This window comes from Muscardinus avellanarius (genome assembly GCF_963383645.1).
Source record: "Muscardinus avellanarius genome assembly, chromosome: 15".
NCBI classification, from domain to species: Eukaryota; Metazoa; Chordata; class Mammalia; order Rodentia; family Gliridae; genus Muscardinus; species Muscardinus avellanarius.
Window position 1 is genome coordinate 30,967,446 of NC_137801.1, and position 108,683 is coordinate 31,076,128.

Below are 108,683 nucleotides of genomic sequence, written 5' to 3' on the forward strand. Positions count from 1 at the left end.
TATAAAAAGTTTCCCCTTGATTCCACTGTGTGTTTGCATTATTCAGTTTCCCTTCCTGACCTACTCATCCTGAACTACAGTACTGCTGTGATCAATTCATTACCATATTTTTCTCCTATCTTTGCTTCCTTGCAGATGATAACCTACAAAGAACAATAGTTATGCAGCAAAACATCAGTCCATAAAATGAAACCCTTCCTTATTAAAGTTAAGTCATTGATAATTAGGGATCTTCTTCCATGTCATCTGGATTGGGAGCCATAATGAAGTGCTTTGGGTACTCAAGATTGTGTGTATATGCATGTATTTCCCAGCGAGCATCATCACTTTCATGTGTAATGTAACGTTCTCCAATTCGAGTTTCAAATTCTCTAAGATCAAGCCAAGTCTGATAGTCCTAGAAAAAAATGAAATTATTATGAATCATAAAATACACTGGCAATCCATCTGTAAAATATTTTTGCTCAGCATCCTCATCACATCGACGCCAGCCCCTATTTAAAAGTATACTAGTTATAGCTGTAGTATTTTTAATCAGGAATGTTAAAACACCTTTTTGTTAAGGATTAAAAACGATTTTAATTATACACATATGGTCACGATTTTGCCTTAAAAAGACTGTTGGGAAATGTACAGAAGGCCATTTGTAAATGTACATCATGTTACTGTCATAGTCTTATGTCCAGAGGAAAAAATGTTATCATACAGATCTGCTCTGACATGGGAGTAGGCTATTCAAAAATACAGTACTCTTCTGTACAAAGTAAAAAGTCACATCACATTTAATCAGATGGAAAAGCACTGGCCTCCACGGTAAGCAAACATCTGTCCAATACTTCCTGTTACGCACAATACCCTGACTAAAGCGGAAAGTGACCTGAAGCCTCGCATGTCCATACTAACCGAGTCAACAACTATGTTATACAACAAATGTTTTCACAATAATAAAAAGAAAGCTGGTTCATACTTCTGAAACCATATAAAGATAAAAAATTTTAAAATCACTCTCAATTTGGAGAAATAAATTTACATTATACAACACTATATTGGCAGGTCAAAGAGGGCAGGGACATTAATGTACACTAAAATGCAAATGTTTACCAAAGAGATAAAACAAATTCCATTTACAACATGAGGTTTACAAATGTATACCTGTACAACCAAGGAAAGCATCACTACTAAATTAGCAAGGCTTTTGTAATTAACATCGAAACAAGATTTGCTTTCGAAGTGTAAACATACATCTACTACTACACACACAATGCATTTATCTATAGGAAGCAAAAAGAGCTATCTGAATATGTAATAATTCTTAAATGTTGAGCTATGAAATTCACTTTTCAGTGGCCCCTTTTCACCTCTATCTGGTTCCTACTTTTTTTTTTTTGTGGGTCTGGGGATGAAACCCAGGGGCATTCGACCTCCGAGCTACACCCCAGCCCTATTTTTTATTCTTTATTTTGGAACAGGGTCTCACTAAGTTGCAGAGGGCCTCACTAAGTAGTAGCTGAGGACTTCCGGGAAGATGGCGACTGAGAAAAGCGGGGCTTAAGAGCCCCGCTAACAACCAATCTCCATTACCACAAAATCAGTGCCTTTCATAGCCAGAAAACACCATCACCAGAGAAACAAAAAAATCACCAGGCTCCAGAGAGGAGGGGGACTCAGAACAGAGCTCAGAGCCACAGAGGAGATACGCCGGATGCAGCAGCAGCACCTTACTGCTGGCGGCAGCGGCGAATTCACTGGACAGCTATGGACCAATGCACTCAACAGCCCACCAGGTTCCAGAGAGAAGCGGCGGACAGCAAGCCAAGGGGCTCAGAGCAGAGCTCAAAACCAGAGAAGAAATATGCCAGCCTCATGGCCGAGGGCGTGGCAGTGGCGCCATATTGCCACCGGCGGCAGCAGCAGCAGTGAATTCACCGAGTCCACTACAGCTCCATCTGCGTACGCAACAACAGTGAGTCAAATTGCAGGCACCAGAGGAGAAATCCCAGTACTGCACTCCCAGGGACTTGCTTGACCCAGTGGGGGAGTGGCGGTGGCAGAGATATCACACCATAGGAGAACGCCCAACCTGGCACGCCCCATAGTCTAAAGCAGCCTCTATTGACTCCCTGGGTCTGAGACTCTGTGATACAACCCAGTAAAGGAGTAGTGGGGTCTGAGATACTACAGACTCGAGATCCAGAACACCTTAAGTGAAGTCATAGTGACCCAAGGGAAGAACCCAGAGAAGGCACAAACTTCCGAAATCATGGGAAAGAGGAATAACAATGGAGCAATGAATGCCCACAACCCCACAATATCAGAACCCGATAAAACAAAATTCAGAGATTTCTAGAAGATCAAATCAGGAAAATAACTGTAGAAATAATACAGATGTTTCGAAAAGAATTCAGAGAGAGCCAAAAAGAGATAAAGGATGCAATTAATAAAGTAAAGTCCTCACTTCAAAGTACAAACAACCGATTAGACCACATAGAGAATAGAATCTCAGTCTTAGAAGATGATCACTCCAAAAATGAATGCATAGTTTCTAACTTAGAAAAAAAAATCCAACAGCAGGAATCTGACATTGAAGAAATATGGGCCCATTTTAAGAGAGCTAACCTAAGAATAATTGGAATAGAGGAGGGAAAAGAAAGTGAAACCAAAGGGATCAACAATCTCTTCAAGGAAGTAATAGCAGAAAATTTTCCAAACATAGAGCAAGAGGTTGATACACAGGTCCAGGAAACTTATAGAACTCCCTCTAGACAGGATTGGAGAAGAGGATCCCCATGCCACATAATTGTCAAAATGACCAATGTGGAAGCCAAGCAGAGAATCTTAATGGCAACAAAAACAAAGGGCCAAGTGACATTCAGAGGCAAACCAATTAGAATCACTCCAGACTTCCCAAACCAAGTCATGAGAGCCAGAAGGGCTTGGAGTAACATATTCCAAACTCTGAAAGAAAACAACTTCCAGCCAAAAATTTTCTACCCAGCAAAACTTTCTATCAAATTAGATGGAGAAATAAGAAGCTTCCATGACAAACAGCAACTGAAGGAATTTATGTCTTCAAAACCAGCGCTAGAGAAAATACTCAAAGAGATTAACTACAAAGAAGAAATAGGTAACACACACCAGAACCAGAGAAACAAGATTTTCCATCCAACAGACAACTAAGATTGGTTATCTGTGGAGATTCATTATTTATGTTAGTCTTTTACCTATCTCTAAATGGTATTGTTTGCTTTTATTGTTGCTAATTCTTAGGATTTCTAGTTGGAATATTAATACACCTTCAAATATAGCATTTGGAAATATTTTATCCCATTCTATCAGTAACTTTTAACTGTTTACATTGTCTTTGGATATACAATATTTTTTTTATTTTTTAGGGAGTTTATTTACCCTTTTGTTGCCTGTGCCATTGAAATCATATCTAAGAAAACACTGCCAATTTCAATGTTGTGAGGTTTTATGACCCAGATTTTCTTTTAAAAGTTTATAGTCTTAAGATTTATATTTAGGTCTTTTATCTATTTTGAGTTAATATTTGTATATGGGATTAGGTAAGGGTCCAATTTTATTCTTTTTCATGTAATTATTATTTTTCAATAATATTTAGTTAAGATTATTATTTCCTCCACCAAATGTTCGTGGAAACCTTGTCAAAAATAACTTGACAATATAGGGAAGAATTTAGCTCTAGGCTTTTATTTAACTCCAATGATTTATATATCTGCCTTTAGAACAGTACTACACTGTTTCAATTATTGTAGCTTTATATGGTTTGAAATCAGAAAAACTATATCTTCTAGCTTTGTTCTTTTTCAAGATCGTTTGGGTATCTAGAGTCCATATTCCATATTAGGATAGATTTTTTTCTGAAAAATAAATAAATGTATGATAGTTTCACCAAAAAAAAAGAAAAAAATATTCTCTAGTAAGAAAGAAAGCAAAAAGAAATATTGAAATGTTATCTTTCAGTTATCAAAAGCTTGGTATCAGACAAATGAAACTGGTCTGTGAGATTATCATTTTTAATTTTGGATAAATTGCTATAATAGTAGATGTCAACCACTAAGCCAAGCATGGGAAGGAGGGATGGGGAGGGAATGGGGTGGGGATCGGGTGGGTCTGACTGGGCGATGTGTGCATGTATGTCTACAAAAGTTTTTTTGTATTCCACTATGATGTATGCATACAGTGCACCAAAAAAAAAAAAAAAAAAAAAAAAAAAAAAAAAAAAAGTAGTAGCTGAGGCTGTCCGTGAACCGCGATCCTCAGGTCTCAGCCTCCCGAATGCTGTGATTACAAGCATGCGCCCCAGCATGCCCGGCTTGGTTCCTCCTTTCTGTATCTATTGTGAAAAGGCAAAATAAAGCTCAACACTTCTCAATGTATCTTTGTTATTCTATAAGCAAAACAAAATACAAATTTCTACTCTTTCTCATTGCAAACCAAATTGAAAAGTTCATGTGAAAATTCTCATTTAGTGCACTTAACTGGATGGAAGTGTCACCATAATTTTGTTTTTTCTAACTGTTACAACTATTACATATGTAAGTATATACTTCTGTGCATTGCCAGACTTTATAGAACAGTATTTGTATTAAAACTTCATCCACTGTAAATAAATGTTAAGTTCTTATCTCAATTCATTTTATTCTCGTCTCGCTTGCTGAGTTTTATTTGCATGATAGTTTGTGAATTATAAAAATACAACTTAAAATTCTTTTAAAAATAATATTTATGCAGTTTATTGTTAATCTGTTATAAAATGCTTCACACAAATAAAAAAATAAGACTGTAATTCTATATACATCTTTATAAACCTGTTGTTCTATGGGGTTGTAGACCTACCAGACTGCAAGCCAGTTCATTATAAGAATACTGTACTTTTTCCTTTAAAAACGATTTTTGTGACTTTACAAGGTAAAAATTTACAAAATATGTGACAGGTTTTTTTTTTTTTAAAATACAGTTACATCATATACAGGCATTATGTGCTTTGCCAGCCATCCAATCTGATAGGTTCTACTCAGGGGAGTATAATTTATAATCCATCACCGCACCCCCCAAATATACACAAGAACCTTAAAAAATTTACAAATGGATGAGTAAAATCAATAGTTTTGCTTTAAAAAATTGATTCATAGTTGAGTTGTTTTGATAATTCACAAAAGAAATATTCTTTTCACATGGTTAAATCAGCTTCCTTCTTTTTCTTTTACAACATTCCATTTGGTGGTCCTCCAATAGGCCCTAGATTTGGGCTATTTTTCAAATAATATTCTTCCAACTTGGCCAGTATATGCTTCCCATATGTATATTTGCGCAAAGTAGTAATATGAGGTCAAATCTTGTGCATGATTATCTTCCTTTGAGCAGGTTCGGCCATATCAGTAATCTTCTGAACCACGTAACTGGCATACTGATCCTTCATCATGGTGTATAAGGCACTGTGAGGACCATCGTTCTGGTAGCACACCTCGTCAATCAGTAAAGCTCTTTGAGCATGGGAAGCATGAGTAACACACTTTTCTACTACATTGCTGGCAAATTTGTGTTGACTCAGGGCTAAGACCTTTCCTCTAATTTCAGAAACAATTTTGCTCTTGTCTTCAGGTCGACCGTATTCTAGTACATGCTGAATAACATAACTGCCATACTGATCCTGTACCAACTGCTCTGCATGTTGGTGAAGTTCTTCTAAGATGGGTAAGGTTTGTTCTGCAGTGCAATGTTTCAGGATACGCTGAATCACTCTGCAGCCGTAAGGATGGGTTGAAAGCACAGATACTTGTCCTTTGAAAGCATCAATAATGAACTACAGCGACTGTGGCTGAACGCATTCAATACATTTCTGCACAACATGGTTTCCATTCTGATCTTTCACACATTTGAGTACATGACCATGTAGCTCCTTTACTATTTCACTAATTACCTGCTGGTCAGAAGAAAGAGATTCCAGTGCTTTCTTGATGACACGGCAGCCATACATCTGTAAGGCTAAAGGTAGAACGTGACCACGAATTCGAGTAGCCAGGGCTTATTTTTGATCCAAGCTCCCAAACTCAAAAAACTTTTGTATAACATAGTTGCCAAAAACATCTGTCATTAATTGATAGGCTGCCTGTAGAATTTCATTAAATACCATCTGTTGCTCAGCTGGAGCAGCTCTCTCTAGCTTTTGCTGTATGAATCTAGAATCATGCTGGTCTTGAGAAAATTCAACTATATGTCCAATTAAGTCTCTAAGTTGAAGGTTTGGGAAGTGGTTGTTTCTGAAGTCTTCCAATAATCTACTGCGGCTGGAAGGCATAATATCAGACCTGTTATACCAAAGCCAAGGAGGAAAGAGCTGGCTTCTGGAGCTAAATAGACTATAAGTGCTTGAAGCACTTCGATATTTTGCTTCTGCTGCAGGTGTTGCAGAGATGTAACAACCACTGCCATTTGTCAGTCCTCCTGATGAACCAAATCCACTGAGGGCTGAGCCTATAGCAGCACCCAAAGAACTACCACTTCCAAAACCAAGAGATGTACTTCCAGGTTGACCAGGTCCGTGGGAAAATAAAGAACTATTCTGGAAGTTATTAGTCAAAGAACTGCTCCCATACAATGAATGAGACTGCAGATTAGTGCTTGGGTGCTGTTGCTGCTGCTGCTGTGGTGGCTGAGTGCCAACTGGCCGAAACAGACCATTTGTGCTGCCTGTAAGACTATTTGCAGTTCCTCCAGCAGCTGCCGCCGCTTGTGCTGCTGCTGAACTAATTAAAACAGGTGTTGGAGCCATTAATTCAACTGGAGCTCCAAGGCTAGTTCTTGCTCCAGGGCCAACCACTAAGGCACCGGTCTGATCATAGTAGGCACTGGGAGCTAGTACTCGATAGCCTGGCATGCCTGTAGCTAGACCCTGACCAAATGCCAAAGTTGGATTTGTAGCTGCTGCAAGTGATTCTGCTTGCTGCCCTTGCTGACCCTGAATGGAAGTAAGAGGACGCTGACTTGCTCCAGCACCAAGAACCTGTTGCTGTCCAGGCTGAGCTTGTGTGGCTGCTTGCTGATTTGGCTGTATTGTTTACCGCAGCTGCAGCTTGTTGCTGAAATAAATTGGCTAGATACACCCCCCATGGAACACCATAATACAGAGGAGGAACCACAGCTGGAACTGCTAACGTTGCTGCTGCAGCCAATCCTGCTGCAGTATACGGACTGGTCCCTGGAGGAGCAGCACTAATAATGTATGGATGTGGCACAAATGCAGCTGGAGCAAGGCCTGCTGAGAACACACCAGCTATATGTGGCTGCTGAGCAGTTGCTAATGCATACTGCTGCTGTTGAGCTGCAGTTAACTGCTGAACGGTTAGTGCATTAGTCCTCTGAAAGAGCTGCTGCTGGGAATTATAGTCAAGAAGGTCTACAGTAGTTCCCGAAGAGTCCATGGGTACCAGGTTAACAGGATAGTCAAACTGTAAGGAATCTAGACCAACTTGTTCCATGGCATCCAGATTCTAAGATTCAGGATTTGAAAATTCCTTAACAAGTGATTTATTAGCTGTGGGATTCAGAAGAGGACCCAATCCTTTTGGGGGATTAGTATTGGGGCCAAGGCGCTCAACTACTTCAGTTGGAGAGAATTGACGACTTCCAGGAGTACAATTAAAATCTTTGCAGTCGGCATCCATTCCATTTGGCAAGCCACTGCCATTTATTTTAGAATCATCACCCTCCCCTTGTTTAAGATCTCTGTTTTGGTCCTCCTCAAATGAAGAAGGCTGCCTTGTTGTTATCCTTTCTCAGGTCCATCTGTTTCAGTATCTCTAATGCCAAAAGTTCCCTTCCTATATCGAGAATCCAATTTATCAGTAGAAGAACTTAATACATATTTTACCATGCTCGCGCCAAGGCCTCCACTTTCTGATTGCGGAGACAGTATTGCATTTACTTCACTGTTTCCATGAAATCCCTGTCCAGATCTTCTCTGTATCATAAACAGCTGGGACATCAAGTGATGAGAAGTTCCCCCAAGCAGTCTCTCTCCATTTGTCTTCCCAAGAAATATGCCTTTTTGTCCATCTTTTATTGAATTCATCGGGTTCCCAAAACTTTTTGGTAGGCACAAGCACTCCCCGAGATTCTAATGCAAGAGCTTGAATATCATGATTCATTTCATCCACAGATAAATAACAACATGGCTGCCACCGCCGCCTCCCCCCACCCCCGGGCGCACGCAAGGCACTATGGGAGAAAGGGGAGGAGGAGCACTCCTAAAACACCTTTTTCAAATTTAGAGTCTCTAATAAAGGAAAGTAGTTACTGCAATTAAAAAATTAGTTGCAGTCTTCTGAGGTAACTAATGATTATCACTAAAACATTCTGTTCCATACTATTAGGGGTCTAAAACTTACACAAAATAGGGGTAAGTGCTTGGAATCTATTGTCATGTTAATAGTTAAGGAACCTATTATGACCATTATGACCATATATATATATATATATATATATATATATATATATATATATTTTTTTTTTTTTTTTGGAGGTGATGGGGATTGAATCCAGACATTCTATCTCTGAACTACATCCCCAACACTATTTTCAATAATTTTTTATTTGTGGCTAGGAGTCTTGCTAAATTTCTAAGGCTGGTTTTGAATCTCTGATCCTCCTGTCTCAGCCTCCCGAGTCCTAGGATTATGTGCTTGTACCACCATGACTGGCTCTTCATTCCTTTTAAAATAGTTCTAAAGCATCTCTCCTTGCTGTAAACTAAAGCTTAGTATTTTGTTTCTCACAAATCTATGTAATAACTTTTGGAGGAATCAAGCTAATTGTATTTTAAATGACATTTCTTTTTGTCTCTTCAAAGCAAAAATAAACCTATAGCCAGGCATGGTGGTGCATGCTTGTAATCCCAGTGTTTGGGAGGCTAAAACAGGTGGTTTTCAGACATCCTCAGCTACTTAGGCCCTTTGCAACTCTGAGAGACCCTGTTTCAAAATAAAGAATAAAAAATAGGACTGGGGGTGTAACTTGGAGGTAGAATGCCCCTGGGTTCCATCCCCAGTACTGCAAAAACAAAACAAAAAACCCTTTAATAGACATTTAAAATAAAACACATTTGACAAAATTATTGTCAAGTTAATCTTAACAAAACAGTAAAATGAAGCCAGCTGTGGTGAAGCATGCTTGTAATCCCAGTCCTTGGGAGGCCGAGACAGGAAGATTGCAGGTTTGCAGCCAGCCTCAGCAATTTGGGAGGCAGAGCAACTTAGTGAGATCCTTGTTTCAAAATGAAGAAAGAAGAGCCGGGCGTGGTGGCGCACTCTTGTAAATGAGGCTTTCAGCAACTTAGTGAGACCCTGTTTCCAAATAAAATATAAAAATAGGTCTGGGAGCATAGCCCGGAGATAGAAAGCCTCTGGGTTCCACTCCCAATACCACCAAAAAAAAAAAAAAAAAAGAATGAATAACTGGGCTGGGGTATAGCTCAAGAGGTAGAATGCTCCTGGGTTCGATTCCTAGTAACTCCCCCCGCCCCATGCTATAAAAGGTAAATCATTGCTTTCAGTTCATGGGAGTTTAAATGCCTATCAAAACTAATTTTAATGATATATTGCATAACTTCCAGAGATTAACCATAGTACAAAGTAATCACCAAAGAACATTTTCATTCTAAGAAATGTGTAGAATCCATTGATCTCAGAATGGTTTCAGACAAGTCACAGTGAAAGAATCTTCAAAGATATTTTTCTTACCTGTAGCCAAGGATGACTAAGAGATTTGTCAACACTGTAACGTTTTCTCATCTTCACTTGAAGCAGGTTGTTTATCAAATCAATTGCTAAGGGCAAAGACAAAATTAGATACATGAACTTGGGTGTATAGAGTGCCCCAAACCCATGACTCTACCTGGGGGGCAGTTTAATACAGCACTCAGGAAGAATTTTTGCTTCTCAACAATATGAAGACAAAGTGATCCATAAATGTTAACTGAGTCAAATTTTCACTTCATTAAGAAGGCAGTATTTGAGCCGGACGTGGTGGCGCAGCTTGTAATCCCTGCACTTGGGAGGCTGAGACAGGAGGATCATGCAGGTTCGAAGGCAGCCTTAGCTGGCTTAAGAGACCCTATTTTCAAATAAAATATAAAATAGGTCTGGGAGTATAGCCCGGAGGTAGAAGATGCCTGGGTTCCATCCCAAGTACCACCAAAAAAAAAAAAAAAATAAAGCAGTATTAAGCAGTATTGCTGGGTATGGTGGCACATGCTTGTAATCCCTGCATTTGGGAGGCTGAGACAGGAGGATCATGGTTCGCAGACAGCTTCAGCTACCTAGTGAGGCCCTTTGCAACTCAGTGAGGAGACCCTGTTTCAAAATAAATTAAAAAAGGGCTGGAGTTGTAGTTCGAAGGTAGAATGCCCCTGGGTTCCATCCCCAGTACAGGGAAAAATAAATAAATAAGAAGTCAGTATAGAGTATAGGTTACAAGTACACATTCCAAAGCCAGGCTGCTGGTACTGTGATATTGAGTCAGTTACTAAACTATGCTGTGCCCTGGTTTCCTCATCCGTAAAATGAAATCAGCTTAATATATGTAAAGGGCTTGAAATAATTCTTAGCATGTAAATGCTAAGAATTTATTATTTAAAGATGAATGAAGTTCCTACAGGTTGACCCCCCACCCCAACACCTCCAGTGATACCACACTGCTTGCTCTTCCCTGGCTTGGTCTGGAAACGTTGCCAAAGCCATTCATTGCCTTGTCCACAGATCAGAATGTCCACCATCAGAATGAGGTGGCAACTTTTTACCAAAAGTTCATACTCAACTGATTTTAACAAATATGTTCAGGGTGTTTTGGTGAATATGGTGAGATCTTGACATCCTATTTTATTGAGTTATTTGGAGAAATGGATCAACTGTTAAACCAAGGCAACCATAAAACTACAGATTGATCTAAAGCCCTATATAACATATAAGAAAAACTAATATGGAAGCCTACATCCATAAATTAGCCAAATGAGAGGCATACCATATTCTGTTTCTCTTCTATATATCACCAAACTAGAAGGGATTTTCCTTAAGTGCTTTAATTATGAATGCCCCTGTTCTAAGCACTCCACATGTGTGTGTATCTGTTGTTCCTTAAACTGTAATCCATCAGAGACAGCATTCCAGGTGCTTATTTAAAATGTGTATTCCAGGGTATCACTCCAACTGATGAATCTTGGATATAGGTGAATCTCTGGAATATGACCATGAGTTTTTCTTCTAATCAACTCAGGTGTTTCTGATACAAGAGGTCTATAGAACTTTTTGCCCTTTAGAGCTGAGATTATTTTCTTAACATTAAAAAAAAATTTCCTATGCACTTCAATAAGCTTTATTACCACCCTGTCTTTATATGTCATTCCTTGACTTTTCCAAGTTTAATGGAGTATTTATTAATTCCTAGGGTTAGGCTCAGAACTTTTAGAAAACCAGAAAAGAACTACCAACATGTTCTGAGGGTTGGTACATCCAGTTGGGGATATTCCCAGCATGGGTTGTATTAAATTCCAGGGCACTGTTTAAATGGTGTACTCTTTCTTCCTGTCAGTGACAGTAAATGAAAGAGGACCAATTATTTCATTCTTGATGGGTACAGAACCTGGGGTTGCAAACTCAAAACCCTTTACCACGCAGGAAAAAAAAAAAATGTATACATCTTCTCAGTAGAGATCCATAGGAGAACTAAAAACAAACTGAATTGTCTAGTGAACAGAAAGCTCATCCTAGGTATACAGAATGTTACAGGTCTTCATGCAAAGAGCTTATAATCTTGTCCTAAGAATTAGGAAAATTAGTTACTAAATTATAGATAATTAAACAAATTATGCTCACCTATTAACCTACGTAGATCTAAAATAGCTTAAAGGAAGGGTGGTCAGAGAAGACTTCACAGGTGAACCACATGATAAGGAGGGTCTTCAAAGGATTACAAGGATTTCAACAGTGAGGAAGAAGGATTGTAGCCAGGGTGAAAAAGTCTTAGCAAAATGCAGAAAACAGTTCAGAAGAGAATACAGCTAGGCTTGTGTGAGGAAGTGCAAGGTGAGGCCAGAAGGCAGGCATGGATCACAGAGACGCGGATCTCTGCAGCCTGGTTAAACAGAAACTGAAATGTTTGGGAGCAGACTAAAATAAAAGTGTTTCCTGGAGCAGGATTTGGCAGTGGTGCCTGGAAGAATCAAAAAGTCTAATCCAGCTGGGTGTGGTGGCGCACGCTTGTAATCCCTGCGCTTGGGAGGCGGAGACAGGAGGATCGCGGAGGTTTGAAGCCAGCTGTGCTGGTATAAGAGACCCTGTTTCAAAAATATAAAATAGGTCTGGGAGTGTAGCCTGGAGGTAGAAGGGCTTCCAGGAACCCCAGTACCACCAAAAAAAAAAAAAAAAAAAAAAAAGTGTTTCCTGGAGCAGGATTTGGCAGTGGTGCCTGGAAGAATCAAAAAGTCTATTCCATATAGCAGTTAAAATATTTTAGTAGTTCTAGAATGAGGCAGTTGGGGTTGATTACTGTGATGCCTGGGAATCAAAAGGAAAACAGAAAAGACAGAGAGTACTCACAATTTGGTAACTAAAAGGGGAAGTCAGAAGAGAGGCTGATTTGTGATTACAAATTTTTCGACTAACGGGCACAGGGCCGAAACAATTTTTTTTTTACCTTCACTAGAAATTTCTCTCCAGGGATTTGGTGGGTACATAAATGCGGCATTTTGGATCTGGTCATTTATGTCTTCATCCTCATTGAATGGAAATGTGCCACTGAGGCTCACATAGACGATGACTCCCACCGACCACATATCGAGGGAACGGTTGTAACCTTTGCTCCTGAGAACTTCAGGGGCTAAATACGCTGGAGTTCCTACTACTGACCTCCGGAACGACTTCTCACCAATAATGCGTGCAAATCCAAAGTCACACAGCTTCACCTGGAAATGGAAGGGCGTTGTTAACTTATACTGGATATACTGCATATGGGTCTCTGCATAGAACTGCGTGTCCCTAAATACGATACTGTCTCATTTCAATGCGCTTGCTAACTGTATTGACTGTGAATATAAAAAAATTGTAGGTAGGGAAACTGAGATATCTTTTCCCCAAAGGAAGATATATTTATAGTTCCATGGTGCTAAAATAGTATAGAGTTTTTCTAGTGCTTATTTTTAAAAAATTGTTTGTATTCTAAATTCAAGATACCATTTAAGCTGGGTGTGGTGGTGCATGCCTACAAACCCTGTAGTTGGGAGTCTGAGACAGGAGGATTGCAGTTTTAAGGCTAGCCTCAGCAACTCAGCAAGACCCTATTTCCAAATAAAAGATAAAGTATAGCTGAGACAGAATGAAGCTCTAAGGTAGAATGACCTGGGTTCAATTTCAGCACCACACACACACACACACACACACACACACACACACACACACACACACACTACCAGGCTGATGTTACAAGGGTTCAAGTTTTTTTTTTTTTAATGAAATAGAGGGGCTAATCTTTTATCTACAAGGGAATCAGTTTTCTATGATCTGTGAGCAGAAATTGTGTTTCATTTCTGAATCCTCAGTGGCTTCTCTGTATCTGAACATGTAAAAAGTACTCAATAAATGCTTGTTGAATAAAACATAAGTTATAACCAGGAGCAGTGGCACACAACTGTAATCCCAACTACTTGGGAGGATTAGCAGAAGACTGCCTCTCTGATGCCAGCCTGTGCAGCATAGTGAGACTCCATCTCAGAAATAAATAAATGGAGCCGGGCGTGGTGGTGCGCGCTTGTAATCCCAGCATTTGGGAGGCTGAGACCGGAGCATCGCGGTTTGTGGACAGCCTCAGCTACTTAGTGAGGCCCTTTGCAACTCAGTGAGACCCGGTTTTAAAAATAAAGAATAATAATAAAAAAATAGGGCAGGGGATCGAATGACCCTGAGTTCCACCCCCAGTTCTAAAAAAAAAAAAAAAAAAAGTAAAACTTGACAAATCCCCAAAGTACAATCCAATATTTAGAAACATCTCTATTTTGCTTACTTCTAGAAGTCCTCTTCCCAAAGACCCTGTATATTGGCAAGTAAAAGAAACTAAGAATTATCAAAGATACTATTAGTGTAAATAACAGGGTGTAATGCTGGAGTCTACTCCTAGGAATAAGCATAACTGAGTTTATTATTACTATGGAACACATTACTACTAGTTAGATCTTTAGATATGAAAAAGGTCTTATGTGAAGGTAGCCACAATCATCACCACATCCTCGTTTTGGGAAGAGTTCTGGAAGTGCGTGGCAATGCTCATAACATTTATTACCTCATTTTGCTGCCCGTCTTTTCTCAGAGGTTCAGGTTTTGGTGATTACTGCATCTATGCTAAACAGGCAAATGCCATAGACTTCCCAGAGGACATAGTCTGACTCACATAATGATGCAGAAAAACATTAAGATAAATTGAGAGAAAAGAGATTTGGCCTCTAGAAAACAGGATACAAATAGCGACTGGAAAACAGAGGTGAAAATGTATTCAAATGCTGCTTATTTCTGGGATCTGGACCCTGACACATGCTTTTATGAATGGTATTTGCTCTTTGTCACTGAATGTGACTGTTTATTAGAGTACAGATCCTGAAGAAATGTGATCTCTCTCAGTTAAAAATAAAATTTTAGCTACATCTTGAGGGAAGTAAAGATGACTTGGCAGTTTGGCAACTAAATAAATACATGTGTGACCATGGCTCACACACAAGAAAAGCAAAAAACAAAAGCACCTTATTTCTCCTTTGCTTCTGGAAGGAATAATATAGACCATGAAAGTATAGGCCAGAAAGCTGGAGTTCTAATCTAGCTACAGGGGTGTACATTCTTTGTGTATATTATTTTGAAGTTGAAATGAGACAATATATGGAAGCAATTTATTTAAAACCTTACATCTATTAGGGAACCCTTTTAATCTCACAATAATAAGGAATCACCTTAACCACATAGGCGTTATAAATAAGCTTTAGAAATAAGAGTGGCTCTACCATTTTGTATTCCATTAAGATATAAGACTACAGTGCACCAATAAAAAAATAAGAGTGAAACAATTCTTAAATACACATCTTGTAATTTGAAAGACAACTTGAGTTATATTCACAAAGTGAGACAGCTATGCGCTGTCCTTATTCTAGCCACCTGACTAACTGTACATGTTTCAAATATATGTAAAAGTCTAGCAACATATTCCAGCTGACTGAAGAAATATTCAATGACGATCATGAAAAATAGTTCAGGTACCACTACCACCATGTATTTAGTACAGCAGTTTCAAATGTGGAGTTATGATTTACTTACTAGGTTGTGAAATCAATTTATTTAATCAAAATCAACATTTAAAAAAATGAAACTCAACTGAATTGAAAAAAAGTTTTGTTTGTTTGTTTGTTTTGGTGGTACTGGGGTTCCTGGAAACCCTTCTACCTCCGGGCTACACTCCCAGACCTATTTTATATTTTTATTTGGAAACAGGGTCTCTTAAGCCAGTGCCGCTGGCTTTGAACCTGCGTGATCCTCCTGTCTCCTCTTCCCAAGTGGGGGGATTACAAGTGTGCACCACCATACCCGGCAAAAAAAAGTTTATCACAAATAATCAGGACATACATATAAGAAACTGCCTTATGAGTGTGAAAATTTATGAATGGTGACAGGAAATTAATTCTGATGTTAGTTTTGGTGAAAATGGGCATGGTAGCGCATGCCTGTAATCTCAGTACTTGGGAGGCTGACATAGGAGGATTGCAGGATCAAAGCCAGTGTGCAGTAACTTAGTGAGACTTGTTTCAAAATAACAAATAAAATAGGGATGGGGTGTAGCTCAGGGATAGGCTGCCCCTGGGTTCAATCCCAGATCTCTCTGTTTTACACACACACACACACACACACACCTCTCTGTTTTACACACACACACACACACACACACACACACACACACACACACACACCAGACTTTGGCTGCCTGTCTCAAAATCTTTAATCTCACATGTTAGGTAATATCTCTCAGCTTGTTTTAATTTATGGGCACTCTATCCTGGGTAGGTATTTCATTTCCAACCCATGGAGATAGATGAACTGCAAAGAGTCGATGTGCAAAAAGTCATTTCTTGAAATCAGTTAAATCGGCCGGGCGTGGTGGCGCACGCTTGTAATCCCCGCGCTTGGGAGGCTGAGACAGGAGGATTGCACAGGTTCGAAGCCAGACTCAGCTACTGAGTGAGGCTCTCAGCAACTTAGTGACACCCTGTTTCCATATAAAGTATAAATAAGTCTGGGAGTATAGCCTGGAGGTAGAAAGCCTCTGGGTTCCACTCCAGTACCACCCAAAAAAAATAATAATAAATAAATCAGTTAACTCTAAAGAAGTCTTAATGGATATAAACAATATAACTTGCAGAATAATTAAATTTAGTTATTATTCCTCACTGTAGTCACAAACTAAAAACTTATTTCTGTAACATGTACTTTGATCCTACAGCACTGAGTACACCACTTTTATTATGTGAGCACTTTATAAATGTTGTGAGATACTTGAAATGAGTCTTCAAATGGTTTTAGAAAGTATCTTACTTGAGGAAATGGCTCTGCTGATGCAAGTAACACGTTTTCTGGCTTTAAATCACAGTGCACAATATTCTTGAAATGTAGATTCCTCAAAGCAACAAGTATCTGTTAGAAAAAAATCACATTTTTTTAATGCTTGGAAAATCAATTAAATCCTATTATGACTCCTTGAATGGTATACCAATTTCACAATTTTAGTACAGCTCATCAAGATTTAGCAGAATATGGTAGGGAGGGGGAAATGAATCAAAGAAAGAGTTCAAATACTGTTATGTCTGTATATGTAGGTATCACTACTAACCTCACCAACATGTTCGGGGAGGGAGGAGGAGGAGAGGGAGGGAACACTGGAGGGATGAGAAGGGAACACTAAGTGATGTGTCCTTGCATTAATGTAGCACTTTATTTATTTTTTTGGTAGTACTGGGGTTCCTGGAAACCCTTCTACCTCCAGGCTACACTCCCAGACCTATTTTATATTTTTATTTGGAAACAGGGTCTCTTAGCCAGCGTGGCTGGCTTCGAACCTGCACAATCTCCTGATTCCACCTCCCAAGCGCTTTTTGATTACAAGTGTGTGCTTCCACACCCTGGCCTTAATGTAGCACTTTGAATCTCACTATGCTATATAATTACAATGTATCATAAAATATTAAGAAAAAATTTAGCTAAGTGTTTTTTGTTCCTCACCTTTATAATTCCCATGATCTACCAGTATTTTAAAAGCACTGTTATTTAATTCTCTTAGTTTGATTAATCTCTAGTTTTGAAAGACTTTAAAATACCTGTGTGACCATGAATTTAGTAATCCGTTCTGGAAGCCGACTTTTCTCACTGGACAGAATCATTTCCAACATATCTCCATGGAGCTTTTCCATCACTACAAAGACTCGTTCTGGTGTTTCAAACATACACTCCAGATTTACAATCCCAGGATGGTGTAAATTCTGAAGAAAGGTTAGGATATTAGAATGACCAATTTAAGTAGAGAAATAGTTTTGCTATGCAAATGCTTAAAAAGCCATAATTAACTATAAAATACATTACAAAATGAAAAGCAGTTTAGAAAAATAAAATGAACTAAAAAAAACTATAAATGTTATAAAATGATCAAAGATTTTCCAAGTTGTTCACTAATGTGGATACACTGATGTGAGGGAATATCTTCCCTCCATTTTTTCTGTACGTGTGGTCATCTCCGTTTTTTTTTTTTTTTTTTCTTTATTCTGTTTAGGTTGGCTACTTATATTACTTTTATATACCTCCTCCTATTTCCCATCCAGAAAATTGGCAGAATTCTGGATTGACTATATTCTTTCTTTATTAATTCATTTTATCTTTGTTAACCTCTTCTATTTTGTTATTTATAGATTTATTAATTTAACTTTGTGAGTTGGGTTTTTAATTGTTATTCTTCCTTGCTTAATATTTGAGGTTACAAAGCTTTCTCTGACAATCCAAAAGCTCTGACATATACAGTATTTTCACCATTGAAAAATATTCTGAAATTCTGATTTTGCTCTAGGTCAATTCAGATAATTTTCAAAAGCTTTCAGAAAGAAGCTTTTTGTTTTCTGATTTTATAATTTATGACTGCTTTTATTACATTAAGATCAAAGACTCCTATTATATTACCGATTTTGAATTAATGAGGTGCTCTTGCTTTTTGCTTTTTTTTTTAGGGTACAGAGTTGCCGGAGCCAGCCGGCAAGAGTACGGGTTCTGAAGAAAGGCGTGAGGATGAAGAATTTTAATTCTAACGTCGGGGAGCTGCCAGCCTATTATCTCCTCTGGCCGACCCATTTCTGGGTCAATATTTCCTACAGGTCGACGACTACGCCTGGGTCAGTATTCTCTATTGCGCCGACGCTCCTGGCCGGCGCCTACTTCTGGGCCAATCTCATCTTTATTGGGCTGATGCCGACTTTGTTTTTCCAGAGGTATTTATACACAGCTACAGGTCAATCAACATTCTCGTGCTATCATCACCGGAATACAATACAGACCAATACAAAACACACACATTACAGATAGTTTAATCAGTACTCTTGTGCCATCACCATCTGATCTTCTCTCAGACCTTGTTGACTCTGGGTGAAGGACAGTCAGCTGAGTCAGAGATATTAATCTAGGGGAAAGCCTTAATGACTCCCCACACAGAGTTCAGTATAAAATGGTTAAATCTACTTATTCTGTTTAGGCCTTGTATGTTCTTAATTATTTTTGTCTGTTCCATCTGTCACGGACCACTAATAGGCATGGCTGCTTTTTCTTGTGTCTTTTCTAGCTTTCCTTTATAGACATTCATGCTGTTATTAGTTGTAGTGTGATCTGCACTCTTCTATTATTAAGATACCCTTCTTCCTTTCATATTTTCCCTTGTATTAAATCTCATGGCCCGGTCGCAAGGCCCTGGGCCCCGGGCGGGGATCAGGTGGGGCACGCCAGAACCCTGAAAAGCCGGGGCCCGGGTCGCAGGACTCTGGGCCCTGGGCGGGATCGCATGGAGCATGCCAGACCCCTGGAGAAACCAGGACCCAGTTGCAAGACCCTGGGCCCCGGGCGGGGGTCAGGCGGGGCACGCTGGACCCCCAGAAGAGCCAGGGCCCAGGTCGCAGGACTCTAGACCCCCGGGGAAACTGGGACCAGGTCACAGTGCTACTGAGTGCCTGATCCCACAACCTCCTCACACCACACATACTGTCTTCTCTTATTAAAAAAAAAAAAAAAAAAAAAAAAAAGGAAAAGAAAAAGAAAAAAGAAAAATATCGGAGAGGGGTCAAGAAGGCCGAGGTGGATGCCAGGATACTGGTGATGCAGACAAAACTTATTCAAATGAACTGGAACTTTTGGAAAAATTCTCCGCGAAGGAGGACCAGTTCTCTACATTCTTAAGAATCTTGGACATCACCTGTAAGGAGAGAGTTTAGTGGAGACTTAGGAGGAAGGCAGTGTTGGAAGCGGTCTCCACGATGGCGGTGGAGACTTGTATTCAGGAGAAGCAGAAACAACAAAAAAGGTAGATATGAAATTGACATGTGTTTTTATGAAATAAAGTGCTAGTAACTTTCAAAAAAAATAAATAAATCTCATCAGGCCACGAACTCCTTGGCTTTCTATTGTTTGAGAGAAGGGACCTAGGGAGAGTACCAGAGCTGGAGGTCTCAGAGAAAACCAGCAAAAACAGATCTCACTGTGGCCCCTCTTTCTGCATGTAGCCCCACTTCAGCCACTTATTTTTGGAAAAACTCCAAGTATTTTGTAGGTCAGAACTCTCTTCTATTTTTATTAAATATAGAGTATGCTCTTCTGTTTATCATTATTCTTGTAGCTATGGAGTGATTCCCAGGAAGAGAAAGAATATGTTGAAATTAATACTATAATATTCAAACCAGAAAATTCCTAATTTTCTGATAATGTTCTCCATTTACATATGCAACTATGAGAATGTTACACCTTCTCCCACTCCTCTTATTACCCTCTTTAGGCAACAGCAAAAGAAGCACCTTACATTACTACATGTCTAGGAAACAAACATACCTTCTCCCCTATTCCTTCCCTGCCTCAAAATGTGCTTCCCAGACATGGCCATGTTGACAATTTATATAGGTCATGAATCCTTTTCTATACATAACTATAAATAGACATGTATACTGTACACATTACTTTGAAAAGTTACCCAAATGGAGCAACTCAATCTTTTTTTTTTTTGCTGGTCTGGGGATGGAACCCAGGGGCATTTGACCTCCGAGCTACACCCCTTGTCTACGTTGTGGAGGGCCTCACTAAGTAGCTGGAATTACAAGCGTGCTCCACCACGCCCGGCTCAATATTTACTTTTTTCATACAACAATATCTTGTTGATAATTTCCACATTAAAACATCTACTCAGTGCACAGTAGTATAAGCTTATAATCTCAATATTTGGGAGGCTGAGACAGAAGGATTGCAGATTCACAGCCAGCCTCAGAAACCTCGTGAGCACCTCTGCAACTTAACAAGACCCTGTTTAAAAATAAAAGATAAAAAATAAAAAAACTGGGCTGGGGGTGAAGCTTGGAGATAGAATGCACCTAAGTTCAATCCTCAGAACCACAAATAAAACAAAAGACATCTATTCAATATTAAATGAGCAGTTGTCATGTGCCAAGTACTATGTAGGCAGTATAAATTCATTAATAAAATTGACAAAAGCCCTGTCTCATGGAACTTATTAATTTCACCAAGATGAGACAGATGATAGAAAATAAAGTACTAAACTACCTAAAATAGAAGTGATATCTGTATGAAGAAAAGGGAGGTATGGGAGTGCTGCTTAAATGGTGGGTTTAGTACTGAGTAGAAAGTGAAGTCTTTATTGAGAAAATAATATCTGGGCAAAATCGTAACAGAGACAAGGGAATATGTCCTGCTGACATCTGAAGAGGAAATTATTCCCAGCAGAAGAAAAAGCTAATACCATGCTCTTGGGAGGAGCACCTCTTGTATGTTTGAGAAACAGAACAAAGTCAACAGTGGCCATCATTTGGAAAAGATATCAAATCTGTCTACAGTGAAACATTTTTCAAGAGTTTGGTTCTGTTTAAAACAATCATTACAGATATCCTCAAAAAAGCATGTGCTCATTTTTTTTTTTTTTAAACTAAGGATTGAACTCAGGAGCAGAATTCTACCTCTGAACTATACCTCCAGCCTTTTTTTTTTTTTTTTTTTGGTGGGTCTGGGGCTGGAACCCAGAGGCAGTTGACCTCCGAGCTACACCCCCTGCCCAATTTTTTATTCTTTATTTTGAAACAGGGTCTGAGTTGCCAAGGGCCACAATAAGTAGCTGAGGCTGTCTGTGAACCACAATCCTCCGGTCTCAGCCTCCCGAATGCTGGGATTACAAGTGTGCGCCACCACACCCAGCTACCTCCAGCCTTTTTTGAGATGGGATTTTACTAAGTTGTTAAGCATCTAGCTAAGCTGTTGGGCTGGCCTCCAACCTTTGGTTCTCCTGAGTCAGCCTCCCACATACTGGGATTATAGGCATTTGCCACCACACTTGCATGTGCTGATGTTTTTGTTATGTTTTTATTTCTTATTGGTGCATTGTAGTCATATATCTTAATGAAGTACAAGATGGTAGAAGCATACATGTACACATCACTCATTTAGCCCTTCCCCAATTCCCACCCCATTTTTTTCCACCTCCCTCCTTCTCATGCATAGTGACTGACTTTGATACGTTTATTAACGTATGCCATGTACATTAGGGAGTTTCTCTCTTCCCCTCTCCTGTCCCACTTAGTTAAGTGACCTTATTTGCTCATCTATGGTTTCTCCTTCCTTGTCTAGAGTTCCTCCTAAGACCCTTTTTTCCCCCTAGCTTCCACATATTAGGCAGAGTGTCTTATTTTTTAATTTTTTTGACTAATTTCACTTGGCACAATAAACTGATAGAAACATAGATTTCCTAAATAGTATTCTATGGGTATATAATAATATATATTTGCATGTTATCAATATTTATATAATATTCAGAAAAGTGATCCAAGGATCAAGTTAAATTTGAATCTTCTAGGTAACTCTCCAAAAGAGGTAAAAATATTAGATAAAAAGAAAATAAACAATAATTTATTTAATGGGACTTAAATTAGTGTTCATGTTTCTTTAAAATGTACCTTAATGAACTAAACCATTATAATCATTAGTTTTGATTTAATAAAAAATGCTACCGTTAAAAGTTATATAATGTTTCAGCTGTCTTTATTTTTATAGTAATTGCTATCGTTAAGCAGATCACCTGTGAGAATAGGATGGGTACATAATAAAATGTGGTGCTTAGCTAGGTGTGGTGGCTCAGTACTTGGGAGGCTGAAACAGGAAGATCTGGGTTCACAGACACTTCAGCTACTTAGTGAGGCCTTCTGCAACTTACTGAGACTCTGTTTCAAATTAAAGAATAAAACATAAGAGCTGAGTATAGTTCAGAGCCAGAACCTGCCCCTGATTTCTATCCCCAGTACCAAAAAAAAAAAAAAAAAAAAAGGGTGGTGGTAGAAGTTTCGAGTTACTGGAGTGATAAATTAAGAATGAAATTTTACTATATATTTTTTTACTATAGAGAAAAATGTGGCAATCCTTATTAACTCATACATAACTGTAATTTACAAAAAGGATTTAACCAGTTAATTCAGATTTTTTTACCAGCCTCTAAGCCAAAAGATCATAATAACAAAACAAAAAATAAATTCTATGCTTATATGCACAGTAAACAGACTTGGAAGCCCGGCGTGGTGGCGCAGGCTTGTAATCTCAGCTTTCAGGAGGCTGAGACAGGAGGATTGAGGTTCAAGGACAGCCTCAGCTACTTAAACAGACTTGGATTCCAAACAGATGAATAAAAAATTAAAACCTACACACAATTCCTCTCTCTCTCTCTCTCTCTCTCTCTCTCTCTCTCTCTCTCTCTCTCTCTCTCTCTTCTCTCTCTCTCTATACCTGTAAAATAGCCACTTCATTTCGGAGTTGACTTTCTTGCTTTGTGGGAAATCTCATCTTATCAATTACTTTAATAGCCACATCCCTTCCAGTCTTTCTGTGTTTTCCTATTAAAAAAAAAGTAGAAAAGCAAAATGACAGCTCACATACAATACAAAGCATTATTAGAAATTTGTCAACAGATTTAAGTTTGTATGTATTTACTCTCAGATTTCCTTCATTTTCTTTTTCCACACTCCTTCACTTACTTTTGATTTTAAGAAATAAGTTTTGTTTCCCCTCTATAAGAATGTTCTCAAGCTGGGTGTGGTGGTACATATTTGTAATCCTAGCATTTGGGAGGCTGAGAAAGGAGGATCATGGTTCACAGCCAGTCTCAGCTACTTAGGCCCTCCGCAACTCAGTGAGACCCTGTTTCAAAATAACAAATAAAATATAGGGCTGGGGGTGTAGCTCAAAGGTAGAATGCTCCTGGATTCCATCCCCAGTATCGCAAAATAAAATAAAATAAAGAATGTTCTCCCCCAATAAATATATATATATATATTGGTACTGGGGATGGAACCAAGGGGCTTTCTACCTCCAGGCTATACTCCAAGACCTATTTTATATTTATTTGGAACAGGGTCTCACTAAGTTAATGAGAGCCTCACTAAGTAGCTGAGGCTGGTTTAGAAACTGCATGATTCTCCTGTCTCAGCCTCCCAAGTACTGGGATTACAAGCATGTGCCACCATGCCTGGCACAGCAAAATATTTGAATAAACTTGTTTGCTTAAGAGTAATTTGCCTTGTTAAATAATCGAGTTAAATGCTCCAACCTAGTGTTCAGAGACTGTTAGGATGAATTTTATTCTAGGTTCACTGGGTCAGCACAACATAATTAGCCACATACTATACTCTCAAATTCCAGGTCCTCGTATTTTAGAATCTAGATGTAAAAGATTCATAAGGTAGAAGTGTGCAATAAATAGCCTCTCCTTTAGTCATAAATTTAACTACTTATTTTGTACCTATTACATAGTAGGCATTGTTTTAGATATTATGGATTAAATAGTGAAAACGTTAGTTATGACATTACTTTAACTTGAGTGTGAATTTCGGTTCCCTACATATCTATTGAAAATAACTGAGCTGTTTCAATGATACAAATCATAAAAACTTGACTACTTGAAGACTAATCTCCATGCTTATTGCAAAAGGTAACTTTGACATATCTCTGTCCTCTCAATGAAATGTGGTGTCAAGAGATGTCACCATCTTAAAACTGATACGTTTGAAGATGCAAACCACAGATGTTGTATATACATGTAAAATCAACATTATTTTCTGGGCAATTGGTTTATGTCAAATACAATGAAAGATGCTAGGATACAAAGAAAACCCAAACATCTCTCAGCCTACCCTCAAATAAAGTTTAGTAGGAAGACATTAATAGAAACCTGAAGTGTTATGTCAGTCTTCTCTAGTGGACAGGTAGAGATGGGGACAAGAAAATCTTAGAGGAAGCCCTTCATAGCCTCAGCTACTTAGTGAGGCTTTGAAACTCAGTGAGACTCTGTTTCAAAATAAAGAATAAAAAAATAGGGCTGGGTGTATAGCTCGGGGGTAGAATGCTCCTGGGTTACATCCCCAGTAATGCAACAACAACAAAAAAAGATTTCAGGTATTCAGACTTGATAGAACATTCATGCCAATAGTGGACCAATGGTATCATCTGTGATGAAAAACTAGGAGCAAATATACTTCAGGGAGCAAGTTCATCCTCAACATAATCTTCAAACCATCCTCCCACCCCCAAACATCTTTTAAGTGTGAGCTACAAGAAGAGTTTAAGACAATATAAGATTCATTTTCTGATTGTTTACTTTTTAAATTTTACAGTTGGAATAATTCAGTTTTATTGAAAAGAACTTAGCTAAAAGGATACAAGCAGCCTTTAAGAAAAAGACTACTTGAAAAAAATCATAAGATGAGCAAAATAACTGGCACATTTAAATATTAAAAATTTTCTAAATTCCTACAACATACAAAATGGAGCAGTCACTTACCTCCATAAACAATGCCAAACTGGCCCGACCCAAGAACCTCATCTGCAAAGATCTGGTAAACGGTACTGATGTCCTATCAAGGAAAAGTAAGCAGTATTACCTTATTCAAATACATAAATACAGTTTTTATTAGAAGAAACTAATATTCATAAAGTACAAAATATTTTATAAAGCACAGCTTTTTACATTCTAGAAAAGATTAAGCCCAAATGTTACAATATGATGTTAATGAGCAAATACAAAGTATTCTATAGGATTCTATAGGATCTTTATTTATTTATTTTTTTTGGTGGTACTAGGGTTCCTGGAAGCCCTTCTGCCTCCGGGCTACACTCCCAGACCTATTTTATACTTTTTATTTGGAAACAGGGTCTCTTAAAGCCAGAGCGGCTGGCTTCGAACCTGCGTGATCCTCCTGTCCTCACCTCCCAAGCGCGGGGATTAAAAGCGTGCGCCAGCACGCCCAGGTCTATAGGATCTTTAGGAAAACATGCTTTGAATCAAAGAAAACCTAGTATTTGTTAAGTGTGATATATAAAAAGTATATTAAGCTGGGTGTGGTGGCGCACGCTTATGATCCTAGCATTTGGGAGGCTGAGACTGGAGGATGGAGGTTCCTGAATAGCCTCAGCTACTTAATGAGGCACCTCTGCAACTTAGTGAGACCCTGTTTCAAAATAAAGAATAAAAAATAGGGCAGGTGGTGTAGCTCAGAGGTCAAATGCCCCCGAGTTTCACCCCCAGACCTGCAAAAAAATAAAATAAAATAAAGAAATATAAAAAATAAAAAGTATATTAACATAAAAATAAAGAACAAATTTTTATCTACTTTACATTAAGTCTGCTATTTTTTATTTGGAAGAAAAATGACTAAGTTCACATTAGAATTAGGCTGATTTTGAAAGATTAATGAAAATTGTGTGAGAGAAAGTCTGTAACTCAAATTTATTCTCTACTCTTCTACCCTCCTTTCCTTGTTTTTTGGTGGTGTTTTGTTGCTATCAGCATACTTGTGCACTAATTTGGGGGTTATATAGCATCACTACAGATGTGATGAGTCCAATGAATGTGCACACATGTGCTAAGTTAAAAAAAAGTTCGTAAGAATCATTTTTATATGTTTCTCACTTTAAAATTTTTATTTAACTATTTAGTCAGTTTTGGTTTTAGTCAAATTAGACAAAGGGGCATCCAATATAAAAATAACAACTGCCAGAATAAGTTCCTTAACAAAGACCAATTCTGAATCTTTGGCCATGGATGGATATATTCTCAATCTTTGGATGGACATATCCCGAATCTTTGGCCATGGATGGATATAGTCTCAATTTCCCATGAGATCAAAGTTTGTGCTCCCATGCTCGTGATTACCTTTTCTCTCTTCAGGAATATTTTATCTACATTGCCTACCACCAGGATAAGAAACCCATGGATTATATTTCCTTGAAATCTTCTCTCTTATAACACTACTAGATAGATGTCCAGTCTTCACTGTAATCTTAGAGACTTCAAACAGCATATGTTAGAGAACTATGACAGTTGGATGCTCCAAATGAGAAAAAAACAATTTTCTTTTTCTTTTGTGGATTGAACCCAGGGGAATTCAATATCCAAGATAAGCCACCAGCCCCTTTTATTTTTATTTTGAAATAGGGTCTTGCTAAGTTGCTGAGGATGGCTTTGAACCTGCAAGCCTCCTGCTGTTTCGGCTTCCCAAGTACTGGGATTATAGGCATGTGCTACCACACATGATGAGAATTTTTTTTTGGTGGAACTCTTCTACTTCCGGGCTACACTCCCAAACCTATTTTATACTTTTTTAAAATTTGGAAACAAGGTCTCTTAAGCCAGCGCGGCTGGCTTTGAACCTGCGCGATCCTCCTGTCTCTGCCTCCCAAGCGCAGGGATTACAAGCGTGCGCCACCACTCCTGGCCTGATGAGAAATTTTAATTAGAGAAATTGTATAGAACAATTTTATGACTTCTTTCTCTAGCCTTTTTCATTCTGATCTAGGTTGGCAAATTATGGCTAGTATGCCAAATCCAGCCTGCTGCCTCTTCTTGTTGGGTCTTTGCATTTTTAAATGACCAGACAAATCAAAATAATATTTTGTGATGTGAATATTGCATGAGACTCAAATTTCAGTGTCCACAACATTTTACTGGAACAGTCATGCTCACGCATGACTTGTAATTTTTTTGAGTTTTCTCTTCTCTAAGATTCTACATGTTTGATACCTATTCTCTTGCTAACTTCCAAGTTTCCTTTTTCCTTTTCTTGTCAGTTACTTTCTTTGGTTACCAAGGTAATAAAGTCAAACTTTATAAGAATATGTAATATAAAGTGAGAAAGTCCTCACATAATAAACTCATCCAAATATCCAGTCTATGGCTTCTTTCTTGTTACCATGGCAGAGTTGCATAGTAATATATCATCTACAAGCCTAAAATATTTACTATCTGACCCTAGTCAGAAAGTTTGAAGACCTACTATAAAGCCCTACACCAGCCAAACATACTCACTGTTCCTTAAAAGTCCTGCACTTCCTGCTTCTCTTTGCTCATTTCCAATAGATAGTAACCTTTTCCTTCTTTTACTAGTCTATCATTTTAGTAATATTTACTCTGTCAATTCTTTTTTCTTTTTTTTTTTTTTTTTTGAGGGTCTGAGGATGGAACCCAAAGGCATTTGACCACCGGGCTACACCCCCTGCCCTATTTTATATTCTTCAATTTGAAATAGGGTTTCACTGAATTGCGGAGGACCTCACTAGGTAGCTGAGGCTGTTCACGAACTGTAATCCTCCAGTCTCAGCGTCCCAAATGCTGGGATTACAAGTGTGCGCCACCATGCCTGGCTGTGTCAAGTCTTTTAAGTGAAAAAGTTTACTCTACTTTTGTAATTTTAGCTTTCCTCCTAAAGCACTCCTTAGGGAAAGTTATCAGCCACAAAATTTAACCTAGTAGCTTTAGGCAAAGTGCTCAATATTTTGAGCTATTAATCTACTTCTCTAATAAGATTTTCACATTTTTCTTAACTAGCCATTTTGTACATATTATTTGTAATTATTACTTACCACATTCTCCTGGACTTGACAATTAGATACAGAGATACTGGTAGACAAATCTTCTGTAAAACATAAAAATGATGTATGAGAAAGGAACAAAATTATCAGTATATGATTTAACAATATTTACTGACGTGTGAATGCCCATGGCATATCAAACTTAAATGACAGGATATACACATATACTATGTACATTTAAAAATTAATATATACAATCCTAATCCACCAATAAGAAACTGGTTAAAATATGATTCATCTATACAAATGAATACACTAAACATTTAATAAATTATATATAAATAAATCATAAATATATCTATATGGAGAGAGAGAGAGAGAGAGAGAGAGAGAGAGAGAGCGCAAGCAAGCATGAGAGTGAGTGCGCTATACATACTGAGTTAGAAAGCTAGTCTTGACATCATCATATTGAGTAACTGTGAGTTAAAGGTAACTGTGAGTGTAACTCAGTGGTAGAATGTCTGCCTAGCATGCGTAAAGCCCTGGGTTTAATACCTAGCACCATCAAAATAAAACTAAAATTCAGAAGCAGCAATTTCTGAATTAAAAATATTACTTCTGATGAGTGGGAGAGGTAGAATTCAGAACTGAGATTTCAGTCTATAAGTACTTCTCTACTGCTTGCAGTTTTTAAAGCATAAAAGGCATGCATTACTTTAAAAAGTTTGAAATTAGGTAAATCTACATGCTAACATTTAAATATATCAGTTATATATCAAACAGTGGATAAAAGCATGCAGGAAAAAGAACAAAGTATTGTTGTAAAAAGAAAAATAAAACAATGTAGTAGATAGTATAGGTTTCCCCATCTCCTAGTTAAGAAATATATAGTAAACTTAACAATGGTTTCTAAGGGCAGAGACAGCAGGTTGAGGGTAGGGATGGGATTATATGTGTATAGAGATGACTTTCTCACTTTCTATTACATACTCATAAAGTTTAAATTTATTACTTTGGTAATCAACTAAAGTTACTGACAAGAAAAAGGGAAACAAGGAAGTTAGCAAGAGAAGAGGTATCAAACATGTAGAATCTCTGAGAAAACTCAAAAAATAAATGAAGATTTTTATAAACCCAAATATAAAAAATAAAAAACATCATTAATACAGATATATACAGAATGATGTATACAGAATACACATATATGAGTAAACTATTCATAAAAAATAAGCAACATGCCAGGCGTGGTGGCGCACGCTTGTAATCCCCGCGCTTGGGAGGCGGAGATAGGAAGATTGCGCAGGTTCAGCCACTCTGGCTTAAGAGACCCTGTTTCCAAATAAAAATTATATAAAATAAATCTGGGAGAGTAGCCCGGAGGTAGAAGGATTTCCAGGAACCCCAGTACCACCAAAAAAAAAAAAAAAGTTAACATCCATTTAAAATATTAATTTAAAAATGTTTTAAGGAACTCAAATTTTAAACATTAATGATCAAGCAAAAGACACCACACCAACAAAATTAGTGTCTAAGATTCTGCTTTTTAGTACTTTTTTTTTCCTACTCAAGTCCCAGTATTTATTTCCTTTCAAAGGCTAGCTCCATTCAGTTTACATTTCTTTCTGATAAAGATAGGTTGCTATAAGGACCAGAAGAACACAATGTGTTAAGATACTGTGATAGGTATATTAATCTTCTTTTCACTTTATATTTGAGAACTAGAGATTCCAAGATCACATATCTAGTAAACAAGAGAACTGAGTTTACATTCTTAAAATTTTCACTTTTAAATCTTGCAATTCTACCTATAGAGACTCTTAGCTCTAGGGGAGAGATACATGGGTAGGCTTGAGTCTCTAAACCCTTGGAAATTACAAATGTGTGGTTTATGTGTTTGTATTTTTCAGGAAGGGACTTAATTATAATGTCACAGACCTAGTCAAAACTCCTGCAGAACTTAAGAACCTCTGTGAAACATCGACTTACTATCCCCCCATTAATATTAAACACCAAATATGTATGTAGTCATGATCCTCATCCTCTGATCAAATCTGTTCTCAACTAGAGTTAATACTCCCATCCTCACCTCTCTCATTTAGCTCTGCTCATTCTATTCCTACCTGAAGTCGAGTCCTAATGAGATTCTTGTACTATGAAGTCTCTGCTTACTCTTCCTATTCATATCTGAGTCTCTCATATAATACATTCCTCATTTTTGCACTGTATTGCATTATGCCACCACTTAACATTTCCTTAAGTATGTCATGTATTTCCCTAAAAAGCTTTTATAATTTATATTATTTTGTTTGTGTCCTAGCATAATGCTAAGAACAGAGGCACAAAATCTCATATGTAAATTGAAGTAAGCTATATCTGGAAAGTAGCTGATATTTATCTTAATATAAATCTATTTATCTAATGAATGAATTTTGTTAATGAGGTAAAAATGGTATTATATTATGACTTTGTTAACTGTCCAATCAAACCTTCATTAAATTTAGGTTTAACTATAAATTTTTGCTGGTATAAAACATGTGTTTCAATAATTTAAAAAATGTCTTAATGTTTAAAATCTTTTAAAAAGAAATACAGCATTTCTGACTATACAGATACCAAGAGTACAGTATGAATCTAACACTTTATTGTTTGTTTATATCCCACTATAAAGCAAAATTTAGGTTTTTGCCCAAAACCAAAGAGGAAAAAAATCCTTAACCAGCTTATTGCTTACTGTGGTCTTTCCCTTGCCCTGGAGAAGTGCAAACACTTGCTTGAGGGGTCACCGGCATGAGGGCTTGGCGAATTGCTTTCTCCCAGCTCTGTGCTACATCAAGTCCAACTCCGGTGGCAGCAAGAAAAGGATTATGAGAGCTGTCCCCATTATTCTCACCAACAAAGTATACCATGGTGTCAGTGATGATTTCAAAACAGTGTGGGTTGCTGCCTTGTGAAATGTTTGTGAAATCTCGTGGTGAAGATACTTGGAGAATTTCTGAAAGTGGGATTTCCTAAAGTAAAAAACAAACATTAAAATTTTGAATACCTATTTGTTTTTATTTTTAAATACACTAAAGAATCAAAGATGTGCACTTGCATAAATGTCATTAAGATGAACACAAGTCATTTGTAATCCCAGTACTTGGGAGGCTGAGAGAGAAGGATTGCAGGTTCACAGCTAGCATCAGCAACTTAGTGAGGCCCTCCACAATTTAGTGAGACCCTGTTTTAAAATAAAGACTAAAAAAGAGGGCTGGGGGTGTGGCTTGGAGGTAGGACGCCCCCAGTACTGCAAAAAAAAAAAAAACAAAAAAACAAACAAACAAAAAAAAAAAACACAAATATGTGGCGTAAGGAATACACAGTCAAGTCTTATGACAGCATCTGCCTTAAATGATCGGCATATCCAGCAATGCATGTTGCACAGCATGGATAATGACAGGTACGATAAAAGAGGAGGGCCCACAGCAAGCCACTAAGATGCAGCAAGCAAAGAACTTAAGAGGGCACTTTGCCATTGTATCCAACATGTGTCAATCTCCACTGCTCACTAAATCAATCCAACAGCTACTTCTCTCTCTAGTGACTGTTTTTCTGCAAGAATAAGAAGCAGAAAAGGCCATTAAAGTTGCTTAAGCTCTCCATGCTGGTTCTGTCAATTGGCTACCAATCATTTAATGTTTAGTTCACTTCCCAAGGCAAAAATTATCCATCAATCCGTCGACCCCAGTAGTATAGGGGGATTGAAGCTGGGGCATTCTACCTCCAAACTACATATTCAGGCCTTTTAATTGCTTAGGCTGGCCTCAAACCTGTGATCCCTTTTGTTTTAGCCTCCCAAGCCCGGGGATTACAAGCATGTGCCACCATGCCTAGCTAAAAAAAAAAAAAAAAAAAAAAAAATTATTTCTGAAAACAGACATTTGTACTTGCTATTGTGTGTGTGTTTTCTTTTTTCTTTTTTCTTTTCTTTTCAGTACTGGGGAGGGAACCCGGGGGCATTGTAACTCTGAGCTGCACCCAAGCCCTATTTTTTAGTACTTCATTTTTAAAAATAGGGTCTCACTGAGTTGTGAAGGGCCTCACTAAGTAGTTGAGGCTGTTCTGAGAAGTGGATCCTCCAGTCTCTGCCTCCTGAATGCTGGGATGACAAGCATGTGCCACCACGCCCGGCTGTGTGTGTGCACTCTTGTGTGCTCAAGTGAGTTCGTGCTTGCTTGCTCACTTGCTCGCTCTCAAACTCTCTTGCAAAGACACGGGAATTGGCTGGGGATGGTGACACACACCTGTAATCCCAGTAGTTGGGAGGCTGAAATAGGAGGATTGCTAGTCACAGCAAGTGTTGGTAACACAGTAAAACTTTGTTTTCAAAATAAAAATTGAAAAGGGCTGGAGGTATAGTTTGGAGGTAGAATGCCCCTGGATTCAATCTCCAGTGCCAATATAAAATAAAAAAGACATGGGTCTCTCTATGTTGCCCAGGCTGGCTCCAAACTCCAGGGCTCACGTGATTCCACTGCCTCAGCCTCCTGAGTAGCTGGGACTGCTCTAAAGCACTCACTAAAGACTTTCACTCACTCTTTAATTTTAGCTGTTTTCTTTTAGGAACCATGTTTCATCCCCTTCATGGGTAGTATAGGTACTGAACCCTTAGATAATGTGCCCTCTTCTCTAATCTAATCACTGTATCCAGAAGCAAAGCAGCAGCAACCTCACAGGCCCCAAACCCCCAACCCAAACAATCTTCAGCAGCAGGGAGCTGAAGAGGGTGATGGAAAGATGAAGAACACTTGGGCCAACAAGGAGCCTACCAGTGACTTCTATAAACTATATTAGTCCAAGTAAAAACAGGCATACTGAGATAAACAATAATAATATTATGCAAATATATTTGGAACAATACAACTGGAACACTGTTTATAAAATACGAAAGCCTTACCTTATAATACTTTGATCCAGATTCATTTTGAAATAATGTTAGACATTTGCTGTCAAGTCTCCAATAATGCCTCTTTCTCTATAAAATACAGATTAGAAAACAGGTTTGAAATGTACTTGTGAGGAACTGTAAGTTTCCCCCAAAGTACTTGTATTTTCTTTTTCTACTCACAAGTCTGTATTTTGAACAGGTTTAAAATTCATGAGGTCCAAAATTCTCAACACGTAAAAAGGATATGAGATGAGAAGCATCACCACTCCCAGTCACTCAGAGTCCACTCTTCACTCTTATTCCAGGCAAGCAATGCTACTAGGTTTTGGGGAATCATTTTAGAGAAATGTATACATGTACACATATATATCTATATACTATACACATACACAGAGAGACACACACCATTTATCTATGGCTTAATTTCTAGAAGATGACTTGTGGGTCAAAAGATATGTGCACATGTAATGCTAATTTATACACAAGATTTGATATAAAGAGTCTATGCAAGATATAATCCAATTTATAGTCTCATCAGCAACACCTGAGAGTTCCTATTTACTGGCACTCTCAATAATGCAGTATGATTTTAAACTTTTTGATCTTTGATATTACAAAAAAATAAACACTGGTATTTCAATACAAGTTTAAATGATATGATAAAAAATCAAGCTCTTATATGTAAGATTCATTTGTATTTCCTTTTCTCTGTACTTTGTTCAGTCTTTACCCATTTTACTACTGAACTGTGGCCATCTTTTTTTTTTTTTTTTTTTTTCCTGGAAACTCTTCTATCTCTGGGCTACACTCCCAGACCTATTTTATACTTTTTATTTGGAAACAGGGTCTCTTAAGCGAGCGTGGCTGCCTTCGAACCTGCACAATCCTCCTGTCTCTGCCTCCCAAGCACAGGGATTACAAGCGTGCATGCCCAGCAACTGTGGCCATCTTACCAATTTGTTGGCTTTATTCATATATTAGGGCATTAACTCTTGTTTAAAATATGAGTTCAAAGTACTTTTCCCAGTTTGTCATTTTTCTTTACCTTTTTGGATTTTGCTACATAGAATTTAAGATATTGATTTTATTCATCTTTTATTGTTTTATCCAATTCAGAGTTTATAAAGCAATTCTTCTACAGTTTCTTCTACTGGTTGAATTTGTTCACATATGAATCTTAGGTCCATTTAAATTTACTACATGTAAAGTGTGAGGTATGTTTACAACTTCACTTTTTCCAGAATGCCTACATAGTTGTCCTAATACTATTTACTGAATTATCTTTCTTCTAGCATTTTGACACACCACTGAATCCCCAAACATATGTACAACATTTCATATTGCATTTGGAAGAATATGGACAATAAATAAAAGAAAATTACATTAACTGCAATCTGTACTGTTGTTACCATACAAAACTTTACTGGAACCAGCTAAATGTATTAAGTATTTCATCTCTTCTTATAAGGTTTACTAGAAAGTCTCTTTCAATAATCTATTCAGCAACTTAGAAAATAATAAAAAATGGATACTAATATTTCTTGAGTGCTTACAGTATACCAAACATTGTTCTAAATTCTGTTAATATATTAACTTATTTGAATCTATGTGGCAGCTAGTATTACTAAGCCAATTTTACAGATGAGGAATCTGAAGCATAAAGAAAATAAGTACCTCCTAAATTCGCACAGTTTAGTAAGTCACAGACTCAGTCTGTCTACAAGGAGTCTATGTTCTTTACTACACTCTTCATATTCTTCGTATCTATTGCCATCCCAATATAATTTCACCATTCCTCCTCTTTGCTACCTAGATCTAAAAAAACAACTTGCATATTTAAAGTCCACACAAAACAAGTGATTCCTAGCTTTGTAATAACTTAAGACAACTTTTCAGATGACATGCTAGTTCTGTTCACATCTGCAGCGCTTTGTTTCAAGTCATTATTCTACACTGTGGCATAATATCAGATCCTTTTGGAATCTTGACCACTCTTCCAGTTTGTAAAGACAATATATTAAATATCATACCTTTAAAATTTTCTTCCCATTATTAATGTATCAGTATTGGGAAAGAAGTCCAATTTTAAAAATATATTTTTATACTAAAGAAAGCCAGGGCTAGCTAGCAGAGACTTGTAATTTCCATTTGTAAAAGAGGAAGGCTGGAGCCAGGAAAGGTTTCTTTACATTTCTAAAATAATTTCACACATCTTGGGGGATTAGACAAAAGGTAGATGCCTGTGTTTGGAGACAGGACTGCTTCCCCCCTCCTGCCCCAAATCCGGCTGCAGAGATAGCAGAAGCAAAGCCTGGGCTGGAGATAAGGGGTAGCATTATCTCCAGATCAAAGGACCTGCCTTGGACTTGGTCGGGATAAAACACTTAGTAAACTGGAGTTCTATGGCATTTTCATTCAAATTGCCTCCCTGTGCCCCGCTCCGGCACAGGGCTGTAACTATCTCTATACTTCTATCTTTTTAATAAACTTCTTTAAATCTTCAAAAAAAAAATTTCTTCCCAAATGTAGCTATGATTTCATTGTTACTTCACATACTGCAGTAGTAGATATAATATCTTGATATGATCTCATCCTCACTTTGATAAAGCACATAAAACTCAAAAGCATATTTTTATATAAATATATATATATATATATATATATATATAATATATAGTTTTAGCAGCATATTAAAACATATGTGATTACTGACCAGGTTGTCCCTGCTGGTGTAGTGGACCATCCACCCTTCCTTCACCATTGTGCTGCTCTTCCGCTTTGTGTGCTTGATGGACTGTACAACCCTCATTAGTGGGATATTATTGCTTGTTGATGGACTAAAAAATATTTAAAAATAATGATATTTATAATTTTGATTTTTGTAATGAAACATAAATACTGTACATTTACCAAGCCTTTTTATTTTTATTTTTAGGGGGGCCTGGGGATGGGACCCAGGGACATTCTACTTTCGAGTTACACCCCCTGCCTTATTTTTTCTTTACTTTGAAACAGAATCTCACTAAGTTGCCGAGGGACTCACTAAGTAGCTGAGGTTGTCCGTGAATCACAATCCTCCTCTGGTCTCAGCCTCCTGAATGCTGGGGTTACAAGCGTGCCTCACCACACTCGACTATTACTAAGCCTTTTGTAGGATAGCCAATTTTTTAAAAAAAATATCTAAGAAAAGCCAGGTGTGGTGGCACACGCTTGTAATCCCTGAGCTTGGGAGGCAGAGACAGGAGGATTGCACAGGACTGCCTCGCTGGCTTAAGAGACCCTGTTTCCAAATAAAAATATAAAATAGGTCTGGGAGTGTAGCCTGGAGGTAGAACGGCTTCCAGAAAAACCTCGGTACCACCAAAAAAAAAAAAAAAAAAAAAAAAAAAAATCTATGAAAGACAAAGACTTAAGAAGTTATGATACTACATAGCTGACTTATAAAAGACTAAGATACAATTGTAAATACTCATTATTTGTCATCAGTCTTTTCTGAAGGATCACAAAAGATTAGAAAGAAGATGCACAGAGCAGAAGGATCCATCTCAACTAGAAGATATGGAGCCTAGAAAATGTTCTCATTTGGTTTTGCTGCTGAGGAGTTCTCCTGCCCCGGGCAGCATGACAGATTAAACAAATTCTTAACAGTGCAAAATATATACACTCAAATTCACAAGGCTCAAATGTCAAATAAGTTGATCACGCTATTAGCAAAAAGTGTTTTCATTAGAAGATATTTAAAGAAAAATATAGATAGTAACTAAGAAAATTAAAAAAAAAAAGTTGTCAAGTCAGATTATACTGAAATATAGGTCAGTAAGTATACCTGGGGGAAAAGAACAATTTGGTGTATGCACATGTAAAATATACTGTTTTCAATTTGAGTTGCAAACAGTTACATACCTTATCTCTTTTTTGAAGGGGGTTACTAAGGATAGAACCCAAGGACCTTTGGACTATATGCCCCAGACCTATCTTATTTTTTATTTGGAAACAGTCTCACTAAGGTGCTGTTTCAGGAAGTTGCTGAGGTTGGCTTTGAACCTGTGATCCTCCTGCCTCAGTCTCCCAAGTACTGGAATAACACATGTGCACCAACACATACTTATAGGCTACACATAATGAATTTATGTAAACATAGTGAGATATTTAAAAATTTTATAGTTCTATAACACTTACAAAATGTTAATAGTCAGATCAACTGCATCAATATTAAAAAACGCCCTTTATTTTACCACCATCATCTTTGTGTAATATTCTCAGGAATATATTTTTTATTGCTATTCCTATTATCAGGTAAACTGCCTGGATGAAGAATCTGGGTGCTTTAACTGACAGTTTAATACCAGTACCTTGTGGTGGTTACTCCAGTACTATGTATTAAATTGACTCTTATTTAGATAAAGCATTTTTCTTTTTAAGAAAATAAGATTTTCATACTTTCCCATCTTGAAAGGAGAGCAAAGGTCATATAACTTATTTCAGAAATATTGTGGTACATGTAAAAGAATTAGGTGTAATTTAATCAGATTTTAAAACTACATTTAAGGTTATATTTAAGAGATATAGGTTTTCTTGGTGGAGATCCTGATCTGACCTTGCGAGCTGGAGTAGTCTGCAATACTTGCACATATGTTACCTGATTGTCTTAACAGCTTCTTCATCTCTTTCTACATCAAGATCAGATGGATCCAAGAAGAACATTTTATCTTCTGGGGGAGATGGCTCTTCTGCATCATCCAAGCCCCGACTGCTGTCACTGTTCATGTCATTGCTGTCAATGTCCATTGGCATATCTGCATCTGTTCCCAGAGTGGAAGGTTCTGGGAAAGTTTTAAATGAAATTTTGAGTTTCATATTAATGACACAACACATCTAAACAGAACAGTCAGTTAAATAAACAAAGTTTTAAAACTCTTAAAATATTGAAAGATATCATTTTAAGTCAATTATAAGATTTTTAAAAGAAAATACAGAATGCACAAGTTCTAAGGTATAAAATTAATTTTATTATATTAAAATTTTAAATTTCAATATGGCAAAAAGTATTATATATAATACTTTAATACTATAAACTATATATATATAATACTTTTTGCCATATTAGTGAAGCTTATTTTTTACTCTGCATATATATATATATATATATATATATATATATATGCAGAGTAAAAAATAAGACCCACTACTATTACATTACGGTCAACCAATTTTCAATAAAAGTGCCAAGAAAATTTGATGGGGAGCTGGGTGTGGTGGGTCACACTTATAATTCCAATACTTGGGGGAGTGAAACAGGAGGATCATAGGTTTGTGGCCAGCCTCGGCTACTTAGTGAAGCCCTGTTTCAAAACCAAGAATAAAAAACAGTGCTGGGGGTGTAGGTCAGAGGTAAAATGCCCCAGTACTAAAGAAAGGAAGGAAGGAAGGAAGGAAGGAAGGAAGGAAGGAAGGAAGGAAGGAAAGAAGGAAGGAAGGAAGGAAGGAAGGAAGGAAGGAAGGAAGGAAGGAAAAGAAAAGAAAAGAAAAGAAAATTCAATGAGGAAAAAATAAATGGTACTTTTATTGAATCGTGCTAGAAGCCGGGTGTGGCAGCTCACTTGGGAGGCTGAGACAAGAGGATCATGGGTTCCTGTTCAACCTCAGCTACTGAGGCCCTCTGCAACTTAATGAGACCCTGTTTCAAAATAAAGAACAACAACGCCAGGCGTGGTGGTGCATGCTTGTAATCCCCGCACTTGGGAGGTGGAGACAGGAGGATCGCGCAGGTTTGAAGCCAGACACGCTGGCTTAAGAGACCCTGTTTCTAAATAAAAAAGTATAAAATAGGTCTTGGAGTGTAGCCCAGAGGTAGAAGGGCTTCCAGAAACCCCAGTACCACTAAAAAAAAAAAAAATAGTAATAAAAAAAAAGAGGGCTGGGGTTATAGCTTGGAGGTAGAATGCCCCTGGGTTCAATCTCCATTAACTAAAAAAGAAAAGAAAATGCTAGAAAAATTAGATATCTACATGCAAAAGAAAACTAATGCCTTTCTTAAACCAAATACAAAAATTAAATCAAAGTAATCATAACCTAAGACCTAAAATCTAAGAGTTAAAACTATAAAACTCTTAGAACAAAACGTAGGAGTATATCTTTGTGATGTTAGGTTAGGCAAAGCCTTCAATCAACACCAAAAAACCTAAGTGACCAAAGAAAACATAAATAAACTGAATTTATCAAAATAAAACATCTCTGTGGTGCAAACTATACCTTAAGAAAAAAGTGAAAAGAGAGCCTACAGAATGGGAGAAAATATCTGTAAATTATTCATCCGATAAGGAACTTGCATAGAGAATAGTTCCAACATCATTACAACCAAGAAAATGCAAATGAAAACCACAATGTGACTGATTTCACTCTCACTGGATGACTAATAAAAAGATAATAAGAGAAATTCACATTCTTTTGTTTGAATCCTCATAGTCTGCTGGTAATGTGGTGCAGTTGTTTTGAAAAACAGTTTGGAAAGTCCTCAAAATGTTACACATGGAGCTACTATATGACAACAATTCTGCTATGAGGTATCTCCCCAAGTGTAATGAAAACATTCACAGAAGAATTATACTCAAGTGTAAACAGTGATGTTCATAATAGTTTCAAAGAGGGTATAACTCAAACATCCATTGGTGAACAGATAAATAAAATGAAGAATATCTATGTAAAGCAATATTATTTTTCAACAAAAAAAATTAAGTACTGAAATATGCTACAATATCAGTGAACCCTGAAAACATGCTAGGTAATCAGTCACAAGACTATGTATTGTAGAATTCCACTTGTATAAAACATCTAAAATAGAGAAACATGAAATAGAAAGTTGATTAGTGGCTGCCAGGGGTTAGTGAAAAGAAAACAGGGAATACTAATTATGGAAGTTCTTGGAGAATGAAAATGTTCTAACAGTACATTATAGTGATGGCTATTTAACTGTGAATATATTAAATGAGTAAACTTTGTAAGGTATGCAAATTATCTCTTACAGTAAAGCTGTTAAAAAAGATTTAGTCACTGACCGAGGGAAGGCATTTATATCACACAATGAATAAAGATTAGTTGATACAATCATCAACAACTCTTGTAAATCTATAACAAATAAACAAAAATAACAAGGTATTTCAGGAAACTTCTAAGAAAAAAAACTCTAGCCGGTTGTGGTGGCGCACGCTTGTAATCCCCACACTTGGGAGGCTGAAACAGGAAGATGGCGGAGGTTTGAAGCCAGCCTCAGCTGGCTTAAGAGACCCTGTTTCCAAATAAAATATAAAATAGGTTTGGGAGTGTAGCCCCTGGGTCCCATCCCCAGTATCACCCAAACAAAACAAAACAAAACAAAACAACAACAAAAAATTCCACAAAACAACAAAAACTCAAAGATGTATTTGAAAGAATTCCAAACTCCTTAGTAATTAGAGAAATGCTTACTAAAATAAATATAAATAGTATTCCATATTATTTTGTCAAAATGTAGAAAAAGCACAAAAATACAAATACATGGACTAAATTTAGAAGACATTAGTCATATAGAAAAACTTCCAAATAAATGGTGTCAGAAATTGGGGCTTTGGGGAGACTGATTGGGTTCTGTGGGCTCTGCTTTCATGACTGAGATTAGTGCCCTTAAAAAATAGGCCCAATATGTTAAGTGAGATCAGCCAAGCACAGAAGGAGAAGGTACATGTTTCCTCTAATATGCCCAAACTAGGAAACACAGAGGATACCAGTGGGACTCCAGATAATGGAGGGGAAATATCAGCAAAGTTTGAATGGAAAGATAGGAGAGGAGAAAGGCTGATCTTGATTAATGAGGGTCTACATCTGAATATGTGTAAAATTATGAATATGACATGGTTAACCTGGACAACCATTGGTGGGAGGGAGGAAGGGAAAATAGGGTCAGGGGGAGGAGAGGGCACCAAATATAGTTTAAATGTATACCATTTATGTTCAATAAAAAATTTGTGAAAAAGATAAATAAAAAAATACAAATGGAAAAAAAAATAGGCCCAAAAGAGCACATTCATCCATTTTACCATGTGAGGATGCAGCTAGGTGCCATTTATGAACCAGGAGATGGACCTTCAGCTGACATAGAATATGCCGGCACCATGGACTTCCCATTCTCTTGAACTATGAGAATTAAATTTCAGTTGTATAAGCTTCCCAGCCTATGGTGTTTTATTATAGCAGCCTGAATAGACCAAGACAACCAGCAATCAAGAAAACATGCCATGTTAAACTCTTGAGTTTAATTTTCATTCTTTATGCTTTTTCTACAGAATTATTTACATGCATTTTTAAAAAATCAGCCATGTAAATTGTTAAAGATTATGTTGAAAATTATGAGCCCTTACTTCTTCCAAGAAAAGGTAAAGGAGATGGATATGGGGGAGGGGGAGTGAAAAGAGGGAAAGATGGAAGTGGAAGAGGGAGAAGGAGACCCCAAAAGGGACAATATTATGGTTAATGATTATTTGACAGAGAAAGCAACAGTGAGGCCGTATAAAGTCTTCTAATGACTATGGACTACTGCTTCATATCATGTGGATTCAAACTTCAATTCTTACACTTAATGGCTGGACATTTTGGTACAAGTTATTGAATCACTTTGTACCTAAGTTTACTCATCTCTCAGTACTTGCCTCAAAGAAATGCTCTTATGTTTACATGTCAATATATTTCCAGAGTTTAGAATAGTGCCTGGCAACAGTAAGCAGTTAATAAACCTAGGCACTTGGAAAGGGTAAGAACAGCAAGTTTTTAAAGCAAATCCTCTTATGTTTACAGATGGAAGATGGTATACAGCACACTGGCTGGCTAGACTACGAATGGTAGGTGGCTACAGGAAAGATGAGAAGGTATAACTATTAACAAATGTACAGCATCATTGTTCTCATAATTTGATTAATAAATCAGAATAAAATCTCAAAGAAAAGTAAACAAAATAAAATATGCAAATATAACCTTAACACAGATAAAATACAAAAGAATCATGACCTTTTCTGCTATTATAGAAATTAAGAAAAATAATTTACCTCCATTGAATGTAACCTCTCCAAGGCAATCTCTTGGTACTTTTGATGCACAGCGTTTATGGCAGTTGAATTTGCAATCTAAAATAAAGATGATATTATTATTATTATTATTATTATTATTATTATTATTATTAGAACAGCCAGGCAATTTAAGATAAGACTTTCTTTAAATCACTCAGATGAAATGTTATTAGTAATGATACTGCTGCTAAAACAATAAAAGTGTTTTCATCTCCCAAGAACTCGAGTCTTAGACTAAAGGTTTGGTTTGAACTCCTGATGCGATTGTGTTAATAGTTAACCTTCCACAAATCACTCAACCCAACCAGGGTTCAGTTTCTTCATCTATATAATGGGGTTAATGCCATTTTGTAACATGGCAAAAAAAAATGCTGGCAGTTCTGTTTCATTCACTTCCCTCACAGTTCTCTTTCCATGACTTCTGTTTTTTAAGCTGATAAGTTTCAACCTAATATATGTCAAGTACATCTTTTAAATTCCTAAGCATTAGGATCCAATGCATATGCAGAAAAGAGACTGAAATTAACAAAAATTTATGAGAAATCTAATAGGGGCTTTCACACAGATCTCTGTGTAGAAGGGAGGAGCTTCTTAAACACATTTTTACATAATGGTTGTCTTTGGCCTAGAAGAACCTCAGAGTTAATAGAGACAGCACTACAGACAAAACTCAGATACAATCTATCAAGTACTACTGTATAACTCCGTGGTTCTCAGAGTGTGTGTCAGATCAGCATCATTCAGTAAATTACTAGAAATGAAAATTCCTGAGCCCAAACCCAGATCTACTACTATACCAGCAACTCTGGGAGTAGGGCTGACAAATGTGTATCTTTTTTTTTTTTTTTTTTTTTCAGTACTGGGGATGGAACCTAGGGGCATTCTATCTCTGAGCTATACCCCCAGTCCTATTTTTTAGTCTTTATATTTTTTTGAAACAGGGTCTCACAGAGTTGCGAATGGCCTCGCTAAGAAGCTGACGCTGTTCACGAACCGTGATCTTCTGATCTCCGCCTCCCAAATGCTGGGATTACAAGTGTGTGCCACCATGCCTGGTAGGAATGTATATCTTAATGAGCTTTTTAAATTACATTAAAAGTGAGACCCACTGATTTAATGATCTCTGAAATGATGTACCTATTTTTGAAATAAATCTACCAGCAATAACTAGGTAAAAATAATTTTGAGTACTGACTTACAATGCTCTATAACTCTTGTGGATAAAAGCAATCTTATGTATCATGTTAACAGCATCAATTAAAGGTCATTATAAGGAAAAAAGTCTCATGAAATTAATAATTTGGTGGATGATAAAATTCACATTATGCAAAACATTCTTTATGAGGGGCCCTAAGAAAATTTCATATATGATATTAATATATTGCATATCTCTTAAATAAGAGATTAGGTTTTAATTCCATAAATACTTCTTTACATAAAAGTATGGCACCAAGAACTATTATTACATGAAAAAAAAATACATAAAACTGTAGTTAGGTCACTTACACCTTATCCTGGGCTTAAATGATCAATAGTTTAAGACACTTAAAATCTCTATTTACCATACAGCACTGGAGAAAATATATGACAAAAATCACTTTTAAAAAGGACAAAGCACTATTTAACTATAAGAAAAATTCTATTCTGTTTTTTTTTTTGGGGGGGTGGTGGTGGTACAGACCTATTTTTATACTTTATTTGAAAACAGGGTCCCTTAAGCCAGTGCGGCTGGCTTCAAACCTGTGCGATCCTCCTGTCTCTGCCTCCCAAGCGCGAGGATTACAAGCATGCGCCACCACGCCCGGCTTCCCTGCCCTATTTTTTTATTCTTTATTTTGAAACAGGGTCTCACTAAGTAGCTGAGGTTATCCGCAAACCGCGATCCTTCTGTGTCAGCCTACTGAATGTTGGGATTACAAGCATGCACCACAATGCCCGGCTAAAATGCGACTATTCTCTTAAAAACCTCTTTCATTAAGACAAACTTTGGGAACACTATGATAGTGTGTTGTGTTAGTATCCAAGTAAGGGTGGTCCTTCTTAGAATTTCAGTGGCTTCTACTACATCTTGCTTATTTCAGTGTGATTATTCTTTGGACTGACATTTTTGTACAGTTCTCCTAGCTATATAATTAAAAACACTCCCAAATCCTACAGTATGTTTACATTTGTGTGTTTGAATGACTACTTAATGAAAAGAGAAAAGCATCACTTTTATTTTGGGTAGTGTCTGGCTTTATCTAAAAGGCTGAAGCTCAAGTATATTAAAGCTGTAAGGTACACAGGTTAAATAGCCACACCTTACAGATCCAAATTATAATTTTTAATTTACCAGTTATGTAATCTTGAGCAATTTACTTACTCTAAATGGAAAATGACTGCTATTACTAACAACTTTCACATCCAGTTGTTTTGAAGATTGAGTATGTAAAGTGTGTGTGTGTGTGTGTGTGTGTGTGTGGATAGAGTTAACTATAAGAACAATTTCTTTGGCAAATGCTTCTGAAATATAAATATTTTTATATTAACACAAACAGACATGAATTTTATGTAAAGAAAGCATCCAATCTTACCTTTGCACTGCATTCCTTGGCGAAAGAGGCCTTTGAGTAGCCGCTTGCAGTACTGACATATTGTGGGGCGTCCATAAGAGTGAACGGCAAATGTATGTGGAACTTTTACTCTGCACATAACCATCTTTTCCATCCAGATTGGGCGACCACTCCAAGATGGGATTCTCTTACTTGGTTCTTGGTGAACATGTGACTAAAATATAAGTAATTTCCATAGGTATAACTCAGTATTAAAAACAAAGTATTAGGAGTAGGGCTTTACCACAAAAGCCATTTATTTAGAATGCTAAAGCCAACCACCCCAAAATATGAATCTCTCCAGTTTTCTTTGGAAAGCTTAATGTAACAACCCTTTAAGGAGAAAAGTACAGATACATTTTATGCTATTATTCATGCTAAAATGAAACAAAACTAACATATGTTCATTCTCAGGTATATTCACTATTATATGCCAGACACATTTAACATTTTACAACTAACATGCAAACACTTTAAAAAGAATTATAACATATATTCAAATCTATCTAAAATATGACCAAGGAATTAATCACAAAAAGTAAATAAATACAGAGCATTGTTGGTGGTTCATGTTGCATTATTGAACATGATGTCGGAAAATAGTCTGAAGCAAATCTCTTAGATTTTCAAATTTATTTCAACCTGTACTAATATATGGATATATATAATACATATATATAAAACTATATATGTATTATATATATAATTTAAATCTAGTTGATTTTGACATACTTGTAGATAGGAAACTAATTAAAACAGCTTTAGCCATAGTAATTAGGTTTTAAATCGTTCTTTGATATTTTAAGTATTCTCCAATTCTTTGGGATCTCTTCCCAAGTGAATAAAAAACAAAATTAAAAGACAACTAGCTGGGTTTGGTGGCACACGCCTATAATCCCAGTACTTGGGAGGCTTAGACAGGAGGATTGCAGGTTTGAGACCAGCCTCAGCAACTTAACAAGATACTTAGCGACCTAGAGAGACCATGTTTCAAAACAAAAAATAAAAAAAGGATTAGGGTTATAGATTGGAGGTAGAATGCCCCTGGCTTCAATCCCCAGTAACACACACACACACACACACACACACACACACACACACACACACACACACACAGCACTTACAGCACTTACAGCACTTACATATATTTGAAACACAAAAATGAATAAAATATAATGTTCTCAAGCCCAAAGCCATTTAACTAACTACCACCTACAAGTATTATAAGGTTTTATTGTAACTACTTGCATCTTCACTGTCAGAACTGAAGTCTTAAGATTGTTTAGATGCCTTCTGTAATTAATTATATTTCTAACTTGGTGAAGTTGAGTCATTCTACATTGATATGTTCAACTAGTTTGGAAGCCAAACAGTCAGAAGAAACAGACAAAGAAATATAAGTAAAGGGAAGAAAACAAACACAGAAGAAAGAAAAACAACTGAATGGAGGAGAGCACAGGGGCATGAATATACTTTTCTAATATATGGCCAGAAATTTCTAGAATGAATTATGAAGCTGTTTAATTCAGGAAAAGTAAAATAGGAATGTTAATATCCAAACCACCTTGCATGCTTCCGATGGCCAAGGTGTCCTACTCTAACCTCCCTTACCCTCCTGCCCTGCATGCATGGGCCTCCCTGGGCCCAAGGAACACTGCAGGGATTCGGTAATGTTAAGAAAAAAAGCCCAAGGGAACAAAAAAAAGAGATGCTCTAAGCCTTTGCTCATGCCCGGCTCCTTATTCTAGTGCTGACTAAATGCCCTGCTTCTCTTGCTCCTGCTTCTACTCTCCTAAGTTTGTCTCAGGTTGAAAGCATACACAATGGAGTAAAACTGACTTCAGCAGGCAGCCATCATCAAACATACAGGATACTTCTAAAAAAAAAAAAAGCGGGGGGGGGGCGGGCATACACACATCCTAATGGCCAATTCCTGCCTTTTAGTCAGGCTTTACTGGGATCAGGGTTTTAGGGACATGAAAGAGCATGTGAGCCAGGAACTACTCACAGACTATGGTTATAGCAGCCACTCTATTTTGTCATACTTAGTACAAATAGTTATTCACATGGTTTCCTTTATTTTAAATATGAAAAAATAGGCTCAAAGGAATTAGTAAGTACTATTATAGTATTAGAATCAAAACTTGTTTAGGCTTTAACCTTTTTCCATCTCAATATATTTGGGCTTAGAATATAATCCCATTAGCAACAGAGGTTTTGCCTCTCTACTGTGTGAGGAAGGCAGGAAAGATAGGGCAGATTTAATCAGATTTTGAGGAAGGAGATGCTGTTAGATTTAGCTAGAGAATATGGTTAAAATGGGACCAGTGAGGGACTGAGGATTTAGCTTAGCACAAGAGCTGTTTATCTAGGATATATGAGGCTCTGGGTTCAATCCCAGCATTGTAAAAATACAACAAAAATACCACCAACAACATCAAACACTGTAAAACTGAGGAAACTTAAAAAGAAATGTACAACATGCACCTGGGAATATATGAATATATTTCACTCTTCTGGGATGATAGCTCAAAAGTCCATAAAGTTCAACACACTTGGTTTGAGTCCTGGCAAAACACACACACACACACACACACACACACACACACACACACACACACACGGAGACTAGAATAACTAGAATTGAAGCTCTTCTAACCTGTTTTATTGTCCCCTATTTATAAATTAGCACTTAGCTTAAATTTGTTTCTTTCCTTTTAATGTGTAGCCAGAAATTTTCTGAAAGTAATACAATTATTTCCACAGTTTAAGTTTACACTAACATTATTCAAAGTTATTTGTTCACAAAAACCTTAAAACACTGCCAATTCTCAACAATATATAATAATGAAATAAAAGCAGAAATTGGCTTTGGGATATTTTTGAGCAAGAAAATTATCTCCACTTTTAAGCATACACTTAGACCCAACATTTTCTTTTTAGCGTGATTCTATTCTAGACTGAAAGGAACATTTATCAGGCCATCACCAAATAGCCAGCACTCAAATGTGGATTCTCTAATATTAGTGGTCCCATTCTACCTAATCCAGGGAACAGTCTATCTTGTCCTTCCATCTCTTCTTGATTCCCATTTAGGCTGATGTAATGGTCTGGATTAAGAATGTCCCCTAGCCCTTGTAAGAACAAGGTATCAATGTTGAAAATGGGGCTTGGCTGGGAAGGAGGGTTCTTGAAGGTGTGCCCTTGGGGATGATATGATTCCTCCTCTCCCTGCTCTTGTTCTCTGCCTCTGGCAAGGCCTCTGTGATGAGAGTGAAACCTTGTGTTCTCTCTCTGCTTCTTGAAGGCCTCTGTGATGGAGAGGGGAGCCTTGTGCCCTCCCTCTTGGCTTCCTGAAGGCCTCTGTGATGAAAAAGGGAGCCTTGTGCCCTTCCTCTCGGCTTCCCGAAGGCCTCTGTGATGGAGAAGGGAGTTTTGTGCCCTCCCTCTCTGTTTCCCAGAGGCCTTTGTGATGAAGAGGGGAGCCTTGTGCCCCCCCTCTCAGCTTCCCGAAGGCCTCTGTGATGGAGAAGGGAGCCTTATGCCCTCCCTCTCTGATTCCCGAAGGCCTTTGTGATGAAGAGGGGAGCCTTGTGCCCTCCCTCTCGGCTTCCCAAAGGCCTCTGTGATGAAGAGGGGAGCCTTGTGCCCTCCCTCTCTGATTCCTGAAGGCCTCTGTGATGGAGAAGGGAGCCTTGTGCCCTCCCTCTCTGTTTCCTGCTGCCATGTCCTGATCTCTGCACACCCTCCTGACATTGACTGAACCTCTAAATCTCCGAAGATTGACCAAATACATGTTCCTTCCTCTTAAACTGTATGGCCAGTCTTTTTGGATTATAGCAGTGATAATGTTGGCTGAGACAACTGACTTCAGACATAAAAGAAACTGCCTTCCCACATGTGAACAAAGACAACCTCAGAGGTTTCTACTTCCAACTTGCTTGTTTTCAAGCTTATCTCAGTATTCAATGAAGTTTAACAATGAAATGATTCAAGGAACCTTTATTCCTCACTTTCCTTACCTATAAAATTAGGATAATACTATACCTCCCAAGACTGGTTAGGGTTGCATGAGAAAGGACAAAGCACCTAGCAGAAAGCTTGGCACACAAGAGTTTAAGAAGCTCTTAATATACGGTTCTTCCTGTTTGTGGTTCAGCTGCAGAGATTTCCTTGCTTCCACTTCTCTTCCTTCATGCTTGGACTAACAAATGTTAGATGTTCCACTCTGTAAGTTCTGCATGTTTTAAGATACTTGAAGCACTCAAACCAATTCAAACATGTCACTCTACTTCTTATACTTTCCTAAAGAACTTTCATCTTTATGATAAAATATAAAATACTAGATTTAAGTTTAGCTAGTAGCCCTCCCTATCCACAGGTTTGACATTCACAGATTCTACCAACACTAAAGTGATGTAATTAGAACAATCTGAGACTGGGCGTGGTGGCGCATGCTTGTAATCCCCAGGCTTGGGAGGCGGAGACAGGAGGATCGTGCAGGTTCGAAGCCAGCCGCGCTGGCTTAAGAGACCCTGTTTCCAAATAAAAATAATACAAAAAATAGGTTTGGGAGTGTAGCCCAGAGGTAGAAGGGTTTCCAGGAACCCAGTACCACCAAAAAAAGAGAACAATCTGTATTGAATGTATAGACTTTGTCTTCATCTCCTAAAGAGTAAGAATAGCACCTATTTACAAAGCATTTATATTAAGTATGATAAGCAATTTAGAGATGATTTGAAGTATTAAAAAGGGATGTGTACAGATTACATGTAAATATTATGCCATTTCATATACAGGACATGAGCATCCTTGAATTTTTTAAAATTTATTTAGTTTTAACTTTTTGTTGGTGAATTGTAGTCATACATCTTAATTGAGTACAAGATGGTGGAAGCATGCATGCACACATCATCCAATTAGCCCTTACCCAATTCTAGCTCCATTCTCTCCCCTTCCCTCCTTCTCATGTGTGGCTTAGTGAATGACTTTGATATGTTTGTTAATGTACATCATGAACATTAGAGAATTTCCCTCTTAGCACCCTTGAATTTTGTTATCTTCTGGGGGTCCCGAAGCCAACCCTCTGTGGGTACCAAGGGAAAACTACATTTTGCCATTTGCTCATCCTTTTGCTGTTTTCTAGTCCAGTAATATTCCACTGTGGTTAACAGCAAACTAGCATCATTTGTGGAGCTTTCTTAAAAAAACATACTTTTGTCCTGGAAAGCAATGTAGAACTGACAATCAGAGCAATTTAGGGAGAATAGGGTGTGTTCTGAAAATGTTGGAAAAGTACAAACTGTCAGGCACACAGGATATTGGCGGCGTCCGGCCCTGGCAGAGTCGAGGTTCGTGTGTTGGTGAGGGGAAGCCGAGGTCGATGAGAGAAGAAGCCACACGAGATCAATCTTCTCCATTTTATTCAGGATTTGTTATAGTTTTTATACTTTTTTGTTGGCAGAAAAGCAAAGGCATAGTCATCATGCAAGCAGGATCTTCAAGGACGGGAAAAAGTTATTATTTACATACTTCAGGGCAGGGTGTCAGACATTTAATTAATCACAGTATGCTTTGTCTCACTTTATAAGGCTGACTCAAACTTAATCTTATACATTGGCTCAAACTAAGGTCAGTTTGAACTTAATGTTTGGCCCAATAACTTTATCCTTGGGGAAAAAATATTTGCTGCCTGAGTCTCTCACAAGCCGCTGCCCATCAGTTTTAGTTATAATGCTTATACATAAAATTCCAATTATACATATTAATCCAAATAATCCTAAAGTAATTTTATGAAGAAAGGAATGCTAGACATACTTCATGGGGAATCTACGCCGTTGCGGATTCCCCATATCAAGCTTTCTCAAGATCTGCAAGAGATGCTGTAGCAGGATATATAAAGATTTCTGTGACAGTTAAACGTTGTTGTCAACTTGACTAGATTGAGGGATGTCTAGAAAAAATTGTAAAGCATATTTCTAAGCATGTCGTGGGTCAGCACCCTGAGAAAGATCTGCCCTGAATGTGGGTGGCACTGACCAACAGGCCGGGGGCTTGGAGGGAACAAAAAGTGGAAGAAGGAAAAAGCTCACACATGCATACTCCTAACTGGGACTTTTTTTTTTTTTTTTTTCTGTTGCTATTACCAGTATATATCAGACTACAAATACTTTAGCTTTTGAATGTAGACTTGTCTCTTCAGGAGGTCTCTTCAGGAGTCTCTTTAGGAGGTTTCCAGGCCTTTAGCGTTAGACTGGGACTACATAACTAGTCCCACTCATTCTCTAACCTATAGATGGCCATTGTAGAACTATCCAAACTCTGAATATAAGTAGATGTAGTAACTTTCTTCTTAAAATTATATATATAATACATACATATATATGTAAAATGTGTATATTCTCTCTATATATGTATATGTATGTATCTATTGGTTCTGTTCCTCTGGAGTTCCCTGACTAATGCAGTTTCCTAGGGGGGAGCAATATAATCAGATTTGTGTATTAGGGAAACTGATCTGACAATTGAGTGTAAGATGAAATATGAAGACCAGGAGCCAGAATACTGGTTAGGAGGCTAAGGTGGTGATCAAAATGATAAGGTCCTAAGGTTCACAAAATGTAATTTATTACCACTGGTAATCTTTGTCTTCATTATTACAATTTAAGTTTCTTCAATATAGAAACATTACTATGCTGAAGTACATAATTATATTCTAAGATGATATCACAGACGCCACAGAAACATGAGGAATAGCTAGTAAAATGTTCTTCTATTACCTTAGAATACATACCTCTTCACTGAGCAGGGGCACACACTCAGTCTGTAGGGGTCTTGGCACTGAGAGGACAGGTCCTGGTAGGGATACATTTGACAGACGTCTCTTTCTTACTCCACTACAGTTATTTGGAATCTTGAAGGCACATCGTTTATGATAATTTAACCCACAGCCTAAGTATATTTGAAAAGGTAAAATATAAAATCAATCATAAAACTTTGCTATTTAAATGTGACATATATACACACAACCCGTACTTCTTTTATTTAATTTACTTTATCTGGCAACAATACCTATACTAATTAAGAACCCAGATGACAGGCTATGTAGAAGCTAACAAATTCAAGAAGAATGGGAACTACACAGAAAAGTTTAAAAACAAAGGTTATGTTTGAGAAGTGTATTTTTGTTTTTCCGGGTCTGGGGATGGAACCCAGGGGGCATTTGACCTCCGAGCCACACCCCATGCACTATTTTTTATTCTTTATTTTGAAACAAGTTCTCACTGAGTTACAAAGGGCCGCACTAAGTAGCTGAGGCTGGCTTCGAACTTGTACAATCCTCCTGTCTCAGCCTCCCAAGTCCTGGGATTACAAGCGTGTGTCACCACGCCCGGCTTAGAGCAGTTTATTTTGAAGTACAGTACCTAAGGCAATCAACTGGGAATTTGTTAGAAATGTAAATTATTGCCGGGCGTGGTGGCGCACGCTTGTAATCCCTGCGCTTGGGAGGCAGAGACAGGAGGATCGCGCAGGTTCGAAGCCAGCCACGCGTGCTGGCTTAGGAGACCCTGTTTCCAAATGAAAATGTAAAAATAGGTGTAGCCCGGAGGTAGAAGGGCTTCCAGGAACCCCAGTACCACCAAAAAAAAAAAAAAAAAAAAAAAAAAAAAAAAAAAAAAGAAAAGCAATGTAAATTATTCGGCTCTAGCAAAGTATGTTTTAAGATGCCTGGTAAAGTTTGAGAACCACTAGTTTAAAGCACTGGTTAGCAACAAACTGAATGGTGAGAAAGTTCTATGGTGAATCCTTCCTACTCAAATTTCAGTGTTCATAAATTTATGGGTACACAGTCATCATGCTATTTGTTTACATGTTGTTTACATGTCTAAGGTTAGTTTTATCTTTTCTTTCTTTTTTTTTTTTTTTGCAGTACTGGAGATAGAACCCAGGGGGATTCTACTTCTGAGCTACACCTTCAGCCCTATTTTTTAGTCTTTTTATTTTTGAAACAGGGTCTCACTGAGTTGCAAAGAGCCTCACTAAGTAGCTGAGGCTGTCAGCAAACTGCGATCCTCCGGTCTCTGCCTCCCAAATGCTGGGATTACAAGCGTGCGCCACCACGCTCAGCTTTGAGGTTCGTTTTACACTGTAACAACGAGCTAAGTCACAACAGAGATCAAGTGCCCTACAAAAGGCTGAAATACTCTCTGGCCCTTTACAGAAAAATGTCTTGAATCTCCAGATTAAAAGGCTGCTTTTTAATAGAAATATGCGCCTGTAGCCTACAATTCTAACTCAGAACTTTGACAATTTTGCTGTTGTTGTATACAAGGGATCTGCCTTTCTAAAAAGATAGAAGGTTAAAACTGATTGAACCACTACTTTGTGCTACATGTTTTAACTATATTACCTGATTTTATTATTTATAAAACCATTTGGGTAGAATATATTTTGCAGAGAAATCAATCCTCAGAGGTCTAGCTAGTTGCCTAAGAGTTGGAATGAATAGGTGGCAGAGGAAGGATCTAAGTCCTATAATTTCTGCAATTTTAAACCCTGATTACTATCTAAACACCAACTACAATTCTGTTTTCATTGATAATAAAAAATGCAAGTTCTTTTTTTCAAATTACTAAAATAAATTTAAAACACGTACCTTCACATTTTAGTCCCTGACGTACCAATCCCCAAAGCATCTCTCCACAATAATCACAAAAAGTAGGAGCTTTGTAAGAATGTACATAGAGAGTATGTGGGCGAATCTGGAAGTCTTCAACTGTGGCCAAAGCTTTAAAAAAAAAAAGTATTAAAATAAACTCTGTATTTGCAATTGTAAGAACATTAGGAATGCTCACAATGTTCATTTATGCTTAAACACAGAATAATTTTTTCCTGAAAGTTTCATCTAACCATAAAATTATTTTCAGCATTTAATACTGTGAATTTTTTCTCTTCTTTCTTCCTCCCTTTCTTCCTTTTCTCTCCTTTTTGTTCTTTCATTAACTAGAGGTATTCAACTTCTGAGCTCTACCCCCAGCCTTATTTTATTTTTTATTTTGAACCGGTCTCACTAGGCTGCAGAGAGACTCATAAGGTTGCTGAAGCTGGTAGTGAACCTGAGATCCTTTTATCTCAGCCTCTTAAGTAGAGGAATTACAGGTGTGCACTGCCATGCCTGGCTAATATTGTGATCTTATTTATTTATTTATTTATTTATTTAATTTTATGTGGATCATGTTGAAAATGGCATACATTCAGACTGTGCTTGGTGTCCTCCCCCCACTCACTTCCCCCCACAAACAATGAGTGTCCAGGTTGGACATACTACATTCATACTCTTAACACATATTTGGATGTTGCTCCTCCATTAATCAACTTCAGCCTTCTTCCTCTATTACCCTTCCATTCTAGCTTTGCTGAGGTTTCCCCTCCATTATCTGGAATCCCCCTGTGATTTTTAAACTCTAGGAAGTCCACAAGCTTCAAATAAGTTGAGTTCCAACTCAACCTGGAGATCTGTGGACCTCCAAAAGCATTTTTTTGTGACAATATTGTAAATAGCTGTTAGGTCTATATTAACCAATTAAAAACTATGTGGCTTACAAGAGACTGGAAAATAGAGTATGAAAGTAAGAAATACAAATGCTGTAGAATTTATCTTCAATCTATCGCAGTATTTCTGTAAGAATAAATACTGAGTTCTAACTCAGGGTCCTGTCTGCCATACACAGTCCTAGTGCTTAAGAGAGAGACTCTTCTCTCCTCAGTGAGCAGTGAAACAGCAGACACAAAGTCCTCCCTACTTGCCTAACCTGTAAGACATTATCAGTATTCCTGTGGTCTAATGAAGGGTCCATAGTAATGAAGGAAAGAACATGAGCATGACCTCCAGGGAAGACAGGGAGTGAAGCCCTTCATGAATAAAGATGATAAGGAAGGGAAGTATAATAGATGTTCTGGGGTTATGGCAAAGAAAATAAATGATCGATATAAGGAGGCTGAATGAATAAAAGAAAGGGTCAGAAACCTAAGATGAGAGGAGTGAGGACTAATAAAGGTGATGGTCAGAGAAGACCTCATGAACAAGCTCAAAAAGGAGTTTGGCAAAAGAGAAAAATTAAAGCAGGAGTCACAACCTTTGGTTGACAAGTTTATTTACTTACTTTTATCAGTCTGCTAGCCAGCCTGATCATCTACCCACCTTCCCTTCTTTCTTTTGGTGCGCGTGCGCGCGCGCGCGCGCGCGCGCGTGTGTGTGTGTGTACACGCACATGTGTGCATTACTAGGGATTGAAACCAGAAACATTCTACCTCTGAGCTAGCCCCCCCCCACACCCCTTTTTAAATTTTTGTTTTCAAACAGGGTCTCACTAGGTTTTTGAGAGTCTTTGTAAGTTGCTGAGGCTGGTCTAGATCCTACTGTCTCAGCCTATCAAGTATTAGGATTACAGGTGTGCACCACCATGCCTGGCTCAATTCTTTCTTGCCAAAGAAAAGACCTACTATGTCCACAGCTATAGCATTCTTCCTTTTCATTCCTCAATTACAACCTTGTCCACCTGCTGTTGGATGACACTGGAAACAGTGAGAGCTAAGGAACAAGAAATGGCAAGGTTGGATGAGACAGGAATGGAAGAGAGGGGTAGGAAAACGCCCAATGGAAAAATAAAGGGAAGAAGCTTTGTTAAAGCCATGCCAATAACCAATACTGTCATGTATCCTTCCGTATCTTTCATATTTTTCCTAATTTTCTTTTCTGAACCTCAGTTCTCCTCATCTATACTCTTTGTAGAAATGGGAAAAAGGAAACAGAACTTTAGTATTAGTTCTTTGACTCAAGAGAAAAAAAAACTCTTCCAGTTCAGTAGATATCCCTAGTTTAGTAACACTCAAGGAATTCACAATTCAATTTCCTATTTTCTCATCTGTGATATCTAACTTCCCTAAATATAAAAAAATCACAGCAAACATTACAGATGAAGTAAGTAACCAGAGAATAACAAGCCCAAATGTAAATGAACACAGCAATTTTGTATAGAAAAATGAAACTCTTTGAAAAAAATTAAAAGGAACAAAATAAAGGAGCTTTTTACTTACCCGAAAGAACGACTTCTACTAGATCTCCTTCATGTATTTCATCTGCTGAGGTAATCAGCTGCAAAATATTTTCTGAGTTCATGTCATGGCGAAAGAGAAGAATTTTATCATACATGCCAAAGAATCCACACTCTGGAAACTGTAGAAAAATAGTCCTGTATCAATATACTCATAGCTTCCTTTTTATATAATTAAAGGTCTCAATGTTATGAAAGAATTTTAAATATATAGTTTTATCTTAACACTTTTTGCTAACAACTATTAATATCTAAAAGGTGAACAACATCCTCAAACATCCTGATTAATTTTAAAGTTTAAAAGCAGAAAAGTAAAGCTAGGCACGGTGGTGCACACTTATAATCCCAGTGCTTAGAAGGCTGAGACAGGAGGATCACATAGATTTGAAGCCAACCTCAAGCTACTTAGTGAGGCTCTCAGCAACATAGTGAAACCCTGTTTCCAAATAAAAGTATAAAATAGGTCTGGGAGTATAGCCCAGAAGTAGAAAAACCCTTGGGTACCACACACACACAAAAAAAAGTAAATTTACAAATAAGTAATCATTGATTATCTTAAAACATATATCTCTTAGAAATACAGGATTTCTATATCACTGATGGAGACTATAATCTTGAAACTTATTGCTACCCTATGAGACAACCTGAAAGACAAGAATTCGTTCCCATTCTCTAGAAAAGCACTGTTCAATAGTTAGCTGCTGCTATAGTTTGGCCCTTACGTGTTCCCCAAAGATCCTTGTGTTACAAGCTCGGTCCCCAGGGTGGCGCTATAGGGAAGTAGGGGAACTTTATGTGTTGGTGGTAAGGATTAGTATAAGTCTTTAGGCTATTTGGAACATGCCTTGAAGGGGATTGTGAGATTCTAGTTTCTTCCTCATTCTTTTTCTCTCTCTGACCATTTCCCACCATGATGTGCTACCTCACCCAAAGCAAAGAAGCCAACCAATCTTGGAATGGGATCTCTAAAACTGTGAGTAAAAATTAAACTTTTCTAAGTTGATTATCTAAGGCATTTGTTATAGTAACAGAAAGCTAATTAGTGCAGCTACTAACCATATGCAGTTACTTAAATTTAAAATCATAAGATCAAAAGCTTGGCTTCTCACTCAGTCACTCGAGCCACATTATAAACACTCACCTTGGTTATAGCCTACCATACTAGACATGGCAGATATAGAATACTTCCATCATCTTAGTAGTTTCTACTGAACAGTGTTGGTAGAAGAAAAATCAAACTATAGTCATGAGAGTACTAATTTCAATATTTTTGTCAAATGCACCTATAGCCTCTAGGATTTATCTAATATGTTCTTTATATCCACTAACTGCAATTACAAATACACAGTTCATTATGGTACCTTCCCTTAAAAACACTGTTGACTAGAGCAGGGGACTTGGAGATGTGTTCACATCTGATCCATATATATTATTTCAAGGCTTCTCCGTTTGTGACTATGGTAGATAGATACTTTAGGGATTAGTGTGGACTAAAATAAGAAGACCTGCATCGATCTTTTTAAATAGTAAACAATTTGAATTTTGAAGACAGGATTTAAAAACACCTGCCTTACAAAATAACCATACTTAGTTTTCCAATCATTTTTTAAGAAATAAGACCATCTTCAAGCCAGGCGTGGTGGTACACGCTTTGTAATCCCTGCACTTGGGAGGCTGAGACAGGAGGATCGCACAGGTTCGAAGCCAGCCTCAGCTACTTAGTGAGACCCTGTTTCCAAAAAAAGTATAAAGTATGTCTGGGAGTGGCTGGGAGTGATGGTGCACACTTGTAATCCCCACGATTGGGAGGCAGAAACAGGAGGATCGTGCATGTTCGAAGCCAGCCTCACTGACTTAAGAGACCCTGTTTCCAAATAAAAATATAAAAAATAGGTGTCTGGAGTGTAGCCCAAGGTAGAAGGGTTTCCAGGAACACCAGTACCACATACACACAAAAAAAGGTCTGGGAGTATAGCCTGAAGGTAGAAAGCCCCTGGGTTCCACCGCCAGTACCACAAAAGACCATCTTTTTTTTTTTTGGTGGTACTGGGGTTCCTGGAAACCCTTTTACCTCTGGGCTACACTCCCAGACCTATCATATATGTATATTTTTTTATTTGGAAACAGGGTCTCTTAAGCCAGCAAGGCTGGCTTTGAACCTGTGCAATCCTCCTGTCTCCGCCTCCCAAGCACAAGAAGCATGCACTACCAAACCCGGCAGTTGCCCATTTCTTGACTGGGTTGTTTTTCTAATGTAAAGTCTTTTAAGTTCTTTGAATATTCTAGATATCAGACATCTGTCAGAAGGATAGCTGGTAAAGATCTATTTTGTAGGCTTTTTTTTTTAGACTTGATGATTTCCTTTGAAGAACAGTAACTTTTTAGTTTGATGCTATCCCACTTATTAACTCTTCTTTTAATTTCCTGAGCTTTAGTAGTCTTGTTGAGAAATTTCTGCTTGTGCCTATATGTTGGAGTGTTGAACCTATGCCCTCCTCTAATAGCTTCACAGGCTCTGGTCTAACTTCCAGGTCTTTGATTCCATCTTGAGTTGATTCCTGTGCAGGGTGAGAGGTAATATAAATCAAAGCTATATACAATGAGATGCCATCTAACCCCAATCAGAATGGCAATCATAAAGAAGTCTAATAACAATATATGTTGGCGAGGATGTGGGGAAATAGGAACTCTTCTACATTCTTGGTGGGACTGCAAACTACTTCAGCCACTGTGGAGATCAGTGCGGAGATTCCTTAGAAAATTGAGAATGGATCAACCATATGATCCACCTATATCACTACCGGATATCTTTCCAAAGGAACTGAAACCAGAGAACTACAGTAATATATTTATACCCATGTTCATAGCAGCACAACTCACAATAGCCAAATTATAGAACCAACCTTGGTGTCCTTGATCAACAGATGAATAGATTACAAAATTAAGGGAAAAACACACAATGAAATTCTACTCAGCAATAAAAAAAAGAACAAAATTACACCATTTGCAAGAAGATGGAAGGACCTGAAGAATATTATGTTAGGTGAAATTAGCCAATCACAGAAAATGAAGGATCATATGTTTTCTCTAATATGTACAAGCTAGGGAATAACTAGGATAACAGAAGGACTCCAGATAATGGAAGAGAAACCTCAGAAGAGCCAAGAAGGAGACCTAAGGGAAGGGGAGGAGGAAGACTGAGGTTCATTAATGGAAATACTACCATTGACTATGTGTATACATGTGAAATATACTAATGTCAATCTGGGTACTCTGTATTAGGAGGGAAAGAAATGGGGAGGTGTGGGTGGTGAGGCACCAAGTGCTATGTGCATGTATGACATTGTCAACATGATTTACATTATGATGTGAGACTATAATGTACCAATAAAAGCAAAAATGTCTTAAATGTAAGAGCATAAATGTACACTGTATTTTAACATGCAAAAGTAAAATTTCTCAAAATAATCTAATGCCAGTAAAATATACTAAAAACCATAAGCTTTTCCAACATAAAGCCTTATTTTTATATGCCAGATTCAGTAGAATAAGAACAAAGAAAGACTTTTAAAAAAATCAGTTGTATTATTTTAAAAGGAGAAAATATTCTGGCAAACTAATACAAATAAATTTTTATTATATTTGTAAATTTACTATACTCACTGGTAGAGAAAAAAAAGTAGAGACTATTATACTAATGTTATTTTCTATTTACTCCTCCAAAATACAACTCTTGCCCAATAAGATGGTATATCTAAACATTCTTCCATAGAGAGAGAGAAAAAAAAAGGCTACTTGTGAACTGGAACAAGAATAGAAGAGCAGCAGAGGTAGGAATATGCTTAGTAACTGTCAATAACAGCAACTATTATTTACCATATACTTCTAGGGCAGTGGTTCTCAACTGGAACAATATTAACTCCAGAAAAAATGTGGCAATTTCTTGAGACATTTTGGGTTGTTACAACTTGAGCCACTGGCATTTAGTGGGTACAGCACTATAGAATGCACAGTGCAGCCCCACAATAAAATCACTGGGCCCAAAATGTCAGTGCTGAAGTTAAGAAGCCCTCTAGGGAATAAAGCAGTCAAAAGTACAGAAAGACTGGGACATGTGGTAGGAAGCTGGCAACCTTCTGAAAACTAGACAAGCCTGTATTTCCTTCCCTAGCCTACTTTAGCCTTGATTAAAAGAAGAAGGAAATGAAAGAAACAGCAAAAGAACTTAGCAGGGTAGAAGTAAAACAGGCCTTTTAATTTGGGTTCCTTCCAACAGTCTTTTACCTCTGGCTCTTCCAGATTTGCCTTGTAGACTATGTTAATGATTCCTCTTAACTGTGCAAAATGAAGTCTTTTTCCCCAGCCTATTCGGAGAATAACAGAATTTCATCATGACGTTATCAAATTCCCATTCTCATGCATTCTCTTCACTCATTCCAGACTCCTTCCCAGTTTTTGTATTAAAAATGACGTCAAGAAAAAAAAAACTTTCTGGGGAAGATGGCGACCGAGAAAAGCGGGGCTTAAGAGCCCCGCTAACAACCAATCTCCATTACCACAAAATCAGCGCCTTTCATAGCCAGAAAACACCATCACCAGAGAAACAAAAAAATCACCAGGCTCCAGAGAGAAAACAGACTAAGAACAGAGCTCAGAGCCACAGAGGAGATACACCGGCCTCACGCCCGAGGACGCGGCAGCAGCGCCATATTGCCGGCGGCAGCAGCGAATTCACCGGACGGCTACAGCAAGCCGAGGTGAGCCGCTGTGGAACAGCCAGGCGGGATTTTTCAGCGCAGGCAACATCTAAAGCTCCCAGTGGCTGAGCTCAGCACACGCTGCAAGGACTCAGAGTGGAATTCAAACCAAGAAGAAATAAGCCAGCCTCACGGCCGAGGGCGTAGCAGCGGCGCCATATTGCCACGGGCGGCAGCAGCAGCGAATTCAACAAGTCCAGTACAGCTACATCTACGAACTCAAGAACAGTGAGTCAAATTGCGGGCCACAGAGGAGAAATCCCAGTACTGTATTCCCTGGGACTTGACCCAGTGGGGGAGTGGAGGTGGCAGAGATATCACACCATAGTAGAACGTGCAACCTGGCACCCCCCCATAGTTTAAAGCAGCCTCTATCGACTCCCTGGGTCGGAGACTCTGTGATACAACCCAGTAAAGGAGTAGTGGGGTCTGAGATACTACAGACTCGAGATCCAGAGCACCTTAAGTGAAGTCATAGTGACCCAAGGGAAGAACCCAGAGAAGGCACAAACTTCCAAAATCATGGGAAAGAGGAATAACACTGGAACAATGAATGCCCACAACCACACAACATCAGAACCCGATAATACAGAAAATCAGAGATTTCTAGAAGATCAAATCAGGAAAATAACTGTAGAAATAATAGAGGTGCTTCGAAAAGAACTCAGAGAAAGCCAAAAAGAGATAAAGAATGCAATTAATGACGTAAAGGCCTCAATTCAAAGCACAAACAACCGATTAGACCACATGGAGAACAGAATCTTACTCTTAGAAGATGATCATTCCAAAAATGAACGCATAGTTTCTAATTTAGAAAAAAAAATCCGACAGCAGGAATCTGACATTGAAGAAATATGGGCCCATTTTAAGAGAGCTAACCTAAGAATAATTGGAATAGAGGAGGGAAAAGAAAGTGATACCAAAGGGATCAACAATCTCTTCAAGGAAGTAATAGCAGAAAATTTTCCAAACATAGAGCAAGAGGTTGATACACAGATCCAGGAAACTTATAGAACTCCCTTTAGACAGGATCGGAGAAGAGGATCCCCACGCCACATAATTGTCAAAATGACCAATGTGGAAGCCAAGGAGAGAATCTTAAAGGCAACAAAAACAAAGGGCCAAGTGACATTCAGAGGCAAACCAATTAGAATCACTCCAGACTTCCCAAACCAAGTCATGAGAGCCAGAAGGGCTTGGAGTAACATATTCCAAACTCTGAAAGAAAACAACTTCCAGCCAAAAATTTCCTACCCAGCAAAACTTTCTATCAAATTAGATGGAGAAATAAGAAGCTTCTATGACAAACAGAAACTGAAGGAATTTATGTCTTCGAAACCAGCGCTAGAGAAAATACTCAAAGAGATTAACTACAAAGAAGAAATAGGTAACACACACCAGAACCAGAGAAACAAGAGTTTCCATCCAACAGACAACTAAGATTGGTTATCTGTGGAGATTCATTATTTATGTTAGTCTTTTACCTATCTCTAAATGGTATTGTTTGCCTTTATTGCTGTTAATTTTTAGGATTTCTAATTGGAATATTAATATACCTTCAGATATAGCATTTGGAAATATTTTATCCAATTCTATTAGTAACTTTTAACTCTGTTTACATTGTCTTTGGATATACAGTATTTTTTTACTTTTTAGGGAGTTTGTATACTCTTCTGTTGCCTGTGCCATTGAAATCATATCCAAGAAATCACTGCCAATTTCAATGTTGTGAGGTTTTATGACCCAGATTTTCTTCTAAAAGTTTATAGTCTTAAGATTTATATTTAGGTCTTTTATCTATTTTGAGTTAATACTTGTATATGGGATTAGGTAAGGGTCCAATTTATTCTTTTCCATGTAATTATTATTTTTAAACAATATTTAGTTAAAAGATTATTATTTCCACTACCAAATGTTCGTGGAAACATTGTCAAAAATAACTTGATAATATAGGGAAGAATTTAGCTCTAGGCTTGTATTTAACTCCAATGGTTTATATATCTGCCTTTAGAACAGTACTACACTGTTTCAATTATTGTAGCTTTATATGGTTTGAAATCAGAAAATATATATCTTCTAGCTTTGTTCTTTTTCAAGATCGTTTTGGGTATCTAGAATCCATATTCCATATTAGGATAGATTTTTTTCTGAAAAATAAATATATAAATATATGATAGTTTCACCTAAAAAAATAGGAAAAAAATATTCTCTGGTAAGAAAGAAAGCAAAAAGAAATATTGAAATGATATCTTTAAGTCATCAAAAGCTTGGTATCAGACAAATGAAACTGTTATGTGAGATTATCATTTTTAATTTTGGATAAATTGCTATAATACTAGATGTCAACCACTAAGCCAAGCATGGGAAGGAGGGATGGGGAGGGGATGGGGTGGGGATCGGGTGGGGGCTGACTGGGCGATGTGTGCATGTATGTCTACAAAAGTTTGTATCCCACTATGATGTATGAATACAGTGCACCAATAAAAATAAAAAAATAATAATAATAAAAAAAAGAAAAAAACTTTCTATAAGCATTTTATAGAAGTTCTTTTTATGGTATCAATTTATAACTTTATAAGTAAAAGGTTCCAATACTTGCAAAAAATTACTCAGACAACACCTTTTTTGAGAGTTAACGTGTTTAAGCTCATACTGTTAAAATTCTGTCAGTAAAATGGTAGATGAGGTAGGAAGCTTGCAAGTTTTTAACTCACTTGGTCAAACAGAAGTTTTGCATGTTATGTAACTTTAGAATTTAGCATAATCTGAGGGGATAATTTACTGCTAGGTGCTTTTTAAAGAAATACAGGTTTTATTTCAAATGCACTTGAAAATAATGGAGCTTTCACACATATTTAATTATTTTTTAAGTTTTTGTTTTAGCCACAATGAGCAAAGCATACTAATTTCATTTAGAAGCCTTATAATATATGCATATATATAAACCATGTAACTACCATCCAGGTCAAGATACAGACCATGCTCAGCACCACAGATTTCTTAATATATGTACTTAATTTGAAACTAATGTGATTTTTAAGTTTAATGTCACATAAATCTTCATAGTAATTTTTAAATATATATATAACCAGATAGTAGTAAATAATTGGCAAGAATATCTTCTTTACAACTTTCCTCAGGATCCCTAAAAATCTAGAACGTAGTTACTTAATAAGCACTTGTTCAAAAAATTTGTTGACTATTAAGCAATGTATTTAGCACTAATAATTTCCCCAGAAGCAAGTCTAATATTAACATTAATTTTTGGAAAGTAATAAAGAGATGAATTTCAATGGCAGTTTCTATAAAGACAGAAAACACCAAAGTCTGAGTCAGAAAATTATTCAACATGACTTGAATTTATTCTCACTTTTCATCATTAATTTCCTACTCAAGAGTTTTCTGCACAAGATACACCAGAGGAGCTACTTCATTTATACCTGCCTCTTATCATACAAACCCAAATAATCTTTTTGTTTGTTCTTGTTTTGTTATTAGTATTGGTTAATTCATACTCTTTGGGATCTTCTATTCTAGCCAAGGTTTAAAACCTGAATATTCAGCAAAATTGAAAAAAAATTCTTACCCAGTTTGAGCCTCCAGATAAGTAATGGCTGCTTGACATTGTTTTGCCTAGACAAAAAATGGAGGGGTAAAGAGTAGGATGTCACCAATCCCCTGCAACCCAGCTGTGGTTGAAAGAATGGGAGAGATGAAACAACACAGAATGACAACTGATTTTTAGAAAACAAAAGACACAGCTGGGGATTTTCCTCTCCTTTGGCAGAACCTGAAAATTACATCCAATCCATGTCTACAGAGATAATACAGTTGGTCAAACAGATCAAATTAATTTCTAAATTAGGTTGCAAAAGCAAATGCTTTTAAGGCCTAGTATCATATAAATGGTCAAAATTAAAATCAAATGTTTAAAGTCATCTAAAAGCAGATAGTCAGCTTTAGTCAGAATAATTTTAATTCTGCTAAACAGCATTATAACCTAAAGTTGTTTTCTGTCAATTTCTTTTCTCACTCCAATTACATCTACTGTATTCATTTAACAAATTAATATATCAGTAGCAATTATAACTATCATATGAGCCTGTTGGCAATATGAAAGAAAGAGGGCAGGAAGTTAACTTTCATTGAGCAGAGTCATCATGCATCAGAAACTGCACAAAGCATTTGACAAAAGCTATTTTATTTCCTGAAAATTCCTAAGACCCCCACCCTTTAATAAGATCACTTGATCTTGTTTTTAGTTTTTTAAATACTAAAGTCAAAAGGTAAGAGCAAAAAAGGTAAAGAGTGTTGGCAGACTACTATACATATTCTGATATTTACTGAAGTTTTAAAACCTCTACAGACTAATGTGCTTTCCAAATTTAGAGATTTTTTGGTGGTACTGGAGGTGGAACCCAGAGTCTTTCTACCTCCAGGTTATACTCCCAGACCTTTTTTATTTTATTATTTTATTTGGAAACAGGGTCTCACTAAGTTGCTGAAAGCCTCACTAAGTAGCTGAGGCGATCCTCCTGTCTGTGTGATCCTCCTGTCTCAGCCTCGCAAGTCCGGGGATTACAAGCGTGCGCCACCATGCCCAGACCAAATTTAGAGATTTTTAAACCGTATATATTCACTATTTTTGAGTATCAATTATCATCAGATACTGTATTTACATTTAATACATTTAATGTATTAATAAATGTAATAAATGGCTTTACATTTAATCAGTTTTTTTTGTGGTGGTGGTGGTACTGGGGTTCCTGGAAACCCTTCTACCTCGGGCTATATTCCCAGACCTATTTTATATTTTTTTATTTGGAAACAGGGTCTTTTAAGCCAGTGAGGCTGGCTTCGAACCTGCATGATCCTCCTGTCTCCGCCTCCCAAGCGCGGGGAATACAAGTGTGTGCCACCACGACTGGCTTAATCACATTTTTAAAGAGAGGTAGGCATTAAAATCCTAGCTTCACAGAGGAGAAAACTGAGGATCAAAAGCTAAATGACTTGAAAAGGACAACTCACCACAAAACAAGAAAGTGGAATAAAAATTTACATACATCGTGTGTGTAAGTGTGTGTGTGTGTGTGTGTGTGTGTGTGTGTGTATCCATCCTTTTTTTTTTTTTTGGTACTGGGGTTGAACTCAGGGCTCTATCCCCCCAGTTTTGTTTTTTATTTTAAATAGAGTCTCCCTAAGTTATCACACTGGCCTTTGACCTGTGATCTTTCTTTTTATTTTTATTTATTTATTTATTTTTTTGGTGGAACTGGGGTTCCCGGAAACCCTTCTAACTCCGGGCTACACTCTCAGACATATTTTATACTTTTTATTTGGAAACAGGGTCTCTTAAGCCAGCGCACTGGCTTTGAACCTGTGCGATCCTCCTGTCTCCGCCTCCCAAGCATGGAGATTACAAGCCTGCGCTACTAGGCCTGGCGACCTGTGATCCTTCTAACTCAGCCTCCTGAGTATTTGGATTATGGGCACACTGCACCTGGCCTTGGTCTGTCTGACTTATTTCAAAATTATTTTTATATACTCTATCATCTCTTCCTTGAATTATTCTTAAGAAAAAAAAAGCACTAATAACAAAGCTAATGTAATTTAAGTATTTGAAACCCATGAAAAATCACTATCAAATGGACCATGCTTTTGGCCTTATTCCTTCACAGTGTTGATTTGCTCACTTGTAATCTCACTCTCTTGTAGGTACCTCCCACCTAGGACCTGATCAGCTAATTTGTACTCATCTAAATCCCAGTTCTACCTGGTGCTCAGATTTATTTGCCATCTCAATTCTCCTGATTGCCAGTCCCATTAGTTCTTTGGGTTTTATAAGTAAAAACACATTCTTTTCAGTTTATAATACCTATAGAAGGCAGAGATCTTGTGTTAATTTTGCTTTGTAAATAAAAAGAAATAGAAATCTGAGGGTGTAGCTCAATGTAGAGTGCATGTTTAGCACACACAAGCCCTGGGTTCAATCCTCGGGGTGCTTGGCATGTGAACACGAACACACACACACACACACACACACACACACACACACACAAAAAGGAATAGTAATCTAAAATATATACAGGTTAATATCTTACATTCGTTAACTATAGCTATACTCATAATAGAAAATACACATTATTCTTTTTTTGTGTGGTACTGGAAATTGAAGCCAGGGGCATTCTACATCTGAGCTACACTTACAGCCCTATTCTACTTTTTTTAAATTTTATTTTAAAAGAGGGTCTTATTAAGTTGCAGAAGGCCTTAAGTTGCTGAGGTTGGCTGCAAATCTGTGATACTTCTGCTTCAGCCTCCCAAGTACTGGGATAACTTAAAAGCATGGGCCACCACACTTGGCTCATACTATTTATGTGTGTGTGGTGGGGGGGGGAGGCGCTGGGGATGAACCAAGAGGCATTCTATGTCTGAGGTACACCCAATCCTATTTTATTTTTTTTGGTCTCCCTAGGTTGATGAGAGTCTCTGATTGCTGAGGTTGTCCTAAAACCTGCAATCTTCCTGTCTTAGCCTCCCAGTGCTGAGATTACAGGCATCCACCACCATACCCGGCTTTTCTACTTTTCTTAAAACAAGCAAAAATGCCAAAGTCAAACTAAATATCCTATCTGAAAGATCTCAAACTACAAATCACAGTTAGAAGGTTTTAATCTAGGAGATATCCATATTCTCTAATTTATTATAACATCCTAAATAGTACTAACAGAAATTTTAGATTTCTCCAAACTTCAGAAATTCTATTTCTGCATCGGAGGTTTTCAACTTCAGTGTTATTAGCATTTTCGGCCAGATAACTGTTGTGGGGCTGTCTTGTGTATTATAGTAGCATTCCCTTCCTCTACCTCCAGTAGCACTACTTGCTCCCCAGTTGTGACAACTAAAAATGTTTCTAGATATTACAAATAACCCATAGGACTCAAAAATCTGCCTGGTTAAGAATCACAAGTAAAACCTGATCTTATACCATACCACCACCACCCAAAACAAATAAAAGCCCACAAAACAACAATAAAAAACTTGAGACTGTAATATTTGCCAATAAAATACTACAAAGGTTCAATCTACATTATTTTGTGGAATAAAGAAAACATTAACTGGTGTCCCTTGGGAATGAATTATCTTTGAGGATTTAAGAGTGTTCTAGAAGAACCTAAGAGGACAAACTAAACCAACAATGTAAACTCGGGGTGCAGCTTGGGCACAACTAAGGCACTAGTACCTGCAAGACGGAAAAAATGCTGGTGCTTATCTCTCCTTTCTTTACAGTTCTGACATTCTTTCATCAATGCAAGTAACTACCACCCATCACAGATTATCTACAGTATCCTGTTTTTACAGGTAAAATGTTATCCTTCACCTCATGTTTACTGAGAGTAAGGCATTCCAGAGGATAAGAGATGAGTAAGACAGCACCAATCACAATGTATTACAAATGCTGGAAGAGTTTCAAAGCTTCAGAAAAAAAGGGAAGTTTTGGCTTATGCTAACAACAACAAAAGAAACTCCACCCCACTCCACCCTCGGGATGTGTCATAAAATTGGATGAAATTCAAAGAATACCACTTTTGGTCAAATCCAAGTTTTAAGAAAGGCTCAACTAAAAATGATCTGTGAGTTGAAGTGATATCTTCCTGGGGGGGGGGGGACTCTCAGTGTATATTTTATATTATCCTTGTTAGAACTGAATGCAGTTTTTAACTTACTATAGGCTTGAATCACTGACTTATATGGCCTCTCTGCAGCAGGAATATCAATTTCATTTTTCCTCTAGCTTAATAAACTCAATACCTATTTGTATTTGTTTTCAAACTACTATTTTGAATATTTTCCCTTTTTTATCTTTTTGTGAATACTTTATATCACTTGATCAAATAATTATTGAAATCAGTGTTTTTGTTACCAATACACTAACATTTAATAGAATGACTATTAAATTTACGAAATATTTGCTATATTCCTTCAATTTCATTTTTATATTCATTTTTGTATATTTAATGATAAATTTTTTTGTGTGTGTGGTACTGGGGGTGGAACCCAGGAGCTTTTCTTCCTCTGGGCTACATTCCCAGACCTATTTTTATACTTTATTTTGAAACACGGTCTAAGTTGCTGAGAGCCTCACTAAGTAGCTGAGGCTGGCTTCGAACCTGTGTGATCCTCCTATTTCAGCCTCCCAAGCGCTGGGATTACAAGTGTGCACCACCACGCCCAGCTTAATTATAATTTAGAAAAATAAAGTCTGTAAACTATCCTTTTCCTTTGTTTCCTTCTATTGATCTGAAATGAGTTGTCTTACTGTTCAGAAGTCTGACAGTTGATTCCATTTTATAATAATTTCCATTTGATTCAAGTTCTCATATTTAATCCCTTTGAAGTTTATCCTGGTGTCAAGTATTAGATGGAGGCCTATGTTAATGCCCCTTCAATTACTTAAAATGGGTTTTCTAAACTCTATCTTTAGAAAAACAGTCCCTTTTTATCCTGTCTCCTTTGGCATAGACCTTAAATGTAATATGTCTATTCCAGGTTAAGTAATATAAAATATCAATTATTGTGAATCTTTTTCTCTTATTTTTTAGATTTTTAAATTAACAATCTTGGCTACTTTAGCATAATATCAGATAAACATTAAAATAACATTGTCAAAGTTTGTATCCCAATAAATCTTCAATGGAAAACATAATTAAATTTGGGAAGTAAAAATTAAATGCTATTAGTTTTTCTTTTTTAGAAACATAAGACAATTCACATCTTTTAAAATGTTATTTCAAAAACTAAAATTTTACTTATATTTGGGTTTATCTATTTCTCAAGATATCATTAAATGCTTTTAATCTTTTCTAAAGTAGATATTTATATACTTTGGGTCAGTTTTCTTGTCCCTTTAATGATATAAAAATCTTATGTAATATCATTTAACTGTAGCTATCTCTTTATAGTTGTACCAGTCTCTTCTTAGCAGTTGAATCCTTAGGAATGTCTATATAATGCAGGAGTATCTCAATTTCATTATATTTGATATAACAGCCTAAGAGTATACAAACACAGAAAAGCATGCTTACTCACTCACTGTTCAACAACATAATTAATTGCATAGTGAAATCAACTGAACTCAAAATTACATGATTCTAGCTGGGCATGGTAGCATAGGCCTGTAATCCCAGCATCTGGAAGGCTGAGACAAGAGGATCACACATTTGAGGACAGCTTCAGCAAGTAGTGAGACTCTTATCAATCTAGTGAGACCTGTTTCAAAAATAAAAATAAAATAGGGCTAGGGGTGTAGCTCAGAGGTAGAATGCCCCTGGATTCAACACCCCCAGTATACCAGTATAAAAAAAAATCTAAAATCATATATGCAGTCACCATTAATCTAAAGAAAGACATTGTATCCTGAGAAATATACTATAATAAGCTAATAAAAAAATCACAAGTTTTATATGCAGCCCAAGAAGATAAAATCACATGATTGAATATGCCATTTACCTTTAATTTTCTGTACCAATATTAATACAGCATTAATAGAGCTAATGGAAAAGTATGAATAATTTACCTAATGGGATCAAGAAAGGAATCAATTTGTCTTCTATACTGTAGACAACATATTTTGATATGTATGTACATTCCATAAAGATAAACTTAACATTAACATAAAGTTAACTTTCAATAGTATTTAGTTATCTAGATCACTACTGGATAATTCAAATATATTTTCAACAGAAAGGGACCTCAAAGAAAAAATTTTTTTAATTTGAAAATTCAGATCAGATTAAGTAATATTATTCATGAGCTAACATGTATTGTGTGCTTACTATGTGCTAAGTCCTGAGCCAAGCATTTTAGAAACAATTAATAAAACAATAAATTGTACACATACATGTACACACATATGCATACACAACCATAACATAAGTATTATTTTTGAAATTCACTTTTTAGCTAGAAAACCAAAGTTACACAAATAGTAAATGGTAGAGATGAACCTCAGTTTCACCAAAAACTCATGGTTTTAACTACACCATAGTCTTTCATAGGAATTCCTTCCATTATTTAAGATATGTTTATTGAGCACTTACTGAGACATGATACCGGGCCTCATAGAGCTCAGTTTTAAGGTAAATACATTTAAATAAATGGACAAGTATTCTTCATCTTCTTCTTCTTATTATTTTGTGTGTGTGATACTGGGTACTGAGGCTAGGGGTATTCTACCTCTGAGCTATACTCCCAGCCCTATTTTATGTTTAGTTTGAAACAGGGTCTCACTAGGTTGATGAGAGTCTTACTCCTTGCTGAGACTGTCCTCATATCTGCGATCCTCCTGTCACAGTCTCCCAAGTACTGGGATTACAAGTGTGCCATCACTACACCTGTAAGTAAATGGACAATTATAACCTGCATGATGAATGTTAAAATACAATTGGCTGAATAGGTTGCCAACACCTATAAGGAAAAAGATTTGCTAGAGGTCTAAGCAGAGAAAAGGGCAGGAAAAGGGTGTTCCAAGTAGAGGAACATCCAGCACACAGGCCTCGTTAATAAAATAGCTAGTGGCATGTGTGAAGCTTAGAAAAGGAATCTGAATTACAGTGATGCCTTTGGGAATCATTTGCATGTTTCATAAGTAATTTTGCAATACTTTGCATAAACAATTTCTGTCACCTGCTCCTTACTAGCAACTACAAATGTTTGTCTAATTAGCCACAAGGGAATAAAGAGGGCAGAGATCATCATAAATTTGTTGAATAATAATCTGTTGAATTTGTTAAATTAAAAATAATAGTACTACAGGCCAGTAAAGAAAGAAGAAGAGGAGAAAAGAAGGGGGGAGAGGAAAGGGAGGTCCTGGGAAATAAAACTGACTAAATTAATGTGAATATATGAATATGTCACATGTCACAATGAATCTATTATATGTAGTTACAATGCACCAATAAAAGACATTAATCTTTTTAAAGGAAAAAAATTTATAGTACTACTAAGAAGCAGAATCACAAAGCTTTATTGTTTGGACCATGAAAAAGAAGGGAGTCCTTATGTGTATAAATAGACTGGTTTCTGCTCTCACTGACTACGAAGTAGGTTAAGATTATCTTGGTTTATCCATGCCCCAATATATCATCAGAAGGTAGTAGCAAGTCACTGTACCAGCAGTAAGGTTTATTTTCCTAGGTGAAATACTACCCAGGTGATGATGGCAAAAGCAAAAAGTAGGGTTTAAAGCAAGCTTTCATAGCTCAAGCTAGTACAAACAAGCTAGTAGTTCTTGAGTCATCTGAGGACTTACCATAACCCACCTTCTATTACTGGGTTTCATTAGGGTGAGGAGCTGATGCTGCCCTTGAACCTGTGATTCTCCTCTCAGCCTTCCAAGTACTGGAATTACAGGCGTGCACCATCAAGTCAGGCTACAAACACTAATTAAAAAAAAAAAAAAAATGGTAGAAATGCCGGGCGTGGTGGCGCACACTTGTAATCCCAGCATTCGGGAGGCAGAGACTGAAGGATCGTGGTTTGTGTACAACCTCAGCTACTTAGCAAGGCCCTTCGTAACTCAGCGAGACCCTGTTTCAAAAAATAAAAAGACTAAGAAAATAGGACCGGGGTTGTAGCTCAGAGGTAGAATGCCCCTGGGTTCTATCCCCAGTACCACACACACACAAAAAAAAGGGTAGAAATAGTTTTTACTAATACCAAAGAAAACTTGAGGACAAGGTATGGCACAAGAAACAAAAGTTGTTTTATTTATTTACTTACTTACTTACTTACTTACTTACTTAATTACTAGGGATTGAACCCAGAGACATTCTACCTCCAAGCTACATCTCCAGCCCAATTTTATTTCTTATTTGGAAAGGGTCTCACTAGGCTGTTGAAAGTTTCACTAAGTTGCTGAGGCTGGCTTTGAACCTGCAATTATCTTGTTTCAGCCTCCCAAGTACTGAGATTACAAGCATATACCACCACACCTGGCTAAGAAGAAAAAAAATTTTTTTAATGAAAAAAGAGTCAATATATCAAAGGCTTTAAAAATTTTCAATGTATGTGCAAATAAGAACAGAATTTCAACAACAAAACATGAAGCAAGCCGGGAGTGGTGGCACATGCTTGTAATCCCAGCGGTTGGGAGGCTGAGACAGGAGGATCGCACAGGTTCAAAGCCAGCCTTAGCTACTTAGGCTCTCAGCATCTTAGTGAGACCCTGTTTCCAAATAAAGTATAAAAAAGGTCTGGAAGTATAGCCCAGAGGTAGAAAAGCCCTTGGGTTCCACCCAGTACCCCCCCACACACACAAAAGAAGCAAAAATTAATGAAGCTGAAAGGAATAATAAACAAGTCTATAAATGTAGATGGGAGATTTCAATTCTCCTTTTGAAATAAATGATAAGAGCAAGTACAAAGACATCAAACAGAAGATTTGAACACTCTCAACCAAATGACCTAACATTTATAGAAATTTCCACTCAACAAGAGCAGAAAACACATAAACTGCAAATGTAATATTCAGAATATAGTTTATGAAAGACTCTTCCACTATAAAAGAAAAATCTATAAATTATGTGGATTAAAACTATACAAAGCATAAATTCTTGATATAGCTAAATTAAAATAGAAACAAATGACCAAAATATCTGAAAAAAATCTCCAAATGCTTCAAAATAAAACAAACATGGATCAAAGAGGAAATCACAAGAGAAATTAGAAGATATTTTGAACAGAACGAAAATAAAAGCACAACAAATCAAAGTTTGTGGTATTAAATAGTACCTGAAGGAGAAAAAAAAGCACTGGTAACTTGTATCAGAGAAAGACAATGATCTAAGTGTCTACCTTTTGTTTTGGGGTGGTATTGGTGATTGAATCCTGGGGCATTCTACCTCAAAGTTACACCTACAGCCCTATATTCTTATTTCTTATTTTGAAACAGGGTCTCACTAAGTTGTGGAGGGCCTCACTTAAATAGCTGAGGCTGGATCCCCCAGTCTCAGCCTCCCAAAACTGCGATTACAGTATGTAGTACCATGTCCATCTTAAGTGTCTACCTTAAGAAAATGAGGGGGGAAAAAACTTTTTTAAGCAAGTTAAAACCAAATAAGATAGAAAAGGTGAGGGAAGGCAGGAAAGAATGAAGGTACAGCAAACCACACAGAAAAAAAAAAAAAGTTAATGAAACCAAACACAAGTTCACTGAAAACAAAATTGATAAACATCAAAGGAAAAAGAAAAACAGAAAAGCGAGCCGGGCGTGGTGGCGCACGCTTGTAATCCCAGCATTCGGGAGGCTGAGACCTGGAGGATCGCGGTTCGCGGACAGCCTCAGCTACTTAGTGAGGCCCTCTGCAACTCAGTGAGACCCGGTTTCAAAATAAAGAATAAAAAATAGGGCAGGGGGTGTAGCTCAGAGGTCGAATGCCCCTGGGTTCCATCTCCAGACCCTCAAAAAAAAAAAAAAAAAAAAAAAAAGAAAAACAGAAAAGCAGAAATGATCTATATCAGGAATAGAAGTAGTTTACTAGAGATTTTACAGACTTTAAAGGATAGTAAGGAACACATAAAAGTTTGGCTGGGCGTGGTGGTGCACGCTTGTAATCCCCACGCTTGGGAGGCGGAGACAGGGAGCATCATGCAGATTCGAAGCCAGCCTCGCTGGCTTAAAAGACTCTGTTTCCAAATTAAAAAAATATATAAAAATGGGTCTGGGAGTGTAGCCTGGAGGTAGAAGGGTTTCCAGGAACCCCAGTGCCACCAAAATAATTTTTTTTTTCAGAAAGAAATAATATCAATTTATAAAAACTTATTTAGGAAACAGAAAAAGTGGAAACATTCCTTAATCAAAGATAACAGAAGAAAATAAAACTATAGGCCAGTATCTCTCATGAGCACAGACATTAAGATCTTAATACTAGTAAACTGAATCAAGCAAAATATAAGTATACACATAATAATCACATGGGTTTGTTTTTCCCAGGAATGCAAGGTTAGTTTAACATTCAAAAATCAGCCAATAAAATTCACCATATGAAGAGACTAAAAGAAAAATGCATAGATATGGAAAAAGTAGTAAACAAAATTTACAGTTCATGATAAAAAGTCTCATCCAACTATAAGAGATGGGAACTTTCTCAATCTGATGGACATGTAAAAATGTATCCCATATTTAATAGGGAAAAACTGAATGTTTCTCTTCTTAAGACTGGGAACAAGGCAGCCAGGCATGGTAGCACATGCCTATAATCCCAGTACTTGGGAGATGAGATAAGAGGACAAAACGTTCTAGACTAGCCTTAGTAACTTGGCATGACCTTATTTTAAAATAAAAATTTAAGAAAATGGCTGGCATTGTAACTCAGAAGGTAGATTTGTGCCGGTGGTAGAAAACTGCTCTGGTATTAATTTCCAAAAAGTAAAAAGCAGTCAGAGTCTGGGTGCTACATAGCCACTCAGGCAGCGAGGGGCAGCCACTGTTAACATTGCCGAGCTCCCCTCTTTTTCTCCCTACCCTTTGTTCTAATGATTAACCTATAAGAATGTAAAGAAAATTAAGGTCTTTAACCTTAAAAGCCCTAGAGACAATTGAAGACTTTGGCCCTAAAAGTATGTAGAGGCACCCAGTGCCCCTATTTTACCTCCTGTTCTTTGTGATCTGGCCTGGGTACAGGAAAGGTACTCTTTGTTACTCCAAAGTACCCATAGTTGATGAGCAACCAATATTGCTTAATATAATAATGGCAGAAGCCAGGTAGATTGCTGAGCTCTGCATTTAGTAAGTGCACTCTCCAGAGATAAAAAGGCACTACCTACCAAAAGAATAAGTTACTAGCCCGTTGCTTTAGTAAAGCTGCTAAGAACATACGAATACAAAATCTGTATTTAAAGGCTAGGGATGAAGGGGGGGCAGAGTTCCATTTTCAGGCTCTCCAGCGTGCCCCAGACATGCTGCTTTTCTTCTCTTCCCTTTCTATTTCCCATTGATTTTGTAATAAAGAATTCTTAAGCCGGGCATGGTGGCGCACGCTTGTAATCCCCGTGCTTGGGAGGCTGAGACAGGAGGATCGCACAGGTTCAAAGCCAGCCTCAGGGCCTCCGAGGCCGGGATCGGAGCCTGCCGAGGGGTTAGACCGGTGCTAGGGACAGCGAGGCTGGCATCGGAGCCTCCTGTGAGGCAAGGCTGGTGCTGGGGCCTCCGAGGTCAGGATTGGAGCCTGCCAAGGGGTTAGGCCGGTGCCAGGGCCAGCGTGGCCGGGATCGGAGCTCACCGTGAGGCAAGGCTGGTGCTGGGGCCTCCAAGGCCGGTATCGAAGCCTGCCGAGGGGTTAGGCCGGTGCCGGGGCCAGCGGCTGGCATCAGAACCTTCCATGAGGCAGGGCCGCTACTGAGGCCTCCAAGGCCGGGATCAGAGCCTGCCGAGGGGTTAGGCTGGTGCTGGGACCAGCGAGGCTGGCATCGGAGCCTGCCGTGAGGCAAGGCCGGTTCTGGGGCCTCCAAGACCAGAATCGGAACCTGCCGAGGAGTTAGGCCGGTGATGGGGCCAGCCAGGCCGGGATCGGAGCTCACCGTGACGCAAGGCCGGTGCTTGGGCCTCCGAGGCCGGGATCGGAGCCTGCCGAGGAGTTAGGCTGATGCCGGGGCCAACGGCCGACATCGGAGCCTGACAGGAGGCAAGGCCGCTACTGGGGCCTCCGAGACTGGGATCAGAACCTGCCGAGGGGTTAGGCCGGTGATGGGGCCAGCAAGGCTGGGATCAGAGCTCACCATGAGGCAAGGCCGCTACTGGGGCCTCTAAGGCCGGGATCGGAGCCAGCTGAGGGGTTAGGCTGGTGTCGGGGCCAGTAAGACCAGAATTGGGGCCTCCCATGAGGCAAGGCCACTGCTTGAGCCAGCAAGGGCTGGATCAGTCCACCGGGTAGCCAGGCCACTACTGGGGCCGTCAAGAGTGGGATCGGTACTTGCAACGGAGCATGCACAGAGAAATATCGCAGAAAATAAAAATCAGATGCTTCCCCTAAGCAGCAAAAACTAGGAGGAAAGGGGCAACAGGAAGAAGTCGAGTTATAGAAAGGGCCCTATAGTGAAGCAACTAAGGTGACCAATCAGAGGGTATGGAATAGGGGAGGATGGAGCCTCTTTAAAATGCAGGAGGTACATAAACAAATGTATCAAAGTTAATCATCAAACAAGCATGGGATCAAGGGAGGGGGAGGGAATGGAATGGGGGCTGGATGAGGGCTAATTGGATGAAGTATGCTTGTATATCCTCTCAAGTCTTGTACTCCAATGTGATATATGATTACAATGCACCAATTAAAAAAAAAAAAGCCAGCCTCAGCTACTTAGTGAGACCCTGTTTCCAAATAAAATATAAAATAGGTCTGGGAGTATAGCCCGGAGGTAGAAAGCCTCTGGGTTCTACCTCCAGTACCACCAAAAAAATAAAAAAATAAAAAAAAAAGAATTCTTAAAGCTGCACCAAGCCATCTATTAATTTTAATTTCTCTATTCAACAAATTTTAGTTGAATAGAGGAAAAGAGCTCACACCGCCATACCAACTGTAACAGAATGCCCCTAGGTTCAGTCCCCAACATCAACAACAAAAAGACTGAAAACAAGACACAGCTGTCCACTCCTTTTTTTTTTTTTTTTTTTAATGTGTAGTAATGGGAATTGAACTTAGGAACTTTGTATCTCTAATCTACATCCCTGGTCCTTTTTTATTTTTAAATAGGGTCTTACTAATTTGTAGGGCACGGGGTGTAGCTCGGAGGTCCAATACCCCTGGGTTCCATCCCCAGACCCGCAAAAAAAAAAAAAAAGACAAAATCACCTATGTAGAAAATCCTATTTTTTATACTTTATTTTGAAACAGGGTCTCACTGAGTTGCAGAGGGCCTCACTAAGTAGCTGAGGCTATCCACGAACCATGATCCTCCGTCTCAGCCTCCCAAATGCTGGGATTACAAGCATGCGCCACCATGCCCGGCTTCTAAAGGATCTTTAAAAACAGTTACCAGAATACTTGAGTTTATTAGAAAGTTGCACAACCCAATATTAACATATGAAAATCTACATAGACACTAAAAATGAAAAAATTACATATTGAAATAAAAATGAGTGAAATATTTAGAGAAAATGCTATATACAAAGTTCTCAAAGGCTATTTGTTTGTAGAAACTAGCAAGTGTTTAAAAATTTATATGGAAATTCAAAACACCCCAATTGGTCAAAAACTTTTTTGAAAAAAAAATTAAAATAACAAAATTGAAGGCTGTGACACCTGACTTCATGTCTTTCAAAACTAAAGAATTTAAGGCAATGTAGAACTGGTAATAAAGATAAGTATATTTATTTATTTGTTTGTTTGTTTGTTTATTTATTTATTTTGGTGGTACTGGGGGTGGAACCTAGAGGCTTTCTACCTCCGGGCTATACTCCCAGACCCATTTTATATTTTATTTGGAAACAGGATCTCACTAAGTTGCTGAGAGCCCCACTAAGTAGCTGAGGCTGGCTTCGAACCTGTGCGATCCTCCTGTCTCAGCCTCCCAAGCACGGGGATTACAAGCGTGTGCCACCACGCCTGGCTTAGTATAAGTATATTTTAAAAAAACAGAATAGTGTTCAGAAATAGACTGAAATATATATATATATATATATATATATATATATATATATGGTAAACTGATTTACAACAAAGGTACTAATATAATTCAATGTATGAAAAACAGAAGTAGAACATCTCTGAGTTCAATTCCCAGTTCTCTCCCATAGTGATAATATATATTGTGGTAATCCATACAATGGACTAGTTTAGTAATCAAAAGGAACTACTGAAACACAATCATATGAATGAGTTCCCCAAACACTCTATGAGGTGAAAGAAAAAATGAGAAAACCCTGTATGATCCTGTTTATATAAAAATCTAGCCGAGCGTGGTGGCCACACTTGTAATCCTCGTGCTTGGGAGGCGGAGACAGGAGGATGACACAGGTTCCAAGCCAGCCGCGCTGGCTTAGGAGACCCTGTTTCTAAATAAAAAAAAAAGTGTAAAATAGGTCTACGAGTGTAGCCCGGAGGTAGAAGGGCTTCCAGGAACTCCAGTACCACACACACACACACACACACACACACACACACACTCACTCACAACACCTTGTAAAAGTAGATCTTAAGGGGGAAAAAGTCCAAAATACATATACATGCCATATTTCTATATGTCTCAAAGGTACCAGAAAATAAACCATCATAAAACTCTAATCTGTGGTGGTGCACACTTATAATCTCAGTAACTTGGGAGGCTGAGACAAGAGGATCACAGGTTCTTGGTCAGCCTCAGCTACTTGGTGAGGCCCTCCACAACTTAGTGAGACCCTGTTTCAAAATAAGAGAATAAAAAATAAGAGCTGGGGATGTAGCTCAGAGGTAGAATGCCCCTGAGATATATCCCAGTACCACACACACACACACACACACACACACACGAAACCTAATCTCATCCAATAAAGCAATATATGACTCTAACGGCCATTCCTTTTACATCATTGTGATATTGAATGTTTAAATATTTTAATATAAATTACATTATATATGTATCTGTGTATAGGCATACTGTACTTTGGTATATTATCTATATCTCTTGGAGATGTTTCCACAAAAAGAGTGATTTTATTTTTCAAAGAATCATACAATTTCCACCTCTAGTGGCATTTTCAAAAATCTTACAAATTTACAATATATATCTGAGATCAATTTTTAATCTCTCATCTGAAGTTAACTACTACTAAATAATGGTAACATCAGAAAGCAAAAATGTAGAACAGAGATAGAATTTACATTTGGCATTATAACAAGTCGACTAACAATATATTTTCCAAAATCTCAAATACTGTTAAAATGAAATTACAATTCAGGTAGTCCTCCTCCCCTAATTTAAAAGTGGGGAGGCCTGTTAGGCAAATTTCACTGTTAAAGGTCTCTTCTCAAGTCTTCCAAACCAAGAAATCAAACCTTTAAACCTTTTTTAGTTTTTCTAACGAGAGAAAGACAGAGCTGGGAGGGTCTTTCTTGAAGAACAACTACTGCACTACAAGAGCCAAGCAGAGAACAATAGCCCCAATGTACATCCCTGTACAAAACCTTTGTGGTGTGTGTGTGTGTGTGTGTGTGTGTGTGTGTGTGTGTGTGTACACATGCAGTACTAGGGATTGAACCTAGGGGGAATTCTACCTCTGAACTACACCCCAACCCTATTTCATTTTTTATTCTGAAACAAGAGTCTGGCCAAGTTACTGAGGGCCTTGCTAAATTGGTGATGCTGGCCTCTAATCTGTGGTCCTCCCATCTCAGCCTCCCAAGTACTGGGATTGTAGGCATGGTACCACAAAATCTTAAGTAAAAGAAACTTCTTAAAATCCCCCTAGAAATTTCCAGAACACAAGAGCTCTACTTTAGTCATGTTTCATAAAAGTCAATTCCATTATCTCTGGATTTTCTATCTTGGTCACTACGCACCCTAGTCACCTAGGTTAGCTTGCGCCTTGTGCTCTTATATTCAGTAGAATGTGGAGTTTTACTAAATGTTCTCTTCCCCAGAAACCTCAAATATGGATCACTTTCCAACTGCCCCAGTTCAAGCCTTCATTAAAATGGCATCTCATCTGCTCTTCATCCTTTATCTCACACTCAGCGGCCATATTCAAGCCTTCCAAAACAGACTGATCACCTCACTTTGCTGAACAAAGACTTTAGTTAAATCTCCAGATTTAACTGAACTTTTAGAATCAGGTGTGAAACTTTTCATTGTCATGGGGAAAGGCAGCACAGTGCAGAGAAGGGCGTATAAGCCTCCTGATCTAAGAAAACCTTGCATTTGAACTCTGACTTCAGCAAGTCACTTAATATCTCTAAAATTCTAGTTTCTACTTTTTTTGAATAGAGATCACCTACATCCTTACAAATCAGTATGGTCTACGGTTAAGGGAACATCAACATCACCAGGTAGCATATTAAGACAAAACATTGAAATGCACCACAGTCTGTTGTGTGAATTAAGGTGAACAGATACAGGCACTGAGTAGGCACTCAATACATGTTATCAGTTCTCATATTCCCTTTTCACCTTTCCGTATCTTTCTCATACCGATCCTTCAGCCTGGAATATATTTTTCATCTCTCAAATTATGGTATTCTTGCTCATTCTATTTTTTTGCAGTACTGGGGATGGAACCCAGTGGCATTCTACCTGTGAGCTAAATCCCCAGCCCTATTTTTATTCTTTATTTTAAACAGGGTCTCACAGTTGCAGAGGGCCTCACTAAGTAGCTGAGGCTGTCCACGAACCATGATCCTCCTGGGATTACAAGTATGCGCCACCATACCCGGCTCATGCTCATTCTTTAAGCACCAGGTTTAATGATACTTTCTTTATGAAGCCTTCCACATTCCTCATCAACCTGAGAAAAGACCTTTTTATTTTAACTTCACTTGCTACTTTTTGTGTTTTATACTGGTCAACATGTTCCCCTCACTAGACTATAAGCTTTTAAGGGCGGCACCAATGGCTGCATAATCTATTTCCTAAAATTTAACCAGTGCTCTACCTTTTTAAAGGCTTTATGTAAATAAGTTTATTGACTAAGAAGAGAAATTTAAAAAGCAGGTACATCCATGAGATCGAATAATCTAAATAATTATAAATAAAAACTTTAAGTCCCATTGAGCCATTTAGAGTTAAAATGTCAATTCGTATGAAGAAAAAATGAAATTATTCAACGCAATTGTTTATAGGATGGATCAGTACACACATGGCATTAGTTTCAAGAGAATTGTATTCTGTGGTTACTGACTGTATCCTTAACTGAAAGGCATTTTACAAATGAGCAATGCTTAATTATATGAAGACAATGTAGTTAGAGCACAACACTTACATCACACAGAATAAAGCTGTGAAATATGTGTAAAGAGGTTAGACAAGAACTAGGTATACAACAACCATTCAATAAATGATAGATATTGTCATTAATGTAAGCTATGGTCATTATTTTTAAAATCTGGAACAATAATTGATGGTGGAACCATCATCTCTATTAACTTGAAAGATAATACTCTATCTTCATTTGTTATCAAAATTATGATTGTTTTAAATAGCACCTTTCTTGACAGATTCAAAATAAATCCCAGATATCAATGAGCTAATTATTTATGAGTCTTGGGAGTTAACCTGCAGCTATACATGTAGAGGCAATGAAAATGGGTAGCTAGTAAGCAAGTTGTACAAGGCAAGAGGGAAGGTAAAGAAGAGAACTTCTAACACTTTTTTCATCTCCAAGATGAGTTAAGGATCCATAAAGGCCTTCTGTAAAATCCCAGAACTTAAGCTGGTTCCATTAAGATTTATTTCCAGTTAGGACCTGGAGAGGTTACCCACTTCTTGAGATTCCTTTCTTATTTATCTGTCTCTAACAGGAAGACCCAAATTTATATTAAACAATTCAGAATTTCACAGTTAGAATTACACAATAGAAATCACCCCAAATTAATGATTTGACAGATCTGGAAACTCATTCAGAGGAGTAAAATCAATTGTCCAAAGTTTTCCAGTAAATAAGTAACAGCTGATATTATAATAATCCTGAAGAAAATATAAAATGTGTATGCTCTGTATAAATATAAGTAAATGAGTTAACATAAATAAATAATATGAAGCAAACCAAGTTAATTAGCTTGATTTAGCCACTACACAATGGATACATACAGATATAACTTAAAAAGAGCAGTAAATAAAGTTTCCAAAAATTGACAAAAATAACACTCACCTAAACATTGAGTATGAACTTCTATGGTCTCAAACAAAAAGGAAAGATTATATTAAGTTACAAACTGTATTTGTTGAAATAATATCTTTAAGTAAAAAGTTATAACCAAGTCCCAGAAAGTATTTGTGAAAACCTCCCATAATGTGTAATGAAATGGCAACTAAAAGTAAGGATACTGAAAGGTACATGGTTCTACATATCTATAAAAGTAAGATGATTCTTATTATATAAATTTGTCATTGTTAAAACACAACAGGAATAAATCCTTTTCACAAACTGCATAACATTTCTGGATTGCTTATTACTTTTAAGTCAGAAAATAACAAATCATACAAATAAACAAAGAACTGAAACAAAAAGAATGAAGAGCCTAAATTCAAATATATTAATCTCACCAAAAGCAAACTTTTACAAATAGAAAGTTTACTAATTCATTTTTTGAAGCAAATTTGAAACATATGCTCGAACCACTAAAAATAAAATATAACCAATTCACAGAACCCATATAAATAGAAAACATACTAGCTCATCCACCAAGTCAAGATTAAAGACATTTAGCCAAAGTTTCTTAAAAATGGCATGGCAGAGAGGGGAGGACATAAGTAGAAGGAGGAAAAATAAAATTACCATTAATTTTAAAATGTTTTGTCATATATTCAAAATTGATTTACCTATTTTTTAAGAGAACACGGTCCTATGTTAAATGGTAATTTAGGTAGATTCCGAACATCTTCTCTGAAAAACATCTTCTGAACATCTTCTCTGCCCCCTTTTTAGTAAGCCACCTTTACTTTTGTGCCTTCTACCTCCTAATCTTTTTCTCTAAAAACAAAATTTCGTATGTCCCTTCGACTTTATAGACTCTCCCGCTCTTAAGAGACAAATGAAACAGCAGTATTTAAATCCAAAATAAATGGTATATTCAATTTAGGATACAGGTCCCAATTTGATTCTGAAACTTCAGATTTTTAGCTCATACTCTATTAGAATGCTTCCCAAAATGTCCATAATTAAGACATAAATTACTGATGGATCTATTATGTGTTAACTCATTGCTACAGGTATAATTTATATAGAGACAAACTGGAAACAATACTAATTAGAAAAACTACTGACGTAACTTGTACAGTACCTTTTGATAAACAATGGAGCACACAAGATCCTTGACAGCAGACAAAGACAGTTCCTGGGCTTCAATGGTAACGCTCTCACGTGTGAGGCCAATCTGCAGCAGAAAGGAAACTGTGTGTACCGAGCCTCTGGAGTTGGTGAGGGATGGTGTACTGAGACTTCCATTAGACAGTCGGGCAGAAAGTCCCGTCTTAGGGCTTGAACACGGAGAAAGAGTTGGAAGCACAGCAGGAAGAGTTGCAGGTAACACAGACTTCTGGGAGGATGGAGGGGAATTATTTGTAGACATCTGCCTTTCTTTAATCTTTAAAAAATAGGTACCAATTCTTTTATGATGATACTTTCAAAATAACAGCAGTAAAAAAAAGAAAGGCTGCACGATCGGATTCAGATGAAAGCTTCTTAATTTCCTGTATTAGGACACTCATGCCGAGGATCACAAATTCTATCGCTGTGAGCTGAATGCACAAATGATCCTACTTCTCTTACTGTTTTCAGTCTCATCAAAGTTTTGTTCTGAAGATGACTACCAAGGATTTGCACGGGATTTCACATCACTGAGTTACCTTCATGGGAAAAGAGTCGCCACTGCTTATTTAGGAAACATCTTCATGTATTTTCTTTAAAGTCTGTTTTTGTCTCTCACTTTTCATCTCAGAAAATACATCTTAAATGAAAATTATTTTTCTGTCAAGATGAAGTCTTCCTTATTTAAAAAATAGTGTTTTAGATTATCCAATCCTTTAATTCACGTATTTGACAGAACACTATCTAAAATATCCACAGGTTAAATAACTCTCGTTTCATTTAGGGGAACAAACACCTCTGTGATGAAGTATAAAACTTAAAAAAAATAGTGCAGGCATATTTCATTTGAAGAATGGATCCATCGGGAAAAGTTGGTGCTTTCTGAAAGCTGTCAGTCTAGAAGAAATTTTTTAAAAAGTTAATATTTTATATTAATTTGATGTTAATTAAAAATGTAAGAACCCTCATAAGTTTTTGAAATGATAATTTTAAGTTGTATATTCACAATTCACTAATATATCCTAAGGGTAGCCATTTTTGGACAAGGTATCAGAATCATTTTTTACTCTTTCAGAAAGACCCTCTTGCTCAAAAAAATACCACTGGCACGCTCACTAACACCTGAAACCTGAAGAACCCCCCCCCCCCTTTTTTGGCAGTCTTGGGATGGAACCCAGGGGCATTCAACCTCTGAGCGATACCCTCTGCTCTATTTTTTATTCTTTATTTTGAAACAAGGTCTCACTAAGTTGCAGAGGGCTCGCTAAGTAGCTGAGGTTGTTCACAAACTGCGATCCTCTGGTCTCAGCCTTCCGAATGCTGGGATTTCAAGTGTGTGCCACCACACCCGACAGAAAAAACCCTTTTAAGAAAGTTCTCCATATTTTATTCATTATTATCTTGGTACTAGGGATTGAAACCCGGGGCATTCTAGCACCAAGCTACACCCCCATCCCTTTTTATTTTTTTGTTTCAAAACAGGTTCTCACTAGGTTGCTAAGATCCCTGCTAAGTTGCAGAAGCTGGCTTCAAACTCAACTCTCCCAAGTCCTGTGATAACAAGCATCTGCCACCATACTTGGCTTATTTTATATTTTTGAAACAGGGTCTCACTAAGTTGCTGAGATTCTAAGTTGTGAGGCTAGCCTCAAACTTGCAATCCTCCTCTCTCAGCCTCCTGAACACTGAGATTACAGGTGTGTACCACCACATCCAGCTAATTTATTGTTGTCATTTTTTTGCGGTAATGGGGATGGAACCCAGGGACATTCGACCTCCAAGCTACACCCCTAGCCCTATTTTTTAATCTTCTTAAATTTCGAACAGGGTCTCACAACCATTTCCTAATATAGGTAAGTTAAGAATTTTTTTTTAAATAAACTAAAAGTCTAATCTCCAAAAATATGACTCCTTCCTTACTTTGAAAAATTTCTTTCAGAAGGCCAAATTAGCAGGAGGGCATAATGGACAAATAATATGACCAACAAAACCAACTGAAAACTTAGAACACATGGGAAATGCACTCTGTATATAGTTAAATATATATCAGTTCAAAAAGTAAAAAGAAAAAAAAAAAGCTGGTGCTGTGCCACATGCCTATAATCCTAGTACTTGGGAGGCTTAGACAGGAGGATCCAAGTTTGAGGCCAGCCTCAAAAACTTAGTGAGACCCTCCGCTGTAGTGTACCTGGGTTCAAATGTTCAATCTCCATTAAAACACACACACACACACGATGACACTCCCACCCCATTCAATGAAATAGCTCCAAGAGAATGATCTTTCCAAAGGGCATCTATGCACCCATAGACAATTCCAATGATTTAAAAAACAAACGTGAAGCACCCAGTGTGGTTGCAGAGTGCTACTGTGCAGAGTAGTTATGGTGATAAATCAGGATGACTATCACAGGAAAGCAATAACATACAGGTAACAGATATGAGAATGCTCAGAAAAAAATCGAGATCTGAAAAACTGCTAAAAGATAAGATCATTTATAACTACAGTCAAGTAAATCATTATTCCATCTTATATTGTATAGAAACTTGTTTGTAAACATTTCACGTACTGTATCTCATGATACCTTTTTGAAGGCTTATAGGGAATATCATTCTTGCAGATGAGAAAAGCAAAACACAGGTGATAAAAGCAACTTGCCTAATGTCCCATGGCCATGAAGAGGTGGATCAGGAATCTCAACCCAGGTTTCGTACCTTCTTATCCAGTGCGGTCTCTACAGAAACATGCTTTCTCTCAAAGCGAATAAGGAACTGAGAATCTCTGCTCAAAGGGGATGGTGCAAAGGTTGAGAGATCACAGAGTGATAGAATTGCTCAACTTGCACTTTGCTTATTTTCCCTGTTTTTAAACCATAGCTGCAGAAAAGCACTGAGAACTGAAACTTGAGCATCTTTTTTCTGTTTTATTTTTCTTTTCCGGTACTAGGGATGGAACCCAGAGGCATTCTGAATACCTCCGAGCTACACTCCCAGGTCCTAGCTTTTAGTCTTTTTTTTTTTTTTCTTTTAAAGAGTCTCACTGAGATGCAAAGGGCCTCGCTAAGTAGTTTAGGCTGTCTGCGAACTGTGATCCTCTGGTCTCAGCCTCCAGTATGCTGGGATTACAAGTGTGCGCCACCACGGCTGGCCTGAAACGTGAGCATCTTAAATGAGAGACTAAAACAACTTGATGTGAGTTCAGGTCTCTAGGCTCAGATTCAGTCCATTCCACTCAGCTAAAGCAGTGAGCCAGTGTAATCACAAAGCTGACTCCAACAGTCTTGGAAGAAAAAGCTCAGAATAAGAGAAGTCATCATGACGTGGAGATAGGGAGAGTTGCTTCAAATACCAGGGGCTGTAGAAGTGGGTAAACAAACTTCAGAAACTGGATATATAAACTTAAAAATCCTCAGACAAATCTGAGAATAGATTATGAAGCAAATGGTTTGTGAATAAAGAGAGAAGGATATAATGGGCACGAAAGAAGGATATAATGGGCACTAAATGTCAGCCTGAATTCATATAGAACAAAGCCAAGTCCCTTGCATTTACAAGTTGGAAAAAAAATGACTATGAGTCTTCTTAGATGGAAAAAATAATAATAGCTTACATCCACTGAGCTCTCACTATCTACCAGACACTATTCTAAGCATTTTATCTGTATTACCTCATTTAGTCATTATGACCCCATTTTATAGTTGAGAAAACAGAAGTTCAGAGGTTAAAGTCCTTGCCCAATATCACACAATTAGCAAAGCCAAGGGGAAAAAGTGTATCCAGAAAAAAACAGAAACAAAACCAAAAACAGCATTCAAGATGTTTGTTATGTTTGTTTGTTTTTGGTGGTACTGGGGTTCCTGGAAGCCCTTCTACCTCTGGGCTACACTCCCAGACCTATTTTATATTTTTGAAACAGGGTCTCTTACACCAGCGAGGCTGGCTTCGAGCCTGCGTGATCCTCCTGTCTCCGCCTCCCAAGCGCGGGGATTACAAGCGTGCGCCACCACGCCCGGCTCAAGATGGTTTTTCATGCTGTCTTTGTAAATATGTTGCTAGATTGAGGTGGATGTTAGTGTAGTTGGGTAAATTTGCTGTTCTATGTCAGTTTACATAAGGAAAGTCTTTAGGGGAGTATCTTGAAATTCTACGCTTAGAAATATAGTTTTTCATTATACATGAGGTAATAAAAACACAGATGATATACTTATGCAATCTTCAGGTTGCACAAATCCAGGAGAAATAAACTAAAACTAAAGTGAAACTTAATAAGGATAAATGTAAAGATATGCATTTAGTTTCAGAAAGTTAAATGTGCAACATAAAAATGGAGAAATGTTGATTTGGAAGCTGTTCACACAGTGGGTTATGAACCCAAAAACTTATTTTGAGTTATTAATATAATGAGTGATTAAAAGAACTCACACAAACCTGAATTTTCCCGACACTGAGAACCCATTAGCATCAATCTGTACACTATTGGATTTATTTCATCGATCCACATTTTTAGAGATACAGATTTTGAATTTTAAAAATTCACCTAGACAGAGGTAAAGATAATGTTATATAATAAATATATTCTTAATAAACTGAAACAGAATGAGTGGTTTTCAAATACTTAAAGAGATAGTTATAGAAGATTGGTTTTATTCAGTATTACTAGAGAAGTCAGAAGTAAAATGAGAACAGCACTACTTATGTGTGTCACAGGCTGTAATAACTGAGCTCCTCACATTAAGTACCTATAACAGTTCCTGGCTTACAGTTAAGTGCTCAAACTCTTCAGTGAGTTTCAGCAATTTTGAAAGTAATAGGACTAACAGATAAGCCTGTATACTGTGCTAAATTCTGCAAATGAAGTGAAGTTTCATTAAATGCTCACAACATCCTTGGGTGATACAGTCCTACTTTAAAGAAAAAAAACCAGCATTTCAGAAGTTGTTGCTTATCCAAAATTATACAGCTGGTAAGTGATGGAACTGAGATTCAAACTAGTTTCCCTGTCTCCAAATCCCTTGGTCTTTCTACTATTTCATTCCCTAGCAGCAACCCAACAATGGAACAGATTGTCTCATGAAGGAATCAGCTCCATACATAACAAAACTGACTTAACAGTTGTAAAAAAAAATCTAAACTATCACAATAAAGTAGTAAAGTATGAACAACACTGTATGAAAGATAATTTATTTTGATGGATGTCTTCCCACTAACTTTCCATTTTCTTACACCAATTGATATCAATCATAGAGTGGTAGGTAGCTAATGATACAATTGAGTATTCTGCAGAATAATAACTATTCATAATAAGCTCTATATAATTTTGTATAAAATTTGTTTCTTAAAAGTTTCAGTATAAATGTAAATATAAGAAGCCAAGAAGCTGTTGTATTAGCTTCTGCCTATCTACTTTCCCCTCTCCCTGTTTTATGAAACTCTGATTTGCTCTGTAAGATGCAAGATGTAGGGTATAAAATATTAACACAAAGTATCAAAAGAAATCTAACAACTATGATTTATATGGTATGCTTCTTAATTTTGTGTCTCTGTGCTTCAATTACAAAACTAAAATAGTATGTCTTATGAAGTTATAAACTGTATATCCATTAGATATTTTGTTTCTAACAGCTAAAAAGAGGCTCTGCTAAACAATGATAATGCTATCTAAATTACAAGAATTTCTAATATGCTTATTTTGAGCATCTCACACACTTTTGGGGGAAGTTATGTGTCATGTATCAAATTTAAATGAGTTTACGTCATCTGTCAATATTGTTGGGTAGAATCAAGACAAGGAGAGGCATCTTGAGCCCGGATTGCCCAACTATTGAAGACAAGGTGAAGCAAAGACCCTGGAGGTCAGGGGACTTGGTTGAGGGTTATCTGATGGTAGTATTACAAGATGATCTACCTTCTTCTTCCCTGCAGAGTCACCTCCTTCCCCAAAACATTATTTCCTACTTTAAAGTCTCTAATTAGGACAAGCTATAACAGCATTTCACTCAAAAAGTCCTTACTGAGTACACATTATATACCAGACTGTTATGAGAGACCTTAGGGTTATACAGCAGCAAGTGAAATAGACATGGCCACTAGTCTCTCTGGAACTCACAGACATTAAATAAACATTTGCATAAATAGCTAGGCAATTATAAAACCATGAGAAGTGATATGACACAGCATACTAAGAGGGCTTAATTTCAGCTAAGGTCCCAGGGAAGGTCCCTTTTAAGGAAATGATATTTAGGCTGAGACCTTTAGATAAGTAGCAGTCTGGGAAGCAAAGAGAGGTGAGAGGATCCCAGGAAGACAAAACCTATCTAGTTATTAAAAACTTCAAAAGCAAGCTCTTTACGAGTTGTGGCCAGGATTCTTTTCGTACTCAGTAAAGGCTAAAGAGTTTGTAAAATGCTGTTCCTATTTGGAATAGACAATATTTACTCCCACCAGTCAAATGCTGCCCAGATTCAATTTAATTTTTTGTGTTAGAAAAGGTATTATGAGGTGGAGCATTGTATCTTTCATCTCCCATGCTGATAAGTACTTGTATTCTTTTAGCATATAAAAACATACATGGCCATTTTCAGTGCAATACTGACCAGTGTGCTAAAATCAACGTCCGTGTTTTGTCTTGATAAAGGTTTGACTTTGCTCATTAATTCTGATGTATCTTTCATATTGTATAAAAACTAAAATACCTTTGCTTATTTTTAAAATTGTATTTTGTAGCAATACCTATTTCTACCTAATGTATTTCCAAAAACAAGACTTACTTAGATTATCATATAATACTCTCTCTTAAGAGCTCAGCTTTGGACTAAATTGTTGCCTCTAATGTCTTTCATCTGAACTACTGGCATGTGAATCTCAATCTATCCGTACTCTGTCAGGCAGAGTACTGAGAGGGCATACCACCTGTGCTGTCTGCTCAAGCATGAAAAAGTACATCCAATAATAAGATTACAAACTGCCAGTGTGGTAATGCAAATAAATCGATCTTAACATATCTTTATCCCTGCATCAGTAGTATCTAAGAAATCTGACTGGCTCATTGCCACTGAACAATTTCTCACATACCACCACTATAACCAGACAAGTGGAGAAAACTTTTTACATTGAAATCAAAACTAAAACATCTCCTAAGTACCCGGTTTCATTTTTTTTAAATTAAGATAACTGGTCCAAAGAGGTACACATACATAACAAGTTCAATTAAAATTATATAACAGGAGAAAAATCAGAGCCTCAAAGTATAATTAGCACAGGACATGGTAACTATTACTAAATCAAACTGAAACTTGTACTAGCAAATAATTTATCCATATGCCAAGTTCTACACAAGTATTTACTTTTAAAAATGATCAATTAACTCCACTATGATTAATACTTATCAACTTTAGAATGTCTTTAAAAATGAGAACAAAATGTCCCCTTACAAAAGTGCACTTAGATGACCATTTATTTTTTCCTGTATGAGGTCTTTTCAATTCTTATGTAATTCTTAAACTTGAATATCTGAAAGCTTATGCTCGCGCTCTCTCTCTCTCTCTCTGTCTCTCTGTCTCTCTCTCTCTAGCTGTGTGTGTGTGTTTGGGTATGGCAGTGTTTAATACAATATACATGGCAATCAAATTTCTTGAATCTGAATAATTCTGAACTGTGAACAGCTTTAAAAATGGGTTGGCAAGCTCATTTGCTCAAATCCACCACACTGTTTACCTTATGAAGCAAAACCTTTCCTAAGGGTTCCCGTGACATGTTTTAACGATTACTTTTACTAAAACTTGAAATTTCTTCCTTTCCACTGAATTGGCACACTTGATCTCACCCCAGATCCTAACAGGGGAGGGGAAGAGGGTTTCTATAGAGAGTAAAACAGGTCTCCACCCTGCTCAGGGAGGGAACTCTATGGAAGACTTCTAGACTTCTGCAGCACATCCATAGGCATTCCCAGCCCTCACTGCACTAAAAGTGTAAGCCTGACCTAAGCAGAAACAAAATTCTTAAAAAACTTAAGTACTCCAGGAAGTACAAAGTAAAAGCATTTAAAGAGCAGTAACATTTTCTAGGGTACAAATTAAGGCACGTTAAAAGTTTTTGTCTCATCTGCAGCTACAGCTCGGAAAGGCCCTCCCAGTCCTACAAAGTAGTTCAGGGTGTAACTTATCCTTCCCCATCAAAGATGACACCGAGAGTCTGGTTTCCTGTGGGGATGGGTGTGGCTGAAGGGACAGTTAGGTCCCTGCCATCAATCCGTGTGTGGAAAAGTCTGCGGGTGGCCTGTCGCTCGATCTTACACCCATGCTTGCAGACGGCCAGGCCTACGCTTCAGGTTGCGACGACTTTGAAAGAAAACATCCCGCAGGCCACCGAAGAGCATGCATTATTTTTCATGGCCCCAAGAAACCTCCGCACTCTGCACTGCTTCGCCGAGGGCCGCTCGAGCGCCGCCGCGACCGCACACCTACGGGCGGCGGGAACCCGGGACGGGGCTCGCCTCCGCCAGACGCGTACTCACTCGGCTCGGACGGGCACCGCGGCAGGCGAAGGGCAGCGCGGGGCTCCTCGACTCCGGCCGCACTTCCCGCCGGCCGCGCCCAGCGCGGTCAGCCGCGGGGGAGGGGCGCCGCCCGACGGCCGCGAGAACAAAGCGGCGGCCGCGGCGCGCCAACTTTTTCGGCGTCGGCTCCGCACGCCCGGAGGCGACTTCTCACGGGAGCGGCTCCGCGCGGCCCGAGGAAGTCGGCGCCCGCCCGCGTCGGGGTCCCGGACCCGGCGCCGCCCGCCCCAGCGCCTCCAGGATCCCGCGCGCCCGCCCGCCCGCCGCGCCGTCCCGTCCCGACCCGACTCGCGGCCGAGGGCGGGGGGCGCGCGCGGGCCGCGGGGGCGCGCGGGCGGGCGCGCGGGGCCTGCCGGGAGTTGTAGTCCCCGCCGCCGGCCGCCCCGGGTCGGGCTCCGCGCCCCGCCACGTCCAGGCTCCGCGCGGCTCCGGCCCCGCTCCTGAGGAGGGCGGCGGCGGCGGCCAGGGCGCCGCGACAGCCCGGGCGCGGGGCTTGGAGGAGTCCCGAGCGGAGAGAGTTCCCAGCCCAGACGCCGCCTCGCTCGTTCCCGCCGTCCGCGCCGCCCGCGAGGCGCTCCCTCACCTGGGCGCCGCCCCTGGCCGTCGCTCCTCGCCTTTCCTCCTGGCGGGTCTTACACTCCCGCAGGACCCCGAGCCCCGACGTGCAGGGGACGACTGCGAAGCGAGGCTCGCAGGCTGGCGGCTGACGGCGGCAGGTGAGCGCAGCCAAAAGATCCAGCGGGCAAAGGATGGCACTGCTTTAAACCATAAGTGTCACCGGTGAGAGAAAAGCCAGCGCAGGTGACAGTCTTCACAGAAACTACACACGTCTGCGTCCACATTTTATCCCCCCAAAGTACTTACGCAAAATATATTGAAATGAGCCAGACGTGGTGGCGCACGCTCGTAATCCCCGCGCTTGGGAGGCTGAGACAGGAGTATCGCAGAGGTTCGAAGCCAGCTTCAGCTACTGAGTGAGGGTCTCAGCAACTAAGTGAGACCCTGTTTCCAAATAAAATATAAAATAGGGCTGAGAGTATAGCCCGGAGGTAGAAAGCCTCTGGGTTCCACTCCCAGTACATATATAGGATTGGGGCTACAGTCAACAATCATCCCTGTACAGCCCATCTTGGCAGGTGTGTGTGTGTGTGTGTGTGTGTTACTAACTATTGAACCCAAAGGCATTCTTACTCCGAGCTACACCCTCAGCCCTACTTCTTAAAATATTTTTATTTTGAAACAGGGTCTTGCTAGATTGGTGAGAGTCCCACTACTTGTTGAGGTTGCCCTCGAACCTACGATCCTTCTGTCTCAGCCTCTCAACTAATGGGATTACAGACATGTACCACCATGCCTAGCTAAGACAGCAGCTTTTGAGAATAGAATTTAAACCCAAGTGAGCCTGCAATCTTAATAGATATTCATGGATTTAAAGTTAAGAAATGAGAGAGAGAGAGAGAGAGAGAGAGAGAGAGAAAGTGTGTGTGTGTGTGTGTGTGTGTGTGTGTGTGTGTGTGTGTTGAGAATGAACGCAGGGCCTCACACATGCTAAGCATGAACTCATCACTAGCTACTTCTCCAGCCCTCCCAAAATGGGAATTTTATTTATTCATTCATTCATTCATTTATTTATTTATTTAATTTATTGTGTGTGGTACTGGGGATAGAACCCAGGGGCTTTCTACCCCCCAGCCTACACTCCCAGACCTATTTTATATTTTATTGGGAAGCAGGGTCTGACTAAATTGCTGAGAGCCTCACTAAGTAGTGAGGCTGGCTTTGAACCTGCGCAGTCCTCCTAGCTCAGCTTCCCAAATCCTGGGATTGCAAGCATGTGCACCACCACGGCTGGCTCCACAATGAGAATTTATAAATGTTAAACTAAGAGGGAAAATAAAAAATGTATATAACTCCAGTCAGCTCCAAAGCTGTTTTGAAAGACCTTCCTGAGACAGTCTTGGAAATTGGAAGCTGAATACATCCAGTACCCTCCAATTCAAGCTGATTATTTATCTGTACTTAAAGTCTTGTTCTCCCATAATTTTAATTTAATTTTGAAGATAGATTCACTTTTACCTTCTTTTTCATGAACTCCATGCCTAACTTTGTCTTTATCTCCTTCCACCTCCCAGCAGACGTTTTAGTCCAACCCCAATTCCTAGGACCTCTCTGGAGCAGTTGAGCAAGTCTCTTTTTGCTATTGATTTCCATTTTCTGTCGTGGTCCTTACTCTTCCTAGAGGATACTTTTCTGAACAAATCAGTCTCTTACTCTATAGAAATGTAACGCGTGTGTGTGTGTGTGTGTGTGTGTGTGTGTGTGTGTTAGAATAGATATCTATTTCAGCTGTCTATTTTTATGTATTTCATTCATTCCCCCTGTTCTGCTTCTCTTAAAAAATAAAATTTTTCTTCTCCACTTTAGTTGACTCTTTCAACAACACATTAAGCATAGACTCTTTTTGTACCTGTATTTTTTTATTTTTTTATTTTTTTATTTTTTTGGTGGTACTGGGGGTGGAACCCAGGGGTTTTCTAACCTCCAGGCTATACTTCCAGACCTATTTTATATTTTATTTGGAAACAGGGTCTCACTAAGTTGCTGAGAGCCTCACTAAGCAGATGAGGCTGGTTTCGAACCTCTGCGTTCCTCCTGTCTCAGCCTCCCAAGTGCAGGCCACCAATACCAGGCCGTACCTATAATTTTTTTTGTTTGATGTGAACTGCAATTTCTTCAAGATATTCCATTCCTGTTTAAGAGCACTGCAGATATAAAGGTTGGGCTTAATAAATAATGTAATTTCTCTGGTCTGGCCATGATGGAAGAGTTTTTTTCTTCTTGGGAGTAGTTTATGAATGAAGAAGCTGGCAATCCTTCTCTCCTATGGCCTTTTCTATAACCTTGGAACATAGCCGAAAAGCTCAGAAAGCATTTGGGTGCCAATGTAGAGTTAGTAAAATAGTTATGGGAGAAAATGCTTTAGGATCTAGTTCTTTATCAGCAGAGACACACTTGATACAGTCTTTTTTTTTTTTGTGGGTGTGGGGATGGAATCCAGGGGCATTCGACCTCTGAGCTACACCCCCTGCCTTATTTATTTATTTATTTATTTATTTATTTATTTATTTATTTATTGGTGGTACTGGGGTTCCTGGAAACCCTTCTACCTCTGGGCTACACTCCCAGACCTATTTTTATACTTTTTATTTGGAAACAGGGTCTCATAAGCCAGCGTGGCTGGCTTCGAACCTGCGTGATCCTCCTGTCTCCGCCTCCCAAGCGCGGAAATTACAAATGTGTGCCACCACGCCTGGCTTTTTTTTTTTCTTTATTTTGAAACAGGGTCTCACTAAGTTGTGGAGGGCTTCACTAAGTAGCTGAGGCTGTCCACGAACCACAATCCTCAGGTTTCAGCCTCCTGAATGCTGGGGTTACAAGTGTGCGCCACCATGCCTGGCTTTGATATAGTCTTCATAACACTCTGCCTTCATTTCCACTGCCTTTACCCTACTCTGTATCTCAATTTGTATGACTGTAAAAGACTCCATTAGATGGTCTCCTTCTAGACTAGTTGAAACCATGTTATATACTCCCAACCTGATTTGCAGTTGTCAATAAGAGCTCTGTTCTTTGATAGTCCTCAGTAGACAATTCTCATGTCATTTGTCACATTGTGTTATAGAATGAGTATATATTGGATGGCCCTAGGTGCTCTTACCTGTTGCCGACTAATCTCAGTTGGGTCGTTATTGTCAGCTCCCGGTCAAATCCTAAGAAAGATGGGGCAAAAGGCAGGTGGAGTTCTGCAGAAACTTATCTGCAGCGATTCTTTCCCCTCTATGAATTCCTTAAGTTTTTAGGTACGGCGCTTTGGAAAGAATCTGAGGTGGACAAAGGCTTCTTGAGCCAATGACACTTTATTACAAAAACTCCAAGAAATTTATACCCTTCACCAGTAAAGTTAATAGTAAGAGGAGAGGAAGTGAATGTAATCACTGTGAAACAATAGTGAATGACACGTAAACAGAGGTAAAAAAAACTAGTCCGGTTTTCAGCTGGCTTTTGGCTTTCAAGGGATTAACTCCGGCAGTCAAGCAGTTCCAAAGGGCAATCTTTCAGAAGAAAACGGGCACACCCAAGGCTTGGAGGCTTCTCGGGGAATCTTCTTTAACTTTCCTGGAACTTTCCATCTTTTGTGCTCAGTTCCATATAGCAAGTGTGGGGAGATGTGGTGATTCAGGTGGATGTGATAGAGGTTCTCCAGGTGTTGGCATTTTACCTTCTAAATCTGAAAGCTTAAGCAAACTCACAACACAGTTTGGTAGACAAAATACCACAAACAACACCACAAAGTTCTTGGTTTTAACTGTCAGATGTATTTCCTTAACTGCTGAACACTCTTCTTTAGACAACGAGCCTATTAAAAGTCTAACCATCTTTAATAATCCATTTCCCTGTCACAAGCCCTCTGCAACCTGCTCTTAACCTTCTAATTCCTTTCTTTCTCAGTTGGGACTTTCTTATGATAAGCTCTTCTTCATGAAAAAGTGCTTTCTTACTCTTACGGTATTTCCTTTCCTTCATACATATATATTTAGAATATCTGTCCTTTATTTTGTCATTTTCATTTCTAGCCATGCGGCATTCTCCCTGTCTCGGGAACGCTCACACTGGGCGTAAAGGTCAACAATCTTTCTCCTTGGCTCTATTGTATTTTGGCAACTAAGTTGTTCATCAACTAAATTGCTTCGAAGTCACACACAAAATTTTATCTTCTCTGTCTCTAGGCAGGATCTCAAGGGTAAACAAAGTTTCCTTAAACTGAGCTATCGGTTACCGGTTACCGGAGTTAATAGCTTAACCTACTGATAGGAGTGAGGGTCGGAGACCCTTTGTGATTGCTGCAGCTGGAATGCTTATCACAGCATCTGAGTTCTGGCCAGTTTTTTCATTACTATTGAGCAAAGCCAAGAACGTTTAGACAAATTATTAGAGAGTTTATTTCCACGGACTCAATTTCATAGTCCTAATTTCACATCACCGGAGCAATTCGTGTAGAAAGTTAAAAGGAATCATTAATAGTCATGAAGGGTAAAAGTGGGGGATATTTTGGCCAGAGACGACACCTCTTTCTCGGGGCTTTTTGCCGATTTTTACTATGTGGAGTGGGGTCTCAACACATAGATGCCGAGGCAGCAGGATGTCTTGGCACTTACCTACCCTTACCCCTACTGAACTCATTTAAGACCACATAGTATTTTTATTTACTTATCACTTAGCAGAGTGCTCAGAAAATTTTGGTGGCATTGTGGAATTTTGGTGATTTTTTTCCAATATGTTTCGTTTCTATTGGATAGTCTAGTAGTACTAAAAATACTACATGAAACACTAAGCAGTGTTCTTCCTGCCTACTAACCAGGTCCATATTCTTCTGCTTGGAAATAAAGCTATTAACACTAGCATTAATTGAACACTTGAGAATGTGGTTCAGGCAAATTTCTCTTTTTTTCATTTTTACTTTTTTTAAAAACAGGGTCTCATTAAGTTGTGGAGGGCCTCCCTAAGTTGCTGAGGCTGCCTGTGAACCTGCAGTCTTTCTGTCTCAGCCTCCCAAGTACTGAGATTACAAGTGTGTGCCATCATGCTTGACTGACACTCATTTATTTTTATATAGCATACTCTGCTTATTTTACATAACTCTTTCCTTTTTACTATTTGCACTTTTATTTAATTTTTTATAATTTTGTTTCATTTATATATAGATGTTATAAATATATATATGTATATATATGTATATGTGTATGTATATATATATATATATATATATATACACACACACATACAGATGTATTTACTACATGGTATATAATAAAAAAGAGGGGGGTGGTATATATTAATTGACTATGGAAGATTGGGAAAATCTGGTAAAGGAAGGGAGAGATTACTGCATATGCTCCACCAAAGATTTCATATGATACCCTTAACAGTGAATATTCAAATAATTTGCAATAAAATAAGTTATCTTATCCACCCCTAATAATTCCTGTTTACTTATGATTACAAGGTAAGTTTCTTCAGTAAGAAAGAAGGTAATGCATAAATGTGCACATGAATTTTTATGGAATTAACATAAAATTCCCTTAGCCAGGTGTGGTGGCACACACTTGTAATCCCAGTACTTGGGAAGCTGAAACAGGAGGATTTCAGTTAGCAGCCAACCTCAGCTACTTAGGCCCTCCACAGCTTAATGAGACTCTGTTTCAAAATTAAGAATAAAAAATAGAGCTGGAGGAATAGCTGAGAGATTGAACATCCCTGGATTCCATCCCTAGTGCAGCCAAAAAAAAAAAATCCCTTTATTCTGGATTTCATTTGATTATTAATTTTAAAATTCCCTTTTAAAATACTGGAAGCTAGTTATACAATGTGTGTGTGTGTGTGTGTGTGTGTGTGTGTGTGTGTTACTAGTGATTGAACCCAGAGGCATTCTATCTCCAGGCTACACCCCCAGCCCTATTTTAATTTTTTTGAAACAGGGTCTCATTGGGTTGATGAGAGTCTCAGTACTTGCTGAGGCTATCCTGGAAACTGTGATCCCCCTTTCTCCATTTTACTGGAATTATAAGTATACACCACCATGCCTGGCTTATACTATGTTTTATGAATGTTTATTTGTCTGTCTCTGTGTGTGTATGTGGCACTAGGGATGGAACCCAAGGGCATTCTACTTCCGAGCCATACCTCCAGCCCTATTTTATTTTTTATTTTGAAATAGGGTCTCACTAAGGACAAGGCCGGTGCTGGGGCCAACAAGGCCAGGATCGGAGCCTGCCAAGAGGTTAGGCCGGTGCCGGGGTCAGTGAAACCAGAATCGGAGCCTGCCCTGAGGCAAGGCCAGTGCTGGGGCCTCTGAGGTTGGGATTGGAGCCAGCTGATATATTAGGCCAGTGCCGGAGCCAATGAAGCCGGAATTGGAGCCTGCCGGGAGGCAAGGCAGGTGCTGAGGCCTCCAAGGCCGACATCGGAGCCTGCCGAGGGGTGAGGTCAGTGCTGGGGCCAACGAGGCCGGGATTGGAGCCTGCCATGAGGCAAGGCCGCTACTGAGGCCTTCGAGGCAGGGATCGATGCCAGCCAAGGGGTTAGGCCAGTGCCAGGGTCAGCGAGGCCAGGATCGGAGCCTGTCATGAGGCAAGGCCAGTGCTGGGGCCTCCGAGGCCGGGAGGAGAGCCAGCCAAGGGGTTAGTTTGGTGCGGGGGCCAGTGAGGCCAGGATTAGAGCCTTCCATGAGGCAAGCTGGTGCTGGAGCCAGTGAGGTCGGGATCAGAGTCCTCCAGGTAGCCAGGCCACTACTGGGGCCATCAAGAGTGGGATCGGAACTTGCAATGTGGCATGCACAGAAAAATAGCACAGAAAATAAAATCCAGAGGTTTCCCCTAATTAGCAAGAACTAGGAGGAAAGGGGTAACAGGAGGAGGTCGAGTAGTAGAAAGGGCCCTATTGAGAAGCAATTAAGGTGACCAATCAGAGGGGAGGGGTTGAGGGAGGATGGAATCTCTTTAAAACTCACGAGGTACATAAACAAATATATCAAAGATAATCACCAATTAAGCATGGGATTGAGGGAGGGGGAGGGAATGGGATGGGGATTGGATGAGGGATTCTTGGATGATATGTGCTTGTATATCCTCTCAAGTCTTGTATTCCAAAGTGATGTATGATTACAAAAATAAAGAAATTAATTTAAAAAAATAAAAATTAAAAAAAGAAAGAAATAGGGTCTCACTAAGTTGCAGAGGGCCTCACTAAATTGCTGAGACTGGCTGCAAACTTGTGATCCTCCTGTCTCAGCCTCCCAAGTACTAGGATTACAAGTGTGTGCCACTATGCCCAGCTTTTATATATTATGTTTTAAAAGCCTGCAGAGAAAGAGAATGAGAGTGCTATTTATCTGAATAGGAAGATAGTATTAAAATTAACTATCACACTAAGATTGACCAAGACAGAGGAGTTGGGCTCCTTCCCTCACAGCATGGAAACTAACCCATCCAGAGGAGCCCATTAGAAGGAAAGAGTTGTTTTGGGACTTTGAAGATTGAGTCTGATATAGGCTCTGCCATTTAGTAGCTTCATTCTACTTAATCTCTCTAAAAGTGATCTCATTCCATATAAAATGAGGGAAAATAATTACTTACCCTCATTATTTACCCTAGTAATACCAATACTTGGGAGGCTGAGACAGGAAGGTCTCAGGTTTGCAGCCAAACTCAGCAACTAAGTGAGGCCCTTCATAACTTAGTTAGACTCCATTTCAAAATAAAAAATAAAATAGGTCTGGGACTTAGCTTAAAGAATGCCCCTGGGGTTCAATTCCCCAGGTACCAAAAAAAAAAAAAAATATCCTGCCACCATCCTCAAGTAACCAAACTATCTTTTCTTTTCTTTTCTTTTTTTTTGTGGGGTACTTGAATTGAACCCAGGGGCATTCTACCTCCAAGCTATACCCCTAGCACAATTTTTTCTTTATTTTGAAACAGGTCTCACTAAGTTGCAGAGGGCCTCACTAAGTAGCTGAAGCTGGCCAGGAACCTGTGATACTCCTATCTCAGCCTCCCAAGTAATGGGATTACAAGTGTGCACCACCACACCTGGCTCAGAACCATCATTTTCTGGTGTACTCATTTCGAGTCACCCCTCCATGCCAATCTGGTATGGAGCTGTATTTCTATTTTCTGTATTTCTATCTTTCTAATAAACTTCTTTAAATATTCAAAAAAAGAAACATCATTTTCTACACTACCAGCTTGCAGTTTTTTCATACAGCATAAGTCACTAAATGATTTATTTTTAATATAGTCAGGCTATCATGTTCTAAACATTTTATTAAAATTTTTATATTGATCATGACACCTCAAATGTTAAAACCTCAAGTATCTCCAGAAAAAATTCTAACTCTAACTTCAAACCTTAAACTGTCTTTCTTACTAATACTTATGGCTAACTTAGCAGAAGGGTAATTGATTTTAATTTAGTTGGCTTAGTTTTCTCCCTCTAGATTTCCTTTGAGACGTTACAGTCTCTTTCGTATATGTATATGTATATGTATATGTATATGTATATGTATATGTGTATGTGTATGTGTATGTGTATGTGTATGTATATGTATATATATTTTTTCAGTACTGGGGATGGAACCCAGAGGCATTCTACCTCTGGTCTACACCCCCAGCCCTATTTTTTTATAATTTATTTGGAAACAGGGTCTCAGTAAGTTGCTGAGAGCCTCACTAAGTAGCTGAGGCTGGCTTCAAACCCATGTGATCCTCCTGTCTCAGCCTCCCAAGTGCTGGGATTACAAGCATACACCATTATGCTCGGCTCATAAAATTTTTTGAGAGATATTTGTGTCTATACCTAAAGTACATTAGATAAGATAATAGGAAAATCCATATAAAACTGAGCAGAGAAAGAAAAAAAATGAAGGCAAAACAAAAAAATAGAAAATGTTAGGGAAGTAAGTCTTATGTAATGCTGTTATAAACAGACCTACTACCCTGCTCCCGGGAAGGCCCGGTTCCGGGCTGGGGGTGGGCAGCCCAGCCTGCTCCAGGGAAGGCCAGGAGCCGGGTGGGAGGCCTAGCCGTGGGTACCGAGGAACTCAGCGCTGCTGTGCTGCACAGGGCTGTGATGCGCTTAGAACAGCAGATCCTGCTCTGCATGGTGAGGCTGTGGGACTCTGCTCTTGGAAGGGAGAAAAAATTCATTGCTACCGAGTGCCTGATCCCACAACCTCTTCAAACCACACATACTGTCTTCTCTTATTAAAAAAAGAAAGAAAGAAAGAAAGAACAAAAGAAAGAAAGAAAGAGAAAAAAGAAAGGAAAAGAAAAAACATTGGAGAGAGGTCAAGATGGCCACGGTGGCAGCCAGGATTCTGGAGATGCAGACAAAACATATCCAACTGACCTGGAACTTTTGGAAAAAATTCTCACGAAGGGGCACTGCTTCTTCCTTACATGCTTAAGAATCCTGGACATTATCTGTAAGGAGGGAGCTCAGCAGAGACCTAGGAGGAAGGTGGTGTTGGCAGCGGCGGCTGCGGTGGTGGTGGAAGTTTGTATTTGGGAGAGGCAGAGATCTGATCCAACCTACCCTGATCTGAAGAAATTGCCCCAAAGGTAGAATGCTACCATCGCGCATGCTCAGGAATACTGGACAACATGCAGGAAAAGAGTTTGGGAAAGAATCAAGATGGTGGAGGCAATGGCAATGGCAGTGGCCAGTACTTAGGAGAGGCAGAGGTCTGATGCAACATACCTGGATCTTTTGAAGAAATAATCCCAGAGACAGAACGCTACCACCTCACACGCTCGGGAAGTTGGGACAACATGCTGTGTGAAGAGGGTGCTCGGATCAAAGCCTGCCAAGGGGTAAGGCCAGTGCCGGGGACAGCGAGGCCAGGATTGGGGCCTACCGTGAGGCAAGGCCAGAGCTGGGGCCTCCGAGGCCGGGATCGGAGCCTGCTGAGGGGTGAGGCCAGTGCCAGGGCCAGCCTGGTTGGGATTGGGACCCGCCGTGAGGCAAGGCTGGTGCTGGGGCCTCCAAGGCCAGGATTGGAGCCTGCCGTGGGGTGAGGCCAATGCTGGAGCCAGTGAGGCCGGGATCAGGGCCTGCAGAGGGGTTAGGCTGGTATCAGGGCCAGCAAGTCCAGGATTGGAGCCTGCCTTGAGGCAAGGCCGGTGCTGGGTGGATCAAATAACAACACAGACTAATTTACATAAAGTAAACATTTACATGAAACTACTGCTCCAGGTTTTGGTGCATTCTATGTCAGCACTTTAGTAAACAGGATAAACATAAAGGAACTCAGTTACTTTAATTCATGAAAATCAGCTTCCAAAAAACCCATGTCATCTCATCCCAAGGAAATCAATAAATTAAGTGACAAAAGGACTACTTTAAAAGTTGGTAATAAAAATGTTGTTAAAATAGTTCAAAAATTCTAGCAATTGGACTTAGAAACCAGAAAGTATACTGGGACTAACTATTGGGAATTTTCAGAAAAGAGCCCCAGGTTCTACTTTACAATTACTACCACACTCCCAAGGTGTGGAGGGCTGTTACAAATTCTTAGTATAAATCACTGTTCCAGAGGCCTATAGAAACAAGACAGCAATAAAAGGCTGTGTGTGAGGCCGCGCGTGGTGGCGCACACTTGTAATCCCCGCGCTTGGGAGGCAGAGACAGGAGGATCACGCAGGTTCGAAGCCAGCCCAAATAAAAATGTAAAAATAGGTCTGGGAGTGCAGCCCGGAGGTAGAAGGGCTTCCAGGAACCCCAGTACCACCAAAAAAAAAAAAAAAAAAAGGCTGTGTGTGTGTGTGTGTGTGGTAGTCGTGGTGGTACTGGGGAAGGAATCCCAACTGCCTCCAACTATACCCCAGTCCTATTTTATTTTTTTATTTTGAACAGTCTCATGAAATTGTGGAAGTCCTCACTAAATTGCTGAGGCTGGCTGTGAACCTGTGATCCTCCTGTCTCAGTCTCCCAAAAAATGAGATCACATGCAGAGCCATCCAGTCTGGCTGAAAGAGTATTTTTTGGTGGGACTGGGGATTGAACCTAGGGGTACTCTATCACTAAGCTACATCCCTTTCTGCTTTTTTTTTTTTTTTTTTTTGTATTACTGGAGGTGGAACCCAGGGGTATTCTACCTCCAAGCTACACCCTCAGCCCCATTTTTACTTTGTTTTTGAAACAGGGTCTCACTAAGTTGCCGAGGGCCTCACTAAGTAGCTGAGGCTGGCTGCAAACCTGCGTTCCTGTCTCAGCTCCCAAGTGCTGTGATTACAAAAGTGCTTCACCATGCCCAGCTCCCTTTCTGTTTCTTAAAACAAGGTCTCACTAAATTGCCCAGGTTGGCTTCCAACTTGTGATCTTTCTGACTCAGTCTCTTAAGTGGCTAGAATTATAAGCATGTGCCACTGCACTAGCAAAAAGGTTATTAAAAGATTTTCCTCCACGTAAAATAAAATATCATCTCCATCAAGTTATAAAAAAGCTACCCACATGTTGATCAGATGGAGAAGCCACAGGGCATTTACCTTCCCTGCCTACCAGTGCAGAGCGTCCCTGCTACCTTTAAGTGGGTGGGTGGGATAGCCAGCGCTCCCATCCCTGGCTTGCAGAGTGACATAGACAAAAGCACTCTGGAGTCTGGGCTTGTGTCTCATCACCAGCGAAGCTGAGGGGAGGTGACTGGAGGGCTTGTAACATTGTAGGAGACCTTCCAACTAAAAGGCTGTAAGTTAGCCTGAGATCCCATCCTTGAGCAGACATCTATGGTAACCAAAGAAATGCATTAAAAAAGAAGGTAGGTCTCTTGACTGCATAATTTTCTCTTGTCTTTGATTTAGTCTCTGATTGTGTGTGTGTGTGTGTGTGTGTGTGTGTGTGTGTGTGTGTGTTTTCCCGGGGATGGAACGCAGGGGTTCTACCTCTGAGTGACCCCCTGCCATATTTTTTTTTTATTCTTTCTATTTTCAAAACAGGGTCTTATTCAGTTGTGAAGGACCTCTCTTAGTAGCTGAGGCTGTCCACGAATCACGATCCTCCACTCCAGCCTCCTGAAATATGGGATTACAAGTGTGCACCACCATTCCCGGCTTCTGATTGTTTTTTCATCAAGGCTCTGGGAGCAATAAGCTATACCAAATATATATCATATAACCTAGGTATGTTTTAGGCGATACCATCTAAGTACACTTTATTACATTCATACAAGACAAAATTACTAATGTGCATTTCTCAGAACATATCCATGTGCTTAAGCAACACACAACTAAATTTACATGCTAGAGATATGTGTGTATAATTTAAAATAATGGTATTCTGGGCCAGGCATGGTGGCACATGCTTGTAATCCCCGCGCTTGGGAGGCTGAGACAGGAGGATCGCACAGGTTCAAAGCCAGCCTCAGCTACTGAGTGAGGCTCTCAGCAACTTAGTGACACCCTGTTTCCAAATAAAGTATAAAATAGGTTTGGGAGTATAGCCCAGAGGTATAAAAGCCCCTGGGTTCCACCCCCAGTACCACCAAAAAAAAAAAAAAAAAAAGATATTCTGTAACTAGCTACGTGACTTAATAGAGATAAATACATGTAATTGTTTCATGCAGAGATATGTGCACTCAGGTTATTGTTTATCCACTATATGTTTTCCTCCTATTTTCATTTTGTAAAAATCTTGAATAATAATAATTTTTACTGTATCACATGTATAGATCTTATATATATCATATGTATACCACTGGGTATAATACATATGTATGTGTGTGTGTGTGTGTATGTGTGTGTGTGTGTGTGTGTGTGTGTGTGTGTGTGTGTGTGTATATATATATATATAATGGTATCCATTTCTTGTCTGAGTCATTACCTTGTTTTCTGACTGATGTTCATTTTTCTTTAATCTCAAAATAATACTGTTGGGCGTGATGGCGCACACTTGTAATCCCAGCATTTGGGAGGCTGAGACAGGTGGATTGCAGTTCATGGATAGCCTCATCTACTTAGTGAGGCCCTTGCAACTCAGTGAGATCCTGTTTCAAAATAAAGAATAAACAATAGGGCTGGAGGTATAGCTCAGAAGTAGAATGCCCCTGGGTTCTATTCCCAATACCGCAAATAATAATGATAATAACAATAATAATAATAATAATATAATAAATACATAAATAATATTACTGATGCCGGGCATGGTGGTATGCCTGTAATCCCAGTACTTGGGAGGCTGAGACCAGAGGATCGCAGGTTTGCAATTAGCCTCAGCAACTTAGACCCTCAGTAACTTAGTGAGACCTTTTTTCAAAATAATGTAGGGCTGGAAGTGTAGTTTAGAAGTAGAATTCACTTTGGTTAAATCCCCAGTACCAAGAAAGAAAAACAGAAAGAAAGAAGGGAGTGGAGGAGGGAAAGAGAGAGGGAAAATAAATCAAAAGGAGACCATTTTGCCTTAGGATGGAATGAAGATGCACAGTTCTTTTATGACCATTCCCTTTTGCACATGAAATTTCCTCCCTATCTTTTTTCTAAAATTACTTCTTTGTGTTTTCCTAATTTTAGTAAAGATCTAACCCAAATTATTAGAAGGGTGTTCTTTGATGTCTAAACATATATATTATGAAAGACAATTAATTGATGCCTTCTGTTATGTCACAAATTCTAAATTCAAATTATAGTATCCCCCATAATAATTATGGATTAGTTATTGAATGAAACCCATAGCAGAGCAAGCCTTGGCCAGAAACAGAAGGGGATTAGCCTTGCTAAAATATTATGCTAAAATTTAAGCTTCTTTTGGGGGGAAATTTAGGTACACTCTTGTTGATGATAAGGTCTGTTGAAATGCTTTTTCAAACATTAAAATTGAAGATGGATTAATTCATCTAATTTATTATAGTCTGAATAATGGAGTATTTATCAGCAGAGTGTTGAAAGGATTTTTATGACTACGATCTATGCTGTCTGTATTACTAAAATATTCAAAATACTTTGGTGGGAGTGGTGGCATTTGGGTAGACAGCCTTAGCTAATTAGCTAGGCACTTCACAACTCAGTGAGACCCTATTTCAAAAATAAAGGACTAAAAATGAGGGCTGGGGGTGTAGCTTGGAGGTAAAAATGCCCCCTGGGTTCCATCCCCAGTACTGCAAAAACAACAACAACAACAACAACAACAACAACAACAACAACCACCCTTTGCTAATGTTCTCAGATATATAAACAAAACAAACAGCATAAATTTAGCCTACATATAAGCAAAAATAAAGATTATACAGGAACATATGTGTTTTAAAGGCAGAATTCGAGTTACTATGTTGCAACTTTCTAACTAGTAATAGTAGCTACTTGTGGCATAACCAACTTGTTTTTTAAATGTTGCTATTTTCTATGATTTTGGGTTATTTATATTTGTTTACTTGGGGGGGGTTGTGCAAGGGTTCAAACCCAGGCCTTGTACATGATAGGCAAGTGCTTTACCACTGAGCCATATCCCAACCCCTGTTTGTTTGTCTTTTTTAGTGTTCTATTTTTTTCTGCCCTATAGAAAGAAATGTTAAAGTCTTCCTCTTTTATTTGCAATTCTTAGACCTAACTTGTATCTTTAAAAACATTTATTAAAATGACTTGGAAATCAATCTTGGAATGGTGAATTATTCTTTCATAAAAAACCAGAAGAGTACTAGTTAACAGTCACAATTAACACTTAGCTCTAAGATTAAGAGAACCATTTTTTTTGTTAAGACTGATTATACTCTGTAACTGGATTTGTAGAAGAAACTCGCAATTTCATACCATTAAAACACAAATAAATAGAATATAACAACTTACTCCCCTAGGTTCAATCTCTAATACAATAAGAGAGAGAGAGGAAGAGAGAGAAAGAAAAATAAAGAAGAAATAAAGAAAAAGAAAGGGAGGGAGGGAGGGAAGGAAGGAATCCCAAAGGTGTTTCATTTTACCTTTCATGAAAGCTAGTCTTAGCGTATTAAAAATAAGATTTTAATTACTGATTAAATCTTCTCCTTTGAAACTATAAATGTTATAGGGTTACTGTGGTTTAGATGTGATTTGTTCCCCCAAGGTTGCAGGTGTTGAGAGACTTAGTCCTCAGTATGAGGATATGAGAGGTGGTGGGACCTTTTAAAGGTAAACTTAGTGGAAGATCACTAAGGTCAATTTGAGATTATTAGGGGCACTGCCCTGGGAAGGTATTCATTTAGATGATGATGATGATGATCATGATCATGATCATGATCATGATGATTACGGTGCTGGAAGTGGAACCCAGGGGCATTGTATCTCCAAGGTACACCCCAGCCCTATTTTTTAGTCTTTTTACTTTTTTGAAACAGGGTCTCACTGAGTGGCAAAGGGCCTCGTTAAGTAGCTGAGGCTGTCCTGAACCATGATTCTCCTGTCTCAGCCTCCCTAATGCTGGGATTACAAGCATGGGTCACCACACCTGGCTCTAGATATTATTTATTTATTTATTTATTTATTTATTTATTTATTTATTTATTTATGTTTGTAGTAGTAGTGCTAAGGATCAAATCTAGGGCCTTGGGCATGCTAGACAAGCTCTCTACCACTGAGCTGTATCCCCAGAACTTAATGTAGTTCTTGTGGTACCTTGGTTTGTTCTCAAAAGAAGGTAGTCATGAAAGATCAAGACTAACCTTTTCCCAAGATGTGGCATGATATAATTCACCATTATGTGATGCAATTAGGGGAGATCGCACCAGAGCCAGCACAATGTTGTTTGGATTTTAGCCTTTCAAACTGTAAGCTAAATGAGCCTCCTTATGAGTTATCTTTAGCCTTGAGTGTTTTGTTATAGCAACAGAAAATGCCCCATGACAAGAGTAAAATATAGTACCTTCAGATAAATTGGCCTTGTATGAGCTTGA

The 108,683-nt window shown here is 38.4% G+C and overlaps 1 protein-coding gene and 1 pseudogene across 3 annotated transcripts; both read right to left on the reverse strand.

Moving 5' to 3' along the window:
• Positions 1–223: 223 nt before the first annotated feature.
• On the reverse strand, positions 224–83,929 carry PRKD3 (protein kinase D3; the record flags this gene model as incomplete). 2 transcript variants are annotated; one of them, XM_080711486.1, is made up of 18 exons in its annotated part: positions 224–397; positions 9,762–9,847; positions 12,712–12,979; positions 16,638–16,736; positions 17,417–17,578; positions 23,115–23,221; positions 25,165–25,237; positions 28,242–28,291; positions 30,922–31,198; positions 33,127–33,204; positions 35,831–35,954; positions 37,757–37,940; positions 42,192–42,269; positions 44,786–44,978; positions 51,597–51,754; positions 53,460–53,591; positions 55,901–56,039; positions 83,642–83,929. In XM_080711486.1, 18 exons carry the CDS (start codon positions 83,927–83,929, stop codon positions 224–226), a joined length of 2,670 nt encoding a protein of 889 aa, XP_080567612.1. The 2 variants fall into 2 exon arrangements, with proteins under 2 accessions (XP_080567612.1, XP_080567611.1); XM_080711485.1 differs by having other exon boundaries at positions 28,242–28,294.
• On the reverse strand, positions 5,228–8,171 carry LOC308274095 (pumilio homolog 2-like; annotated as a pseudogene). The gene has a single exon. The product of its transcript is annotated as a pumilio homolog 2-like (transcript).
• Positions 83,930–108,683: the final 24,754 nt, after the last annotated feature.